The sequence below is a fragment of the Oncorhynchus kisutch genome, linkage group LG17 (assembly GCF_002021735.2).
Source record: "Oncorhynchus kisutch isolate 150728-3 linkage group LG17, Okis_V2, whole genome shotgun sequence".
In the NCBI taxonomy this organism is placed as follows: Eukaryota; Metazoa; Chordata; class Actinopteri; order Salmoniformes; family Salmonidae; genus Oncorhynchus; species Oncorhynchus kisutch.
The window spans coordinates 57,583,723-57,727,901 of NC_034190.2; the positions used below are offsets into that span (position 1 = coordinate 57,583,723).

Below are 144,179 nucleotides of genomic sequence, written 5' to 3' on the forward strand. Positions count from 1 at the left end.
ATGAGTTTTAAGTGTATGTAAACTTCCAACTTCATCTGTATATTATCACAGAGTTTCTAAACCAAGAGGCACAACATCTTGACGCTTCTGAGAATGCTTACCAAACAGACCAGGGCGGGGTTTGGAGTTTGAGTAGTCAATTAGAGAAGTTAAAGATTCTTCCTTAGTTGTTAATTTCCTCGAAATCTAAAGCCACAACCTAGATTCGAGCCAATGTCTTTTCATATTTTTTTTTAGATCAGCTTTAATATTGCAGATAGATTGTAATCTAATTGTATATGTTTGTTAATATATGTTCCTTTATTATTTTCACCTAACCCTACCACCTCTCCCCTAATTGGAGTAAACTAATGGACAACAACACTTATGCTTCTAGTTACAGTTTATGCATACTATATACATTTTACGGACAATGTATATTTTTCAATAGTTATCGATTGTTTGTTTTTTGTCCCATCCTTCAGCTACCCTCAACCCATCCCATCTATCTCTGAAGACCATCCAGTTTTTCTATTTGCCATATTATTTTCTTCATACTGGACACAGAGACATAAAATGGAATCCACAAATTAATCTGACTCTGGTGAGGTAGATTAAGGGCCTCATTGCCAAAATCTCCAAGTATCCCTTAAGAAGCATTTTTTTCCCCTCTGTATCTCATGTCTGATTTATGATCTAAATTCAGAGGTGAATTATGGGTATGCTGCCCAGGGGATGGGGGTGTAGGAGAACTCAGGCTGGTGAGCCAGAGATCATTAATCAGGTTGGTACGAACCTATATCACCGCCATGAACTAGCATTCCCCATTTACCCACTCCCCTCACAGCTCCCACTCACTCGTTCATTCACTCAACTCTCTCTCTAACTCACATGCTCTTACTCAACTCACAACTCAAATTCCAAGAGTCTAAATCGTAACATAACATATACTGACGACACTGGGAGACTGGGGATTCTTGACGAGAAAAAGAAAGACAAATACAGACCATGACCCTGAACGAAATGCAAAATAGAGAGGGACAGGAAGAAGATTAGAAAATGTAAAGCTATAAGTTAAAATAATTGGGAGGAAAGATATTGAGGCGGAAATATAGAAATAACAACGGAGAAGATACTGAAAGCAGTATGTCCTATATTAGGAAGCGGAGACAGAGGGTAGATCACTGTCTCTGCTATGCTCCTTTTCCCTGAGGCAGGACAGGGCAGAGCAGAGCGTTGGGGGAATTACTCATGAGATCGTGTAGACTGATCGCTGACACAACACACTTCGTTATCTCCCATCCCCATCACCATCATCCCCCGCATACTCCCTCCCACTCACCCTAAAATGTAACTTAACTCAGACAAAAAAAAGTAAGATAAATACACTCGATATGGAGTTACAATTAGAAGCATCAACTAGGGAGGCGCTGCTAACAACTGTTTTTCTCCTCTCGTACAGGAGTCATAAAGGCTCAGTGCACTAATTTGGTGGAAATAAAAAATAAAACATCTCAGCTCATACTGGAGTCATAAAGGCTCAGTGCACTAATTTGGTGGGAGGAAAAAGTATCCCTACTTCCCGCAACTATGAATACACATGTGACACAAACGCAGATGTATATTGGAACACATAGATGCATAAGAACACACGTACACACCAGCAAACCCAAGGACTCATCAATCAATTATAGAGCCAATTCATAACGCAGCTTGCCCTCAAACATATAGACAGTGATCTACCCTCTGACTCCATTTTGCTGATCCCTGCCTACAGACAGAAACTAAAACAAGAAGCTCCCACGCTGAGGTCTGTCCAACGCTGGTCCGACCAAGCTGATTCCACACTCCAAGACTGCTTCCATCACGTGGACTGGGATATGTTTCGTATTGCGTCAGATAACAACATTGACGAATACGCTGATTCGGTGTGCGAGTTCATTAGAACGTGCGTTGAAGATGTCGTTCCCATAGCAACGATTAAAACATTCCCTAACCAGAAAGCGTGGATTGATGGCAGCATTTGCATGAAACTGAAAGCGCGAACCACTGCTTTTAATCAGGGCAAGGTGACTGGTAACATGACCGAATACAAACAGTGCAGCTATTCCCTCCGCAAGGCTATCAAACAAGCTAAGCGTCAGTATAGAGACAAAGTAGAATCTCAATTCAACGGCTCAGACACAAGAGGTATGTGGCAGGGTCTACAGTCAATCACGGACTACAAGAAGAAAACCAGCCCAGTCACGGACCAGGATGTCTTGCTCTCAGGCAGACTAAATCACTTTTTTGCCCGCTTTGAGGACAATACAGTGCCACTGACACGGCCTGCAACGAAAACATGCGGACTCTCCTTCACTGCAGCCGAGGTGAGTAAAACATTTAAACGTGTTAACCCTCGCAAGGCTGCAGGCCCAGACGGCATCCCCAGCCGCGCCCTCAGAGCATGCGCAGACCAGCTGGCCGGTGTGTTCACGGACATATTCAATCAATCCCTATACCAGTCTGCTGTTCCCACATGCTTCAAGAGGGCCACCATTGTTCCTGTTCAAGAAAGCTAAGGTAACTGAGCTAAACGACTACCACCCCGTAGCACTCACTTCCGTCATCATGAAGTGCTTTGAGAGACTAGTCAAGGACCATATCACCTCTACCCTACCTGACACCCTAGACCCACTCCAATTTGCTTACCGCCCAAATAGGTCCACAGACGATGCAATCTCAACCACACTGCACACTGCCCTAACCCATCTGGACAAGAGGAATACCTATGTGAGAATGATGTTCATCGACTACAGCTCGGCATTCAACACCATAGTAACCTCCAAGCTCGTCATCAAGCTCGAGACCCTGGGTCTCGACCCCGCCCTGTGCAACTGGGTACTGGACTTCCTCACGGGCCGCCCCCAGGTGGTGAGGGTAGGCAACAACATCTCCACCCCGCTGATCCTCAACACTGGGGCCCCACAAGGGTGCGTTCTGGGGCCCCACAAGGGTGCGTTCTGAGCCCTCTCCTGTACTCCCTGTTCACCCACGACTGCGTGGCCACGCACGCCTCCAACTCAATCATCAAGTTTGCGGACGACACAACAGTGGTAGGCTTGATTACCAACAACGACGAGACGGCCTACAGGGAGGAGGTGAGGGCCCTCGGAGTGTGGTGTCAGGAAAATAACCTCACACTCAACGTCAACAAAACTAAGGAGATGATTGTGGACTTCAGGAAACAGCAGAGGGAACACCCCCCTATCCACATCGATAGAACAGTAGTGGAGAGGGTAGTAAGTTTTAAGTTCCTCGGCATACACATCACAGACAAACTGAATTGGTCCACTCACACAGACAGCATCGTGAAGAAGGCGCAGCAGCGCCTCTTCAACCTCAGGAGGCTGAAGAAATTCGGCTTGTCACCAAAAGCACTCACAAACTTCTACAGATGCACAATCGAGAGCATCCTGGCGGGCTGTATCACCGCCTGGTACGGCAACTGCTCCGCCCACAACCATAAGGCTCTCCAGAGGGTAGTGAGGTCTGCACAACGCATCACCGGGGGCAAACTACCTGCCCTCCAGGACACCTACACCACCCGATGTTACAGGAAGGCCATAAAGATCATCAAGGACAACAACCACCCGAGCCACTGCCTGTTCACCCCGCTATCAACCAGAAGGTGAGGTCAGTACAGGTGCATCAAAGCTGGGACCGAGAGACTGAAAAACAGCTTCTATCTCAAGGCCATCAGACTGTTAAACAGCCACCACTAACATTGAGTGGCTGCTGCCAACACACTGACTCAACTCCAGCCACTTTAATAATGGGAATTGATGGGAAATGATGTAAAATATATCACTAGCCACTTTAAACAATGCTACCTAATATAATGTTTACATACCCTACATTATTCATCTCATATGTATACGTATATACTGTACTCTATATCATCTACTGCATCCTTATGTAATACATGTATCACTAGCCGCTTTAACTATGCCACTTTGTTTACATACTCATCTCATATGTATATACTGTACTCGATACCATCTACTTTATCTTGCCTAAGCTGCTCTGTACCATCACTCATTCATATATCTTTATGTACATATTCTTTATCCCCTTACACTGTGTATAAGACAGTAGTTTTTTTTTGAATTGTTAGTTAGATTACTTGTTGGATTATTACTGCATTGTCGGAACTAGAAGCACAAGCATTTCGCTACACTCGCATTAACATCTGCTAACCATGTGTATGTGACTTGATTTGATTTGATTTGATTTGACCTTCAATGAGGCAATCTGTTACAGATTCATAAGACATGAAATAGACAACAATTGAATCTGAGAGAACGAAAAGGATGGGGTACAATGATCCCATTGTGGCATGAGCACGAAGGGGCCAATAGACTGACCACTGTGCAGCTTAACAAAAGATGTGCAATAAAATAAGCATTTTCCTTTACGAAGAGAACAGTACAACTGAGAAAGAGTGTGTTGCAATGGAATCAATGGAAAATATAAAAGTTCTGTCGGTAAAAAAATAAAAAATAATATGGCTACAACAACACACTATAGAGTTCATTCTGATGATGAGTAGCATGACTCCCAAACTTACTCCATATTTGAAGGTTTAAAATAAAAATGTAAAAACGTAAAATAATATTATCATCAATATTATCATCAAACTTGAGACCAAGAATGCTGCCATCCTCAATAGAGAGGAAATACTCATTAGAAATCAATGCCTGATTTTAAGTACAGACTTGATGAGAGAAAATGCTAATTAAATAGATCAACCCTGAGGAAATCAATTATAGTGAAATCATTTTCAATCAAGGAGTTTTGGAGACCACTTTCATAATTACTCCAACATGAATGGAGTAACCACTTAGCCTTACGAGGTTGTTGTTTATTGTCTATTAATCCTCAGTTGTCCTGGACACGAAGCAGTCATCTAAGACCAAATGGGATAGGAATGAGAGACTGCGCACCACACCGCTAGACCGAATCTCAAGATAGCAATTAAACATTCAAGACCCAATGAGGTATACATTTATGGGGAAAGAGTTCTCTGGAATAGCATCATCCACTCTTGTATCAATTGTATAGCACTAACACTGCAGTCAGAGTTTCAATTTCAATTTGATCAGAGAAGTAACGCACAGTGATGTAACAGACCCAGAGAACAACTGAGAGCTCATGAGTGTGCTTTAGAGGAGACAGATAAGCAGGGGCATGGGAGTTCAGATCTGCGATTTAAGCCTCAGTGTTAAAGGAGGTCCAGAGACTCCCCGGGTCAGCCGGGAGGATGCAGATGAATCTCTACCAACAGAAACATCACAACAATATGGCCCATAGCCCAGCTCAACCAAACAGCTGGTATAGGGTGCTGGGGGTGAGGTATACGAAGGAAGGTTTAAAAAGGGATCCTTTATTTATCTGTGGTCATCTTCAACAACATTGTTGTCAATCATTGTGACAGCTTAAAGCCCCCATGCAGTCTTTTTAATAAAATGTGTAAATCATCAATTTGTGTCTAATAAATCAATGTGTGTATAAAAAATTTTTTAAAGGCATTCCCTTAATCCACCTTGGGCCGCTGAAATGCTCAGTTTGATCGTGTGGGTGAAAGGAAAAATAATGAAATATGAAATTAGATATTTACATACACAACTTGATTGGCTGATAGGATGGTCTAGAGCCGCCTCCTTTACCCCTTCAAAAATCAATAACATAGGCACATGGTAGTCAACCTGTCAGTCAGAGTCAGAGTTGGAAAGTGAAAGAAACAAATCTCCATAGCTGTGTAGGCTACTTTGTTTTGTGATCAAAACAAAAGGCATACTTAATACATCTTCATTTGCTGTACCATTGTTGTACTGTTTTCAATAGGTCACCAGAAGATTCAGGACCAGAACAGCCTGTTTGCATGCTGGACCATCCTGGCCTATACCGTGTCTGCGGTCTATTCATTGCAGAGTGCCATGATTATGTACAGGGCAGACTACAGGCTGCGTTAGGCCTCTGAGATGCAATGGCAAGTGTTATAATCTTCAGTATCATCACAATTTCTATTTTATCAATTCAGTTTTCTTTATTGTAAACTGTGCTCCATCTCAGATTGTAAACAAATCATGGCATGTAAGTATCTTTTCAAGTTATTGTTTAACAACTCGAGCTCTGGAAGGTTTAACTCATTAACAGTAAAATGTATTTATATTCTGATCCTTAAGGATAACCTGATCACCTGTTTTATTGACTGATGGTACTTTTAAAAAATTCTATGGAATTTTTCAGGATCCGACACTTTCTTATCCGGATAGTAAATTAAACACATATCTGCGCCAAAACAAATTTCAGAAAGCTTTGAGTCTTAAATATGATAAGGAAAGACATACACAGGTAATATAATATGAATAAAACAATAACATTATTGAAGGAATAAGGTTTGGGGAATACATTGTCTCATTCAAACCTGAAAACACTATGCAAGTTACATCACTATCATAATCATCACATCATACAACCGCTTACCCTTGCATTCAGTTGCCACACAAGGAAATCACATAATATCCTCCTTTCTATATTTCCTGTAAACAAAGCCAACATTTTCTAGAATAATCCTCAAGTACATTGAAGTTTAATTCTGTTCTGACAATCAGCCAAATGTTAGCTTGATTTTTGATCTGTTTGTGATATATAGCTACAGTGGGGCAAAAAAGTATTTAGTCAGCCACCAATTGTGCAAGTTCTTAAAAAGATGAGAGAGGCCTGTAATTTTCATCATAGGTACACTTCAACTATGACAGACAAAATGAGAAGAAAAAAATCCAGAAATCACATTGTAGGATTTTTTATTAATTCATTTGCAATTTATGGTGGAAAATAAGTATTTGGTCAATAACAAAAGTATATCTCAATACTTTGTTATATACCCTTTGTTGGCAATGACAGAGGTCAAACGTTTTCTGTAAGTCTTCACAAGGTTTTCACACACTGTTGCTGGTATTTTGGCAGATCTCCTCTGCAATGATGTTTTGGGGCTGTTGCTGGGCAACACGGACTTTCCACTCCCTCCAAAGATTTTCTATGGAGTTGAGATCTGGAGACTGGCTAGGCTACTCCAGGACCTTGAAATGCTTCTTACGAAGCCACTCCTTCGTTGCCCGGGCAGTGTGTTTGGGATCATTGTCATGCTGAAAGACCCAGCCACGTTTCATCTTCAATGCCTTTACACGGATCAGTCGTCCTGGTCCCTTTGCAGAAAAACAGCCCCAAAGCATGATGTTTCCACCCCCATGCTTCACAGTAGGTATGGTGTTCTTTGGATGCAACTCAGCATTCTTTGTCCTCTAAACACGACGAGTTGAGTTTTTACCAAAATGTTCTATTTTGGTTTCATCTGACCATATGACATTCTCCCAATCTTCTTCTGGATCATCCAAATGCTCTCTAGCAAACTTCAGATGGGCCTGGACACGTCTGGCACTGCAGGATTTGAGTCCCAGAGTCCCAGCTCTCTGCAGGTCATTCATTAGGTCCCCCCATGTGGTTCTGGGATTTTTACTCACCGTTCTTGTGATCATTTTGACCCCACGGGGTGAGATCTTGCGTGGAGCCCCAGATCGAGGGAGATTATCAGTGGTCTTGTATGTCTTCCATTTCCTCATAATTGCTCCCACAGTTGATTTCTTCAAACCAAGCTGCTTACCTATTGCAGATTCAGTCTTCCCAGCCTGGTTGCAGGTCTACAATTTTGTTTCTGGTGTCCTTTGACAGCTCTTTGGTCTTGGCCATAGTGGAGTTTGGAGTGTGACTGTTTGAGGTTGTGGACAGGTGTCTTTTATACTGATAACAAGTTGAAACAGGTGACATTAATACAGGTAACGAGTGGAGGACAGAGGAGCCTCTTAATAAAACTTACAGGTCTGTGAGAGCCAGAAATCTTGCTTGTTTGTAGGTGACCAAATACTTATTTTCCACCATAATTTGCAAATAAAAAAATCCTACAATGTGATTTTCTGGATTTTTTTTATCTCATTTTGTCTGTCATAGTTGAAGTGTACCTATGACGAAAATTACAGGCCTCTCATCTTTTTAAGTGGGAGAACTTGCACAGTTGGTGGCTGACTAATTGCTTTTTTGCCCCACTGTAATTCCTATGTATCGCCAAGCCAAATGCAATGGCAACATGGCATGACAACTATCAAACATTAGTTTGTTATCAAGACAGCATAAACCGATCTGGGACCGGGCTATAGCATTTCTACAACCTGCACCACCATAATTCTATGTAGAGCAGCCAGTTCCACCAGCATCAACCTAGGAAGGTTAGGGGGAACCAGTTCAGCAGCTTCTCTGCCAGTCGATGTGTACGTACGTACGTGCTTGCGTCTAAGCTGAAATAAAATTTTCCAAACATACAAAAAGCTTATTTCTCTCATTCTGTGCCCATATTAGTTAACATCCCTGTTAGTGAGTATTTTTCTTTTGGCAAGATAATCCGTTCACCTGACAGGTGTGGCATATCAAGGAGCTGATTAAACAGCATGATCATTACACAGGTGCACCATATGATGGGGACAATAAAAGGCCACACTAAAATGTGCAGTTTTGTCACACAACACAATGCCACAGATGTCTCAAGTTTTGAGGGTGGCTGCAATTGGCATGTTGTGACTGCAGGAATGAGAGAATTTCATGTTCATTTCTCATCCTTAAGCCACCTCCAACATCGTTTTAACAAATTTGGTAATGTGTCCCACCGGCCTCACAACTGCAGACCATGTGTAACCACGCCAGCCCAGGACCTCCACATCCGGCTTCTTCACCTGTGGGATAGTCAGAGACCAGCTGATGAAACTGTGGGTTTGCACAATCAAAGAATATCTACATAAACTGTCAGAAACTGTCTCAGGGAAGCTCATCTGCGTGCTTGTCGTCTTCACCAGGGTCTTGACCTGACTGCAGTTCGCATCCGACTTCAGTTGGCAAATACTCACCTTCGATGGCCACTTTCACACAGGAGATGAATTCATCATGGATGAATCCCAGTTTCAACTGTACCGTGCAGATGGCAGACAGCATGTATGGCGTCGTGTGGGCGAGTGGTTTTCTGATGTCACCGTTATGAACAGAGTGCCCATGGTGGCAGTGGGGTTATGGTATGGGCAGGCATAAGCTACAGACACCAAACACAATTGCATTTTATCGATGGCAATTTGAATGCACAGAGATACCATGCCGAGATCCTGAGGCCCATTGTCCTGCCATTCATCCGCCGCCATCACCTCATGTTTCAGTATGATAATGCACAGCCCCATGTCGTAAGGATCCGTACACAATTCCTGGAAGATGAAAATGACCCAGTTCTTCCATGGCCTGCATACTCACCAGACATGTCACCCATTGAGCATGTTTATGATGCTCTGGATTGACGTGTACAACAGCGTGTTCTAGTTCCCACCAATATCCAGCAACTTCACACAACCATTGAAGAGGAGTGGGACAACAATCTACAGGCCACAGTCAACAGCCTGACCAATTCTATGTGAAGGAGATGTGTCATGCTGCATTAGGCAATTGGTGGTCACACCAAATACTGACTGGTTTTCTGATTCACACCCCTACCTTTATTTTAAGGTATCTGTGACCAATAGATGCATATCTGTATTCCCAGCAGTGGTGTAAAGTACTTAAGTAAACATACTTTAAAGTACTACTTAAGTCATTTTTTGTGGTTTCTGTACTTTACTATTTATATTTTATACACAGCTTTTACTTCACTACATTCCTAAAGAAAATAATGTACTTTTTACTCCATACATTTTCCTGACACCCAAAAGTACTTTTTTTTAATGCTTAGCAGGTCCAATTCACACACATCAAGAGAACAGCCCTGGTCATCCCTACTGCCTCTTATCTGGCGGACTCACTAAACACATTTGTAAATTATGTCTGAGTGTTGGAGTGTGCCCCTGGCTATCCGTAAATTTAAAAAACTATAAAATTGTGCCGTCTGGTTTGCTTAATATAATGAATGTGAAATAATTTAAAGTAAATTTTACCAATTACATTTACTTTTGATACTTAAGTATATTTAAAACCAAATACTTGTAGTATTCTATTGGGTGACTTTCACTTTTACTTTACAAATTTTCTATTAAGATATCTTTACTTTTACTCAAGTATGACCATTTGGTACTTTTTCCACCACTGATTCCCAGTCATGTGAAATCCATAGATTAGGGCCTGAACTGTAACTCAGTAAAAACTTTGAAATTGTTGCATGTAGGGTTTATGTTTTTGTTCAGTATAATTAGTAGGAAACAACATTCCTCCTTTAGAAATGTCATTGTTTTTCCAAGTCACTTCAATGTACTTTAGACTAAATCTTCATCAACATATGGCGGCTCAGAGAAGGTCATTGAGTAGCTAGTAAAATGTTCATTTGGGCATCAGTCCTCAAGAGAACGTTCAGAACAATATTGTGCCAAAGCATGCAACCCATGAAAAATACGTCCTTTACTTATAATAGAAAAATAACTAACTATCTTTCCTTCCAGTTATCTGCTGCCAGTGACAGGAACGAATTGCAAAAATCGCTGAAGTTGGAGACTTTTATTTCCCTCACCAACTTTAAACATCAACTATCTGAGCAGCTAACCGATCGCTGCAGCTGTACATAGTCCATCTGTAAATAGCCCACCCAATCTATCTACCTCATCCCCATACCGTTTTTATTTTATTTACTTTTCTGCTCTTTTGCACACCAGTATCTCTACTTGCACATCATCTGCTCATTTATCACTCCAGTGTTAATCTGCTAAATTGTAATTATTCGCTCCTATGGCCTATTTATTGCCTACCTCCTCATGCCTTTTGCACACACTGTATATAGACTTTCTTTTTTCTACTGTGTCATTGGCTTGTTTATTGTTTATTCCATGTGTAACTCTGTGTTGTTGTCTGTGCCACACTGCTTTGCTTTATCTTGGCCAGGTCGCAGTTGCAAATGAGAACTTGTTCTCAACTAGCCTACCTGGTTAAATAAAGGTGAAATAAATAAAAATTAAAAATAAATAGATACTTCATGAATGGTTGCTACTACCGATTTCAAGATCTATGTGATGATGGAGCTGCTTGGAAATCCACATGTACCTAGCCTGGTTTGCAATGTAGTCAGATACAAAGTATGCCATGCCGGAAGTTCCACTGAGGCGTCACTACAGACACCCTGGATTTATTTTAATTTTTTTAATTTAACCTTTATTTAACCAGGCAAGTCAGTTAAGAACACATTCTTATTTTCAATGACGGCCTGGGAACAGTGGGTTAACTGCCTGTTCAGGGGCAGAATGACAGATTTGTACCTTGTCAGCTCGGGGGTTTGAACTCGCAACCTTCCGGTTACTAGTCCAACGCTCTAACCACTAGGCTACGCGGCCAAACCCCATATCAATTGGGAGCCCAATAGTGCGGTGCAAAATTGGGCCAGCGTCGTCCGGGTTTGGCCGGTATAGGCCATCATTGTAAATAAGAATTTGTTCTTAATTGACTTGCCTAGTTAAAGGTTACATTTTAAAACATGTTTTAAAAAACTTCTGACAGTTGATTATGAAAAATAAATTGAAGCCAAATCAGACGAAGTGATTGTTCGGATGGAATACAGTGCAAAGGCAGCCATACCTCACAATCACTATTTTTTGGGGGTGGGACCAGCACCAAAAGTAGGAATGAAAATGCAAATAAATTAACGTTAATTGACCTATTATAATCAGATCGCGTTATGCGGTGGGCCAAAATGACATCTCTCATGCCATCTCACCTGAACAAGCTGCAATTCCAGGTGTTTTTTTTTTCAAACAGCTCTTTCACAAAAAAAGGCATTATCATAATTTTCACAATTTCCGAGTGTTATTTCAACCTCATAGTGTAGAAATCTATTACTTTTTTTACAACCGAGAAAACATGTTTTTAACTGCACTGCCCTTTTAATTAACATTATCAAATCACATTTGTCACAAACGCCGAATACAACATTAAATGTTTACTTACAAGCCCTTAAACAACAATGCCGTTCAATAAATAGAGTTAAGAAAATATTTACTACATAAATTAAAGTAAAAAGTAACATAAAATAACAATACCGAGGCTATATGCAGGGGGTACCGGTACCGAGTCAATGTGTGGAGGTAGAGGTTAGTCGAGGTCATTTGTACATGTAGGTAGAGGTAAAGTGACTATGCATAGACATTGCACACCAACTGTTATTGACAAATAGACACACACCCCCACCCCTCGTCTTACCAGACGTAGCTGTTCTGTCCTACTGATGCATGGAAAACTCAGCCAACTGAATATTATCCGTGTTGTTCAGCCACGACTCTGTGAAACATAAGATGCTACAGTTTTGAATGTCCCGTTTGTAGGATAGTCTCGAGCAGAGATCATCCAGTTTATTTTCAGTGATTGCACATTGGCCAATAGAACGGATGGTAGAGGCGGGTTACCCACTCGCCGACAAATTCTCACAAGGCACCCCCATCTTCACCCCCTGTATATCCGTCACACACGTTAGCAGAATCACTCTCCCCAGTCTGCACGCATTACAGTGATATATATTGCATTCAGAAAGTATTCACACCCCTTTACTATTTCCACAAAGAAGGGCACCCCTCTCCCGGCTTAGACAGGGGTTGGACTCTGATGGGCTAAATTAACGATAGGGTAATTAATTAAACCACTTTGTCCCACATGATGTGAATAATAGTAGGTAAGTAGTTGTTGGAATGAGCCCAGTGTCTCTCTGTCTATGACATCTGCAGGGGAGTAAAGTATGTGTGTCAGGAGAGTTGTAGAACTCCAGCTCCAGTGGATGTCTGAACCAGACAGACCTAGTCTCATCAAGTAGAGGTCTTCACGGATCCACCTGTACCCGAGTGGGTGTCATGACTTCCGCCGAAGTCGGCTCCTCTCCTTGTTCGGGCGACGTTTGGCGGTCGACGTCACCGGTCTTCTAGCCATCGCCGCTCCACTTGTCATTGTTCCATCTCAGTTAGCCTAGTTAGCTAGCTTAAAGGTGCAATATGCAGAAATCGCTCAGCCATTTCCTGGTTGCAAAAGTTCTACTAGTTTGTCTAATTTCAGTTTATGTGACAAAACAACCAATGTGTAGTGTAGATAATCATTGTACCACCCAAACCACTTTGAAATATATTTACAATAGCCAAACATCTATTTTTTTCAGGTGTTTGAAGCTGGTGTACAAAACCAATAGTAAAAGACTCAAAAACAAAACTTTTCCACTACATCTACTGTACCGTAGATGTGGATGGGGGGGGGGTGCTCCCTCTGCTGTTTCCTGAAGTCCACAATCATCTCCTTTGTTTTTTTGACATTGAGTGTGAGGTTATTTTCCTGACACCACACTCCGAGGGCCCTTACCTCCTCCCTGTAGGCCGTCTCGTCGTTGTTGGTAATCGAGGCCACTACCGTACTGTTGTCTGCAAACTTGATGATTGAGTTGGAGGCGTGCATGGCCACGCAGTCATGGGTAAACAGGGAGTACAGGAGAGAGGTGATTACGCACCGTTGTGGGGCCCAAGTGTTGAGGATCAGCTGGGTGGAGATGTTGTTTCCTACCCTCACCACCTGGGGGCGGCCCGTCAGAAGGTCCAGGACCCAGTTGCACAGGGCTGGGTCGAGACCCAGGGTCTCGAGCTTAATGACGAGTTTGGAGGGTACGCTTCCTGTGTGACTGATGAGTTCAGAAGGTCCCTGGTTCCAGCAGAGGCCTTGGCAAAGAGAAGGACGGAAGCAATGCGGGCAGTATAGCAGCTTAAAATGAAGTGTAACAACTTGTAAATGACATTGTAATTATGCAGACATTACATGCGTTCTGTGGGGAACTAGTGTGTTTATCCTCCAACTTGGATGGCGCTTCCAGAAGTCTTAAAATAAAGGACAGGATGAGTAATGTACTATAGAAGTACATATTAATTACAAGTAATTATGCCTCAAGAACAAACACTTAATTTTAACTAGCAAAATCCTGTGTAACACCTAGTAATTACATATGCAGATATTATATATACACTATACTTATGGGTTTATCCTCTCACTTGGATGACAAGGAGGTTCAGGTTGTCCTAATGGGTAATGTGCACATTAAAGATGTTATTTTGTGTCATAACTTTACATCATTTAGCAGACGCTCTTATCCAAAGCAATTAGGGTTAAGTGCCTTACTCAAAGGCACGTCGACAGATTTTTCACTTAGTCTGCTTGGGGATTTGAACCAGTGATATTTCGGTTACTGGCCCAACACTCTTAACCGCTAGGCTACTTGCCGCCACCTGGGATGACAATTATATGATAGATCCCAATCAATGAGGTTGACCTATATCTGATCTGTTTTTGTAAACTCAACCAAGTTAACCCAGATGGTACAATCTTGAGGGGCAAGTGCCAACAACAACATTGAGTGGAGATTTTTACGAGTGTGCATTCACGGGTGGGTAATTAGAGCCTATTGAGCCTCCAACCTTTGTAACCTCAGACACTCAGCACATCTGTCCACAAGAGATTACAACCTTGTGACAGTTATTATTGAATTGGATGCAACTGAGAAGAAAATAAACACTAAATGGGTGAATTTAGTGGAAACTTTCCCATTTGGAACAAGCATGACAACAAGCATTTGTTGTTACCACTATGTAATTACATACTGCATTTACCACCATTTATATTTTGATATTACAGTATAACTATGAGTTAATACAATTAACTACAATACTTGGAGTGTAATTACACTGTAATAAGGACCCTTAAAATGAAGTGTTACCAAATGTTTATGTAAAATTGGTATAGGGATCAGTGGCGGCCACTGATTGGCTGAATACCCAGGCCACAAGGTGGTTGGAGATGTCAACAAAGGAGCATGACAGAAATATGATGCCAAGTTTTTTGAACTACTCCTCCTACTGTTTGAGCAGATTAGATTATACTATTTACAATGAACAGTCAGCTCACGAACGAATGAGTGCCCCAGGAAGAACGCAACAAGCACGCAGATGGAATAGGTGAAAACACATTATCAAACTGGGAACAGCAAGCTAACAATGTCACAAAGCATGATGCGCTAGCCAGTTAACTATCATTCTGAAATAACTTCATTTTTTCAAATTTAGTCAGATATTAGTTTAGAAAGACTTGAAATTAGCATGGAAGCTAGCAAGCTACTTATCAAAGGTAGATAACTGGTTAATTTGACCCAAAAATCGCACAAATTATTTCTCAATATTTAAAAACATTACTGTAGCAGGCTAATTCCTTTGCTAATGCTTTGTGATTGTTACGAATCCCTTTTGGCCCGACAATCTAGGGGGGATGGTAACGAGACCTGTAACATTACAATAATGAAAAAGTAAGAGTGAGAACTAAATAACCACAGACAATTAAATTACTGTCAAACACTCATGGTTTATTTGAAAACCCACTGTAATGGGGGGAGCAGGAAAAGGGGCTGAGCTGGACCCAAGGAAATAAATAATAAGTATCCAAAAACACCCCTAAACTAGACTAGCCTACTTCACCAACAGCTAACTAACTAACCAAAAATACAGTGGGTGGTCCGCCCAGTTCTAACTAGTGTTTTTATACAAAATATTCCTATGGGTAATGTATGCCCATGGGTGACTTATCTTGGTACCCCCTTTGTCCTCACAGGTGGGGACAAAGTGACATGTAGTTGCAAAAACCAAACAAGAGATCTACAGACAGATGGCATTGACAGAGAGATTGAGCTCCAGAGGAAACAAGGGACAGGGTTTTTAAACCAAGGGAAAGGGGATGTGATAGGGTAATGGACATAGGAGGTGTGTCTTCTGATTGATGATTGATTGGGGAGTATTGATTGCCACCTGTGAGGAGAGAAGGAGAGAAAAGAATTATACACACACAGAATACCTGTATCCGTAACAGTGATACACCTGGTTTTATGCTGTTTTAGTCCACACAACATGTCACACTGTCACCTAAAGTAGAACCTGATTATAAACAGCAGTGGAGGCTCCTCAGAGGAAGAATGAATTTCATTAAAACAACGTTTTTAAATTAGCCCTTTTAGATAAAACTATACCAAATAATTGATTAAAACACCCAGTTTGCAATTATGGCCTACAGTAGCCTCAGCAGCACTCTGTAGGGTAACACTATAATGTAGCTGGAGGACAGCTATCTTCTGTCCTCCTCTGGATACATTGACTTCAATACAAAACCTAGGAGGCTCATGGTTTTCACCCCTTCCATAGACTTACACAGTAATTATGACAACTTCCAGAGGACGTCCTCCATCCTATTCGAGCTCTTGCAGCATGAACTGACATGTTGTCCACCCAATCAAATGATCAGATAATTAATCTAGTGCTGAAAGCATAAGCTACAGCTAGCTATCACTGCAGTGCATAACATGTGGTGAGCAGTTGACTCAAAGAGAAAGACAATAGTTGAACAGCCATGAACAAATTAATTTCTTCCAAAATTAAGGAGAATCGAGAGAGAGAGAGAAAGAGAGAAAGCTAGCTATATTTAAGCAATAAAGCCTGAGGGGGTGTGACATATGGCTGCGGAGTGCCTGGATACAGCCCTTAGCCGTGGTATATTGGCCATATACCACAAACTCCCGAGGTGCCTTATTGCTATTATAAACTGGTTACAACGTAATTAGAGCAATAAAAATACATGTTTTGTCATACCCGTGGTATATGGTCTGATATGCCACAGCTTTCAGCCAATCAGCATTCAGGGCTCGAACCACCCAGTTTATAATTGGTTGTATTTTTTACACTTTCACTTTCCCTTAGCTAGTGACTGCAGCTAGCTAGTTTAGCCTACTCAAACACCTGGCTCAAACAAAGTGTGATTCTATGTTAGCCAGCTGGCTATGGCTGTCCAACACTGGCACTCTTCTAAGACAAGGTAAGTTTTTGGTTTTATGAATTTATTGCCCATCGGTGTAACTGCTAAACTGCTTTCTGACTGAACACTGTACAGCATTATTGTAGTAGGTTTACTAATGCATTAGTTTTAGTATGTTGACTATGAAGTGACAACGATGTAGGCTGTGTTTAGCAGTCATGCTATAAAGGTTTGGCTTGGAAAGGTTTTTTCGCCTGGTCACAGACAGCTGATGTGTTGTGCACTGAATTCCACAAGCGAAGGGAAAAGGTGAGACGAGAAAAGTGCGTATATTTTTGTGAGAAGGAATTATATATTCAACAAGCAAAGTGATAATGCTGGTCTTATGTGGCTGCTATGAAAGTGAACTGTGTTTGCATGCGATCAGGGGTGTATTCATTCTGCTGATTCTGTTAAAAAAAGTTGATATAATCTTAAGGATTGCACAGTATGTCTATGTTGCTATATTTTAAATTGTATATACAGTAACTGCCGTAATTGAGCTGGATCCCAGGAAGCTAATGGGGATACTTAATAAATACAAATACAATTGGCCACAACGCAACAAGCTGTATATTTAGCGCGCATGCTGTCCAAATTGCAGCGTTCCCACTGTAGGCAACCAGTAACTGCCAAAATAAAGTAAATACTTAAGTAAATGAGGGCTACAAAGTTCATGTTATTGTGTGGGGTGCATTTTCCTGGCATGGTTTAGGTCCACTTGTAGAATCTCGTCTGGAATTCTGGCTGTTTGTTGTGGCTCAACACCCTTTCAAGACACATTATGCTGTTTCCTTTATTTTGGCAGTTACTGTTACGTTCCTCATAATGATTGGACCAAGGCGCACAGCGTGTGTAGAATTCCACGTTTAATAATAAATAATAAACTCGCCAAACAAAACAGAAGAAAAATGAAATGTGACGCTAACAATAGTTCTTACAGGCAACTATACATAGTCAAGATCCCACAAAGCACAATGAGAAAATGACTACCTAGATATGATCCCCAATCAGAGACAACGATAAACAGCTGCCTCTGATTGGGAACCATACTAGGCCAACATTTAAATATAATTCACCTAGATAACCCCCACCCAACGCCCAAGACAGCGCTACAGGGAGACAGGACGGACAGCTGATTGTCCTTGCAGTGGCAGACAACGTGTAACAACACCTGCACAGGATCGGTACATCAGAACATCACACCTGCGGGACAGGTACAGGACGGCAACAACAACTGCCCGAGTTACACCAGGAATGCACAATCCCTCCATTAGTGCTCAGACTGACCGCAATAGGCTGAGAGAGGCTGGACTGAGGACTTTTAGGCCTGTTGTGAGGCAGGTCCTCACCAGACATTACCTGTAACAACGTCGCCTATGGGCACAAACCCACCGTCGCTGGACCAGACAGGACTGGAAAAAAAGTGCTCTTCACTGACGAGTCGCGGTTTTGTCTCACCAGGGGTGATGGTCGGATTCGCGTTTATAGTCGAAGGAATGAGTGTTACACCGAGACCTGTACTCTGGAGCGGGATCAATTTGGAGGAGGAGGGTCCGTCATGGTCTGGGGTGGTATGTCACAGTATCATCAGACTGCCTGCAATGACAACAAGCGCAATCTCAACGCTGTGCGTTATAGGGAAGACATCCTCCTCCCTCATGTGGTACCCTTCCTGCAGGCTCCTCCTGACATGACCCTCCTGCATGACAATGCCACCAGCCATACTGCTCGTTCTGTGCATGATTTCCTGCAAGACAGGAATGTCAATGCTCTGCCATGGCGAGCGAAGAGACCGGATATCAATCCCATTGAGCACGTCTTGGACCTTTTGGATCGGAGGGTGAGGGCTAGGGCCATTCCCCCCAGAAATGTCCGGGATCTCGCAGGTGCCTTGGTGGAAGAGTGGAATAACATCTCACAGCAAGAACTGGCAAATCTGGTGCAGCCCATGAGGAAGAGATGCACTGCAATACTTAATGCAGCTGGAGGCCACAGCAGGTACTGACTGTTACTATTGATTTTGACCTTCCCCCCTTTGTTCAGGGACACATTTTCCATTTCTGTTAGTCACATGTCTGGGGAACTTCTTCAGTTTATGTCTCTGTTGTTGAATGTTGTTATGTTCATACAAATATTTACACATGTTAAGTTTGCTGAAAATAAACTCAGTTGACAGTGAGAGGACTTTTGTTTTTTTAATGAGTTTATATACTACGTACATATCTAATATATAATGTATAATATACATTGCATTTTGTAGCTTATTTTTGCTGCCTCTTGGGGCCCCCCATGGGCCCTGTTAAGCCCCTGCATTAATCTGGTTCTGCACATACAGATAATTCAGTTACATTAGTTTGAAGGACAGCGGTTGCCAAGTCTGTGTAAAGCCAGCATTGAGTGGTTTCCATGCAAAAACATTCCAATCCTAGAAACGTTCGATCTCAATCTTTTGTATCAGAGAAACCTATCAAACCCGAAGCTCAAACTTCTGTCAAGGTTATTAAGAGGCTGGTATTACTGAGAAATATCAGGGATTGGACAGTGTGCCCTTTATCAGTGTCCAGAATCTCTTCCAAGTTACCAAAGAGTGCTAAGCAGGTTTGGTGGTGTACACACACACATACTTTACAGTGCAGGGATCAGTGTGTTCATGTAAAGCATGAATCTGTGAAATAAAACCTGATTTGTGGGTAGTTAAATTGCTTCGCTAACCCCTTTGGCATTATATCCACAAGTCGGCTGTGCTAAGTATTTGGCCATTTAGCTACCTACTCACCCTGCCTGCCCAGCGTTCCATCTCAAGCAAAATTATTGTCAAGAGAGGCTGACTGTCTGACAAGTGGAGCGTTTTATCAATGAAATTGCTTGATCAGCAATGCATCCGCTTTTCTGTATAAACCCTCAGCTCACTTTCTCAAACATGCCTCAAGCCATCACAATTAGAGGCAATAGGACTGTCAGGGTGTCTGCAAAATGCATCTATACTCCATGACACCATCTGAGAAACACAGAAGAACAACCTGATGCAGAAACAGGCTGGGGGGGACACAGAGTGAGTGGCCTGAAGACATGTGCACGGGCTGCCTCCAGGTATTTATGCTTTCTATGTGATGAATGAAAACGTAATATCCCTGAATGAGGGAATCAGATTAGCCTCGTAGGGAAAGGGCAGGGACATACAGGCTAATGGATCTTTGTTTGGCATCAATTTATCAAATCAAATATCAAATACGGTGTTCTGGGAGAGAGCTGGGCGATGTAAGATTGTGACTCCTTTGTGTGTTGTTGTTTGTAGGAAAATCCTATTAAAGGACGACTCAGCAATTTAACGTCACCACAATTCCATGTCAAGAGATATTGCGAAATGTAATTTTCGATGCATATCTCTTCAAGTAATGCAAAAGTGTTCCTGTGATTTGTAGCGTGCCCACCCTACAACACTTGCATAGTGGAGAGAGTTAATTCCACCCAGGCACTCTCTGCTCCTGTTCCATAGACCCTAATCAATCACAGTTTTTTTTACCTTTATTTAACTAGGCAAGTCAGTTAAGAACAAATTCTTATTTTCAATGACGGCCTAGGAACAGTGGGTTAACTGCCTGTTCAGGGGCAGTTGTCACACAACTATGTACACTGATGACTTGCTACTCTCAAACCATTTCTCTGCTCAGTAAACAGCTGTAATAATCCTGATCCCTTTTCAGGTTCAGAGAGAGAGAGAGGAAAGAAGCGAGAAAAGGACAGAGGAAGTGCTTGAAAGGTAAGAAGATACAGAGGGAACAAAAGAGAGGGATAGAGATGATGGTGGCAGATGAGGTGATGGAACTTAACTGGTTGTGATGGAGAGGCAAAAGTGTTGAGGCAGACGCTATCTTTTCAACCAACAGACATAAACAACTTGCAAATTACCCACTCATCTGAAGCCTTCAATCTGTGAGACTACAAACACAAGGTTTCTGATCTTCCAGTTCTGAGCATTATGTTTGAATTGGAGTCTTTTTGGCTTACAAATGTAAGAGGTGTTCTCCATTCCTTTCTGACACACAGTGACCTTTTGTACATTTCACGTTGGCTGTGGAAGCGAAAGTGTGTGTAAGATGGAAGGGAGGAAAGTCTGGCAAAGAAATGTGTATTGATGAGGGTGAAAAAATACACTTATAAATGGTTCGGAGACAAGGGAGCTGAAAGGTGTCAAATCCCAAATGATAGCTGAATTACAACAGTTGCAACACCGCTGAAATGTAATGAAGGTGTAGAATGTTTTCAATCAGACAGTACATAAACACATGGCTGCGGGAAGATGGGGGGGGGGGGTTAAGTTGCTTAGGAGTTTTTTACTCCACTCATACAGGAGTAAGAAAGGCCTAGTTCACTAACTTCGTGAAAATGTTATTTTAATTTCAATCTATCAGGGAGTGCTGCACCCTCAGAATTCATACTTAAAAAGCATTCTTTGTGCTTTGTGCAATGTTTTTCAAATTGAGTAGAAGTCAGAAACAAACACCGCACTAATATCACTAATGCTCTTGTGTAAAACTGTGTCTCTGCCCTTATGTTTCCGTTCACTTCGGGGTGGCAAGGCAACATAATTACAAACATGGTAAGTCTACAATAAGCTGCTCATGGATCACTTCCCTGTCTAAAGTATGATCTCCTTTCAAATCATTACCTCTCTCACATTGCACAAACCTAACAATCATACTCTACCCCACATCAGCTACCTCCGGCACAACTGGACCATATTAGCTGTTGGAGACCATGATGGACTATATCAGGGGAACAAACAATGCACAGAGGGGGACACAGCTACACACACTCATCACAGAAGGGATGGTGTAGCATCCAGCCCAGTAATAAGAAACCAAGCCTGGCGTGATCCATAGGACTAACACAGGATTAGGCCTGTAGCCTGTAGCCTGCGCTGGCCTTCTGCTCATGTGTGTGCTTCTGTCTTGAAATGTTGTTGGGTCACAACGAGCTGCCAAAACAGCTTCCAATGCGCCTTGGCATAGATTCTACAAGCAGAGCTAAACCATTCCATGAAAATGCACCCCACACCATAACAAACTTTGTATCCCTCATTTACTCAAGTTATTATTTTATTTAGTCTGTTACCAGTTGCCTACAGTGGGGAAGGCTGTAACTCTCTGAGAGAAGCTGGAGTCAAGTACACTAGCACACAGAGTCCTGAGGAACAGGAGTGTGCTTCCCTGGTTCTGTAGGGGGAAGCAGTAAGTGCCACAGAGAGACAGGCAGAGTGGTGCCCAGACAAGAGATGACAGGACTGAACCAGGGACCAGCTGTATATTTCAGTTCCGTCTGATGAGGTGAGGCCAGGAAGAGGCAGCGGAAGAAAGTGCCCACACATACCGTAAGGCATGTCACTCCTGTTACGACTACTGCTGTTAACGCCTCAGTTACTTGAGTGTGAACACCTAAGCAAACAAATACTGTCTTCAAACCCTCAGGCTCCAGGCTGACTCACTGCACGCTATCTCCTCATCGGAAACATCTGTGAAGGGGGGTTAGTATATTTTCTTTAGAACTTCTTAGCATATACTATTATGGGAAAGTATTTTGTGCAATCCTCTGTTGGCATTTGCTCTGACTTTTTTATAGCTGGATAGATGGCTAAGGGAGTAATGATCTGATGTATGTGACATCACAACCCAGTACCATAAAATAACTGTCCTATTACCTCATCTACCATTCCAAAAAATATTCATAAGTGACTTGTGATGGGGAGCCCTTTCATGCTACACTGTAGCGTCTCTGATTGATTTGTTTCTATATGAAGACACAGGGGTGCTGTTCCTCTGAGAGTATTCTGACCTTCTCAAACAGAATGGAAAGATTAGGAGTGGCGATGAGGGCTCCTAGATACCTGACAAGAATATCTGACAAGATATCAAAGATAGAGGGGACAGAGAGGAGAGGGACGAGGAGTGAGAGAGGAGTGAGAGAAAGAGGTGGGGAGGGGGGCAGGCGCATCCACTCAGGCATACCATCCCAAACTGGCTTCCTTTTTGACAGGAGAGAGGTAAACGTGAGAGGAAAGGAGAAGAAAATAGGAATATAAGACAGATCAAAAGAAAGCACAGACCGAGATGGAGAAGAGAGAGGGAAACTGCCCAAATAAAAAGAAACACCAACATAAAGTGTCAACAGGGCTTGGGACCACCACGAACCGCCAAAACAGCTTCAATGCGCCGTGGCATCGATTCTACAAGTGTCTGGAACTCTATTGGAGGGATGTGACACCATTCTTCTGCGAGAAATTCCATAATTTGGTGTTTTGTTGATGGTGGTGGAAAACGCTGACTCGGGTGCCGCTCCAGAATGTTCAATTGAGTTGAGATCTGGTGACTGAAACACACACTGTCACGCCCTGGCCATAGAGAGGCTTTTATTCTCTATTTTGGTTAGGCCAGGGTGTGACTAGGGTGGGCATTCTATTTTCTATGTTTTGGATTTCGTTGTTGTTTGGCCAGGTGTGGTTCTCAATCAGAGGCTATCGTTGTCTCTGATTGAGAACCATACTTAGGTAGCTTTTTCCCCACTGGGTTTTGTGGGTAGTTGTTTTCTGTTTAGTGTTTGTATCACCTGTCAGAACTGTTTTGGTTATTCCTTTTGTTATGTTGTATTTAGTGTTCAGTTTCGAATAAATAATATGAACACGTACCACGCTGCACCTTGGTCATCACCTTCTTCCTCTGAATGCCGTTACACACACACACACACACACACACCCTTTAATCCCCCTTTTGTCCTTTGAGACCCTGCTTTAAAAGTCACTGAGATCTCTTCTTCTTGCTATGGTAGCCAAAATAATGGGCAACCAGGGTCACTATTGTTATAGTGACCCTAAGCATGATGGGATGTCAATTGCTAGGTTAACTCAGGGTCCACACCTGTGCGGAAACACCTGCTACATTGTATCCCTGATTTACTGAAGTGTTTCCTTTATTTTGGTAGTTACCTGAACATCCTCTCCATAATACCCAGCTGTGAAGTTAGGTTTTGTGGATTGTGTGTAGTTTTATAAAACTACTAGAAAGTATCTCTGTACTGTCCTCTGTATGCATTACTGTGCATATTTTGACGTCAAGATAAACGCCTTCACATCAATCATCCTCAAAGCATGAACTCCATGTTCACAAGATTTATTGAGTTGAAACAGCGTGAAACTGAAACAAAGACAATGATGTCTGCATAAGACAATGTAATCTGTCCTAAAATACAAACTAGATATGAACGTAACCTGATATTTTGCTCACACTGACAACTAGCAAAAGCTAGGCTAACATACTGTAGTAATTAAGCTAGTGCTGTCCATTTCTTCCACAAATAATGCTCTGAAACAAAAGATATATGCAAAAGGTATGAAAATACTCACTGACAAAGCTTCCTAAGGCATACAACATAAAGGATGGATGAAGATTGTAAGCTGACAATTAAAACAGAGCACTCTGAGCTCTACATGAGGCAACAATGACCAACTTCTTCCTAGCATGTCACATGTTAGGAAGAAGGCCGTCATTTTCAAGGAAAATACTCCAGATCAATACTAGGGGGAGCCAAATTCAAGGTAAGTAATATAGGTAAGTATTACAACTAAAACAAAACACTATGGAATGTCCATATAAGAGACCTTGTTTGTGTAGACCTCTTAGTTCCTTCTTGCTTGCAGTCTAACCTCGACGTTATAGACTTTACCATCCTTGCTGGGAAAGACCAGTGATCAGTGAGTGATCAGGCAATTCATTACTCTTGACTTGTTTGTCTTTGAATCAATCAATCAAATGTATTTATGAATCCCTTCTTACATCAGCTGATGTCACAAAGTGCTGGACAGAAACTCAGCCTAAAACCCCAAACAGCAAGCAATACAGGTGTAGAAGCACGGTGGCTAGGAAAAACTCCCTAGAAAGGCCAGAACCTAGGAAGAAACCTAGAGAGGAACCAGGCTATGATGGGTGGCCAGTCCTCTTCTGGCTGTACCGCGTGGAGATTATAACAGAACATGGCCAATATGTTTAAATGTTCATAGATGATCAGCAGGGTCAAATACTAATAATCAGTGGTTGTAGAGGGTGCAACAGGTCAGCACCTCAGGAGTAAATCATTCAGAGTATCGATCATTCAGAGTATCTCTACCGCTCCTGCTGTCTCTAGAGAGTTGAAAACAGCAGGTCTGGGACAAGGTAGCATGTCTGGTGAACAGGTCAGGTCATAGCTGCAGGCAGAACAGTTGAAACTGGAGCAGCAGCATGACCAGGTAGACTGGGGACAGCAAGGAGTCATCAGGCCAGGTAGTCCTGAGGCATGGTCCTAGGGCTCAGTTCCTCCGAGAGAGAAAGAAAGAAAGAATTGGAGAGAGCATACTTAAATTCACACAGGACACCGGATAGACAGGAGAAATACTCCAGATATAACAGACTGGCTCTAGCCCCCCGACACAAACTATTGCAGCCTAAATACTGGAGATTGGAGTGCATAAATTTGAAGAGCACAATGCTTCCAGGCTCGAGGCTGGGCTGGTTTGACTGCCACTTCCCTCTTATCTGAAGTGAAGAGAGGTATTGTTTCCTCCACCTATCCCAGAAGGTATTTGCAAGATGTTGAACCTGAAGCCACTGCCGCTTAAAGAGGTCCTTGACTCCGTAGTCGCCAGCAGGACTCAAAGGGATACCCACTTTCTGTGTGAGGAGAGTAGCAGGTGTAAGTAAGAGGGGGTCATCTGGATCTGTAGAGACTGGAACCAGAGTTCTGGCATTGATGATGGCAGCCACTTCTGCCATCAGAGTAATGAGCGTTTTGTGACTTACCGTTAAATGACCCTGTTGGAGGAACATAGAATCCAAGTTTTTCCTTGCTATGCCAATCATCCTCTCCCAGGCATCACCCATGTGAGAGGCATGAGGCGGGTTGAATATCCAGGCCCTGTTCTGACAGGTGGGTATCCACAGAGTTATCTTTGATGTTAGAGGGGATCTTAAGTTCCTTGCAGGCAGGTCCCAATGAAGTTGGTCCCACAGTCGGAACAAATCAGCTTTGCTGGGCCTTGGATCGAGAAGAAACGCTTCAGGGCGTTGATGAAGCTTGATGAAACTCAGAAGGCAGTCTTTATCAATTAATGGATCTAAGACTCTCAGAGAGCTTTCTTTGAGAATTGTTTCCTGGTTCCTGATGCACTCAAACTCTGATATCCTTTGACTGAGAAAATCTGTCTGGTGTGCTACTGTCTGACAGTAGTGCCAGCCCTTACCGTGTGCTGTTTTTTGCCATGGTAGTGTTGTTGAAGAGACGAGCGATGTGGACGAGGTGAATGATGGCACGAGTCAGCAACGTGGAGAACCTTGAAAAGCGTAAGTATCCAAGCTGCTTGAGTGAAGTTGTTGTTTTCAGTGTGGACACTTGGGGGTGAACGTCAGCATCTGAGGAGGGGTTGATGAGCTCAAAAGCGTCCCTTTCAAGACAAAGACTGGCATGTCAGAAACGCTTGGCCAGAGAGCCAGGTTGTGTCTGAGAAGTAAGCTACAGGGATGAATATTGTCGCATGATTTGCAGGGTTCTGGGCTGTAGGTACATAGCACCACTGTTCTGGACAATTAGATTTTCTTATCCGATGGACTCGATTGCTGACATAGACGTAGAAACGCCAGTTCTCATTGTAGATTTAGCCTAACACCACCTTGCTGTTGTATCATCAAGCTCAATGTCTATTTCTGAGGTGATGAGCTTGGCCAACTCGACTGCCAAGACTGCTGCGCAGAGTTCCAACCTTGGAATCGTGTGTTCTGGGCATGGCATCAGTTTTTCTTTACCCATAACAAAAGCCCATGTGACTCAATCCTTTGACGTCTGTCACTTTGAGGTAGGCAACTGCGGCTATTGCCTTCGAGGATGCATCCGAGAATATGCATAGTTCTCTTCGTCTCGCTTCTGAGGGAAAGACCTTAGTGTAGGCACTAGGGATATGGAGGTTACATAGCTCTTTCCACTCTCTCCATGCAACCCATGGCTCCTCCATTTCTGGAGGCAGGGGGGAGTCCCATTCGCCTTTGGCCGTTGTGAGCTCCCTGAGAATAGACTTGCCTTGAATGGTGACAGGGGCCACGAATCCCCGTGGGTTGCACAGACTGTTCACAGTTGATAGCACTCCTCTGGGTGTGAAGGGCTTCTCATCTTCGGCCACCTTGGAGGTGAAAGTGTCGGTCCTGAGGTCCCAGTTGACACCCAAGCTGAGTGTCTGACCCTATGTCGAGATCTTTGAGGTCGTTTGCGTGATCTTCAGATGGAAATGATTCCATTACCTCCTTGTTCGAGGCAATCGTGTGTAACCTCAGATTAGAGTTGGCGAGAATTTCTTGTGTTCTCTTGAGCAGGGTGACTGCATCTTGGACTGTAGGAAATTACTTTAAGCCATCGTCGACATAGAAGTCACGTTCCACAAACTGTCTTACATCAGGATTGTACTCTGGTTCTCCTTGTTGAACAGACTGTCTGAGGCCGTAGATGGCCACTGCTGGAGAGGGAAGACATGGACCTTCATCTGGTAATCGATGATGTCTTTGGACAAGTCATTGTCCTGGAACCACAGAAATCTCAGGAAGTTGCGGTCTTCTTCTTTCACCAGGAAACAGTGGAACATTTGGTGAATATCCACAAAATCTTCTCCATGAAAGGGACAAAGTGGTCTTTCATCTCGGGCTTCCTAAGGAAGTTCCATCTGAGGGAGGAGAAACGTTTCAGCGCTAGAGGTCTATTGTCGGGGAGACAACGTCTTGGTGACTTGAATGGTAATGGTGCCACCCAGCTGTTGCTGTCGTCCTTCCTGATCCCTTCCTTCATGATTTTCAGAACAGAGCTGTCTTCAATGGAGGCCACTTTATTTACATCTCTAGTTTTCTGGAACACATTTCAGCCCATGTGAACTTCCTCTTTGTCACAAGGAAGACTTTTGTAGCAGCATAATGCAGGTTGATTGGGAGCTTGGACATTCCGGAATCTTTCTTTCACCAAGAAGAGGTTGGGACATGGCTGAAAGATGGCGTCCTTTCTCTAAAGTGTTTGTGTAAAAGGTACTCACTGAGACAGGCTTGTGAATGCTCCCCAGGCAGACATTGCCTATTATGACCCATCCGAGATCAAGCTTCTGGGTGTATGTTGAGACATGGGGCCCATTAACTTATGGACTCTGATAATGTCTCTTCCAAGAAGGAGCATGATGGGAGCCTTGGGTTCGAGTTCTGGGATGAGGTGAGAGCGCTGTGTCTACAGTCAGGATCTCAGATTGGTTGTTCTCGATCTCATTATACTCGATGAGAGTTGGCAGTGGAAGATTGACTTGCCCATCCATAGATTCTACCTAGTACCCGTTGGCTCTTCATCCTACTGTCTCCATCACTCTGGCACAGGTCTTAAAGGAGTAGGGAGCTGAGGCCTTGTACCCTGAAGATGTCGAAGAACTCAGAATGAACCAATGATCTGTTGCTTTACTCGTCGAGGATGGCATAGAATTTCACCGCTCTATCTCGGTAGCCTGTTGGGTAGATTTTGACAAGGCAGATCTTAGAGCAAGACCTGTCGGTGAGGTTCCCACCGCAGACTTGCGTACACTGAGACGTTGCGTCAGAAGTAGGTGTGAGCTCTTCCTCCCCACGTACTCTGTAGGAAGGTCTTCTTTTTTGACCCAGGGGGGTGTTCCTGGATGAAGAGGGGTGTTATGACTCTCACTCTCACATTCTGCCCAGCTAACGCTTGACTTGCAGTTCTTGGCAATGTGAAAAGAGGATGATCAAACATCTAAAGCATATGCCCTTCTCTTTCAGGAAAGCCATGCGTTGGTATAGTGGCGCAGCACTTCCTTAAGGGGTGCGGCTTCTTGTGGATAGGGCACTGCCGTTTGGAGTTCTTGGCTTTCTTGATAGGCTTGTCTGAGTCGGAGGAGGTAGTGGGGGATACCTCTGTTTTGTGAACGGTGACTTCTGTCTGCTTTGCCTCCAGGGAACTTTGTCTGCTTTAGCAGGAACATCGGCAACAAGGTTGAAACTGGGGTCGGTCCTGATTCTGGCTTGCTGGATGACGAAGTAAACAAAGAAGGCAAAAGGAGGGAACAGAACATGATATTGTTTCCTGTAGTTGGTACCAATGGAGATCCATTTCGCTTGTAACCCGAAGAGCAGTTTCTGGACTGTAGGGTTAACACCTCGAGCTGTATCGAGAAAAGCTAGGCCAGGGAGGTCTCCTTTGACCTTGGCGGACCGAAGCTCCATAAGCAGCTCCATAAGCAACTCCCTCAGCTTTGGGTAAACCTTGTTGGAGATATTGGGGAAACTGTCGATTTGTTTGGTGAGGGCACTCTCTATCACCTCTGGCGAACCGTAGCATTCCTCAAGTCTATCCCAAACCATCCTCAGACCTTGTTCTGGATGGTTTACATGAACGGCTCAGATGAGTTTTTATATGTTTAGCAGCCTCTCTTCCAAGCCACTTAACTAGAAGATCTATTTCTTCACTGTAGGTTAAGTCTAGGCCTCTGAGGGTGTTGTGAAAGGAGCGCCACCAAGCCCTGTAGCTCTCCGGTTGGTCATCAAATTGGAGTAGACCCGTGGTGATGAGCTTGCGACGAGCGAAGTACCTCACAAAGTCGGTAATGTTTGGGTTCTCACTTTGGGTGTCTTCCCATGTCCGCTTGTAATGTGGAACAGGTAGATGTCTTCTGTCATTGTGCATACCTCTTTGGGTCCAGCTGCTGTTCTGGCCTTCTTGAAGGGAACCCTGTACGCATGGAGTGAGGTGAAACTGCTGGGCTGGCCTCGACTCCGGATTAGGGAAGCGCCGGCCTACAGCACTAGTGGTATCAACGAAAGGAGAACTGATCTCAGGCTTGAGATGCTGTAATAGGGTGTTACGTGTGGACTCTGACCTGGTATATTCCTGTCTTGTCTCATCATCAGAGAACGGCTCTACTCCTGTCATTGGCTTGGGAGTGTCGTAGGATTTAGCTTGCTCCATGAGATACTCCTTAGTTCGGTGGGGTCGAGTTGGGTGGAGTCGAGCTTGAGTCTGCAGCTACTTTTCTGACTGCCGAAATCAGCAGCGTCCTCTAGATCCTCAGCTTCAGCCACTGCTGCAGCCGCTTCCTTTTCCTCTTTCAGCACATCCATAGATGCTTCTAATTGTGCCTTTTCTATTTTCATTCTTCTTTCTTTCTCCGCGAAGGTAAGCTTTTGCAGCTTCTGATTTTGGCCTTGCTATGGCGGCTGCAGCTCCTGTAGGTGAGCTGCTTGAATGGTAGAATGAGGCTGAGGCATGAGACCTGGTCTTGAAGGTCTGTCCTCCGTATGCGTTATTGTGCATATTTTGACAGCAAGATAAACGCCTTCACATCAATAATCCTCAAAGCATGATCTCCATGTTCACAAGATTTATTGAGTTGAAACAGTGGGAATCTGAAACACATAGACAATAATGTCTGCATAAGACAATGACCCATGAAATAGGTCCTAAAATACAAACTAGATATGAACGTAACCTGATATTTTGCTCACAGCTAGACTAACTGTAGCAATTAAGTGCTGTCCATCTATTCCACAAATAATGTTCTGAAACTAAAGATATATGCAAAAGAAATCTATAAAATAGGATTCCTCCTGAATCCTCCTCACGATGGCTACAGACGCTGGGGTCCTTGGGATATGTTGCCTCCTCTGGATTTGAGGTCTCACCCATGCCTTGCCCTGCTCCTCACAAAAAAAGCTTTCTCCTCTGTAGCAACCCTCTGTTCCAATCTGGTTTCAACCCCATCCAGATGACAAGATGTTTATTAATATCACAAGTGGCCAGCGTAGGGTTCAACTTCTGCAGATATAGCCAGTCACCAGCTTGTCTAAATTGTCTACCCCCCTTTTGTGGCATTGTAATCCATTATGATTTCAGTTTTTTATGTCCCTGGCCACAGATTCTCCCATCCCTATGCAGCGTACTCATGAGTACCACATTTTTGCCTTTCTTTGGCACGTAGGACACTAGGGACATGTCGGCCGTGAACACAAACTTAGAGAAATTGATAGGCCTGTTCCATGTATTCAACAGCAGAATTTGGAGCTCTGGCTATTTTTTTTCCGAACTGTTCCTACCACCATCAGCTTCCTCTTGAGGAGCTCTTGTCCCAGCTTGTGCGAAGTGAATAAGTTATTGCATGTTATGTTGTGGCCACGGAGTCCCTGTGTCACGTCCAGGACAACCCGCATACCTTGGTTCTTCTCAGAGGCTCCTCCATCTGGCTTCCCCGTATACACTTGCAAGGTCACACATATGATGAAGCAGCATCACAGGCAGCCCAGATCTTGATTCCATAATTTGTGGCATGTACTGCCTGAAGGGGCAGCGTCCCTTAAACGGCATAAGTTGCTCATCATCGATAACATTGGGCCCAGGATTGTAAAACAGGGGAAGGCGGTTCACCCACTTGTCGCACACTGACCTGATTGCAGCTAGCTTGTCTCTCTGCCACCAAGCTGGTCTGGTGTCTCAATTATCGAAGCAGATAATCCTGGAAATAATGTGGAAGTTTTCCAGAGACATTGTTGCACAGAACGGTTCTCTGCCAGTTTCTGCATCCCACAGGGAAAAGGTTGCTGGATCGAGTCCCTGAACTGACAAGGTAAATATGTGTGGTTCTGAACCAAGGCAGTTAACTCACTCTTCCCTGATAGGCTGTCATTGTAAATAAGAATTTGTTCTTAACTGACTTGCCTAGTAAAATGTTTAAATCCGCATCGGACCTGGTTGAATCCTTATCACACTGGCAGCCATGCGAGGTGGCTCATTCCTTTGGCAAGAAGACGATTTTTTTACATCCATATTTCTCCTCCTGCAGGCTGCTGATGAGCTGGTTGCTCATGGGCTGGTCCTGGGTCAATCTCATCCTCTTCTTCCAACTCACTGTCAGACTCTGAATTGACGGAGACATGATCCTCATATTCAGAAAATTCTTCATCTTCCAAAGTGAGAGATGCTCCTTCCACACTAGCTTCTCTCTCTGCAAAAATGATTTCTAAGGCCCCCTGAGCAGAGATTATTTTTGCCCTACTGATTGATTGTGGTAAGGGGCCACACATGAAAAGCTATTTATTTGTTCTGTCCCTCCCCCAATTTGCACCTGGCTGGGGTAGAGTGTGGGAAAATACTGAATTTTTGACAATGTATCGAAATACTGTATTGTAATATCATTGTGCAGGTTCCCGCAAGACATTGTGTAGTTTCACACACTACAAAGGGTAAAGAGTGCGAGAAAAGCTGGAGATAGGCAGACAAGCAGGGAGACAGGCACGTTCTTGGTGCTATGATGAAACAGCAGGCCCAGGGAGGAGGAAGACACACAGCAGTGAAGGCACACAGCAAACCATTTTGTTTCATTTTTACTTGTTTTCACCTACACACACACTTCTCCAAACTTTTATTACCCAACAGCCCAGGGGACCGAACACCGCATATGTAATATAAATGTGTAGGGGGGTGCACAGTGTGCACTCAATGAAAATGTGTTCTTTTACATGTTCTTCACAGAAAATTAGTAAAGGCCAATGAGTCTCAGGTTGAAAAAATTATTAATTGTATAATTTTTCTTTGAGTAAACATTGAAAATGGGTCCCACAGACCCGAACTCAACACAAGGGTTGAACCAGTACTGGTTTCCTTCAGACGGGGGTCATAGAGAAAAATGGAGAACACCATCGTGTTCATGAGAATCTCCCCTTTCCACTGTGCGGTCACATTAGTTTGTAGCCTAAACAGTTCAGACGCTACAAACAGAAGTTTCCACATCAAGGCTTGTGGGGGTTGTAGAGCAAAACAGAGACCAACATTGTGTTAGGGAGAATCTCCCCATTCCATTGAGTGGTAATAGTTCAGAGGCTACAACTGTTTTCGTGAGAAGACCAATTTTCAGGATGTCTCATGGTCTGAAAACCCGGCTGTAGCTCGGCCACATTCCACCGCAGATGCAGAAGGCCACCATAGGAGGATGTGATGGATTGAGATGCAGCCCATGCAAAAAATATATCTAGCTTAAACTAAAGCATTTTTATGGAGATGTTTTTATTATGTTACTAACATTGATGCACCTGTGTGTCAATAGTTAGCTAGCTAACAACCTGGTAACTTTATTAGTAGGCTATATACAAACATTTGGGGGCACAGAAAGAAAGCAAAAGGGATAGGTTCTTCAGGAGATCAATTATCATAACAGTGAATGAATTAATGATCTCTTGCATGTAGTCACTCACAAACTTCATGTTCCTGTTAAACTTTGTCGCCCTCAGGTGAAATCTTTTATGCGACACATATTGTATACTACTTTCATGAACTACATTTCGATTTTAAAAATGTACGTCCTATAAACAAATGCCTAGTACTGTTAGAAAGTTGAGAACTGGGGGGGGGGGGGGGGGGGTTGGTTCTCCAATTGTCCCCATGTAGGGAAATAAGAGACTTGAAAGTCTAGATTTGAAATAAAATGTAAAAAATTACTGTTCCAAAAGGATTATATATATACAGTACCAGTCAAAAGTTTGGACACGCCTACTCATTCAAGGGTTTTTCTTTATTTGTTCTATTTCTACATTGTAGAATAATAGTGAAGACATCCAAACTATGAAATATGGAATTATGTAAATGCCCAATTTGGCCCTCATACCATCACATCCCCAGTTTACAATTGGCTCATTGATCCCCCCCTCCTCTCCCCTGTAACTATTCCCCAGGTTGTTGCTGTAAATGAGAATGTGTTCTCAGTCAACTTACCTGGTAAAATACAATTGTAAAAAATGTAGTAACTAAAAAAGTGTTCTACAAATCAAAATATATTTTATATTTGAGATTCTTCAAAGTAGCCACCCTTTGCCTCGATGACATCTTTGCACACTCTAGGAATTCTCTCATCCAGCTTCTTGAGGTAATTACTGCATGATGTCTTTGATGTCTTCACTATTATTGTACAATGTAGAAAATAGTAAAAATAAAGAAAAACCCTTGAATGAGTAGGTGTGTACACACTTTTGACTGGGTCTTTGAATCAAAATGCAGTAAAGAGCAATAACAAACGGGGCCTTTGAGAACCCTCAAAACTGTCAGTGCCGATAGCAGACAAACATGAGCTGATCGGAAGATGAAAGCAGAGACTAACACACACCATAACACCTGAGACGAATGAACTTACACGGGGCTTAAGCAATTTACATCAAATGAAAGATGAGAAGAGTTGGGGATAGAGAAAAGAGAGAGAGATGGAAGCACTTCTCTAAGCGATTTGGAAAGCCATAGTCAATCAATAATATAATAATACTCGTAGGAAAGTGTTTCATCTTTAGCTCACAATCTACGGATACTATATGATTTGAAAGGTTCAGAATTCATGTAAAACATCACATCACAATTGAAAAATATATGGCACATGGAAACCAAATGAGGGTGGTCTACGGTGATAGGTGGGATGTGCTGAGAATGGCTGAGGGTTGGGATTAAAGGGCTGAGGTCTACGGTGATAGATGGGATGGGCTGAGAGTGGCTGAGGGCTGGGATTAAAGAGCTGAGGTCTACGGTGATAGGTGGGATGGGCTGAGAGTGGCTGAGGGCTGGGATTAAAGAGCTGAGGTCTATGGTGACAGGTGGGATGGGCTGAGAGTGGCTGAGGGGCGGGATTAAAGAGCTGAGGTCTACGGTGACAGGTGGGAGGGGCTGAGAGTGGCTGAGGGGCATAGAGTGGCTGAGGGGCGGGATTAAAGAGCTGAGGTCTACGGTGACAGGTGGGATGTGCTGAGAGTGGCTGAGGGGCGGGATTAAAGAGCTGAGGTCTACAGTGACAGGTGGGAGGGGCTGAGTGGCTGAGGGGCGGGATTAAAGAGCTGAGGTCTACGGTGACAGGTGGGATGTGCTGAGAGTGGCTGAGGGGCGGGATTAAAGAGCTGAGGTCTACGGTGACAGGTGGGATGTGCTGAGAGTGGCTGAGGGGTGGGATTAAAGAGCTGAGGTCTACGGTGACAGGTGGGATGTGCTGAGAGTGGCTGAGGGGCGGGATTAAAGAGCTGAGGTCTACGGTGACAGGTGGGATGTGCTGAGAGTGGCTGAGGGGCGGGATTAAAGAGCTGAGGTCTACGGTGACAGGTGGGATGTGCTGAGAGTGGCTGAGGGGCGGGATTAAAGAGCTGAGGTCTACGGTGACAGGTGGGATGTGCTGAGAGTGGCTGAGGGGCGGGATTAAAGAGCTCGTGTTCGGCAATGTATTATTGTTATGTGATTGCTGTATCTAAACGTACCATGTATGTAAAATGTATGTACAGTATATGTAGCAAAAAAACTGTAAAAACTACAAAAATATATATGTTTCCTCCGAAGAGGGTAGATGGGTTAATATTTGTTCTGTATTATTTTAAAAAGAAAAGAGAGAGAGTGATTATCACCCTCTCTGGGATTTTGGACATGTACACGTCACAAACTCTTTAATCCACCATAGCAGCATCAACACACCCTTCTCTTGCCTGTCTTCTTGACATCCTCCCATGTTCCTACCCAACCCTTCATTAGTTCCCGCCTGTCACTCTGTCATATCACTTCATTTGCACATCAGAGCAGTACTCAAAGACACAGCAGCAGAACTCTTCAAGGCGATATGATTACCCATATAAGACTGATGGCAGTCATGTCCCGAGACACTATCCAGACCTAGATTTTGTTTGAGAAATCAACTAGAGTTGTTGTTCATAGTACATCTCTTTGAATTTCCCGCAACTATAATGAAGTGTCACATTAGAAATGCTCTCACATTAGGATGTTGGAGGACTCAAGAAACAGACAGGGACTTATCTGGTTATTTTCTCAAGCATGTTCCACAAGTACATTTTGGCAGTCAACATGATATGTCAAAAATGAATTGTAGTGTGGTTGAGTACATTCAAGCACAAATCAAAAACAAAGAGTATTGTGGAACATCACGTAGTACAGTGTAAGTCCATGTTTATTTTCCTCCATTACTTTTACAGTGACACCATTCATCTAATGGTCCAGGGAGGGTTTTGAAATGTTATTTCCTGCTTTCCTCCTTCACACACACACTCATTCTGTAGTGGAAAGTATTAACTATGGTTTTGATTAGAGGCATTGCTGAAGGTCGTGCAGTGCTGGGAATCACGTTGTTCACTTTGATAGCACTACAATACAAGTTCACAGTCAGCTGCCATGATAAATGACCTCTGTTTGGCTTCTGAGTATTCTGATTGCGTCGAAAGCTACTGCTACTGCACTTAGGTCTAGCATAGCAATCACTGTCCCTCTCTTGCAAAACACTGACACAATATACTCTCACTCACTAAGAATAATTAGGTCAATACAGTAGTTTAAGGGGCACACACATCCAAACACACACACCAGTTGAACCCATTCAAAGACAAACACTTCACAAACCCAAATTATAACGTTTTTATCACTCTCCTTCTCCTTTCTCCCCTTGTACTAATATCTAATAGGTGCCTATTTATGTATCTTCTTGTTGTTTTGTTCTCACAGCCAAATCAAGCTGTAAAGGCGCCCGCAGACTAGGTTCTTACTGCTCCTAGCAGAACTCGTCTAGGCGAAAGCGAACGTCTGTGCTTGCATACTCCCTTAAAAAAACGTTGCTTTAAAAAACAATTTTAAAAAGTGGCAATATTACTGTTGTTTATCCCTCTTGAGTCACCATAGCAACAACATACCCAGTAATACTTCCTCAAAATAGGCAGAATTCATCAGTAAAACATTTTGACGTTACTGACGAGGAGGTCTTAGTCGTGCAATTTTACAACTAGCAAATGGTGCAGTAACTCTGAACTGAAAAAATGTGCATGAAAACGAGTAGTCCCAATGACAAGAAACAATTCATGTTCCAACTCCTACTAGCCTATTGTTATCCATGTCGGCACCAACGATGTTAAGATGATACAGTCAGAGGTCACCAAGCGCAATATAGCATATAACTTAGCTAGAAAGATGTCGGCACTAGTGATGTGCAGTTTGGGAAGTATTCCTCCTTTTAGAACAACTTTTTACTGACTCGAGTGCCATGATTCATTTTTCTAAGTGACTCCTTCATTTTAGTAATTAGTTTCACCTGCTATTGCTGGCCGCAGTGAGTCCTACAGCAGGATTAATACACGCTATCATGACGTTGCCCTGTTGGGTGATGTTTTATCTCCACTCTACAGAATGGACTCTTGGAAAGCCCTTTGTTAACATAGAGAAAGTATGGTAACATCAAAAGGTTGGGGAATGGGACAATATTTCCCTTTCTCAAACAGTTGAAAGTGCCCATTGGTACTTAAAGAATATGACGTCAGATCAGTTGTTGTCTGGGACATTATATCGGATGATAGGAAGACAAATTGTATCTTGGAAAGTCAGATTCACATGGAATTGTTGTGCAATTTAAATGTTTAAATATTAATCTATTTGTGAGAAGATGAAATGTGATTTTAGCTTCTAAATGAGAGAATTGTTTTCATAAGTAAACTTATGCTCACTCAGTGGCCACACCCAAGTGAACAGACATTGGTTGAGAACTTTGAAACATGCCCTTCTCTCCCTCAGTACAAAAGCACATTGACGGAAGTATGAGTTCGAGTTCATTTTTACAGGGACAGTGCACATTAATCAACGTTTCAGTAGAAGTGCCAGTTTTAGCCAGCCGGCTAATTCTCAACCTCAGTCCCTGGTCAGGTTATTAAAAACAATTACAATACAGACAATCAATGAGCAGTGAGCACACGCAGAGCAATATAGGACAAGCAAGACATAGCATACAGACAGAGCAACATAGGACAAGCAAGACGTAGCATACAGACAGAGCAACCAACATAGGACAAGCAAGACGTAGCATACAGACAGAGCAACCAACATAGGACAAGCAAGACATAGCATACAGACAGAGGAACATAGGACAAGCAAGACGTAGCATACAGACAGAGCAACATAGGACAAGCAAGATGTAGCATACAGACAGAGGAACATAGGACAAGCAAGACGTAGCATACAGACAGAGCAACATAGGACAAGCAAGACGTAGCATACAGACAGAGCAACCAACATAGGACAAGCAAGACGTAGCATACAGACAGAGGAACATAGGACAAGCAAGACGTAGCATACAGACAGAGCAACCAACATAGGACAAGCAAGACGTAGCATACAGACAGAGCAACCAACATAGGACAAGCAAGACATAGCATACAGACGGAGCAACATAGGACAAGCAAGACGTAGCATACAGACAGAGCAACCAACATAGGACAAGCAAGACATAGCATACAGACAGAGAAACATAGGACAAGCAAGACGTAGCATACAGACAGAGCAACATAGGACAAGCAAGACGTAGCATACAGACAGAGCAACATAGGACAAGCAAGATGTAGCATACAGACAGAGGAACATAGGACAAGCAAGACGTAGCATACAGACAGAGCAACATAGGACAAGCAAGATGTAGCATACAGACAGAGGAACATAGGACAAGCAAGACGTAGCATACAGACAGAGCAACATAGGACAAGCAAGACGTAGCATACAGACAGAGCAACATAGGACAAGCAAGACGTAGCATACAGACAGAGCAACCAACATAGGACAAGCAAGACGTAGCATACAGACAGAGCAACCAACATAGGACAAGCAAGACATAGCATACAGACAGAGGAACATAGGACAAGCAAGACGTAGCATACAGACAGAGCAACATAGGACAAGCAAGACGTAGCATACAGACAGAGCAACCAACATAGGACAAGCAAGACGTAGCATACAGACAGAGCAACATAGGACAAGCAAGATGTAGCATACAGACAGAGGAACATAGGACAAGCAAGACGTAGCATACAGACAGAGGAACATAGGACAAGCAAGACGTAGCATACAGACAGAGCAACATAGGACAAGCAAGACGTAGCATACAGACAGAGCAACCAACATAGGACAAGCAAGACGTAGCATACAGACAGAGCAACCAACATAGGACAAGCAAGACATAGCATACAGACAGAGGAACATAGGACAAGCAAGACGTAGCATACAGACAGAGCAACCAACATAGGACAAGCAAGACATAGCATACAGACAGAGGAACATAGGACAAGCAAGACGTAGCATACAGACAGAGCAACATAGGACAAGCAAGATGTAGCATACAGACAGAGGAACATAGGACAAGCAAGACGTAGCATACAGACAGAGCAACATAGGACAAGCAAGACGTAGCATACAGACAGAGCAACCAACATAGGACAAGCAAGACGTAGCATACAGACAGAGCAACCAACATAGGACAAGCAAGACATAGCATACAGACAGAGGAACATAGGACAAGCAAGACGTAGCATACAGACAGAGCAACATAGGACAAGCAAGATGTAGCATACAGACAGAGGAACATAGGACAAGCAAGACGTAGCATACAGACAGAGCAACCAACATAGGACAAGCAAGAAATAGCATACAGACAGAGAAACATAGGACAAGCAAGACGTAGCATACAGACAGAGCAACATAGGACAAGCAAGACGTAGCATACAGACAGAGCAACATAGGACAAGCAAGATGTAGCATACAGACAGAGGAACATAGGACAAGCAAGACGTAGCATACAGACAGAGCAACATAGGACAAGCAAGATGTAGCATACAGACAGAGGAACATAGGACAAGCAAGACGTAGCATACAGACAGAGCAACATAGGACAAGCAAGACGTAGCATACAGACAGAGCAACATAGGACAAGCAAGACGTAGCATACAGACAGAGCAACCAACATAGGACAAGCAAGACGTAGCATACAGACAGAGCAACCAACATAGGACAAGCAAGACATAGCATACAGACAGAGGAACATAGGACAAGCAAGACGTAGCATACAGACAGAGCAACATAGGACAAGCAAGATGTAGCATACAGACAGAGGAACATAGGACAAGCAAGACGTAGCATACAGACAGAGCAACATAGGACAAGCAAGACGTAGCATACAGACAGAGCAACCAACATAGGACAAGCAAGACGTAGCATACAGACAGAGGAACATAGGACAAGCAAGACGTAGCATACAGACAGAGCAACCAACATAGGACAAGCAAGACGTAGCATACAGACAGAGCAACCAACATAGGACAAGCAAGACATAGCATACAGACGGAGCAACATAGGACAAGCAAGACGTAGCATACAGACAGAGCAACCAACATAGGACAAGCAAGACGTAGAATACAGACAGAGCAACATAGGACAAGCAAGACGTAGCATACAGACAGAGAAACATGGCACAAAAAGCAACAAGACAAAATCCATAAAAGCAAAAAAGTGTTTCCACACCTCACAAGCTACAGACAACTGACAATATTGAAAGCGGCAATACACAGCTAGGGATTATGTTCACGAATCTGATTGACCTTGTCTTCATGTTTTTTGTGAAAGTGTGAGAGGTGGTACAGTTATATATGTCTGATGGCAGTGTATTCCAGACATGGGAAGCTCTCACAGAGAAAGCAGATTTACTAAAGGTGCTTTTTCTTAAGGGAACTATACAGTCACCTCTCAAGGCAGACCTTGTGGATCTGCTGCCATATGTTTGGGTTTTCTGTTTAACAAAAATACTGAGTGGAGGGGGAGCCAGGCCATTTAGGATCTTGAATACAAGACATGCGCCGGTATATTGCACAAGATTTTCCCAACTCAGGAGCTCATGCTTTCTGAGGATGTAACAGTGATGATGGCTATTGGGCTTCCTATCAAGCACTTTGAGAGCCTGTTTGTAGACAGACTGAATGGGTTTTAATGTTGTACAGCAAGCTTGGGCCAAACTAGTCAAGCAGTATGTTAAGTGGGGGAGTATCATAGATTTGAAGTACAGTTTTGCTACCTCTGAAGTCAAACAATTTCGTATAAATCGGAAATTAGTTAGTTTGAATTTGGTTATTTGACTTACCTTTTTCACCTGCTTTTTAAAAGAGAGGTTGGAATCAAGTATGATGCAAAGGTACTTAAAATCAGATACCAGCTGGAGCTTCTCCCCTGACACATAGACATCTGGCTCAGTAGCATCTGTTGCCCTCTTTGTGAAGAACATGCAGACAGTTTTTTTCCCATTGAGATGCAAACACGAGTCACTGAGCCACTTTGTAACCTGGACCATTACAGTAGTGAGTTCTTGTGCAGCTTGTTGTTTGCTCTTTGCATGCACATATATCACTGTATCATCTGCATACATTTGAACTTTAGACCAAGTACAGACAGAAGGCAGATCATTAATGTACAGGCTGAACAGGAGGGGCCCCAGTATTGACCCTTGGGGCACGCTCACATCATAGCTAAGAGTGGGCGACAGCTCAATGCTCACTCTGACACTGAATTCTGCCTTCAAGGTATGATTTCATCCATCTCAAGGCATCGGGGCAAAAGTTGAACTTGGACAATTTTGTGATGAGAATCTCATGGTTAACAGTATCAAAAGCCTTCCTTGGGTCCAGAAACACAGCCCCAACAATGCCTCCATTGTCCATCTTGGACTTCACATTTTCCAGAATAAAGCAGTTGGCCGTTTCTGTGGAGTGTTTCGCTCTGAAGCTAAACTGCATGGAGTGTAATGTGAAGGGGCTGTTGTTGAGGTGGGCAATCAGTTGTTCTGCTACACACTTTAACAACCTTCAACACCACAGGTAGTATACTAATGGGCCTGTAGTTACTCACGTCAGCAGGGTCACCCGATTTAAAGATGGCCGTTATTATGGCCAACTTCCATACCCTTGGAAACACCCCCAGACCAATAGATGTGTTTGTGACCTTAGTAATGGGGCCAATGAATGACTCTTTGTAGTTTTTAAGAAAGGTAGAGTCCAGCCCAAACACATATTTGGCTTTAGAGTTCTTTAGTGAGTTAATCACCTTGTTCACCTTTGACTCAGAAACCTCCCTTATGTTAATTATGATGAAGACAGGTTGAGCGTCATTTACTAGCACTGAGCCCAAGAAACCAGTAGAGGGGTTCTGTGTCAGTACCCTGACAGAGTCAATAAAGTAGGAATTGAAGGCTATTGCTATTTCGACTGCATCCTGTGTTAGATTGTTATTCACCATGATTTCTAGTCTTTTTGCAGTGTTACTATGGTCTTTCCCTGTTAACTTTTTTAGATTCTCCCAGATCAATTTAGAATTTCCCTTTGCTTCACCAATTATGTTAATAAAAAAGTTTACCTTGGCCTGTCTGATTTCTTTCATCACCTTATTTCTCAACATGGTAAACCTACATCTGTCATGCTCTAATTTGGATTTTAGGGCTCTTTTTAGAGCATAATCTCGTTCTTTCATCAATTTCCAGATTTCTCTATTTAGCCAAGGAAGAGTGCTCTTTAGGGCAGGTTTGGATTTGCTTTTCTTTAGGAAGCCATTTATTGCAGTCTGGATTGTGAATAGAAAAACCTGACTATCAGCTTCCACATCTGTATAGGACAAGAGACCATTCTAGTTAGTTCCCTTAACTGAGTTTTCAAAATAATTTAATTCACTCTTAGGTATTCTTACTTGATCCAGGCTTTCTAATAGTGGAGCGGTTAAACCTGCTCTTAGACAGCTTTCTGGCTATTAAGTGTCAGATTATGATCAGATAGCCCAGTAACCATATTGAATGATTTAGTCACTCTCTCTGTTTTTTTACTGAACACCAAATCAATCTGTGTTTTAGAGCAACAAGTCACCCTGGTTGGCCCTTTAACTAGCTGTGTAAGGTCAAAGGTATTAGTGATCTTGTTAAGGGAATTTTTATCAATGATGACTAATTATGTATACATTTCGATCAGGACTGACTAGTCCAAATGCTATCATGTACTGGACATGTATGAATGTTCTCTCTTGCTCCCATTCCCAATTGTATATAATATAGTCAGCAGTTTAGAACAATGCCTTGGTACAAATGAATGAACTATCTCCAGATGGCAGGGACGGACTATCTCCAGACTGTCTAGAACACTATCTACACTGACTGACCTTGGCTTTAGGTGAGGAGGGAAGGCTTGAGAACTATAGGGCCTCTCTACCAGTGTCAAGAAGAGATAGAACATTTAGAAAACGCTGACGTCATTTTCAGTTTATAACCTGTGGCAAAATGTGTATGAAGCAGTACTCTCTTGAATTAAACGCTGTTACCTGACTTTTAAGACCGGGACTCTGTCCATTCTTATAAAATATAGGGTCTTACAAACCCTTCGAATGTTTAATTTTGATTGGGAAATAAAACAGAGGAATTTAGAATTCCTTCAACAGATCTGTTTGAGGGTTTTCCTACAAGACTTGTCTTCATAATTGATGTTAAAATCTCCCATTAAGATGACCTCTTTCCCAAAATCACATTCCCTAAGCATGTTATTAAACTGATCAAAAAACATACTTTTGGTGGAAGGTGGTCTATACATTCCATTAAGGGTAAAAGACACTTGGGGAGACAATGTAACGTTCAGGCCAATACATTCTAGTTCATGACCACTCAATTTGTTTACATCGGATATGTTCTTTAATGTAAATCATCACACCCCCTCCTGTCTCTCCTGAAAACATTGTAGCCAGTCACAATCAAAGCAGCATATGGAGAGTTTTTATGGAGCCATGTCTCTGAGAGGCAGAGGAAGTCAAGGTTGGAGTCTGTGAGTAGATGTTGAATTTGATCACTTTTTGGAATGACACTGCGGATATTCAAGTGCCCCCCTAGTAGTCCCTTGGGCTTAGCTCGTGGGTCCCAGATGACTCGAGAGTGATTGACACATTGAAAAAAGTTACATTTTCTGCGTTTTCTGACGACTGGGTTTAGGCCGTTTTGTTTAGTTTTGATTAGGGGAGGTTCGGTAGCGCAATTAACAATCCCTCCCGCCTGCACAGGATGCAGGGAACTACTTAAAACAGCTTGCGTACCAGAAGCAGAGTCAGGGATTGCATATAGGGACGTGGGTATGTTTGAAGAGTCAAAGTCCATCCTGGAGCCGGGTGAGTCGAGAGAAACCATGGGACCACAGCACTCACCCACTTCCACAGCGGCGACGATCAGTGGACGAGGCCATCCACTGCTTTCCACTCCGGTGAGTATCGCTGGCTCGGTGATGTTAGGCCCAGGGTTGAGTTGCACATCCCCGGAGAGCAGGAGGTGGGTGAACAGGTAGTTTAACAGTTTCCGATAAATGTTGGACTTGTGTTTGTTACGCCTAAGCGGTTCAGTGGAATAGGGAGCGAGATAGACTTGGTCATTAGAACATTATGGTACGCTGTGTACTGTCCGCTCCCGTGGAACGGTGAACCAATGTGTTTGATGTTGATATTCTCCGGCAGTAGATTGATTGTGTCATCCCAGTAATGACGCACTGAGATTATCAGTAGAGTTCCCGATGACGTGAGGACTGGTGTCCCTACGTTTAAAAGGGCTAATTTCAACTACAACCTAACGAAATTAACATTTAGTTCCAGAAATGTTAGGACTGCTGTCCTAACGTTTAAAAGGGTGAATTTCAATGTGTAGGTGACGATCACCACGCTGGGGTGGTGAATTTCGACTAGACCAGCCAGAATACAGCACGAGCACATTATGGCAACTTGGTATGAACTTTGAACGATTATTCACTAAAGAAGAAGTGATACCTCCTAGACGTCGAGTTATCAGCTGCAGCTGTAAATGTACGTGGCCTAGGAAAGGACAGACAATCTCCTGAGAACAACAGGGTACTTCAACGTATCCGCTCCACAACACTACGACCAGAAAGATTATTCAAAGGACAATGGCGATCTCTGCTGGGCAAACCAGTCTTCCATCTTTGACCAATCTATCGACACGCAGCTCAGAGTAAATATATACAGTATATATACAGTATAGGGAAGATAATCAAGGAGGTGATGGAGTCCCGGTGAGAGTCATGAGGCGCTGGTGAGCTTGACGATGGTGACAGGTGTGCGGGATAATCAGCAGCCTGATAACCTAGAGGCCAGAGAGGGAGTATATGTGACAAACATGCTGATAGAAATTTGGTAAAATGGATTTAAGTTTCCCTGCATTAAAGTCCCCGGCTACTAGAAGTTTGCTTATGGCGGAATACAGATCATTCAATGCTGTCTTAGTACCAGCCTCTGACTGTGGTGGTATGTAAACAGCTACAATAAATACAGATGAAAACTCTTTAGGTAGATACTGCTTAGGTAGATACTGCTACAGCTTATCTTTCCATGCTCGTGAAAGTGGTAAATGACCTTTTCATGGCTTTAGACCAAGGCGATTGTTCTCACTATATATGCTACCTCCTGGTGATGTCATTAGGAAACGCAATGTCAACATCCACTGTTATGCAGACGACACAGACCTGTACATTTCAATGAAACATGGGGAAGCCCCAAAATTGTCTGCCATGGAAGCCTGTGTTTTAGACATAAGGAAGTGGATGGCGGCAAATGTTTTACATTTTAAACACCGACGAAACAGACATGTGAGTTCTAGATCCCAAGAAACAAAGATCTGCTGTCGGATCTGACAATTAATCTTGATGATTGTACAGTCGTCAAATAAAACTGTGAAGGATCAGCATTAAAAGTTAATCCATGCTTTTTCACTTCAAGATTAGACAACTGAAATGCTGTACACTCCGGTTACCCGGATAAGGCACTAAATAAACTTCAGCTAGTGCTAAATACGGCTTCTAGAATCTTGACTTGAACCCCAAAATTATGTTATACTATTCCAGTACTCCCATTCCTGTTAAGGCTAGGGGTGATTTCAAGTTTTACTGTAATCCTATAAAGCATTACATGGACTTGATCCTACTTATCTCTCTGATTTGGTACTGCCTTATGTACCTACACATACACTAGAATTCACTAGAATTTCTAAAAACAGCTGTAGGCTTTCTCATATAGAACTACATTTTTATGGCATGGTCTGCCGATCCATTCTAGAGACGCAGACTCTGTCTTTACTGAAGACTCATCTCTTCAGTAGGTCCTTTGATTGGGTGTAGTCTAGGCCCAGGGGTGCGAAGGTGAACGGAAAGGCACTGCTGTGATGAACCACACTTGATGTCTCTGCCTGGTCGGCTCCCCTCTCTCCAATGGGATTCTCTGCCTCTGACCCTATTACGGGGGCTGCGTCATTGGCTTGTTCGCGCTCTCCCATGACGTCCCTGGGACGGATGCTTTACATCATGCCTGGCTTTTTCACTAGACTCGACTTGAGTGGGTTGAGTCACTGACATGATCTTCCTGTTCGGTTTTTGGCCCCCTTCGGCTTGCACAGTGGGGGAGATCTTTGTGGGGCCCCCGTTCCCCTGTCTCAGTCCTCAGTATCTAAGCTGCAATAGTCTTTGTGCTGTGGGGCTAGGGTCAATCTGTCTATCTGGTATCCTGTGCGATCTTAGCTATGCTCTCTCTCTCTCCCTCTCCCAAAGGACCTGAGCCCTAGGACCATGCATCAGGACTACCTGGCCTGACGACTCTTGGCTGTCCCCGGTCCACCTGGTTGTGCTGCTGATCCAGTTTATGCTGTTCTGCCTGCGGCTATGGAACCCTGACCTGTTCACGAGACATGGTACCTTGTCCCAGACCTGCTGTTTCAATTCTCTCTTTCTCTCTCTCTCTCCTGCACCTGCTGCCTCGACCTCTGAATGCTTGGCTAGAAAAAGCCAACTGACATTCACTCCTCAGGTTTTTGCTTCCTAGGTTCCTGCCTTTCTAGGGAGTTTTTCCTAGCCACTTTCCTTCTACATTGCATTGCTTGCTCTTTGGGGTTTTAGACTGGGTTTCTGTATAAGCACTTTGTGACAACAGCTGATGTAAAAAGGACTTTATAAATACATTTGATTTGTTGAAATTTGATAGTACTGTTGACCAATCACCGACGAAGGGACGTAGATTTCGTCTACTGGTGAAAAGATTTTGTGTGCACGAACATTCAAAAAAACACTACCGAAGACTAAAACATCTCAAACTTTCGCCATAATATCTGCTCAAACTGCTTTGACTGGGAAGCATGCGGTAAGCTTAACACTCTCAACACCTTATGACGTGATGTTTTATCTATCTACCCAGTATGTGCTGAGAAAGAAGGCCACCACTGAGCTATTTCTGCTCACAGAGGGCAGAGACAAACAGGACTGCTGATGGAGTACTCATCCAGGTGGATAGGATATATGCTAGACTGGTATCCATTTAACCATCTGAATGTTAATCAGGAGTCTTTAAGCGCAAGTCACGTAGCCACTTTTAAAAGATAATCACATTTATTTTATATCAATTAAAGTTGTATAACAAAGCAGTACTGAAAGAGTTTGAAGTTCAAAGAGATGAAAGTTGTGAGTTATTTTATGTACTTTTAGAATCTTTGTAAGGAGAAGACAGCGATAGAAAAAGTGGAAGCGGGTAGAGAATTGAGAGATAACAGAAAAACATGAGCAAGAGAGACAGAAAGGGGGAGAAACAAAGAGAGTAAAAATGGATCAGAATGTTGTAGTGGGATAAGAGAGTCAAGGAGACAGGCAGAGAGGAACAGAGACTGGGATATGCCTTCCAAAGCCAAGAGAATGTTTCCCATCGTTCTGAACATCTCCCACAGAGTAGGGGGAAATTACTAGCACACACACACACCGGATGACCTATCAAACACGTCATCTCACCACAGGCCTAGCAGCATTGTCACTACAAGGTCTTTCCTCCTAAACCATTATAATTAGTCCACACCAAACTCCTGCAGTTGACCCCTATGGTGGTACGGGAAATCCCCGGAAAATTACTGCAACATAATTGGAATTCTCTTCAAAACAACAATCTCATTTGATATATCTGGCAAATTAAAATAGTTTAAGGACAGAAACTTGGACTAGAAATAAGACCTAATAATTATGTGCTTTGAAAAACAACTCAATTTTTTAAGTGAATGTTTTCCCATGAATTTCTCCAAGATCTTTTTCCATGGGACAAATAGATTGACTCATTTGTGATGCACATCTACCAACATAACTGTAATTTTGTCAGTCAATTTGTCTTTGAAAGTGCACTGTACATACCACAAAATGATCCATATCATCTCTAGATGCCATCTCTGATCGTTTCCTTTCTTTCAAAAATGTTAATATTAATCTTCTGCTCGTTTTAGCTGATAGGCTCAATCTAATTGCTATGCTCAGCCATCGAGTGTCTGAGTTTTTAAAAGCAAAGTTATAACTTCCAGCTCATAAAATATTATAATAGGAGGTGGCACTGCGATGCCTAAGGCAGTAATCATGTCATCATGACTGGAACTCAGATCAACAGGGCTGCCAGAGAGTCATACATAACTCCTGGTATACTCATTCCACCCAAACACCCTCTGTTTATGTCGGGGAAATTAAGTGGGAATATCATTACAATTGATATAAACCCGGGGCTAATCGTCCTGGTTTTGATTACTATGACACTGAGGAGAATAGAGGCTTCATCAGCCCTGACATCTCAAGTCCCTGTAGTGCCTATCAAGCGCCGCATTTCCCAAACTCGATCCCGGGGACCCAAAGGGTCCAGGACTGAGTTTTGGAAATGTTAATGTCGTGAAAGCAAGAGAAATAAACAGAGCGAGGACTCCAGATGCCTGTGGTTCTGCCCATTAGCTGTGTAGAGACAAGGTATCGTAGAGTATCCAGGGTGAAGTGTAATAGCCACTCCTAAGATGACAACATGTGTCCCTCTGCATTATTGGTTCTCCCATTTCCATTAGGGTTGAGATGAGCCTCTCTACCCCTGCCTGTCCACATCCAAGGAACGCACAGGGGGATGGGCACAACACTGGTGCCAAGACCCACACATTTATGCAACACACATCAGCCATGAAATTGAATTCATTCAAAATGCTGCCAGTGGCCAGGCAATGGGATATGAATCCAGGCTGTAATAACATTCGCACTAGTCTTTTTCTACTAGCACTGACTTTGCTGATCACTACTTTATTGAGGAAAATAAAATTATTATGACTGTAACAGGTGGTTTCTCTGGAGAAGAGCGTCTACTAAATGACTAAAATGTACACTGAACAAAAATATAAACTCAACATGTAAAGTGTCTGTAAATAAGCCCAATTGTGGGGAAAAACGGATTCTGTTTGGCTGGGCCTGGCTCCCAAGTGGCTGGGCCTGGCTCCCCAGTGGGTGGACCTGGCTCCCAAGTGGGTGGGGCCTAATTTATAGATTAGGGCCTAATTTATTTATTTCAATTGACTGATTTCCTTATATGAAGTGTAACTTTGTAAAATCTTTGAAATTGTTGCATGTTGCGTTTATATTTTTGTTCAGTATAAAATTAATTTGTTAAATGCATGTGTTGAATATAGGGAGTAGACCTATAAGCGATCTCTTTTCACACAGATACACACACATGAATACAAATGTATGTAGGCTCCGGGTTCAGAACGCTGATTATACAGACTTAATTAAAATTTTAGATTATACACGTGGTCAATTATCTTGGGCTCACATAATGATAATCGTATTTTGCTTGGCAAAGGTCACATGTCTGTCAAGGATGGCTTCCCAGAACGACAGTATTCAGTAGACCTACAGACTTACAGCAGGCCTACAATACCTACCTCTCTGATTGCTCTGTTTCAACCATTTCTCAGAACATGTGCCCTCACATTCACCAATAGTAGCATGTGGCTGAAGAGTTCATCTGAACCATAAACAGGAAGAAAGCCAATCCATTTGCTTCTTTCTCAACCTTTTTCCCTCGACTACTGTACCAACGACATCCAATCCTCTAATATGTATGAAAAGGCCTGCTGCGGAGGTTAGTACAAGGCTAGTGGCCAAGAGTACGTCCACCATTTTCACGGGTTCACAACAGAGAGCAGTGGAAAGTTGTAGCGGTAGATTGAGTCATTTAGATTCATTATGTATGCAAAAATGAACACTCAGTGCTACAGGTATCGTAGCCTAAAGGATGATCGTAATGATATATGGGCAACATTTTTCAATGGTTCTCTTCCACTCATATAAAAATAGCATGATGAGAAGGACTGGTAAGAGGATGGATTCTGCTGGTCATGTGGTCTTATCTTGGCTTTTTTCTCAACTCACCCATTATCTGCCATGTGATGTAATGAAAGTGGTTTGGCTCCTGTCTGTTATGGTTGGTGGGTTAGTGTGATTGGATTGTTGCTCCCAGGTGCCATAGAAAGAAAATAAAGGTCAAATAATTGTCAAGAAAACGTAGATGAAAAACTAAAGACAATGTTAAAGGGCAATTCCACCACTTTCCGACCTCCTTTTAATTATCACCAGCACAATACCAGTGTCTACATATGTGAAAACGGCCCCCTTTTTACGTTTTGTAGAAAAAATATATAAAGTTTCTAAATTCTACCCGATGACATCCTCAAAACATTTTAAGAAACTATGATTTTCAAACACTCAAATACTCTCCCTCTGGCCAGAAACTCGTTGGGGGTTTAGAAAACCACTTTTAATCCTACCCTGTGATGATAAAACATTTTGAAAACATTTCTTCTTATCTTTTTAACCACAGATCATTGAAACATGCCATTTTCACAAATGTAGACACTGGTATTTTTATGTAGATAATGAATATGAGGTTGAAAAGTGGTGGAATTGCACCTTTTTTTTCATAGATAGCATTAATGATAGAGGACAACATGGGTTGGGAGAAATATTGTCAAATTGCTCATACTTGTTTGCCCATTAGTGCAGACAGCCTATGTAGGCCTATTGCACATAGTCCAAGTGCATGACATTCAAGATTTTAGCTGAAATTAAAAATTGTAATCCAGGACAGGTCACCTTTAACTCCAGTCCAAAGGAAACTAACACCTGGGGTGTAATCATTAGTCCAAACAGTTCCAGAGGTTCTGTTGGAAAAATTCCAGCAAGTCACTCCGTTTAAGTAATGTTTTGCAACAGAATCGGTGGAATGAATACACCCCTGTGTCTGTCAACAGGTATGTTCAGGGCAGGCGCATTGGCTGTGAATGGAGAAGTGAGTATGAGAATGATCATATAGTGACATCTACTGGTAGTTGAGCAGTTGGTACTTAGAACTTTAGGTTATAAACCGGGGGTTTGTTCAGGACCACAACATTTTACAGCTGTTTGCAATTAATCAATACATCGGAATAACCACTACTCCCTGCTCCAGACTCTTTGTTTTCTGCAATACTCCCAGCACCAAAGAAAAATAGAACTATCTGTAACGACAGGCTTTCTCAGTCTTGTGGCATGCAGGAGACTGGGGTTCAAAGCCTGGCCGTTGACATAAAGCAACCCCCACCCCACCCACCCACCCAAAAACACTATACCGGCAATACCAATACCAGCACTACTCTTTAGCCCAGGGGTTCCCAAACTTTTTCACTCAGGCCCCCCTTCCAGCATTGAGGAACATCCCGCGCCACATCTACAGTATTTCTATGGGCACAAGCACTGTTCATGACACAAACTGTTCACACCCGTCTTGTTGGTGGAGAGAACATTTTGTGGGTTTAAATCTTATTTCCTGCAATTCTACACATTTTGTCATGGGTACAGAGAACATTTTTCCTTTTCAAAGCTAATTTTCTTGCAATTCTAAACCTTTTGCCATGTCTCATATTTGACCCTCGCCCTCCGTAGGCGCTCTCCACAGTTCGGGAACCACTGCTTTTGGAATTTCAATGTTGCTGAAAGTTTATTGCTACCTCCACTAGATGAGATCATTGTCAAGAAAAAAAAGAAGTACCAGGGGAAGGCCTTTACAGTTTTTTCCAACTGCTTACACACACAATCTTTTCATGTCACACAATTTTTGAAACCTCTCACTCAAAGTGCAAAACTACACACCAAATATCCAAAACCATAAGCTATTTACTAGCCTTTGACTCAGTTGTCAATTGTATAAAACACTTTTTTCAAAACACTATACACAATTCTCTACCTAAAACACAAAAATCTAACAGGAAGTGACTTGCTTTCCTTTTCCAAACACGACCAATCAAAATGCTACACTTATTCACCAGGTCACACACACACTCCTCACATGTGCAAACACTAATAGCTTAACTGATCACTAACCAATCACTGCTTTACTGTAGTATAGGTCTATAAATAGGTCAAAGGTCAGATTACCTGTTTTGAACAATGGATGCCAACAATGGACAGAGAGCAAGAGGAGTAGGAGGGAGAGGAAGAGGAAGAAGAGGACAAGGGCAAAGAAGAGAAGGAAGGAGAGCCATCTCTGATGGGATTAGGGCAACACACGGTTTGACCATGAGAGAGGCTGGACTGAGAGTCCAGTCCAACTTGAGTCGATTTACAGTGGCGTCCATAATTCGAACCTTCAGAAATGAGAACAGGTATGCTACTATCTAATGACTATTTTAGCATTACAGTAATTTACTGTAAAATAGTTATGACTGCATAGTATTGCTTAAACATTTGTAACTCTAAGCCATCCATTTACTGCACTGCATTGTATGAATGAGGTTGGTTATCATGTTGTACTACATTTTTTGTACATTGTTTACAGTTCCTATGCTGAACACATACTGTGTTTGAATTCTGTACAGAGTGGAAAGGCAAAGACATCATGGAGGACGAGGACGCTTGTTTACTGCAATTATAAATATGGTTTTGGCCAACAATGCAATTAGGATTCGAGAGATAAGAGAGCATATCTTGAATAATGACACCATATTTAACAACATCAATGCTGTAAGCCTGTCGACCATACAACGCATCCTCCAACGGCACCGAGTGACGATGAAACAACTTTACAAGGTGCCATTTGAGAGAAACTCTGACAGAGTCAAGAATATGCGACATGACTTTTTAGAGGTATGTATGCAACACTACTTCCATTACTTCATACATACCATATTTACTTATCTGTATATAATTTTGTCTGTTACAGAGAGTATTGGAGCTGGATGCCCATGTAATTCGCCATGAATTTATTTATGTGGATGAGGTTGGCTCACCAAAGCCAGGCGCCACGGAAGAAATGTAATAGGACAGAGGGTAACTACCAATGTCACTGGACAGCGTGGGGGTAATATAACTGTGTGCTGCCATCACTCAAAACGGGGTCCTCCATCACAATGCCACACTGGGTCCGTACAACACCGGCCATATGTTCACTTTTCTTGATGCAATTTACAAATGCTTGTCCCTGATCCAGATCAGGAGCCTACTAGATTTGTGGTTTTATGGGACAATGTTAGTTTTCACCAGGCTGTTCTGGTCCAAAACTGGTTTGCCACCCATCCACAATTTGTAGTTTTGTACCTACCCCCATATTCACCTTTTCTAAATCCCATAGAGGAATTCTTCTCCTTCTGGCGCTGGAAAGTGTATGATCGCCAACCCTATGCCCGCATGCCGCTTCTCCAGGCAATGGATGACGCATGTGGGGACATAGAGGTTGCCTCTGTCCAAGGTTAGATACTTCCCTCGATGTTTGGCAAGAGAAAACGTATCTTGTGATGTGGAGGAAGTATGGTGGCCAGACCCAGGCCGGAGAAGAGATTAAGCTTAGCTTAGCACTGGTGACTGCCCCCTGGTGACTGCCCCCCCCCCCTACCAATTCCTGGACTGCCCCCCCCGGGACCCCACACACACACAATTGTGTTCTTTACTGTATTCTAATTAATATACTTTTGGTTTACATATGTTTATGGTTTTGTTGTATGCTACTGTATACAACAGTAATGTTTGGCCTAATAAATATTTTCTGTTTCTACATTGCATTGGTGTTTACAGTGTACTTGTTACCCCTCTCAGCAGATTACTTTCACTGTAGAACATTGTATTGAAATGTAGATATAAGCCTATGAAAGACCAAAGAGCATTAGATTTAGAACAACAGTGTTTACATGGTATATCCAAAAATGTGCTATTATGAAAACAGTGTTTGCCATTTGATGCAAATGCTTCATTCTGACATGTATTTATGGCATTTTGAATGCAGTGTTACATTTTGAATGAGATGTGAGGCATTTTGCATTTTGTGTGTGCAGTTTTGGGAATTGTGTGTAGAGTTTTGAAAAAAATAAGACAGTTTTGAAAACTTGTGTAAGCAGTTGGAAAAAACTGTAATACTTAGTTGATATGGGGAGCATTCTGGAAATTACTACTGAAATATAAGAATACAAGGTCAAAGGAATTTAAAGCGTAGATCACTGTCTATTATTCATCAACCAAAGCTATTGTGGATCGTGAACAAGCACTGTCATGCTACTCATTTGGATTAAATTATTTTACCCTCAATCCTGATTATATGATTTTACAGAACATAAATAGAGCCTAAATGAAAGCTTGATAAATTATAATTAAAATATATATATATTTAACTTTTATTTCTAGATATAGTATACTGTGTATCTAAATGTGACATTCTGGGGGTCAAAGATGAGGTTTGAGAGCATTTAGTGCACATTTATTTATTATAGGATACTTGGATCACAAATTAAATACTTTATTTGAATCCACCAATCAAATGTACAAAAAAAGGATCCAAGCACATTTCAAAGGTCCCTGTGTGAATCAAAGGGTACAGAAAGCATCTCTATCTCCAAACAGCTAAGCTGCCCATGACAGCTGAAACAGAGCAGTACCTAGACAACTGCTTTGCCATAGTTTTTGTCAGGCCTGTAATCTGGAGGCCACACACTGCAAGCCTGTGTACATGGCCGAGACTGCTAAATATCACACACACACACACACACACACACACTGTAACATAGGTGCTCCCAGGGGAGACAGTAAGGCAATGCAACATTTTCAGACTTCTGTAGTAAAATATTATACTTGATTGAGTTACAGCATTGAATTCACTACTAGAAAACAAGGTGGTCTCAGTTTCTCTGTGTGTGTGTGTGTGTGTGGGTGGGGGGGGGGCTGAAAAGACATGCAGGCTCGTGAACAGATTGTTCATTCGAATCCAGACCATAACTAATCATAACTGCATCAAGTGCAGACACATGAATCCACGAATGATTCACTATTTGTCTTTTTGAAGATTGGTGTTTCCCTTTAAGAACCAAAGTAGCACCACCCATCAGCTTTCATCAATGTGCTTGTCTTTCCTCACGCCGCTGCTCTCAAACGGATCTCATGCATCTCAGACCAGCCCCGTGCACGCGAGCAAAGGCACACCGCTCTGGCGGAGTCTTAACCAGAGACTGGAATCGCGGTGTAATCAAGAAAGGAGGCGGTATCTCCGGTGTAACGATGGAACTGTAAAATAAATACGGAAGGGGGAAACAGGTAAACCTCAATCTTTTTAGATTCAAGACGTTGTAGCCTAATGTCATTTGGCTTAACTGTAATTTTGCAAAGGATGCTCAACATGAGCCACTGTGAATAAGTAAGAATGGAGTATTCTAGAAATTGAGACATGCAGGGGCAGCTGCAAGATGTAGCGAAACCTAAAATATGATTTTGTTTATAAAGAGTTACGCACGCACATATAGCACATATCAGATGTCATGATGATGGTTGTTGTTGATGTTTGTGTGTGTGTGTGTCGCTGTCCAGCAGGAGCCTGCTGTTCCAAGGGTGCACCGCAGATGTTTGTGTACAATGTCATCTTTCGGTATACGTTCGCGGTAGGCTATTCTTTGGCCAGGTGATCACAACCATTACAAATTACACGTCGATTTTTTGCGAATTGGCTTGAGACATTATTAGGCTATTGCCGCAATGTATTTGGTAAGCTTTTAATAGAGATGACGCATATGGAGGGCGAGTTCATTAAGCGTTGGGAAAATGCACAATAATCTCAAACCAAACAAACACCTGCCATGTTGGTACCCTATATCGTGACTGGTGTTCTGGCATGCAATTCGACCTTGCAGCAGTTTGCTATTTTCAGTAAAACAGTCAATCTGACGGCATATGTCAGAAATATAACCATCTGTCTTGTAAAAGAGCTCTTGACTTTGTGTTTGTTGGTCTGGGGATTTTAGATTGTAGGTAGCATACCCTACTCACACTCTCTCCAAATGTCCTCTAGAAATAGATGTTGTTTTTCCAGGAATCTGCAGTGGTTCAGCTTTGCATTATAGATATAGGCCTAAGTGTGTATTTACGGTCTTTGCCTATGGGTTTCAAAGGCCCGGTTCTGTCCAATTGAGAGCACATGCACCACACATTGCCTGGTCCCACAACAACACCTAGATCAGCCTTTTTCTCTAGCCGCCTCCTCTTTAGTGTTTGTAGATTGTAGAGGACTGTCACCAGACTGATGTCAGCAAACTGGCCATTGCTCCACCTAAATCAGGCATGTCTAATTTTCGGTCTTCAACTAGATTCAGGGGGCCACACTGAAAATTGGTTGATACAACCTATTTTGGGGTTAAGTCATTTTAAAGTATACTGAGTTTGTTTCCACCCCAAAGGAATTTTTTGGTAAAAACATATTTTTTTTGTTTGACACCCTTGACCTATAGCCTTCAGTTGGATAAAGCAAGCTTCTGCCTTATTGAAAAATGTATGCTTTCCATTCAGACATGCAAATACAAAAGGGGTAGGGGCTAGAGGTTGTTAGGCCTACTGGACCAGGTACCTCAGCTGTATGGTCAGCATTTTGGTCAGCAATGACCATTTTGCTGACCATCCAAGTGAAAGAATGACCAAGCCAGTATTATATTCGCTAGCTACACACATTCTAATATTCAAATCCCACCCCTGATCCAGCCTGTTACACATATCAGCAGCTCACGTTCTGGAAAATTGGCAGATTGACCATCTCCATGGTGATCACTGTCATAGCATGCTGTTTCCTCTCAGTCCCCATTGTGCAGATCTTTCTCTCCAATTCCTCCTTTCATCTCCTCAGTGGTAAAGTGCTCTTTTTATATGTTTAAAAAAAGTTGAGTTAAGAACACATTCTTATTTACAATGACAGGCTGCATCGACCAAACCCTAACCCGGGCGACGCTGGGCCAATTATGCGCCGCCGTATGGGACTCGCAATCACGGATGGTCGTTATACAGCCTAGAATCGATCCAGGGTCTGTAGTGATGCCTCTAGCACTGAGATGTAGTGCCTTAGAGCCCTATAGATGAGATAGAGCTAAACAAATAATGTTAATGACGTTGTCATATCCTCAATCTAAGTTTGTACCGACAGATGAGGCCTATTGAATAGCATATCAATATAGAATATGCATAAAAACATCTGCCTATGCTCACACATATTGTCTCAATATATTTATTTTTATTTTTAATACCCTCAAACATCAAGGTAAGGATACCTCATTTCAAAATAGGCCGTCATCACTGTCAATCTTATTGGAATTTGTGTTTTGTGAGCAAATAAGAGCAGATGGTGGTAACAAGCTATTAGCCTATCTTGAATTTTGAATCAAAGCATATATCCTGCCTCGTGGTGTGCTATATTGAGTTTTGGCGCATGAGAAAAAGACTACTCAGCTTCAGCTAACCATCTTAAAATCTCATTAGAAATGAGGTGTTTTTGGTGTAACGTAATAGGCCTGCTATGCTGTGCTATTATATTCGGTTCTGTTATGTAAAATGCAAATGAATCATTATGTGATATTGCGAGACATTGATTCAGCTTTGATCTAATTTTACTAAACGAGCACCATTGTGAGAAGTGATAATCTTCTATTTGTAATAAAGTGATGAGTAGGACTATTGAGCGTAGGCAACAGATCTAGATGAGTTTATTTTAAGCGATTGGAACACCCTTCATGGTTCTAAAAGGACAGCTCCAGGATCGCACAGTGATGTTAAAGGGACATTTAAAAAAATGCTAACTTTATATTCCTCATCTCCAGCACCATCCCAACATCAACATATGTGAAAATGGCACGTTTCTATGTCTAGTAGTAAAAAAGATAGAGGAAGATGATGTTTCCAATGACATCATCAACCAGTTAGTATGCAATGCCTACTCATGATTGGTTCAAATCACATGATGCGCAACGATGTCATTGGAAACACTTCCTTTATCGTTTTTTCCATTAGACATAGAAACGCACCATTTTCACATATGTTGGGGTGATGCTGGAGATGATGAATATGAAGTTGACATTTTTTAAGTCCTTTTAAAGAAGTTGAACCAACTTTGGTTGCTAACGGATAACTGAAGGATAGCTCTGCCATTCGGCCAGTTTAGGAAAAACAAAAACTATCATTTGCTGTATAGCTTAATAGTCCTACGACTACATGGTACAGCTATTTGTAGGCTATAGCCTAATGTAAATACTTATAGCTTAATATCATTGCACTGTTTGCGAGGAGAGCTTTAGTTGTGAATAGGCATTTCATTGTATTGTGTAGTTTACACTACACTGTATCATAAATCAACTTTGATTTGATTAGCTTGAACACATGGTTTCAATATAGGCCTTCCCTATTACAGAATACAATAAAACAGAGGTGAACTATCAATTCATATCATTGATTTACATAGATTAAACATGCTATCAAATCAATTGACCAAGTAGTGAACATAAATCATTGCTAAGCTAAGTAGAATTGCAGGAAATATGTTTTAAAACAGCCAAATAATCATGCTTTTGGTGTGGTTTATTCATGCATCTCAATAAACACATTATTACCTCTAACTTGTCCCAATTCGTATTTCCAATTGCCCACCCTGACATACCAAACTAGAATAGGCCCTATGTCTCAACCAATATCCAATGTAGGTTAAATATTCCAAACAGGGCTACAGCAACGTCCAGTGAAGGTCAGGCTCCTTGGACTTTGCGGTGGCCACTCTGGTTTAGGTGTCCGCGGTAGAATGGTGTCGTAACCAAGTGGTCACGTATTGCTCTGGTTCCACTGTGCAAGAGAACGTCCGTGGAGTTTTATGAACATCAAGGCAGACGCACAGTGAATTTGTTTCCTCGCTCTCGTTGGTGTGATGATAATGTCGCTGAACTCCCTCACACTCTGCTGAGCAGTAGATTTTTTTTTATCAACGTTCGGATTTGGCCAAAGTAGTCAAGCCTCCGACGGGCCTCTGCAGTTCACACATGCAGCTATAGTTCTTCATCATTCCCACCACCACCAGAGAGAAGACAGGGAAGAAACCACAATTTACCTACCTCTAGGCTGCTATACATATTTATTTGGGTTGTCATTCTATCGCTCGTAATGGAATTTTTGTGGTAACTAAATATAATTTATTTAGAATTCATCAGAATTAATTTTCCGGAAATAGTTTTACCAGCTCTGCGTATACTCAAATTTAAAAAGTGAGGGAGCGCCGCTGCACAACCATCCGGCAGCACTACAACCCTGCTCCTTCTAGACCCATAAGCCCCTTTGCTAGTCCACATGCAGTTTTCTTTTCCACAGGTCTTATTTTCACAATGTGCTCCTAGCATTCGCCTGGAAACTGCTGACTATAATAACAGCATTTAGCACAAATACTGCAGTGACTCACCAAGACAGTTGTGAAGAGGGCACAACAACACTTTTCCCCCCTCCTGAGACTGAAAAGATTTCGCATGGGTCCCCTGATCCTCAAAAAGTTCTACAGGTGCACCATCGAGAGCATCCTGACCAGTTGCATCACCACCTGGTATGGAAACTGCTCGGCATCTGACCGTAAGGCGCTACAGAGGGTAGTGCGTACGGCCCCGTACATCACTGGGGTCAAGCTTCCTACCATCCAGGGCCTATTTACTAGGCGGTGTCGGAGGAAGACCAAACAAGTAATAGACTATTCTCTCGGCTAATGCCTGGCAAGCGGTACCGGAGCGCCATGTCTAGGTCCAAAAGGCTCTTTAACAGCTTCTACCCCCAAGCCATAAGACTGTTGAACAATTAATCAAATGGCCACCTGGACTATTTACATTGACCCCTCCCCACCCCCTTTGTTATTACACTGCTGCTACTCACTGTTTTTATCTATGCATAGACACTTTACCCCTGTTATTTTTTTTTTTACTTTTTACTTTAGTTTATTTAGTAAATATTTTCTTAACTCTATTTCTTGAACTACATTGTTGGGCTTGTAAGTAAGCATTTCACGATAAGGTCTACACCTGCATGTGACAAATAAAATGTGATTTGATTCGACTCCAGGAAAGGGGATGACATTTCATGCTAAATTCTAGCAGTCCAAATTACTGACAGATGGTTGACTTCATAATCATTATATGATGGATTCTTTGGTCTTTGTTTTTAGTGGGGATTTGCATGCAATGATATCCAACTATAATGCAAACATGCTGAAGGGCAAAATGATGTCATCTGCGCCGGTGACCCTCTGTCATATACTGTACTACTCTAACCACCAAATAAATAATGAAGAAGCCTATTTTTCTCTAATATTTACAATTCTAAAGTTTGATAAAAGTTAATATGGCTGAAATGGGCTAGCAAACAGAGTTTCTAGTTAGGGGAGCCTTCCCCTACCAGACTTCTTCCCTCCTGGATAAGCCTACTTTGTCATTACTCCTGTGAGTCAGTCGCTGTCCACAGTCCATGTGCTGAACTCCGGAATTCCGATCCTATAGCTGTCCATGGTGCTGAACCGCTGATCGCTACTATTGTCACTTATTTGGTTTGTTTCAACATTGGATCTTTTACACTTTTTCACAGTATTCCAGATTTGTTCATTTTCCTGTGAACCTGTCTTTTTGGATCAGCAGGGTTTCTAGAGGTCCTGATAAGATCACAGCTAGACTCCTCATGGAAAAGTATCTCTGGTCAGTTAGGGGCAGAATGCTGCTGTTACTGGTTTTCATGACCTTTCTTGAGAGCATTCAAATTGAAGGACTAAGCCTGGATCCTATAGATTAGAGCAAATCATGGTTTGCAATACAAATGTTGGCTGTGACTCATCTGCTTAGGATCTTCTCCTCTGTCCAATTGTTGGAATTTCCTTCTCCAAACTAAAGTCTTTTGGGTGATTTCAAAACACAACCTACGTAAAGAAATGAAATAAACACATATGGATGTTAAATAGGCATATAATGTAATTACAGTGTAGGTATACATTGTTACATAGCCTGCTTACTAAAACCATAATTCAAGGGGGAGGTATATTTGAAGGATATTTATACATTTGGAAATAGAACAATGTAAACTAAGGACATGCTAATTCCTGAATATCTTTACAAAGATGGCAACACAGTTAAATATTGCATGTGGCTGCATTTGTTATTATGATCTTTGTCAAATCAAAATGAATGTTTATTGGTTGAGTACACCGATTTGCATATGTTATTGCAGTTGCAGCCAAATGCTTGTGTTTACAGCTCCAACAGTGCAGTAATAATCCAGAAAATGTTTTAAAAAATAAGTTATATTGGATGAGCCATTACTGGAAGACAGTGCATTCGAAAAGTATTCAGACCCCTTGAAGTTTTACACATTTTGGTACGTTTTTCCCCTCATCAATGTACACACAATACCCCATAATGACATAGCAATAACAGGTTTTTAGAAATGTTATCCAAAACTGAAATATCACATTTACATAAGTATTCAGACCCGTTACTCAGTACTTTGTTGAAGCACCTTTGGCAGCGATTACAGCCTCGATTCTTATTGGGTATGACGTTACAAGCTTGGCACACCTGTATTTGGGGAGTTTCTCCCATTCTTCTCTGCAGATCCTCTCAAGCTCTGTCAGGTTGGATGGGGAGCGTCGCTGCACATTTTCAGGTTTCTCCAAAGATGTTCAATCGGGTTCAAGTCCGGGCTCTGGCTGGGCCACTCAAGGACATTCTGAGACTTGTCCCGAAGCCACTTTTGCATTGTCTTTGGCTGTGTGCTTAGGGTCGTTGTCCTGTGGGAAGGAGAAACATCTCTCCACACAGTTGCAGAAACACCTCAAGGATAATCAATGGAAACAGGATACACCTGGGCTCCATTTCGAGTCTCAATTTGAAGGGTCTGAATAGTTATGTAAATACGTTTTTTGTTGTTGACATTCCTAAAAACCTGGGGTATCTGATGAGGGGATAAAAAATATTACATTTTAGAATAAGGCTGTAACGTAACAAAAGGTGAGGGAGTCTGTATATTCCAAATGCACTGTCTACATATAAAATGGGTGAAACAGTATGCAAACACTTGACCAGTGTTCAATGACCAGTGTTCAATGACTCTATGTACTTAGGGAAGCAGTCTCTAAGTTGCAGGGTAGAGTACCGAGTGGTAGCTGGCTAGTAACAGTGACTAAGGTTCAGAGCAGGGTACTGGGCAGAGGCCGGTTAGTGTTGACTGTTTACCAGTCTGATGGCCTGGAGATAGAAGCTGTTTCTCAGCTTTGATGCACCTGTACTGTCTCCGCCTTCAAGAAGGTAGCGGGGTGAACAGACCGTGGCTTGGGTGGATGAGGTCCTTGATGATCTTCTTGGCCTTCCTGTGACACCGGGTGCTGTAGAAGTCCTGGAGTGCGGGCAGTGTGCCCCTGTTGATGTGTTAGACTGACCACACCACCCTCTGGAGAGCCCTGCGGTTGCGGACGGTGCAATTGCCGTACCAACAGGATGCGCTCGATATTGCATCTGTAGACGTTTGTGAGGTTCTTAGGAGCCGAGACAAATTTCTTGAGCCTCCGGCGGTCTAAGAGGCGCTGTGGGACTATTTCAGGTTGTCAATGATGTGCACGCCAAAGAGCTTGAAGCTTTTGACCCTCTCCACCGCAGCCCCGTCAACGTGGATGGGGGCATGCTCCCTCTGCTGTCTCCTGTAGTCCACGATCAGCTTCTTCTTTTGGTTGATGTTAAGGGAGAGGCTATTTTCCTGGCACCAGTCCTCCATGGCTCTCAATGCACACTCACAGGACTCCACACACTGACACTCCAACACACACACACTCACAGGACTCCACACACTGACACTCCAACACACACACAGTCAGGAAAGCTAAGGCCAGCTTCTTCAGGCAGAAGTTTGCATCCTGTAGCTCCAACTCCAAAAGGTTCTGGGACACTGTGAAGTCCATGGAGAACAAGAGCACCTCCTCCCAGCTGCCCACTGCACTGAGGCTAGGTAACACGGTCACCACTGATAAATCCATGATTATCAGAAACTTCAATAAGCATTTCTCAACGGCTGGCCATGCCTTCCGCCTGGCTACTTCAACCTCGGCCAACAGCTCCGCCCCCCCCGCAGCTCCTCGCCCAAGCCTCTCCAGGTTCTCCTTTACCCAAATCCAGATAGCAGATGTTCTGAAAGAGCTGCAAAACCTGGACCCGTACAAATCAGCTGGGCTTGACAATCTGGACCCTCTATTTCTGAAACTATCTGCCACCATTGTCGCAACCCCCATTACCAGCCTCTTCAACCTCTCTTTCATCTCGTCTGAGATCCCCAAGGATTGGAAAGCTGCCGCAGTCATCCCCCTCTTCAAAGGGGGAGACACCCTGGACCCAAACTGTTACAGACCTATATCCATCCTGCCCTGCCTATCTAAGGTCTTCGAAAGCCAAGTCAACAAACAGGTCACTGACCATCTCGAATCCCACCGTACCTTGTCCGCTGTGCAATCTGGTTTCCGAGCCGGTCATGGGTGCACCTCAGCCACACTCAAGGTACTAAACGATATCATAACCGCCATCGATAAAATACAGTACTGTGCAGCCGTCTTCATCGACCTTGCCAAGGCTTTCGACTCTGTCAATCACCATATTCTTATCGGCAGACTCAGTAGCCTCGGTTTTTCGGATGACTGCCTTGCCTGGTTCACCAATTACTTTGCAGACAGAGTTCAGTGTGTCAAATCGGAGGGCATGCTGTCCGGTCCTCTGGCAGTCTCTATGGGGGTGCCACAGGGTTCAATTCTCGGGCCGACTCTTTTCTCTATGTATATCAATGATGTTGCTCTTGCTGCGGGCGATTCCCTGATCCACCTCTACGCAGACGACACCATTCTATATACTTTCGGCCCGTCTTTGGACACTGTGCTATCTAACCTCCAAACAAGCTTCAATGCCATACAACACTCCTTCCGTGGCCTCCAACTGCTCTTAAACGCTAGTAAAACCAAATGCATGCTTTTCAACCGGTCGCTGCCTGCATCTGCATGCCCGACTAGCATCACCACCCTGGATGGTTCCGACCTAGAATATGTGGACGTCTATAAGTACCTAGGTGTCTGGCTAGACTGCAAACTCTCCTTCCAGACTCATATCAAACATCTCCAATCGAAAATCAAATCAAGAGTCGGCTTTCTATTCCGCAACAAAGCCTCCTTCACTCACGCCGCCAAGCTTACCCTAGTAAAACTGACTATCCTACCGATCCTCGACTTCGGCGATGTCATCTACAAAATGGCTTCCAACACTCTACTCAGCAAACTGGATGCAGTCTATCACAGTGCCATCCGTTTTGTCACTAAAGCACCTTATACCACCCGCCACTGCGACTTGTATGCTCTAGTCGGCTGGCCCTCGCTACATATTCGTCGCCAGACCCACTGGCTCCAGGTCATCTACAAGTCTATGCTAGGTAAAGCTCCGCCTTATCTCAGCTCACTGGTCACGATGGCAACACCCATCCGTAGCACGCGCTCCAGCAGGTGTATCTCACTGATCATCCCTAAAGCCAACACCTCATTTGGCCGCCTTTCGTTCCAGTACTCTGCTGCCTGTGACTGGAACGAATTGCAAAAATCGCTGAAGTTGGAGACTTTTATCTCCCTCACCAACTTCAAACATCAGCTATCTGAGCAGCTAACCGATCGCTGCAGCTGTACATAGTCTATTGGTAAATAGCCCACCCTTTTCACCTACCTCATCCCCATACTGTTTTTATTTATTTACTTTTCTGCTCTTCTGCACACCAATATCTCTACCTGTACATGACCATCTGATCATTTATCACTCCAGTGTTAATCTGCAAAATGTAATTATTTGCCTACCTCCTCATGCCTTTTGCACACATTGTATATAGACCCCCCCTTTGTTTTCTACTGTGTTATTGACTTGTTAATTGTTTACTCCATGTGTAACTCTTTGTTGTATGCTCACACTGCTATGCTTTATCTTGGCCAGGTCGCAGTTGCAAATGAGAACTTGTTCTCAACTAGCCTACCTGGTTAAATAAAGGTGAAATAAAAAAATAAAAAATATAAAACACACACTCACAGGACTCCACACACTGACACTCCAACACACACACACACTCACACACACACTCACAGGACTCCACACACTGACACTCCAACACACACACACACTCACACACACACTCACAGGACTCCACACACTTACCCACACTGACACTCCAACACACACACACACACACACACACACACACACTCACTTTATTTGTTCATACACACTTAACATGCACACACATTTATACTGACTCTACACACACGCACACTCTCATACAATCATCATATACACTACTGCTACTCTATGTATCATATACCCTGGTACCTAATCACCTTACCCCTATACATATCTACCTCCATCACTCCAGTATCCCTGCACATTGTAAATATGATATTGGAACTGATTCTGTATATAGCTTAATTACTTCTCATGTTCTTCTTATTTGTATTTCTTGTGTGTTTTTGTTCTAGCTAATGTTTTATTTTAGTACTACATTGATATTGATTACTGCATTGTTGGGTTTTTCAGCTTGCAAAAAGGGAATTTCACTTTACTTGTCGACGTGAAATTAACAACTTCAAACTTGTAGGCTGTCTCGTAGTTGGTAATCAGGCCTATCTCTGTTGTGACGTCAGCAACCTGGATGATTGAGTTGGAATTTGGAGACGTGGGTGGTTCCGCAGTCATGGGTGAACAGGGAGTACTGGACAGGGCTGAGCACGCACCCTTGTTGAGGATCAGTGTGGCGGAGGTGTTGTTGCCTACATTCACCACTTGAGGTCAGCACGTTAGGAAGTCCAGGATCTCGTTGCACAGGTGAGGGGTTCAGACCCAGGGCCCTGAGCTTAGTGATGAACTTGAAGGGCACTATGGTGTTGAAGGCTGAGCTGCAGCATTCTTACATAGGTGGGATAGGGCAGTGTGCAGTGCAATTGCGATTGCGTCGTCCCAGAATCTGTTGGGGCGATATGTGAATAGGCTGTCAGGTAAGGTAGAGGTGATATGGTCTTTAACTAGCCTCTTAAAGTGTTTCATGATGACAGAAGTAGGTGCTATGGAGCAATAGTCATTTAGTTCAGTTCCCTTCGCTGTGTTGGGTCCAGGAAGAGTGGTGGACATCTTGAAGCAAGTGGGGACAATAGACTGGGATATGGAGAGATTGAATATGTCCCTAAACACTCCAGCCAGCTGGTCTGCACATGCTCTGAGGACACAGCTTGGGATGCCATCTGGGCTGGCAGCCTTGCGTGGGGTTAATACTCTATCTTAGGTTGGCTATGGAGAACGAGAGTGCACAGTCCTCATGAGCCTCGGGCGCCCATGTCGGCGGCTCTGTTTTCCACAAAGACGGCGAAGAAGGTCTTTAGCTCGTCGGGTAGCTAAAGTGGAGGTGCTCTTGCTGCATCTCAGGAGGGGAGTGGGATGGGTGCTGGCTCCTGACCTGTGATATCCAGATGTCAGTCCAGCAACCTCTCCTCCCCTCACACTCCCGGGTAAAGGCCCTCTGTTAAGGACACCTCCACTGCCTGGGACGGTGCAGATGATGCTGCAGTTTTCTGACATGAAAGGCCATAATGACGATAATGATTTTGATGACGGTGATGTTGTCGCAGTTGTGGTTGTCCCGAAACTAGGCCTTTGGCCTGGTTATGAATGGTTAATGGCTATGATAATGGTACTGCTGATATTATCATTAGTGAGGTAATTATAGATGCCTCTGTGACCCTTTCAGGCCCCTAGGCCTAGTACAATATCTATTTGTTACCTTTGTCCTCCTCTAGATGGCACAGCCTTCGCCTGTGGACCCATCCTGTGAAAGAAGCCTCACAGATCCTCACTGCTCAGTGTTGTGTCAGATGCAGTGCTCTGCTTCTGGATCCCTCCTTCCCTCTCCTTCTCTCGCTACACTGTTTGGCCTCTTTCGCAGGATTATGTGGATAGTTGGACTGATTGATTAAATGGACAGAGCTCTGCTGCTGTAAGCTGCTCTGCAGTGCAGTGACTAGGCAGGATTTTGAGATTCTTGGTAATGAAATGTTGTCCTGTCTAGAGGCCGACCGATAAATCGGTTGACCGATATTATCGGCTGGTATTAGCCTCTCACTGAAATATTTTATTTCACAGCTAAAGCACTGTGGTCGCAGTTGTGGTGCCGAAATTAGGACTTTGGCCTGGTTATGAATGGTTAATGACTATGATAATGGTACTGATGATATTGCCATTAGTGAGGTAATTATAGATGCCTCTGTGACCCTTTCAGGCCCCTAGACCTAGTACAATATCTATTTGTTACCTTTGACTTCCTCTAGATGGCACAGCCTTCGCCTGTGGACCCCATCCTGTGAAAGAAGCCTCATAGATCCTCATAGATCCTTCAACGATTGCCTGAGTAGGGCGATCTACGAGCTGCTCATTGAACATCATTCAGCCGTAGTCACGGCGTGAGAGAGTGGTTTGACGGTGAGTAGCTTGACACAGCCGGCGACAGCATATTTGAACAAGTAAATAATCAAAAGTACACTTCAGCAAGCAAGCAACCCTGTCCTGATCCTATGCTTACTCAGTTAACGTTATCTGACTAGCTAGCCAGCGAGATAGTTAGGCTAGCTAGCGAGCTAGCAATCTGTGCTACTTTTGTGCAAACACTGGACAGGCGCCAAAGTAAATACTGACTCATCCATGGTGCAAAAATATCACAGTTAAATACAGACGCTGATATCTAGTGGTGATATTACAAAATGCATCTTACTACATTTCAGCTGCATAGTTTGTGAAGTTGTCGACGTTGCAGTTTCAGATTTACTTTGAGACTAAGTTTCATTCATTTAGCCCTCCTTGTTTATTAGTATGCTTGTGGCGCTTCAACACAAACACTTCTGCATTCTTATCCACTGCCTTAGACACATGTTTAAGTTGTACCTAGGAAGGTAAACTGAACACGTGTTTGTATTTCTATAGAGGAGATCGTTGCCTTTTGGTGGTTATCATGTAAACCAAAAACGAAATGTTCTTAAATAATGTTAATTTTAATATTTAGTCAAGAAATCATCATTTAGAGTATTTGTTAACCTTTTTGGAGCACAATTTATGGAGAAAAAAAAGTATGTTTTTCATTGGGCATACCTGGAACCAGTTATAAGTTCTGCATTGGAGCTGTTGTGTCCTGTGCAGTCATATTGTCGGTGCTGAACCTTGCCTGTAGGATTGTAGAGGAGATGGGGGTCCTTCTTAAAGTTGTTTTGATAATTTGGTTAGGAGTATACTATCCTCTCACACATTTATCAATTTTGTCAGTGTGATAATGTTAGTATTTGTCGCGTTATGAGTTCTGGGCTGAGGTTGTGAGTGCATGGGGCCATTTCCCTAGCTTCTAACTGAGCGGGTGGCCTGATAAGAGAGTGTGAGTCATAAGCTGCTGCAAACCGACTCATATATCTATTATTTAACTAACTCGGTGGATAATTATTCCACTGTGTTGTTCATGGGGAATGGGAGGACATCTAGGGCCTTGGATACTGTACAGACTGTTGTAGAGCTACTGTTACAAGATACATTGCTGTCAAAGTATTCATACCCCTTGACTTATTTCACATTTTGTTGTGTTAGACTGCATTCAACATGGATTAAATATTATTTTTTTCTGACCCATCTACACACAATACCACATAAGTGAAAATATGTTTTTAGAAATGTTAGCAAATGTATTGAAAGTGAAATCCAGAAATATCCAATTTACATAAGTATTCACCTTTGACAGTGATTACAGCTGTGAGTCTCTAAGAGCTTTGCACACCTGGATTGTGCTACATTTACATTTATTGCAACATTCTTCAAGCTCTGTCAAATTGGTTTTTGATCATTGCTAGACAAACATTTTCAGGTCTTTGCCATAGATTTCCAAGTAGATTTAAGTCTAAACTGTAACTCGGCCACTCAGGAACATTCAATGTTGTCTTGTTAAGCAACTGCAGTGTAGATTTGGTCTTGTGTTTTATGTTATTGTCCTGCTGAAAGGTGAATTCATCTCCCAGTGTCTGGTGGAAAGCAGACTGAACCAGGTTTTCCTTTAGGATTTTGTCTATGCTTTCCTCCATTACGTTTATTATTTATCCTGGAAAAACTCCCCAGTCCTTAACAATTACAAGCATACCCATAATATGATGCAGCCACCACCATGCGTGAAAATATTAACAGTGGTACTCAAACAGGATGCATGTTTTGAAATATGTTTACTCTGTACAGGCTTCCTTCAACTAGGTTAGCATTATGGAGTAACTACAATGTTGTTGAACCGTCCTGAGCGGTTTCCTTCCTCTCCGGCAACTGAGTTAAGACGGACGCCTGTATCTTTGTAGTATTGGGTGTATTGATACACCATCCAAAGTGTAATTAATAACCTTTTTCACTTTACGCAAAATAATATTCAATGTCTACTTTTTATTTTATTTTACCCATCTACCAATAGAAGTGCCCTTCTTTGCGAGGCATTGGAAAACCTCTCAGATCTATGTGGTTGAATCTGTGTTTGAAATTCCCTGCTCGACTGAGGAACATTACAGACAATTGTATGTGTGGAGTACAGAGATGAGGTAGTCATTAAAAAATCATGTTAAACACAATTATTGCACACAGAGTGAATCCATGTAAGTTATTATGTGACTTGTTAAGCTAAATGTTTATTCCTGAACTTATTTAGGCTTGCCATAACAAAAGGGTTGACGACTTATTGACATTTCAGCTTTTCATAAAAATAAAAAAAATTATACATCATTCCATTTTTATGGGGTATAAATTCAGGCTGTAACACAACAAATGCTGAAAAAGTCAAGGCTGTGAATCCTTTCTGAAGGCACTGTATACAAACTGCTTTAGAGATGCCATGGCTATGCAGAAAAACAGATCAACCGTTGGGCCGAATATGTAAATAACCTATTCCACAGCATTTGTCGCAGCCACCACTGCTCAAATATTCAGAAACCAGCCATGCTCAATTCTGACTGTTTTAAAATGGGCACATTTACAGTAATGTTGATTTAATGTGCACTGTCCCTGTAAAACTACATTTAATAAAGTCAATTCATACAGGTACATAAATACCAGACTCACATTCTTAAAACAAATGATTGAGTATTTAGACAGGGATTGAGAAAGTGTGTGTGTGTGTGCGCGTGTGCGCCCAGGGACAGTGTTACTGTCCCTTAACTGGTGTGACTCATTCTGTGTCTCTATCCCAGCCATAGGGGGTAATGTAAGTTGTGAGTCAGAATCCCAGAGATTTTCACTGTTTCTTGTTCAAACACATTAATATACGCATGTTTGTATGCTCAGCAGTACACACTTTTAACACACTTCTCAGACTCTCACTTGACGTACAGCAACATACATACTAGTGAGTGACACAGGAAAGACACACTCTCATATCTTTCTTCCTTTAACAGTGTCCTGTACATGGAATTCCTGGGTGTATATGAGATTAGTCAAGGTCACCTCTCCTTGAGAGAGCAGGGACATTCTGTTTCCGGAGTGTGTGTGTGAGCGTGTGGATGAGCGAGAGACCATGCTGAGGTGTGACAGTGTGTGCATGTGCGACTGTACCGGTGTGTGCGTGATATACATAACCATGGGGTGTGTGTGTGTCCAAGGTGTTAGATTCCATCAAGGATGTAAAGAGTTTTTACTGTGACTCCCACAAAGGTGCAAATTTATACAGGCGGTCACTACAGATGCTAGACATGAGAAGGATAGATAAGCATATGAGGCTTGATTGTTAGATTAAGGTTTTCCCTACTTCTCTGTCTAGCTTCCTCTCTCACACTCCATCTCTGCCCTCCCTTTCTCCCTCTCTTCCCCCTCTGTCCACATGTCTCTGTCCACTTGTGTATCATACCATACCCCCCCCCCCCCGGATAGCATATGAACACATCATAAGCCATGGTGGTGTTATATCATAGGGCTTAATAAATCCTGTAAGAATGTGATGTACACACAGATATACACTATATATTATTTTTTTTTAAGTATGTGGACACCCCTTCAAATGAGTGGTTTCGGCTGTTTCAGCCACACCCGTTGCTGACAGGTGTATAAAATTGAGCGCACAGTCATGCTGTCACGTCCTGACCTTAGTTCCTTTTTTTATGTCTCTATTTTAGTTTGGTCAGGGCGTGAGTTGGGGTGGGAATTCTATGTTTTGTTCTGTGTGTTTGGCCTGGTATGGTTCCCAATCAGAGGCAGCTGTCAATCGTTGTCTCTGATTGAGAGCCATACTTAGGCAGCCTGTTTTCCCACTATGGGTTGTGGGTAGTTGTTTTCTGTTTGTGTGTCTTCACGTTACAGAACTGTTTCGTTTCATTCGCTCTCTCTCTTTGTTGTTTTTTGGTTATTGCAGTGTTCAGTTTATTTATTAAAGTTAACATGAACACTTACGACGCTGCATTTTGGTCTGATCCTTCCTATTCCTCATCCGAGGAGGACACGATCATTACACATGCAATCTCCATAGACAAACATTGGCAGTAGAATAGCCTTGCTGAAGAGCTCAGTGACTTTAAACGTGGCACCAATGTTCCCTCTAAACTGCACACGTGCTGGACTGCCATGCAGAAGAAATATGAGCTCGCGCAGAGAAGCACGAGATTGAATTTCACTCAATTTAGAGATCTAGAGTTTTCCCCGTTAGTCAACACAATCAACATTTCCCTTTACTGTGGGAATTGTGATCAAATCAACATAATATTAGTCAATTTCAATGTAAAATACTGAAACAAAGCAAAAAATGCCAGACTTAGTATGCAAAACTAACTATACAAGAGATTTTGTTAAAGGCAGAACGCATCGGATTAGGATTCTATTGCATTGACGGGCACGACTCAGACCCGTACTCTACACAGACCGGTGTGCCATAACCAATCAGAGCTGAAGTAGGCCTACTGTATATGCATATATGGATCTGTGTCATTCACTTTGAACTGGACTGTGTTTACAGCATGAGCGGTCATGAGGAGATGCGCTTGTTTTGAGATCAAAGCTAGAGCTACATGTAGCGACGTGCACATTTGTTCATATCCTTTGCTAGTGAGTTATTAGCCCAGTTATAGACAATTTGTAGTCAGCAATAGGGGAGTGATTGCTTCTTACAAGGGCACAAAACGTGTGTATTTCTAGATATCTTTGAAAAGTGAGTCAGGTAAAGAGCTTTTTTTGTCTTTAAAGTGGCAGTGTTGTATTTTGAGACAGGCTTGAATAAGCTAAGTAGCCAATAGGCAGAGGGTAGCATAATTGTTCTGATTCTCTGTAATAATGGTATGGGAATAATGATTTATTTTGTATTTTTGCATTTTATTTTGTAAAGTGGTTTGTTGCATCAAACAACACAACAACATTTCCAGTCACCTCCTTGTCTGAAGGACAAGTGGATGAACAGGTTAATGTCAAGCCCTGCATATTTTTTTTGTGACAAAAGTCTCATGGAATGTAGGCCTCAATTGAACACCACGCATTGGCTGCTACTGTAGGCTGGACAATAGAACAGCTATTTCCATGTTTAAATGTTTTTGATGGTAGGCCAATCTGGTAGGCCTACATTATGATCAAATAGCCACAGTAGCCAACTGCTAAAACGAACTAAAAGCAGGTACAGCCTCAGTGTTCACAGTAAACGCACACCGGAAGTTGTACAGAATTTTTACAACGCTCAAGTTTGCGTTTAGCAGACCTGAAATTTGCTCAGTGATGCAAAAGATTTGAGGAAACATTGTGTGGCACCACCATAGAATGCCATCTTTCCAACAAGTCAGTTTGTCAAATGTTTGCCCTGCTAGAGCTACCCTGGTCAGCTGTGAGTGCTGTTATTGTGAAGTGGAAACGTGTAGGAGCAACAATGGCTCAGTCAACAATGGCTCATAATGGTCAGGGGCTGTTTTTCTTTTTCGGTCTAGGCCCCTCAGTTCCAGTGACGGGAAATCTTAACGCTACGGAGTTATCCTAGGAGCGGATCCTCTGTTTGGTCCACCACCCAGGACAATGGATCAGATCCCAGCAGGCGACCCAAAACAACGGCGCCGCAGAATGTTTCAGGCTTCTGGTCAGGCTCCATAGACCGGCACATCGCCCACCGATCCCGAGTATACTACTGGCCGATGTCCAGTCTCTTGACAACAAGGTAGACGAAATCCAAGCAAGGGTTGCCTTCCAGAGAGACATCAGAGATTGTAACAGTCTCTGTTTCACGGAAACACGTTATCAGAGTCGGTACAGCCACCTGGTTTCTTCACGCACCGCGCCGACAGAAACAAACATCTCTCTCTTAAGGAGGGCGGGGTTGTATGTCTTATGATTAAGGAGTCGTGGTGTGATCATAACAACATACAGGAACTCAAGTCCTTTTGTTCACCTGACCTAGAGTTCCTTACAATCAAATGCAGGCGGCATTATCTACCAAGAGCATTAGCTTTAATTATAATCACAGTCGTGTATATCCCCCCCCAAGCAGACACCTCGACGGCCCTGAAAGAACTTCATTGGAAGGCTAATCTGAAAACAAGGCTCCCTAAATTTTATCAGCATATCGAATACACGACCCGGGATGGCAAAATTCTGGATCATTGTTACTCTAACTTCCACGACGCATACAAGCATTCCCTCGCCCTCCTTTCGACAAATCTGACCACGACTCCATTTTGTTGCTCCCAGCCTATAGACAGGAACTAAAACAGGAAATGCCCGTGCTCAAGTCTGTTCAACGCTGGTCTGACCAATCCGAATCCACGCTTCAAGATTGCTTCGATCACGTGGACTGGGATATGTTCCGGATAGCGTTGGACAACAACATTGATGTATACGCTGATTCGGTGAGCAAGTTTATTAGCAACTGCAATGGTGATGTTGTACCCACGGCGACTATTAAAACCTTCCCCTACCAGAAACCGTGGACAACTCCTTTGCTCGCTTCGAGGACAATACAGTGCCACCGACACGGCCCACTACCAAAACCTCCTTCACCGTAGCCAACGTGAGTAAAACGTTTAAACGTGTTAACCCTCGCAAGGCTGCCGGCCCAGACGGCATCTCTAGCCGCATCCTCAGAGCATGCGCAAACCAGCTGGCTGGTGTGTTTACGGACATATTCAATCAATCCCTATCCCAGTCTGCTGTTCCCACATGCTTCAAGAGGGCCACCATTGTTCCTGTTTCCAAGAAACCTAAGGTAACTGAGCTAAACAACTATCGCCCCGTAGCACCTCACTTCCGTCATCATGAAGTGCTTTGAGAAGTGCTTTCCACCCTTCCTATTACCTTAGACCCACTCCAATTTGCTTACCGCCCCAATAGGTCCACAGACGACGCAATCACACTGCACACTGCCCTAACCCATCTGGACAAAAGGAATACCTATGTAAGAAAGCTGTTCATCGACTACAGCTCAGCATTTAACACCATAGTACCCTCCAAACTCATCATTAAGCTCGAGACCCTGGGTCTCGACCCCGCCCTGTGCAACTGGGTCCTGGACTTTCTGACGGGCCGCCCCCAGGTGGTGAGGGTAGGAAACAACATCTCCACCCAGCTGATCCTCAACACTTGGGCCCCACAAGGGTGCGTTCTCAGCCCTCTCCTGTACTTCCTGTTTACCCATGACTGCGTGGCCATGCACGCCTCCAACTCAATCATCAAGTTGGCAGACGACACTACAGTGGTAGGCTTGATTACCAACAATGACGAGACGGCCTACAGGGAGGAGGTGAGGGCCCTCGGAGGTGTCAGGAAAACAACCTCTCACTCAACATCAACAAAACAAAGGAGATGATCGTGGACTTCAGGAAACGGCAGAGGGAGCACCCCCCTATCCACATCGACGGGACAGTAGTGGAGAAGGTGGAAAGTTTTAAGTTCCTCGGCGTACACATCACGGACAAACTGAAATGGTCCACCCACACAGACAGCGTGGTGAAGAAGGCGCAACAGCGCCTTTTCAACCTCAGGAGGCTGGAGAAATTCGTCTTGTCACCAAAAGCACTCACAAACTTTTGCAGATGCACAATCGAGAGCATCCTGTCGGGCTGTATCACCGCCTGGTACGGCAACTGCTCCGCCCACAACCGTAAGGTTCTCCTGAGGGTAGTGAGGTCTGCACAACGCATCACCGGGGGCAAACTACCTGCCTTCCAAGACACCTACAGCACCCGATGTCACAGGAAGGCCAAAAAGATCATCAAGGACAACAACCACCCGAGCCACTGCCTGTTCACCCCTATATCATCCAGAAGGTGAGGTCAGTACAGGTGCATCAAAGCTGGGACAGAGAGATTGTAAAACAGCTTCTAGGCCATCAGACTGTTCAACAGCCATCACTAACATTGAGTGGCTGCTGCCAACATACTGACTCAAATCTCTAGCCACTTTAATAATTAAAAATCGGATGTATCACTAGTCACTTTAAACAATGCCACTTTATAATATGTTTACATACCCTACATTACTCATCTCATATGTATATACTGTATTCTATACCATCTACTGCATCTTGCCTATGCCGTTCGGCCATCGCTCATCCATATATTTATATGTACATATTCTTATTCATTCCTTTACACTTGTGTGTGTATAAGGTAGTTGTTGTGAAATTGTTAGATTACTTGTTAGATAATTACTGCATGGTTGGAACTAGAAACACAAGCATTTCGCTACACTCGCATTAACATCTGCTAACCATGGGTATGTGACCAATCAAATTTGAATTGAAGTCCATACAAAAATGATTTATCAAGATCGGTGTGGAGGAACTTGATTGGCCTGCACAGAGCCCTGACCTCAACCCCATCGAACACCTTTGGGGTGAATTGGAACGCTGACTGCCAGCCAGACCTAAATGCCCAACATCAGTGACCGACCTCCCTAATGATCTAGTGGCTGAATGGAAGTCCCCGCAGCAATGTTCCAACATCTAGTGGAAAGCCAGAAGAGTGGGCTTTTTTAGCAGCAAAACGGAGACCAAGTCCATATTAATGCCCATGATTTTGGAATGAGATGATCGACAAGAAGGTGTCCACATACTTTTGGTCAAATAGTGTAGGATTTTAGTTTGAGAGTTTGCTACAGCAGGAAAATAATCCTGCAGCAACAGGAAATGTCAATTATTAGGTGGATTATAATTAATGGACATTTTTGGGGGGGGTTGGTACGAAAAATGTAAGGGAAAATCAAGTCTGAAATTTCAAAGTGGAAATTACGAACTTCAGAAGCCTTTTTAAGTTTTTAATTTCCTGCATTGCAGGACAATTAAGATCCGACATCTGTAGTAGGAAGTATTGCCTCTGCCTCCCTCCCAGTCTACCTGCTCCCGTCAGACCAGGGATAGGTCTAGGCTGTATCAGAGAGGAACAGGATAGGAGAGGCTTTTCCAGTCTAAAAACTTTCCACAGAGTTCCTATTGTTATCTTTGCTCTATTATTTTGTGTGTGTGTGTGTGTGTTTATTTCCATATTTAATCATGTTTTCCACATCAGAAGGCCTTGATTGCCCCAGAGCGTTTGATGTTGCTTAGTGACAACCATTAACTGGAAAGCCATCATGGACACAGGTGTGTCTTCCCTCTGGGTGGCACTGATTCATTTCTTCCTTTGTTTCTACGATCTTTGATTGTTCTTTGTCTGTTGTTTTCATATCAGCTTTACTTTTATAGGGCTACTCTTATTTGCACAACACATGAATGGATGAAATAGCGATTTGTAGTTCTCTATTGAATGCAACGTAATTAACATGTGATAGAAGGACCTTGTTAGATGCTTAGTGCAACAGATAATTCAAATATATCACATCAGAGCATTAGGCCAGTAACCAAAAGGTCACTAGTTTGAATCCCCGAGTTAACTTGGGGGAAAATCTGTCACTGTGCCCTTGAGCATGGCACTTAACCAGAATTGCTCCTGTAAGTTGGATAAGAACATCTGCAAAAAAAATGTTTGTTTTTTACATTTATTTAACTAGTTAAGTCAGTTAAGAAAAATTCTTATTTACAATGACAGCCTACCGGGGAACAGTGGGTTAACTGCCTTGTTCAGGGCAGAACGACAGATTTTTACCATGTCAGCTCGGGGATTTGATCTAGCAACCATTCGGTTACTTGTCCAACACTCTAACCACTAGGCTACCTGCCACCCCTAAATGACTCAAATGTAATAGAAATGTTTGCATAACTGCACTGTTTGAGGTAAGTACCTGGTTAGGCAGCGGCATAGGTGAAATTGTTGTCTTCTTTCTATGTTGCGTGCTGCTCTCCTACGTGTGTATTAACTGTATTCACAAGAGTTAACAGCTGTTTCAACCAGGCTACGTCACACTCTGTGGGTGTAGATGGGTTATCAGTGATGAGGTGAGGTGATAACCAGCTGGGTCTCTCTCTGTAGCTGTCTCTCTGTAGCAGTCTCTCTGTCTCTCTGTAGCAGTCTCTCTGTCTCTCTGTAGCTGTCTCTCTGTCTCTCTAGCAGTCTCTCTGTCCCTCTGTATCTCAGTCTCTCTGTAGCTGTCTCTCTGTAGCAGTCTCTCTGTCTCTCTGTAGCAGTCTCTGTTCCTCAGTCTCTCTGTCTCTCTGTATCAGTCTCTCTGTAGCAGTCTCTGTAGCTGTCTCTCTGTAGCAGTCTCTGTAGCTGTCTCTCTGTAGCAGTCTCTGTCTCTCTGTAGCAGTCTTTGTCTCTCTGTAGCAGTCTTTGTCTCTCTGTCTCTCTCTGTAGCAGTCTCTGTCTCTCTGTAGCAGTCTCTGTCTCTTTGTCTCTTTGTCTCTCTGTAGCAGTCTCTTTGTCTCTCTGTAGCAGTCTCTTTGTCTCTCTGTAGCAGTCTCTTTGTCTCTCTGTAGCAGGTCTCTCTGTCTCTCTGTAGCAGTCTCTGTTTTTCTCTGTAGCAGTCTCTCTGTCTCTCTGTAGCAGTCTCTCTGTAGCAGTCTCTCTGTAGCAGTCTCTCTGTTTCTCTGTAGCAGTCTTTCTGTAGCAATGAGACAGGTGTCTGTCTGTGTCTGTGTCTGTCTGTCGCAGTGGACACTGAGTTGGTATCTGTCTCAGGCTGTCTGTCTCTCTGGGTGGCTGGCTAGCTGACTCTTTGTCTGTCTGTCTATATGACTTGCCTAGTTAAAGAAAGGTAAAAAATATATAAAAACATTTAAAAAATGAATATATAGCATTGCAGGCTGAGTGGGCGTCTGTCTGGCCAGCTGGCTGGCTGGCTGCTGAGGGGTGATTCAACATGGTTACTCACTCTACACTGCAGGGTTGGGACAAACAGTACACTGCTGCTAAACCCTGTCAGGCAAGGACAGAGGAAATGGGGACAACAAACTACAGCGTAGCGTTGTCTTTGAGAGTCTGAAGGACTGGCTTTTCTCACATAAGGGTAGGGTCATTTTTCATGATCAGAAACGCAAAGCAGAGGGACAGAGGAAAAGTAAAGGAATAACTATATGGGAGTGTGTTTTAGGAGAGGGGATGACAGATGAGGAGGAGGAGGTCAAGGAGGTAGCTCTGTGCCCACACAGACAGAAGGATGGGTGGGTTTATGGAGAAGACTGAGGGAGGTTTAGGGGACAGGCTTATGGTGCACACTTGGCTCCTGAACTCACTAAATCCTGTGTTCTATTATTAATGGGATTAATCCCCTCTTTCCCTTCATGTACTCTCCCTCGCTCTCTGTCTCTCCTCATCTACCTCTCCTATCATACCTGCTACCTCCCCAATCAGGTCTGTCTCTCTAAATCATCACTGCTTATCTCCACTGACTGTGCATGTCCAAGAGGTTATGAGGAATAGACATACTTGGCACATTGTTGACCTTGAGACCCATATCTTATTTTGCAATCGGCATTTGCGCAACATTGCAATATATTTAAACTTGAGCTTTGAAAGCATGTTAATTAGATCGTTTCGAAGGACCGCAACAACTGTCGCAGGGCTTTTCTGACTTAGTTTGTTATTTATCACTGAATCAAATCCATAAACCATTTGCTGTTGAAGCACAAACACTGCTCTCTACCATCTCAGGTCTGTGGCCAGACTAGCAAGTGGTGATTGGCTGACTCTCCCTGCTGCTCTGTCTGGCTGGGCTGATCCCAGATATGGCCATCCCTGGCTCCTGCCAGCTTGTTAGCACAGAGCACGAAGCTGAAACATCTTTAGTTATCACCAAGGATGTCAGCAGGTGTTTGTGTGTGTGTGTGTGTGTGTGTGTGATTTACTAGTCAAAAGGATAGTAAAAACAAAGAAAATTCTCCCACATGAGGACAAAGGCTATTTTAAGTTTAAGGGTTAGAATTAGGGGTTAGGGAACACAGGATTGTGAATTGAAATTAATTTTAGGTCCCCACGAGGATAGAAAAACCTCACTGACTTATTCATACTTGAAAACAATTGCATTATTTGTTGGTTCAAAACAGTGTGTCATGCCTGGTCCACAGTGACACAGAGTCAGTGCCTGTTTGTGTGTTTGTATAGAACTCACTGTGTTCATTTGTCTGTTTTCCTCTCTCAGGCTGGCTGTCACTGCAGAGCTGAAGCTGCAGAGTGAGAGAGAGACACAGAGATATACGAAAAGAGAGGGCGAGAGAGGCTGTCTGGCTCCATGTCTGCCCCTGCGCCTTCCACCCGGAGGTCTGTGTCGGGCTCACGCAGGTACAGCACCGCATACACACCTACACATCTGAAACTCCTACTCTCTCCCCAATAGACGTCAATTCAACGTCTATTCCACGTTGGCTCAACGTGGGTGGCAGGTAGCCTAGTGGTTAGTGTGTTGGGCCAATAACCGAAAGGTCACTGGTTCGAGCCACCAAGATGAGGAATCTACTGATGTGTCCTTGAGCAAGGCACTTAACCCTAATTTGTTCCCGTGGCACTGTACTTCTATGGCTGACCCTGTAAAGCAACACATTTCACTGCACCTATGCGGTGTATGTGACAGTAAAAAACATAATTGAAATGACGTGGGAACAATGTTGATTCAACCAATGGGTCCGTCTGTCCTCATTTCTCTAATTCATCCTCTATCGCTCTCCTTTCATCTTCTTTTTAGATTACCTTCACACTCTTATGTTCTCCACTTAACCCCGTCTCTTATATAAGTACACCCTCATTTATTTTTGACTCATCCGTTTAAAATCCCTCGTACTCTGTTTTACTAATCTCCCTTTTCTATTGAACAGCCCTATTTTCCTCTAAATCCTTCTCTTTTGAACTTTTTCAGTCAACCTCTTAGTCAACCTCTCTCTCTCGCATCTCTCTATTTGTTCTCCCTACTTCATCCATTTTGTCTTCTTATCATCAGCCACAAGAAATGGTCAGGGGTGAAGAATGTGGGTATGTCCCTCCCAGAGAACACGTTTAATGATGTGATGTCTCGCTGAGTATTGAATGTTGTGTGTGAACTTGTGTTTGTCTTTATTGCTACAGGGGATTATCATCTCCTGGGAGAGCTGAGGCTCAGTTTTGCGTCAGTCCCATCAGCTGCTGAGCTCCATAAGCGGTTACAGGCCAATTCTCTCTCTCTCTCTCTCTCCCTCTCTCCTCTCTCCTCTCTCTCTCTCCAGTTGTCAGCACTTTAGAGCTTTTGCTTTTCTCTCTTTTTTTCCAACATGGTTGGTTTGACCATGTAACTGCTTTGTCAGCTAAAAATGAATGCAGGGGTGTGTTGGGATTATGGTAAGAGTTGCTATAAAAGGAGTGAATGATTGGATTTAACACACTGCAAGTATATTGTGAACTTGCACTCTGTCTATTTAAAGTTGTCTTTATGTTGATACTGTATTTCACTTCAATGAATTACTCATGTCCAATGTTCTAGCTACAGCGCAAGAGTAGCATGAACTCTATTAGGCTTGGAAAACTGGAGCAAAGATAGAACCCAGCTCTGGTCCTTTCTGTCGTCTCTCTCCCTAGATTCAACCCTCTGAAGGCTCTGCAGCCCAAACGGCGCTTGCAGCAAATGCTGTCGTCCTCCTCCTCGCCCGTGCCTGTACCCGTGCCCGCGCCCCCTGCGTGAGACACCCTTCAGTTATACTGTCCCAGAGAGCATGCTCATGTGCCGTAGTCATAGCTGGACAGACCGGCACAGACAGAGATCCATTGATCTTTGACATTCACTGATAAACCCTCCAGATGCACCAAACAGAATTGGTGGTACAGTGACGTACTGTATGCCAATATTATAGCCAATAGCTTGATGAGGTGATTGACTGATTTAACAGTGCATTTACTGAAGAGTACTGCTGTTAAAGTAGTAGTGCTGGCTGGTCAGTCACACTGGACAATCTCTCAAACCATCTTCAAATCTGACCGTAGTTATTGTGTGGTAGTTTATAAGAGCAGGTCTCTCTGTCCCACCACATTCTCGTCTCACTTCTTACAACCACTCTGTATAGGAGTATTCCTCACACAGCGTCAGCACAGCCTGCATACACATCATAACACCAGCTTGGCCCACATCAGGCACGTTCACACCAGGGTCCAACTCAAAGGAGAAGAGATGTAATGATGGAGTGAAATTGTGCCGAACCTTATTTAGCCCACATATTTGACATTTTCTAGACCTTTCTTTCCAGGCTTGCTTCCGCTGCAGTTTTCAGCTTGACCCTTTTCTGTTTGTATGCTGATGGCCTTTGTCATAACCTGACATAACCCTTCCTCAAATAAAACTGCTCCCAACAGCTGGTTCTATCTGTTTGGCACTGCTTATCTCCTCCCACCCAGTCTGGAAGCCAGTGATTGGGCAACACTTCTGTCCTCCTGTCATTGCCTGTCATTAGTCAATTTACCAATTTGTCAACAGTCACAGACTAGTACAGGACAGGAGTTGCCCATCACAGTGCCCCTTCCCCATTCCTTCACTAATAAAATGTAGAAACTACATGAATATGACTTCAACTGAATTTCATTCTACTTTCTTTAGTTTTCTTCTTCTTCTCCCAGTTGTTAATTCTGCTGACTTTTCTTTTGGTTTTCTTGCTCTGATGTTGTTTTTAAGGGTTATGTGAGGTAGGAATTTCCCCAGATTGCAGGCTGTAATTGTGCATATTTTTTGTGTGGGCTCTGATGCCACTGCTCACCTTTCGTCCTGAGGGGGACAGAGTAAGAAGGCAGAAATGTGTCTGGTCCACATGTCAGCATCTTAATCATGGTTGAATCATTTCTTTGTTTAGGAGAATAATGTTTAGATGAAGTCATCTTCAGATGCCCTGTTAGCCTATAGCAGACCTCGACAGGGCAAGTTCATGTCTCGTTAGTAGTTGTAATCTGCCTATGCTCTCTCTCATTAAAGAACAAATCTGCTGTATTTACACACATCAGTGTAGAGGAATCTCCCAGAGCCAAGGATTAAGTTCTAATGAGCCAGTTTTTAAGGAGGAGTAATATTTTAATCCATTTCATTCTAAATTCATTTCTCATTCATCATTAGCCAGTGTTTCTGCTCTAAACAATCCAGGCTACGGTCTTTATTTCAATTTAAACAGTCTCACTATCAAACTAGATAGGTACTCACTTTTCTTATCCCATGATGACCATTGTTGATGTACAGTGCCTTGCGAAAGTATTCGGCCCCCTTGAACTTTGCGACCTTTTGCCACATTTCAGGCTTCAAACATAAAGATATAAAACTGTATTTTTTTGTGAAGAATCAACAACAAGTGGGACACAATCATGAAGTGGAACGACATTTATTGGATATTTCAAACTTTTTTAACAAATCAAAAACTGAAAAATTGGGCGTGCAAAATTATTCAGCCCCTTTACTTTCAGTGCAGCAAACTCTCTCCAGAAGTTCAGTTAGGATCTCTGAATGATCCAATGTTGACCTAAATGACTAATGATGATAAAGACAATCCACCTGTGTGTAATCAAGTCTCCGTATAAATGCACCTGCACTGTGATAGTCTCAGAGGTCTGTTAAAAGGGCAAAGAGCATCATGAAGAACAAGGAACACACCAGGCAGGTCCGAGATACTGTTGTGAAGAAGTTTAAAGCCGGATTTGGATACAAAAAGATTTCCCAAGGAGCACTGTGCAAGCGATAATATTGAAATGGAAGGAGTATCAGACCACTGCAAATCTACCAAGACCTGGCCGTCCCTCTAAACTTTCAGCTCATACAAGGAGAAGACTGATCAGAGATGCAGCCAAGAGGCCCATGATCACTCTGGATGAACTGCAGAGATCTACAGCTGAGGTGGGAGACTCTGTCCATAGGACAACAATCAGTCGTATATTGCACAAATCTGGCCTTTATGGAAGAGTGGCAAGAAGAAAGCCATTTCTTAAAGATATCCATAAAAAGTGTTGTTTAAAGTTTGCCACAAGCCACCTGGGAGACACACCAAACATGTGGAAGAAGGTGCTCTGGTCAGATGAAACCAAAATTGAACTTTTTGGCAACAATGCAAAACGTTATGTTTGGCGTAAAAGCAACACAGCTCATCACCCTGACCACACCATCCCCACTGTCAAACATGGTGGTGGCAGCATCATGGTTTGGGCCTGCTTTTCTTCAGCAGGGACAGGGAAGATGGTTAAAATTGATGGGAAGATGGAATGAGCCAAATACAGGACCATTCTGGAAGAAAACCTGATGGAGTCTGCAAAAGACCTGAGACTGGGACGGAGATTTGTCTTCCAACAAGACAATGATCCAAAACATAAAGCAACATCTACAATGGAATGGTTCAAAAATAAACATATCCAGGTGTTAGAAAGTCAAAGTCCAGACCTGAATCCAATCGTGAATCTGTGGAAAGAACTGAAAACTGCTGTTCACAAATGCTCTCCATCCAACCTCCCTGAGCTCGAGCTGTTTTGCAAAGAGGAATGGGGAAAAAAATTCAGTCTCTCGATGTGCAAAACTGATAGAGACATACCCCAAGCGACTTACAGCTGTAATCGCAGCAAAAGGTGGCGCTTAAAAGTATTAACTTAAGGGGGCTGAATAATTTTGCACGCCCAATTTTTCAGTTTTTGATTTGTTAAAAAAGTTTGAAATATCCAATAAATGTCGTTCCACTTCATGATTGTGTCCCACTTGTTGTTGATTCTTCACAAAAAAATACAGTTTTATATCTTTATGTTTGAAGCCTGAAATGTGGCAAAAGGTCGCAAAGTTCAAGGGGGCCGAATACTTTCGCAAGGCACTGTATTTGGCCAACACGGAGTATAAGCCCTAAGTACTATTGATGTTTGTCACTGGGTTCTAGTCTGACAGACATCACTACCTCCTCACTGTAATAGCTTGTTGTCTTTGGTCAGGTTTGACTACTGCAGGTTCATAGAGCTAGACTACATTCCAATGGAGACAGACTATATGGTTTCAATGCGCCCAACGGAACGAGGATATCTCACTACCAAGTCTCCGGAGCGTCACTGTCGGTCAGCACAACTCTCCCTTTTATCCCTCTCTCTCCGTCAATGTTTTGTTGTTGTATCTCTCTGACTTCGTGCCGTAGGCATGTGCAGTGCATTCAGAAAGTATTCAGACCCCTTCCCTTTTTTCTACATTTTGTTACGTTAGACTTCATTCTAGAATGGATTGGATAATAGTTTTTCCCCTCATCGTTCTACACACAATAGCCCATAATGACAAATCGAAAACAGGTTTTCAGAAATACCTTATTTACATAAGTATTTGGAATCTTTGCTATGAGACTTGAAATTGAGCTCAGGTGTATCCTGTTTCCATTGATCATCCTTGAGATGTTTCTACAACTTGATTGGAGTCCACCTGTGGTAAATTAAATTGATTGGACATGATATGGAAAGGCACACACCTGTCTATATAAGGTCTCACAGTTGACAGTGCATGTCAGAGCAAAAACCAAGCCATGAGGTCGAAGGAATTGGCAGTAGAGCTCCGAGACATGTTTGTGTCAAGGCACAGATCTGGGGAAGGGTACCAAAAGAATTCTGCAGCATTGAAGGTCCCCAAGAACAAAGTGGCCTCCATCATTCTTAAATGGAAGAAGTTTGGAACCACCAAGACTCTTCCTAGAGCTGGCCGCCCAGCCAAACTGAGCAATCGGGGGAGAAGGGCCAATGGTTAGAGCTCCTCTGTGGAGATGGGAGAACCTTCCAGAAGGATGACCATCTCTGCAGCACTCCACAAATCAGGCCTTTATGGTAGAGTGGCCAGACGAAAGCTACTCCTCAGTAAAAGGCACCTAAAGGACTCTCAGACCATGACAAACAAGATTCTCTGGTCTGATTGAACTCTTCGGCCTGAATGCCAAGCGTCACATCTGGAGGAAACCTGGCACCATCCCTACGGTGAAGTATGGTGGTGGCTGCATCATACTGTGGGGATGTTTTTCAGCAGCAGGGACTGGGAGACTAGTTCGGATCGATGGAAAGATGAACCGAGCAAAGTACAAAGAAATCCTTGATGAAAACCTGCTCTGAAGCAAAGGTTCACCTTCCAACATGACAACAACCCTAAGCACACAGCCAAGACAACGCAGGAGGGGCTTCGGGACAAGTCTCTAAATGGCCCGGCCAGATCCCAGACTTGAACCCGATTGAACATCTCTGGAGAGACCTGAAAATAGCTGTGCAGCGACGCTCCCCATCCAACCTGACAGAGCTTGAGAGGATCTGCAGAGAAGAATGGGAGAAACTCCCCAAATACAGGTGTGCCAAGCTTGTAGCGTCATACCCAAGAAGACTAGAGGCTGTAATCGCTGCCAGAGGTGCTTCAACAAAGTACTGAGTAAAGGGTCTGAATACTTATGTAAATGTGATATTTCATACATTTCTTTTGCTAACATTTCTAAAAACCTGTTTTTTGTATTCTGTGTAGATTGAGGGGAAAAAAACTATGTAATCAATTTTAGAATAAGGCTGTAACAAGATCTGGGGGAAAAATCAAAGGGGTCTGAATACTTTCCGAATGTTCTGTATTTAGTCTTAATGCCAATATATTCAATGACAAATGTATATTGTCATTCAATATGCGTTTGAAAGTCTTAATTGGACCTTCTGATAACTTGTTCTGTTGTTGAGCATCACTAGATGTGGGATGTTAGAGCGTTATAGTACAAGGTCCATGGCATGTAGATTGAATCCAGATACTTTCTAAACCATCACATGCAAGATGATCTGTTGTTGGCTGGGAGTAACCTTTCACCTTTTGGCATTCTCATGTATTGATAGGCGTGGCAGACATGATTGAAGTTCTACTGTGTCTTGGCTTTTGGTTTTCTTGACCGCTTTCATCTACTCAAAGTGCATGGCATCTTTGAGCCATCGTGTACTATCATCTGTGTTGCAGAGCATACTGTATGTCCTCCTTCATCATGGCCTTTTAATGTATGTCTGTCTTGGCACGTTTTGAGTCTGTGTTTTTTAGTGGGCATGTTTGTGGGTGAGTTTTTGGGCATGATTTAATGTTGGTTTGAGTTTTATTGAGGCAGGATATGTTCTGGTGTTTTGATAATGTCAGTTAATAGTACTCTGTCTGTCTATATTGCCTGATGTATTAACGGTCCCTCTCACTCTGGTACAGAAGGACAGCTGCCCCAGTCAGCAACAGAGATCCCTATGGCAACGCCTCTCTCAGCAGCAGCAGCACTAACTCTGGCTCCTGCAAGGGCAGTGATTGCAGCCCCACCAAGGGGTAAGACAAAAATTGGCTACCCCATCAATCTATAAGACTAAAGGCTCTATTCAATCCGCATCGAGGAAATTCAGCGTCCCAGTGTGATTGCCTTTAAATTTCAATGTTCCCGCATTAGCTGAGACGGCATTCAAGGTAAACGCTGCCAATTATGCGCTAAGTAGGAACTTACCTTTGCATTTCTTCAGCAATACAGATTGAATATAACCCTATGGCTAGCCTGCTATGCCCCATGTCAGTATCATTCTCCTACATGGGAGAATGAGTGCCTACTGCAAAGTAGCCTACAAAGTGTTATGTTTTGTATCATAAGGACATGTTATTAAAAGGTCTTATAACTTGTTAGAGGAATGTATGAGCCGTAGCCCTTGACACTGATCAGCGCCTACATTGGAACGCAGTGGCTGTACATGTCGTCAGAGTTCAGGGTCTCCGCTTCACAGCTCTGTATGGGTTTTGACTGACAGCCGTTCTGAACTTGAGCACCGCGCACGACAAGGAGTTGCCCCCATCCCTCCCGCTAATTGGGCAACTTCTGAAAAATGCTTGTTGTCTGAGTGAGAGAAGGTGTAAATTACGAGGACTCTCTGTATTTTGAAAGGTGAGATGTTGAAGATTATAATAAATACCGCTTTGATGTCATGCAAGCAAGCTAAACACACGTGAGCCCCAATGTGCACTCCACATTTACATATCATAAAACTCATGTCGTTTACAGTGTCAACATTTATGATAACTATGTTTGATGTACAGTTACAAGGTAACATGGCGTTATACCCTGGGTTGTCCTGAACAGAATGAGCCTATGTTTGTTGTATTGTGAAGTAAATCTGCCGTGGACCACGCATCTGAATACACTGATGACTCTACTCTATTTGCACCAAAATTACGATCCGCTTCTCTTAATTGCCTTGTGAAAACCTAACACTCTAAGATCGTATTTCGACGGGACAGTAGTGGAGAAGGTGGAAAGTTTTAAGTTCCTCAGTGTACATATCACGGACAAACTGAAAAGGTCCACCCACACAGACAGCGTGGTGAAGAAGGCGCAGCAGCTCCTCTTCAACCTCAAACTTTTACAGATGCACAATCAAGAGCATCCTGTCGGGCTGTATCACCGCCTGGTACGGCAACTCCTCTGCCCACAACCTTAAGGCTCTCTAGAGGGTAGTGAGGTCTGCACAACGCATCACCAGGGGGAAAACTACCTGCCCTCCAGGACACCTACACACCACCCGATGTCACAGGAAGGCCATAAAGATCATCAAGGACAATAACCACCCGAGCCACTGCCTGTTCACCCCGCTTCCATCCAGAAGGCGAGGTCAGTACAGGTGCATCAAAGCTGGCACCAGGAGACTGAAAAACAGCTTCTAGGCCATCAGACTGTTAAACAGCCATCACTAACATTGAGTGGCTGCTGCCAACATACTGACTCAAATCTCTAGACACTTTAATAATTAAAATTTGGATGTAATAAATGTATCACTAGTCACTTTAAACAATGCCACTTTATATAATGTTTACATACTCTACATTACTCATCTCATATGTATATACTGTACTCTCTACCATCTACTGCATCTTGTCTATGCCGTTCTGTACCATCACTCATTCATATATTTATATGTACATGTTCTTATTCATTCCTTTACACTTGTGTGTGCATAAGGTAGTTGTTGTGAAATTGTTAGATGACTTGTTAGATATTACTGCATGGTTGGAACTACAAGCACAAGCATTTCGCTACACTCTCATTAACATCTGCTAACCATGTGTATGTGACAAATAAAGTTTGACATGAATATTGGAAAGTCATGTTGGAAATAAAATTATGCCAACCTGACCCAGATTGCGATTTTATAATGGAACATTTTTGGATTGTTTCAACAACAACAGTAATTGTGTAAAGTCTGGGACACAGGGCTGTGTTCCACACAAAATAAATACAAGTCTGCTTGCTCTAGAACGGCACCACTAGGAGAGTAAAAAAAGAGCACCTTATAGTTGAAGACTCTTCTTTGAGTCATAAAAGTGCATTGAAATGACTTGAGAACTGTGCACACTTTGGAGAGGTGTGTGGCCACTTGGAGACGCCAGTTAGACCTCTCACTCAAGACAACAAATGACAAGGGTTTATGTTGTACTTACCCCCAAAGTATTTTCAGATTTCATTATCAACAAATGTGGTGAAAAGTACAGTAAATGTAAAATGTTAATAAAATCAACAGTGTAATGTTTGGATTCAGTCTTGTCAGATGAGCTGTTGTGTCCTCACATTTAGTCTAATCATTTCCCCGTAATCTCTAAACTGTTCCCTTTTTAAATGCTGCCATAGTTATGCATATGCTTTCCATATTTCTTCTGTAAGAAACATTTCAATCTATCGCTATCCATATAGGCCAATTCCAACGAGTGTAAGGGGTCTTAATAATGTCTTATAATTCAGCTTGTAGAAGATAATGGATTCCAATACATCTTTGTCTCTCCTGTTTCCTCTCTCTCTTTCTCCAAGGCGTCACATGAAGGCATACGCCTCATGTACAGATAACCATGGCATCCGCCCCCCTCCCCCAGAGCAGTACCTCACACCCCTGCAGCAGAAAGAGGTGTGTATCAGACACCTGCGGGCCCGCCTCAAGGAGTCAGTCGACAGGCTGCAGGACAGGTGAGACACAAAAGGACACACTGGAATGATTCTCTAGCCAAAAGGAAGATCTGGACTCGGACCATTACATTTTCCCATTTACTCTGGTCTCGTTCAAACAAGTACATTTTCATTTGAGCATTTTTTGTTTTGGAAATATTATGCTCTTTGAAATATAGATTTGAGTGTCAACTTCTACCCCATTTCCATCAAATTACCCTCATAACGCTTTCATTTCGTAATTATGTTGATATATAGACATAATTTTTTGGAGGCAAATTACTAAATCGCCAAACATTATTACTAAATCTCTCTCTTTAAACCTACCTTGTTCACTCACTCCTCCTCCTCTTCTATGTCTGTCTCAGGGACTCTGAGATCGATGCGTTGAAGACCCAGCTGTGTCGGATGCAGGAGGACTGGGTTGAAGAGGAGTGTCACCGCGTGGAGGCCCAGCTGGCCCTAAAAGAGGCGCACAGGGAGATCCAGCAGCTCAAGGAAGTGGTGGACGTGGTGCGCACCAACCTCGGCTCCAGCGACTCCACCGACACCGGCGTCCAGAAATACTTCCAGGACATCAACGCCCAGAACCTCAAGCTGGAGAACCTGCTGCTCAGCATGGAGCTGGCTCAGAACGGGGTGGCCAAGGAGCAGGAGGCTGCTGCAGCAAGAGGATTGGCAGGGGGGTCTCGGGCTGGGAGGCCTGGGACTGCGGGGTCATGGCCTGGGAGTAGTCCCGCTGCATCAGGGACTGGAGGGGGTGGCTCCAAGAGTCTGTGTGGGTCCTGTGACGGCTCCCCCGCCCGTTCTCTGACCCATAGCTCTACCTACACCAAGCTGAGCGACCATGCACTGGGGGATAAGAACGGGAACGGCCTGTCAGGGGAGGAGAACCATGACAGCGGCTTTGTGTGCTGTGGGGAGAGTCACAGTCACAGTGCAGCCAGCAGTCACAGGGCAGACAGCAGTCACAGGGCAGACAGCAGTCACAGGGCAGACTTACTCCTGGAGGCAGCCTTCCTATCTGAAGAGACAGCCTCACTGCTCAGCACCTACTCCCACCTGCCACAGTCCTCCACCTACGAAAAGCTGTGCACCGGGCAGGACAGGGTGGTGCCCCTGCGCTGTGCCATGGGTGGGGCGGGCAGCACCAACCACTCCTGTCTGTCCCACCACCACCTGTACCTGCACCACCTCAGGGAGCAGGCCGTCCAGACAGAGAGCTGCCCCGTCCCGGTGGGGTTGGGCTACGCCTCTGACCTGGACACCATCACCGAGCGCACCTTCCGCTCTCAGGCCTGCAGCCCCACCTCCACCTGGGTCTCAGATGAGGGAGACGACCTGGACTCGGTTACCATGACGTCAGTCACCATGACAACTCTCACAGCTACAACAGCTGAGCCCGCTCCTGCTACTCCTTTACCCAGCTCTGCCTCTGTCTCCTGTGCAGTGGATATGGCCTCCCTATCAGTGAAGGAGGATGGGAAGATGGTGGGAGAGTTGGAGAGGCATATAGAGGTAGTGGGGGAGGGCGCAGTGGGGATGGTAGAGGTAGGCAAGCAGCAGGAGGAAGAGGAGGTGGGGTTGGTACAGTTGTGTAAGCAGGAGGAGGTAAAGGTGCTGGGGTTGGTGAGGGAGGGGAAGCAGGGGGAGGTCAGGGAGTTAGATCTATATAGTCAGAGGGAGGAGGTTTTGGAGGTGAAGAATCAGAGAGCGGTTGAGGAGGTGAGGTCAGTGGAGGTGGAGGAGCGGCCCCACACCTCCCAGCCTAGGAGCAGCTCGCTACAGGAGATAGCTGGGGTGACAGTGGTGGAGGTTGATGATGATGAAGAGGCTGAGGTTCAGGGAGCAGTAGGGGGAGCAGAGGAGTCTACCTCTTCTGAGTCTGGACCCGCAGTGAAGAGCTACTGGAGCCGCCACTTCCTGGTGGACCTGCTGGCAGTGGCTGTGCCCGTGGTTCCCACGGTGGCATGGCTGTGCCAGGGGGCACGGCGCGATGGACTGCCAATTTACCACTTCGGCTCACTGCTGCGTGGCTGCTGCACAGTGGCCCTCTCCTCCCTGCGCAGGGGCGGGGGAGTCAGGCACTACCCCGCGGGCACAGGTGGGGGAGCCATGGGGAGCACAGAGATCTGAGACAGGCCCCATGACAGCCTGGGAACTGCACACACATAGCACTGCCCTCTCTGGTCCTGGGTCCTGGGTTTGTCCTCCACCTGAAGTACAGTACTGGGTAAAGAAAGGAGGGGAGCGATGATTTTTAATAAATTATTCTGAAGACAGGACAGCCCCAGCAAACCATATAACCCTCTCTGGTGGTGGCCTCTTCCACCTCTTCTGCTAGACTGAGAAGGGACACCAGGATGTGTTGAACTGACACTAAATCAATGGATACTGAATGGCTGGAGTGTGACTGATGGGGATTGTAACCACTCTCTCTTGTGTGCAGGGAGACTGAAAGGTCTGTCCGTCACTGTGGCTCCCTTTATTGGTCCAGTTCCATTTTGACTCGTGTGTAAGAAATGTGTGATCACACGACATGTGTGTTGTGAGTGTGCAGCATGTGTGTTCTTCTCTGTGTTGTATTGCGTTGTGTAGCCAAAGCACCTAGATGTCTGGAGGTAATCGCAGCCATGGCTGTGCAGTAGTTGGTATGCTCATTTACGAGTGAATGACTGAAGTCTTGACACATGGCAGTTGCCCCCTAAAGGTACCAGACAAGCTGCTGCTGTACATTTCTGCTTCCTGTCACTGGTGTCCTAGATTAACAATCACTCTTGTAGCATTCAGTCCATGTCCGTCAGTCCATGTCCGTTGTTAGTCATTCCAGACCCATGAACCAGAAACATCTCAAGAAGGAAGCAAATAGAAATATAATAATTGAAACTAAGTTTATTTTTCTTTCAAAAATAGGAAAGGGATTATGGACTTTGTTGTTCTTGGGGTGTTTGCAGTGTCATGCCTGAGTTGGAAGAATCTGAGTGTCTTATTGTTTAGGGCTGTAATGGTTGTAGTCATTGATGTGAAATAGTTGAAAGGCTGAGCAAGGACTGTACTGTAATGTTTAAATATAAGTCTTTGTTAGCGATTTCTGAGCCAAACAAGTGCTAACTGATGTCCACAAGATTGTGATGCAACCAACAAGAACAGTCCTTTGAGTTGAAGTACATTGAGTTCTTTAGAGAAGAAACAGGATAGATCTTATTTCTTTAGTAATTTATTAACAATGTTTTGCACTATTATTCACTTTATGAGGTTAAGCAACTACTTGAAGTCAAGTTTGTGTGTTTCCAAAGTCCAATGCGGCCACAGTTTTGCTTCTGAGGTTTTTTTGTGTTCAATATACTTCAATATACACAGATACAACTGTCTAATGGAATATGTTTCAAAGTAAAGGTGCCATTTTTCTTTGAACACTGAAAACTGTTGCCTTCCGTCCATAACTTTCTTTTCCTGTAGTGTTTTAGCCGTAGGGAATATCCTTCTCAAAATGTTTCGCTGCTTTCTGGAATGTGCGTTGGATGTGCATTTGTGGTGTTGTTTCTCTATTCCTCTTCATTTCTGCTGCTTGACAATCCCTTCTGTGCGTGTTTCTGCTGATTTGACCTCTTCACGATGACTTCCAGCACCTATGAATAGTGAAACACGCGAGCAACACTGACAAAATAGATTGAGTGGTGAATTAATGAAATGCTTGGGAGTTGTCTTTTCAACGTCGTCATGTGCTTTAGATTTGAACACTTTCCACAACCCTGTTGGAATTTTGTATTGTGTCTTGATATTGTGCGTTGCTGTAGTTCTTCCCCGTCATGTTTCATCATCATGACCTGTGAATGGTCCCCCTGCCATTTATAAAGCCTGCTTGGTGTAAGTGGTTCAGGAAGCCTCTGCATTTTTTAAATTAAAAGCCATACTCCTTCCTGTAAGGTGAATGTGTTTGAGAATGTCTCTAGCAGAAACACAAGGATGAAAATAGTGTGATTGATAATCATATTGATATGCATTTGTAGATGACTCACCTGAAGTCTCCCCAACAGTACATGGGGTGTTTTGGCCAATAATTGGAAAAACATCTGATCTGATTGGTCAAATTACAAATTAGTGGCAATATATCAGAATTTGGCTACCTGTGTAAGCAAAGCCATCGCTTGTTAAACCTGTACTGGACTATTTTATATTTCTCAAGCAATGTCATTGGTGTTTGAACAGTAAAACAACACCCCTTCATTATGTACCTCTACGCACAACAAAACAAGCTTAACAGTAATGTGTGTGTCTGTGATGTTTAGTAATTCACTTAAGGCTAATGGGTCATGCTTATGTTATAGTTACCGTCTGCTAATTGCTTGTTATTTTCCTGGGTTTTGAAGCATAATTAGATTTCTGATGTTCTGGTCTTGCCACCATAGTACTTTAACAAGCCCAGCTCTCTTCATCGGATGCTTGATTTGATTTGGTAATGCACTGCTATGATGTTAGTGTGTCTGTCCTTTGGGATAATTCCCTTTCCCCAAAGTGTACTGTTTTTGTGTGAAATGCTTTAAGCATCAACAAAGATGATCAGGGTGATGGGTTTATTTATAGCTCAAAAGAACTACCCAAATCACATTGGGAGTCATTGGACTTTGCATTTGGACATGCCTGTAAGTCATTGGAGCTTACGTTAGGACATACCTGTAAGTCATTGGAGCTTACGTTAGGACATACCTGTAGGTCATTGGAGCTTACGTTAGGACATACCTGTAGGTCATTGGAGCTTACGTTAGGACATACCTGTAAGTCATTGGAGCTTACGTTAGGACATACCTGTAGGTCATTGGAGCTTACGTTAGGACATACCTGTAAGTCATTGGAGCTTACGTTAGGACATACCTGTAAGTCATTGGAGCATACGTTAGGACATACCTGTAAGTCATTGGAGCTTACGTTAGGACATACCTGTAGGTCATTGGAGCTTACGTTAGGACATACCTGTAAGTCATTGGAGCTTACGTTAGGACATACCTGTAAGTCATTGGAGCTTACGTTAGGACATACCTGTAAGTCATTGGAGCTTACGTTAGGACATACCTGTAAGTCATTGGAGCTTACGTTAGGAAATACCTGTAGGTCATTGATATATATATATATATATATACTGCTCAAAAAAATAAAGGGAACACTAAAATAACACATCCTAGATCTGAATGAATGAAATATTCTTATTAAATACTTTTCTTTACATAGTTGAATGTGCTGACAACAAAATCACACAATTATCATTGGAAATCAAATGTATCAACCCATGGAGGTCTGGATTTGGAGTCACACTCAAAATTAAAGTGGAAAACCACACTATAGGCTGATCCAACTTTGATGTAATGTCCTTAAAACAAGTCAAAATGAGGCTCAGTAGTGTGTGTGGCCTCCACGTGCCTGTATGACCTCCCTACAAAGCCTGGGCATGCTCCTGATGAGGTGGCGGATGGTCTCCTGAGGGATCTCCTCCCAGACCTGGACTAAAGCATCCACAAACTCCTGGACAGTCTGTGGTGCAACGTGGCGTTGGTGGATGGAGCGAGACATGATGTCCCAGATGTGCTCAATTGGATTCAGGTCTGGGGAACGGGCGGGCCAGTCCATAGCATCAATGCCTTCCTCTTGCAGGAACTGCTGACACACTCCAGCCACATGAGGTCTAGCATTATCTTGCATTAGGAGGAACCCAGGGCCAACCGCACCAGCATATGGTCTCACAAGGGGTCTGAGGATCTCATCTCGGTACCTAATGGCAGTCAGGCTACCTCTGGCGAGCACATGGAGGGCTGTGCGGCCCCCCCAAAGAAATGCCATGTGCTCGGTGTGAACCTGCTTTCATCTGTGAAGAGCACAGGACGCCAGTGGCGAATTTGCCAATCATGGTGTTCTCTGGCAAATGCCAAACGTCCTGCACGGTGTTGGGCTGTAAGCACAACCCCCACCTGTGGACGTCGGGCCCTCATACCACCCTCATGGAGTCTGTTTCTGACCGTTTGAGCAGACACATGCACATTTGTGGCCTGCTGGAGGTCATTTTGCAGGGCTCTGGCAGTGCTCCTCCTTGCAAAGGCTGAGGTAGCGGTCCTGCTGCTGGGTTGTTGCCCTCCTACGGCCTCCTCATCTCCTGATGTACTGACCTGTCTCCTGGTAGCGCCTCCATGCTCTGGACACTACGCTGACAGACACAGCAAACCTTCTTGCCACAGCTCGCATTGATGTGCCATCCTGGATTAGCTGCACTACCTGAGCCAGTTGTGTGGGTTGTAGACTCCGTCTCATGCTACCACTAGAGTGAAAGCACCGCCAGCATTCAAAAGTGACCAAAACATCAGCCAGGAAGCATAGGAACTGAGAAGTGGTCTGTGGTTATCACCTGCTGAACCACTCCTTTATTGGGGGTGTCTTGCTAATTGCCTATAATTTCCACCTGTTGTCTATTCCATTTGCACAACAGCATGTGACATTTGTCAATCAGTGTTGCTTCCTAAGTGGACAGTTTGATTTCACAGAAGTGTGATTGACTTGGAGTTACATTGTGTTGTTTAAGTGTTCCCTTTATTTTTTTGAGCAGTGTGTATAGCACTTAATGTTGTGACATTGGAGAGGTAGTCGAGTGTTTTGTTTGGAAAGCAGTGTTTTAACAGGGTTGTTACTGTATTCTACATCCATGTCACACATCTTTATTTTACAATGTGAATGGAAGATATCTTAGTACCTCGTATATTCTGTTTTTTATCATGACGTTTACTCTTTGAGGGTATTGTATTGAATGTACATTATCAAATGTCTAATTGTCCGATTATTTGTTGGATGTAAAGGGATCTATCAAAGATGGTTGAGACATATCTTTACCTGACAGACATTTTCCCTCCTAAATGCCTTGTATGGGGATCAAGTAGCCATCATTATTAATAGCTATAGATCAATTATCTTAATGGCAATAGTGTGTACAGTGCAGACATCACAGTTCATGAGTACAGATGCATTTTCACTCCCACCATACTGTATAAAGCAAAACCAAAAGGCCCCATATTAAACTGCATGATGTAAAACTGACACTTGTGTTTCTGTTCAGTTATTCACAAAGTACTTTCAAATGTTTTCACTAAATGGAAGTAATTTAAAATCGCTGTGGAAAAGGAATTTAACCAAGTTGTTGTAAAATGAGTTTTAGGTTTGAGTCTCATGGGCATTCCCACTATTGTGTTCTGGCAGCCTTTAAAAGGATAACGTCACCTGTTGAAGGTATGAAACCCGATATGAAGGAATGTGGCCCGAGTCCATCCATACTTTAGAGCAATACTGTCAAGAATACCTAAGCACTATGGCTGGTGATTAGTAGTCCAAAAGCCAATTTAAAAGGGATTAAATCACCTAAAACTGTACAAGGCAGAAGATGGGTGTTCTGGTTAGAGTGTTGGACTAGTAACCTGAAGGTTGCAAGTTCAAACCCCTGAGCTGACAAGGTACAAATCTGTTCTGCCCCTGAACAGGCAGTTAACCCACTAGGCCGTCATTGTAAATAAGAATTTGTTCTTAACTGACTTGCAACTTAAATAAAAGGTTAAAAAAAAAAACACTCTGAGTAAAGGGAGGACATATACTCTGAGTAAAGGGAGAGCACACACTGAGTGGACAGCAGAATGAATGAAAAGAAGGATTATTTATTTGTTTTACAGTTATTTTGTATATAAACTTTTAGATTCTAGCATTCAGAATGATGGCTGTATGATTTATCAAGGATTACAAAAAGAAAGCAACCAAAGGAACATTCAGAGAAACGCTGTGCACATCGATCACGGAATATATGCACTAAACATGATTGAACCCTAGATGTTTTATTTGTTGATTACTTTGTGCATCAAACAAATCAATTCCCAGAGTTACCTTCTCCATACTTGTTGACATACTTCCTAGTTTATTGTGACTCCACTTGAACAATAAGAAAACACTGAAATGGTTAGAGGAAAGACTACCTCTAACAGGAAGTGGAAAGTGCACTTAGTGGATCCGCCCAGCGTAACACCCCAGCTGCATAGGGGAACGATCAACAACCATGGGGGTCATTGGCTTTTACAGCATTTTGACACAAAGGGTGAAAGTTCACGAGCCAATGATCCATTTCCATGCTATATTTGAGGAAGCTCTGGACTCGTGGTAATGTTCATGTCTTTAAAATAAATGTGTACTCAATGCAATGCCACATACATAATGTAATACTTGACTACAAGAATGATCATCTAAAAAGATGAAATGTAAATATAGACAGAGGGATGAAGTATAAAAGGAACTACATTGAATAACTATTGTTACGATGAAGGTGATTGTGATACAAGAGGTTTTTTCGAAAGAGAAAGAACCCCATTGGACGTTTAGGGGCCCAATGGGAACCATCCTGCAGGAGAACGTGGTCACGTTGTGGTCCTCACACCTCTGGCACAGAGTGGTCCATGGCTGATCGCAGGAGACCGCTGGACATTCTAAAAACAAAAACACATTCTATTAATCTAAATGGCTAAGTATTTTACCAGCGTTACTGATCTGAGGAAACAGTGTAATGCTATTCCTTAGACACTCAGCTCCTGACCGGTTACCTCTTGATCATGTGTTCGTAGATGAACTTGGGCATGATGGTGATGGTCATAGCTGTAGGGGAGGTGGTCAGGATGTCCTTGATCTGAGCGTCCTGCACATAAACAGAGTATTAGCATACATTAGACAATTTTGACACATTCTACGTTATGGAGAAGTCTCCGTCAACAGTTACAAGTCAAAACTCACCTTGAGGCCGATAACATTCTGGCCATTGATCTCACAGATGTAGTGGTCGGTCAGAAGGCCATTGCGAGCGGCCGAACCATCCTTGACCAGCGAAGTGATGTTGCCCGACTTGAAGATGAACCCAACGTGACCCGAGCTGTCTTTGTGCATGGTGACAGTACGCTGGAACGGCCTGAAGTCAGACCACAAACAAAGAAAAATTAGGTACTCAATGCTCAAGAAGGGCACTTAGTAGTAGCGCAGTCCACTTTCTCCTAAAATCTCAAATGGGTTAGGGTTGGTAGTGGCCTAAAGCTGCTTCTCTATCAAGGACAATTATTTTATTTTCCTGCTTTAGACTTTTGGGCTTTTTTTTTTTAACCATGTCCTTTGATCAGAATGCAGTTTCTCAAAAGATGATAGAAATTAGCCTAACAGCATAAATGTACATCAAGTGTGGTGATATGTCCAGCAGGAGGAGCCAGAGCTACAGTGTCAGATTTTCACAGCACAGAGCATCTAAGGACATTTTACACCATCTCATCTATCAGCATTCCCCCTAATGGCCAGACATACTGATAACCACCAAAACCCCATGACATAATCCAGGAAACTGATCAAACTGGACTACACTGGTTCCTCTCTGGAGGTCTTCCTAGATTCCTGCTTTCTAGGGTGTTGTTCCCAGCCATTGTGCTTCTGCTTCAGCTGTTTCGGTGTTCAGACCAGGTATTTGTAAAGCACTTTGTGACAACTGCTGATGTAAAAAGGGCTTTATAAAATACATTTTATTAAAATGTTGGTCGTCATTCATTTGGTATTCAACAGGATTCCCATTAGCCGCTGCAAAAGCATCAGCTACTCTTCCTGGGGTCCACATGACATTGTGCAGAACATCATTAGTCAAGGACTGAAATACCTATCCTACCTATCTCTCTGATTTGGTCCTGCCGTACATACCTATACGTACGCTACGGTCACAAGACGCAGGCCTCCTAATTGTCCCTAGAATTTCTAAGCAAACAGCTGGAGGCAGGGCTTTCTCCTATAGAGCTCCATTTTTATGGAACGGTCTGCCTACCCATGTCAGAGACGCAAACTCGGTCTCAACCTTTAAGTCTTTACTGAAGACTCATCTCTTCAGTGGGTCATATGATTGAGTGTAGTCTGGCCCAGGAGTGGGAAGGTGAACGGAAAGGCTCTGGAGCAACGAACCGCCCTTGCTGTCTCTGCCTGGCCGGTTCCCCTCTTTCCACTGGGATTCTCTGCCTCTAACCCTATTACAGGGGCTGAGTCACTGGCTTGCTGGGGCTCTCTCATGCCGTCCCTGGAGTGGGTGCGTCACCTGAGTGGGTTGATTCACTGTTGTGGTCATCCTGTCTGGGTTGGCGCCCCCCCCCCTTGGGTTGTGCCGTGGCGGAGATCTTTGTGGGCTATACTCAGCCTTGTCTCAGGATGGTAAGTTGGTGGTTGAAGATATCCCTCTAGTGGTGTGGGGGCTGTGCTTTGGCAAAGTGGGTGGGGTTATATCCTTCCTGTTTGGCCCTGTCCGGGGGTGTCCTCGGATGGGGCCACAGTGTCTCCTGACCCCTCCTGTCTCAGCCTCCAGTATTTATGCTGCAGTAGTTTATGTGTCGGGGGGCTGGGGTCAGTTTGTTAAATCTGGAGTACTTCTCTTGTCCTATTCGGTGTCCTGTGTGAATCTAAGTGTGCGTTCTCTAATTCTCTCTTTCTTTCTCTCTCTCGGAGGACCTGAGCCCTAGGACCATGCCCCAGGACTACCTGACATGATGACTCCTTGCTGTCCCCAGTCCACCTGGCCATGCTGCTGTTCCAGTTTCAACTGACCTGAGCCCTAGGACCATGCCCCAGGACTACCTGACATGATGACTCCTTGCTGTCCCCAGTCTACCTGGCCATGCTGCTGCTCCAGTTTCAACTTCCACCTGACTGTGCTGCTGCTCTAGTTTCAACTGTTCTGCCTTATTATTATTCGACCATGCTGGTCATTTATGAACATTGAACATCTTGACCATGTTCTGTTATAATCTCCACCCGGCACAGCCAGAAGAGGACTGGCCACCCCACATAGCCTGGTTCCTCTCTAGGTTTCTTCCTAGGTATTGGCCTTTCTAGGGAGTTTTTCCTAGCCACCGTGCTTCTACACCTGCATTGCTTGCTGTTTGGGGTTTTGGGCTGGGTTTCTGTACAGCACTTTGGGATATCAGCTGATGTACGAAGGGCTATATAAATAAATTTGATTTGATTTGAAATACATACATTTAAAACTTCACACATAGCCTGCATATCAGTACATATCAGTACAAACACACAATATCTAGGTCTAATACATAGTACAGTGCAAATGATAATACAACATATGGGTCTCTTCACAGTCCCCTTTGTACAGTAAGGTGTTCTTTTAAAACTGGTTTTATTGCTAGATTGGGGTGGCAGAGTTCCATGTAGTTAATACAGACCTGGGGACTGTGAAGACACCTCTGGTTGCATGTCTTGTGCTGTTCCGATGGGTGTCCAAACTGTGTGCCAACTGATTGAACAGACAGTTTGGTACCTTCAACACATCAACACCTTGCACAAAGACCAATAGTGATGCAGTCAATCGCTCCTCAACTTTGAGCCAGGAGAGAATGACATGCATGTTACTGACACTTTCCCTCCGTCTACATCTAAGTGCAACACGTGCTGCTTCATCTCCTTACCTGTCCCGGACGATGAGCTCGATGCGGGTCTCGGCCGCGGCCTTCAGGACTTTGTGGGCCTTGTCCAGGCTCCAGCCAGCACAGTTCTGCCCGTTGATCTGGAGGACCTGGTCCCCGAAGCGCAGACCCCCCAGGGCGGCCGGGGAGTTGGCTTGAACCAACTGGATAAACACTCCCTGAGGAGGAGAGGAAATACAACATGTTCCACTGAAGTTAACACACTACATAGTCTCCCCTGCTGGAATAACAGATTCAGTGGAAATGAGATACAGTGCATTCGTAAAGAATTCAGACCCCTTCCCTTTATTCACATTTTGTTACGTTACAGCCTTAATCTATAATTGATTAAATAAAACATTTCCCTCAATCTGCACACAATATCCCATCCTGAAAAAGCAAAAAAACGGTTTAGACATTTTAGCAAATGTATTTAAAATAAAACACAAAAATACATTTGTATTCCGACCGTTTGCTATGAAACTCGAATTTGAGCTCAGGTGCATCCTGTTTCCATTGATCATTCTTGAGATGTTTCTACAACTTGATTGGAGTCCACCTGTGGTAAATTAAATTGATTGGAAATTATTTGGAAAGCCACACCTGTCTATATAAGGTCCCACAGTTGACAAAACCAAGCCATGAGGTCGACGGAATTGTGTCGAGACAAATCTGAGGAAGGGTACCAAAATAATTCTGCAGCATTGAAGGTCCCCAAGAACACAGTGGCCTTCATCATTCTTAAATGGAAGAAGTTTGGAACCGCCAAGACTCTTCCTAGAGCTGGCCGCCCGGTCAACCTGAGCAATCGGGCGAGAAGGGCCGTGGTCAGGGAGGTGACCAAGAAACCGATGGTCACTCTGACAGAGCTCCTATGTGGAGATGGGAGAACCTTCCAGAAGGACAACCATCTGCAGCACTCCACCAATCAGGCCTTTATGGTAGAGTGGCCAGACGGAAGCCACTCCTCAGTAAAAGGAACATGACAGCCCGCTTGTAGTTGGCCAAAAGGCACCTAAAGGACTCTCAGACCATGAGAAACAAGATTTTCTGGTCTGATGAAACCAAGATTGAACTCTTTGGGAGAAACTCCCCAAATATAGGTGTGCCAAGCTTGTAGCGTCATACCCAAGAAGACTTGAGGTTGTAATCACTACCAAAGCTACTCCAACAAAGTACTGAGTGAAGGGTGTGAATACTTATGTAAATGTGATATTTTCAACAACAAAAAATAATAATGTTTTTTTGCTTTGTCATTATGGGGTATTGTGTGTAGATTGATGAGGGAAGAAAACCATTTAATCCATTTTAGAATAAGGCTGTAACGTAACAAAATGTGGACAAAGTCAAGGTTTCTGAATACTTTCCAAATGCACTGTACATTTATATAGGCTAGACTGCTTATTTAATAAATATTCAGCGATTGCTTCAGGGGGGGGGATTTAAGTTTCTTAGGCAGATTTAGAACAAGTGCCTGCGGCCCAGATATAGACTGGCCTGAGGATAGATAACCCCAAGCTTTAGTCTGGTGGTAAGGCTATCATGATGACTCACATTGTCGATGGCCCTCAGCCTCAGGCCGACCTTCTTATCCTGGTCCTTACAGAGGATGATTTCACGCAGGCCGGGTCGGATCTCTGCCCTCCTGATCCCCACGTCTGACCCAGTCACAGGACTCACCATGCCACCGATGCCCATGCCTGAGGGCACTGCCACCTGCTGTAGAGGGAGGGGGAAGAGACAGGCAGATAAAATTGAGAGAGAATTCAGAGATTGGAAGAGAGATGGCAGGGGTGGAATTGAATGCTACATTAATAAGCAGTTGGCGATGGAATGGAATGTCCATGGGAGGAGGTATACTGAACAAAAATATAAAAAAACGCAACCCAACAATTTACAGGATTTTACTGAGTTAGAGTTCATATAACAAAATCTGTCAATTGAAATCAATTAATTAGGCTCTAATCTATGGATTTTACATGACTGGGAATACAGATATGCATCTCTTAATCACAGATACCTTAAAAAAAACAAGGTAGGGGAGTTGATCAGAAAAACAGTCACCGCCACCATGGGGAATTCTGTTCACAACGTTGACATCAGCAAACCGCTCGGCCACGCAATGCCATACACGTGGTCTGCAGTTGTGGTCTGAGGCCGGTTGGACATAGTGCCAAATTCTCTAAAACGACGTTGGTAGAGAAATTAACATGAAATTCTCTAGCAACAGCTCTGGTGGACATTCCTGCAGTCAGCATGCCAATTGCACTCTCCCTCAAAACTTGAGACATCTGTAGCAATTGTGTTGTGTGAAGAAAAAAAAACATTTTTGTGGCCTTTTATTGTCCCCAGCACAAGGTGCACCTGTGTAATGATCATGCATTTTAATCTGCTTGTTGATATGCCACACCTGTGGTGGATGGATTATCTTGGCAAAGGAGAAATGCTAATTACCAACATTTGAGAAAAATAAGCTTGGTGTGCATATGGAACATTTTGGGGCTCTTTTATTCAGCTCATGAAACATGGGACAAACACTTTACATGTTGCCTTGATATTTTTGTTCAGTGTAGATTCAATTCCCAGCATCACCTGGAAAACTTCCACTTGCTAAGCCAGGAGGATTAAACCACCTAGAACTTAATAAAGATGGTAAGACCTGCTTTTGACATGACTTCTTGTTCTCTCACTCATATGTTAGAAGACTAATTCTGCATTGTTTATTTGGCATTTTCTTGAATCTTCTTTTTGGTGTTCTAAAGTGAATAAGAGAACTAAATGTGAGTGTGATAATACTGGGCATTATGAGAGCTCACCCACACACACTGGCCTACACACTGAGGGGGAGAAGAGGCCTCACCCACTCACACTCCAGGCTGCTGCCGAGTGAGTCAGTGGTGCTCCTGGAACACAGTGCTACACAGCACTCTGGTTTCTAAAGAGTCTATGACTCAGTCTCATAGCGCCTTCAAAACCAATGTGCCTCCTGCCTCCCCCTCAAAAAACTAGGCTACACGTCTCATTCTTGTACAACTCTTGACAAAATATGTACGGGGGGGGGGGGGGGGGGTTTAGTACCATACATCTCTTGTTGAAGCCTTGTGGTTTGCATTTACTAACTACATCCGCTGAATTTACTAGCTGCACTTCCGAATACCCTTTTGAGTGCAACCTATTCTGTGAGGCGGTGTCTTCACTAGAGACGAACAGGATGTGTTGTGTGAGCTGGCCTGATGGAACTGGGGTCCTCTGTCTGACATCTAAGCATCAGATAGAAGCAATAGATATAGACCTTACATAATATTCAGGCATCCACAGACAACTCCTCTTATACCTCACTCAGCCAATGAGGAGAAAACACTTCTGAACGAGATCACCACTGACATCCTTCACACAAACGTGTCATCTGACATACACCCACAAGAGGTGGGCTCTCTCTCTCGTAGTGCTTGGTGGATTAAAACTACCCACAATACTTACATTGTCTGCCATGGGCACCAGGGCCATGTTCCTCTGCACCTCATCACTGTTGAGGCTCAGGCCCATGTACTCTCCCAGATCCTCCAGGTTAGGGTACAGGGCTAGAAGAGAAAAACACATGAATACAATAAAGCATTTGAACGATGCTAATTATGACTCCTGGCTGTGGCAAAAGTTATCAATGGATTAATGTGGATTTTGTCCCTATGGGCCTTCAGACAATTCAAGGTCAGGGGAATTTGACTCAATATACATTTTGCATCGACTACCGCCTTCAAATAAACATGCGATATTCAGAAGTCAACCAATCAGAACACAATACTGACAAAAAACATTTTCTGTATGTCTCTTCAGTCGGTATGTGGTACAATATTTACATAATGAGCAATAAGAGGCATTGAACACTCCTACATTGTGATGGGTTGTATTCAGTCACACTGACCACTAAAGCAGGGTTAGTCTTTAGCTGCTCTGGAGGAATGCTACTAATAACCTGGCTGCTGTGCTTTAGCACAGCTCTCATTTCCTGACAGGACTCCCTCTCTTCATGGCTCTGAAAGAAAAGGCTGTTTCCCTGTTCCACTTTTCTGGCAGGAGCAGGCTGGAGTGCCCGCACTGCCGAAACCTCTCTCTCCAAACAAAGTGCATGAATTGAGGATAAAACTGAAGTAGAGAGGAGATTCAGCAACTCTTGGAGGACAATAGAAGTACATTTAAAAAAATCTTATTTATTAAGTAAAACCAACATGTTTTGGCTCTTGCCCTCAGAGTATTGCACCTGTCCAGTGAACAGGAGACCTGTGCTATGTCAAACCCACACCCAGAGCACAGTGGGAAGGGTGGAAAGGAAAAGCACATACATACAAATTGTACACAGATGCAAAGACATGGTCAGCCTATGTGGATAAGGGCTTAAATACATTTTAGCAAAAATACATTTGTATTCAGACCGTTTGCTATGAAACTCAAATTTGAGCTCAGGTGCATCCTGTTTAGACTGATATGATAAGACGGAGACAGTCAAACAGTAGACAAGCATAAAAGTCATACTGGCTATAGGGCACCATTTTTGGTTCAAGCAAAGGAACACAGAGACCACCACCCACACAGACCACAGATGCTGTGTGAGAGAAGGATTTGCAGACAGCGATTCACCCAACCACCGCCTACACGCATCATTACAACCTCTTCCTATGAAGAGGGAGCAGGAGTGGGAGCTGTGTTTGGGCTGTAGTCCAGTGATGATGCCAGGGCCATTTCCTTCACCTCCTTTCCAGTCTGTCCCCTTCAGTCCTGAGAAAAAAACACCCCTCCCCCTCCTCAGCCAGCCTTCTCCATGGCAACCCTAAACTAGCTCCACTGGAAGAAAACAAAAGCCCAGAGGACATCCCATCCTGAGAGAGAACCGGCAAGAGAGAGCAAGAGTGAAAGAGGAGAACGTGAAAAAGAGCAGAAAAAACACATTTTCCTCCCCCTGGGCCCCCTGTCCATCTTCAACTTTCCTTTTATCTTGTACTCCTGCATCATCCTCCCCCATTCGGACTTGTGCATTGAGGGACTACTCACTGCGGTCTCCCTGCCCATTTCACCCTCACTCAAAGACCCTGAGGCTGAGAGGAGTGAGAGCTGAGGGAAATGACATTCACTCCCCTGGTAGGCCCAAGACCCCATCTCACTCCCATCCTCTCTCTATGCATTTATCTATTTCCCCTCAATACCACAAAACACGAGAGGGCAAATGCCTGCCTGCTCTAAGAATAGACTGATTCAGGGAAGACCACCACCAGAGACAAAGATGGAGAGGGAAACCAAGTGACAAAAGAGTAGGGAGAAAGTGAGAGATCAGGGCCGTGTTCACAAAGCATCTCAGAGTGCTGATCAGGTCCCGCTCTTATTATGATTTAAAAGACAAAACAGATGCTAAATAAGCACTCCTACTCTGAGATGCTTTGTGAATATGGGTCCTGGTCTGCAGGAAGGCAACAAACAGGGAATCTATAAAATATGGTATGTGATCTTCAACGTGTGATTACAGGCCTCACGGAGCCAGGGACCTACTTGTTGATGGCATCCCCAGGCCAGCAGCCTGCGGCTGGTAGGTCCCCTCAGCGATGGCTGGGGTAGCAGTGGTATGGGCAAATTGGGCTTGGGCCTAGGGAGAAAGACAGTAGAGCAGTGTATTAAGTTGTCATACTGAAACTCAATACAACTCTTACAGTATAAGAGGACTTCTCCCCCGGCTATCCATCCACACACACAAACACACACAATACCATTAAGCTAGCAAATGCAAATAAGTACAAATCTTTGTAAGAACAGCCACTTCATTCTTCTTGGAAGTGAAAAAACAGGAAAGGTAATAACGTTGTCCCACCTTACAATAATATGCAGCTGGACTGATATCCATTAGAACATTTATTTGGAAGACAAAACGTCACTAGAGAGTATAATGGACCCTAGAACACCTTGGCGTAAGCTTCAGAGTACTACTCCAATTTGTCTTCCTCTTTTTAACAAAGAGCAAGGCGGATTTCATTTAAATGTTTATTTTGGTTTTAGCCTCCCGCTAGCTTCATTGTTATCAGGAAGAGAACTTGATCAGCCGAGAAGAGCTCAGAGTAGGCTACTTCAAAATGGTTGAATATTCTGTCTGATACTTGGTTTGCCTTACCTTCATGACCTTGTCCACCTTAAGATCCTCGAGAGATGGATACAGCGACATTCTGTGTGGGAAAAAAAACAAAATAAAATGTTTAAGTGTTGGCATGTGAGGAGTAAAAACTGCATCAATACAAATGGGAGCTCACCCATCAACTGCTAACCTTTGATGAGAATCAATAGCTGAAATTTAGGGTGAGGACAGGTCCAGAGGGGGAAAGCCTATTTGAGATAACAGCCCGATGGAGTCTCGACCACACAGACAGAATTGTTGGAGGGCACAGCAGTTGGTCTGTCTGTCGATAGACCATGACATACACAGCTCTGACCGTGTGACAGACATGGAATGGCATTGGGACTCCAGAACCATAAAGCTCTTAATGAGATTCCTGTTTTTCAATTAAGTGTTTCACCACTAATCCACCATGATCCGTTTCTGACCATCCAGCACCCATTTATCATTGCACATCCTTTCATTATTGTGAGATGAAAAAGAGACCGAAAGGTAGCTAATGGCAACAGAAAGATGTGATGTAGGCTAAGGAGTAGATGGGTGGTCAGAAACCTCACAGCCTACAAGACCAAACAAACAAGTCAGAGAAAGCCTTATTATCCACATAGTTTCTAAATGGTTAGTTCTAGAACTAGCCCAGCCTGACTGTAGCCTATAAGCTAAGGCTAAAGCTAACAGTCAAAACATACACAGCAGGCAGAATGTGTCATCATTCACACACAGCCATCCCTCAGGCACTTCGTTGGTTAGAAAACATGTTATGCAAGCCTCAGCCTGCTATCTGCCTTGTCCCCACTGAACGAGCACACTGCCAAAATCTCAATGAGCCACGTTTGATCTCTGGTCGTCTACTATCAAGAAAAAAATTTGACGGGCATAAAAAAAAGTTGATAGCAACTGTACTAAAACCAAGAAAGGTAAAACTGAAATCTATTAGCAAACACTGAAAAATGAGGAAGCTTGTTGTGGTATCTGCTTGGTATGTGAAAGGCCTGATGTGTGGTCTGGGATGCAATATACTGAGAGTGAATAAAAACAAAGTACTTACGCTCTCAAAGCTGGAAAACAAATACCACAGAAATCATCATGGAAAACTACCATCACATGGCTGAGGAAGACAGAGCAAAACTAATGGATCTAGGCCTAATTGAATAGCGAGGGAAACAGGATGACAGTGCAAATTCCCTTTTACTAGAAGTGGTACAGCCAGAGGTAATGAGCAACTAAGAGCTCACTTATATTACACTCGTTAGAAAGAAAGGAAAAGGTGGGACATGAAACTCAGAGAAAGAGGGAATGACATCATGACTGAGTACACACTTTCAGTATACAGAGTAAATAGAGATCAGCTGTAGCACAGGGCATAGCAGAAACTCAACAAACCCTGAGTTTAAAGCAGATACCATGCCCAAGAGTGTGAGCCCTGTCACTTATGAATGACTAATCATCATGCAACGCAACACACACACACCTTGCCTTTAAGGACAAAGGCTTAACGCTGGGACAATTGTGCGACGCCCTATGGGACTCCCAATCACTGCCTGATGTGATACAGCCTGGAATCGAACCAGTGTCTCCCGACCCATCCTGTCTCAGCCTCCAGTATTTATGCTGCAATAGTTTGTGTCGGGTGGCTAGGGTCAGTCTGTCATATCTGGAGGATTTCTCCTGTCTTATCCGGTGTCCTGTGTGAATTAAAGTATTCTCTCGCTCTCTCTGAGGACCTGAGCCCTAGGACCATGCCTCAGGACTACCTGGCCTGATGACTCCTTGCTGTCCCAAGTCCACCTGGTCATGCTGCAGCTCCAGTTTCAACGGTTCTGTCTGCAGCTATGGAACCCTGACCTGTTCACTGGACGTGCTACCTTGTCCCAGACCGGCTGTTTTCAATTCTCTATAGACAAGAGAAGCGGTAGAGAAACTTTGAATGATCGGCCATGAAAAGCCAACTGACATTTACTCCTGAGGTGCTGACCTGTTGCACCTTCTACAACCACTGATTATTATTTGACCCTGCTGGTCATCTAAGAACATTTGAACATCTTGGCCATGTTCTGTTATAATCTCCACCCGGCACAGCCAGAAGAGGACTGGCCACCCCTCATAGCCTAGTTCCGCTCTAGGTTTCTTCCTAGGTTCCAGCCTTTCTTTGGAGTTTTTCCTAGCCACCGTGCTTCTACACCTGCATTGCTTGCTGTTTGGGGTTTTAGTCTGGGTTTCTGTACAGCACTTTGTGACATCACCTGATGTAAAAAGGGCTTTATAAATCAATTTGATTGATTGATTTACTATTGTGCTTTTCTGATGGTGTTGGTGTATTGCGTACATTGAACAACTTATTCATTAGAATATGGTTGAGAAAGGAAAAGTCCAAAAAGTGCTGTTCCTTTGTCACTTCTCTATTACTGACAGTGACACCATCTTTTGTGAAAAGATCACAAGATCTGCAATATGCTAGGAACAGGAAATGGGAACTTAGAGGTAGGCAATGATACACTTACCATGACCACAGATCACACACGACTAAATGAAAAAATAAAACGATACAACACATAGCTTACTTAGAAGGAAAAAAACACTCCTACACATGTATAAACCATATCCCACAACATTGATGCAAATTACACTTACTCCTACATGCATAACACTGCCAAATGAATACAACCAAATCCTTGTTCCGCTAAAAGACCATTATACAAAAAAACACAATTGTGAAAAGACATAACCCTACTAACTAGTTGACACTACTACACAGTAATACAGATAAAAATAAGCACAACAATGTGAACATTCAGCACAATCCCAGAGCCAATCTAAACATGCCAACCACAATTACATTACTGAGAAACTTCCTGCTCAGGCCCAGACTACACTACGCATCCCATTCACAGACCAGGGAGACAAACACTCCATTATGTCATTGAGCACCAAGGCACTTTCCAGGTTTTCATCTCAACTGTTCCTTTTATCTCCTTCACCCATTCAGAAACATGGCCTGGGTTATTCCCAGGTAAGCTTGGAAAATAACATTTTCATCCTCAACTAGGATCTACAAGGTTTTTTTTAGGACTGATGTGGGTGGAATTCCTTAACAAGAATAGACTAACTTTGAGACTCAAATAGGGACAGAAGAACCATGTGTTTCTGACAAAAAAAATATCCTGAGTGATGCAACTTCCGTCGCTCTGCAGGAAATACCAACATCCATTTTTGTAAACTGGCTTTTGGTCTAGCCACTACCCCGATATGTCCAGCAGCAGTAACAAACAGAAGGGTACATTTCAGCACTTCCTTGAGCCTGAACGAATTGGCAAGATACATGAGGAATGGTATCCCCTTGGCAACGTATTCTGGTCTATTGACATGGTTGAGAAAGGGAGCTGTGGTAATCATGGCTAGAGAGAGCAGGGATGGTGTGGGAGGAGGAAAACTATGACAATGATCACAAGGTCTGTTATAACTTATGTTTGAACTGTTATGTCCAGTGCACCACTATGGCAGCACTCACCCTCTTTTTCAACCAGTATATACCAAATCTTCTCCTTCAAAGCCCTACTGCCAAATAGCATAAACATATCAATAAACCTGTTTCAGTGTCTAGAGGGTGACTGATATTATTCTAAAACAGAAGGTAGACATTGTGCCAAACTTGAACCTATTATTAACCACATTTTCCTAAGCCTGGTTACAGCTAGCTCTAGTTAGATCCCTGTAATATATGGATATGTATTTAGAGTTGGGCCAATGCGGTTTCTGGATGATACATTTCAACATGTTATGGCAGCCATGTTAGCTCCCCATTAACATTACATGGGGGATATTTAAACAATGCTATGGAACCGAATGTCTAGAATAAGAACAATATTTAACATTCTAAAAGTTGTCCCAACTCGTTAATATGGCTCTGGAGCTAGGTTACAGCTCTACACACATCTGTAGTGTGACATTTTACATTCTCCAGAATGTGTCAAGAAATCAGATAATATCACGAGTAGGGGTTTGAAACATTGAGTTGAACAGTTGTAAACATCGACAGTTATCGTTAACTAGCTAGTTAGCTATCTATTTTGTTAGCTAGCTAGTTAGCTACTTCACTGGCTAGGCTAACTTTAATAGCATTACTTAATATGACTAACAATTTGACACCATATAGACGGCACATATATTAGTTGGCTAGATAGCAAACCTGGTTAGTTATCTAACTTATATCCTAGCTAAACTATAGGACTTAAATCAGCTAAAAAAAACAAAGTTGTGGCTAAACAGTAACTAGTAGTAACTAGCTAGGTTTGACAGTTAGCTAACTAAATCAACGTATCAAGACAACATTCTTTGTTCATCTAATCTTGGCTAACACATCGCTGGTGAACACTAACATGGCTATACCAATCACAACCTTGCTTCGATAACAGGTAAAGTTAGATAGGTAGCTCGCTATATTATCCCTTATTCATGATTTAAATTCGATTGCAATTACATTAGCTAGCTAAATTAGATACGCTTGCTACCGGGAGATGTGGTTAGAAATATGTAAACTCACCTTAAACGTTTTAGTTGTCAATATATTAGAAAAATCTCCGAATATAGTTCCAATACACTTCTCCTTTTTTGCTGCGTACTTTAGGCGACACCACTGCTGCTGAGAAGTGATATTCCTGAGCGATAGAGTGATATTCTGAGTCACCTCACCGCTCATTTCCTGGTCGACAAACGCAAGTCAATCACTTGTGACGTAAACCAATGACCGCCTAGCAGCTGCTGTTGATTTTGTCACAAGATTATTACTTACTCGACGCAATAGTTAATAATAATGATGAATGTATGATGAATATCTTTGCAAGTACAGCATGTTGAAATTGAGAAATCTGGGGTGGTTATAGACAGAATATGTGCATTTCGTTAGCTCAGACAGGAACTATAAATGGGTGAAAAATATGAGCATAGGCTAGAAATCAGTGGTGTAAAGTAACTAGCTAAGGAAAAATACATTGAAGTACTACTTAAGTAGTAAGTGGTAGTATCTGTACTTTACTATTTAGATTATATACTTTTTACACCCATGCCTTTTCCCTGACACCCAAAAGTACATGTTACATTCTGAACGCTTAGGCAGGACAGCAATATGGCTGTCCATAATTTAAAAACTAGAACATTGTGCAGTCTGGTTTTCTTAATTTAAGGAATTTCATGTATAGCATTGACTTTTACTCAAGTATGCCAATTTAGTACTTTTTCCACCACTGTACTTAAGTACATTTAAAACCAGATAGCCTACTTTTACTCAAGTAGTATTTTACTGGATGACTTTCACTTTAGTAATTTTATATTAAGGCATCTTTAATTTTACTCAAGTAGTATGACAACTGAGTAGTGCACAGTGGGAAAATGATGCCACTTCTCTATGGCTGTGTTTACACAGGCAGTCTAATTCTCATATTTTGCCAAGAATGGGTCTTTTGACCAATCAGATCAGAAATGTTGCCAGTAATTGGGCAAAAGATCAGAATTGGGCTGCTTGTGTAGCCGTAGGCTTGCTATGACTGATAGTTTATTCAGGTAACTGCCAAAATAAAGGAAACCCCAACATAAAGTGCCATAATAGAGCATTGGGCCACCAGGAGACACCAGTCTATCTATAACACCATTCTTCCACAAGAAATTCCATAATTTGGTGTTTTGTTTATGGAAAACACTGTTTTAGGCACTGCTCCAGAATATACCAGAAATGTTCAATTGGGTTAAGATCTGTGCACGCACGCACTTTTAGCCATTTTAGGCATTTTTATACAAGACCCTAAGCATGATGGGATGTTAATTGCTTCATTAATAACTTTCAATATACTTTGTTTCCCTCATTTACTCAAGTGTTTCCTTTATTTTGGAAGTTACCTGTATATTTTATTCCCCTCAAACTCAACTCTGGACATTGAAGCCAATGCCACTGCTTGTTTGCATTGTCTCTCTCTATAGCAAAATAGACTAATTCAACACTGATACTTAAAAAATTTTTATCCTTGATGCCAGATAATCCATTAATTGACTCAGGATAAATCAAATGTATGCATACCCATATATCAGCGCAACAGTATAGTCTACCACCAATGTCCCACTTTTTCCTGACAACCAGATACCCAATATCCCTCTATGCCCTACCATTGACATCACAGAGACCTAAAGGGGGAAATATATATATAGTTTTTCCCAAAGCAGCTTAGAGATCACTGTTGCAACGGCACATTTTTTTTATTTCATCATTGGTTTTGCCTGCGTATGTAACTCGGCACACAAATAGACAATACATAGGAGGACCATTTGTGCCACACACCTAGAAAGCTGTAACATCAAGAACAATGATGGCCAGCATCTGAAAAAGTGCTTTCTGAATAATAAAATTAACATTATTTCAACAGGATTTATTTAATGTGATACAAAACATGGATGCCTCTGTCACCAGACTACAACAACACAGCATTTCATTTAGGCAGTGTGGTCAGTCTTACTAATGACACTGACAAAATAATTACTTTACATTACAGGTACAGTATAAGTAATTCAGATGCCAATTAAGTTTGCACCAGAAAAATATAATGCCAATTTGTGAAACAAAATAAGGTGGGGGAGGTGACAATCGATTCCACAACCCCAAAATTCAGGCATTTCACTTCTAAGAAAAGCATAATCACTACTCCAACTAATGAGAGTATATTACAGAGCCATTTTCTGTTGACCATCAAAGGTCACTTTCCCGACATATTAAAAAAATAACTAGCAGAACAGCTAATGCCGATGTCGGGACCTTGGAAAACTTAACAGCGAGTGAGTGATGACCATGAAAAACACACAAGACTGATGGTTATAGCTGTTTAAGATTAAGAAGTATATTATTTTTCTGCCTTTATCTAGCTCTATTTGTGATATTTTACCTTGCCTCGCTGACTCAGTATTCAAGCCTCCAGATGACATCTGCAATGTTGTAGATGATAACCATCTAATTACATGTTAACTTGCACTAGCTGCATTTGATCATATCCACTGCTAAGTAAACTAAGAGGTTTCTCTGCGTGCGCCCGAGAACTGGATCAATACAGTTTTCCCATCTTTGCACTAATATGTTTAAAGCTCTCAGTGGGGTTAAAGATTTGACTTGGAAAGAAAAAGTGATTCAAATGCAAAGCATTAACACCTATAGATCAGGATATTATTAACATGTAGACCGGCATAGTTTGTGGTTGTGTGTCTGGTAAAGAGAGGCACACATAGGATACAAGAATTGTCTACTGTACTAGTTCCCCTGTGCAGAATGCTCACTAGCTCCTAATAAAATGAACAATCAAAATGAAAGAATCACTATGAAAGATCTGGATAAATTACATATCAAACAAAGTTCTTATTTTAGGTATCCCACAACTCAATATTTTACTACACTTATGCCACTCAACATTACACTAAACCAAATCAATTAATATTTGTTCTACTTTCAGCTGGGAGAGGTGTGGATGCAAATATGTGATTTTCATATTCTTTTAATTTTGTTCCTCAGTTAAAAAAAAGAGAAAATCCACTCAAAAACAAATCTAAGCATTTTCATAATCATGATATGGCCGGTGACACTTTGTTTCTTGAAAGTCCAATATCTTGAAACTTGACGTGCAAAACATTTTTGGGACTGAATCAACAATGGACTAAAAAAATAAATACCAAAAGATCATTTAAGTGCATTTTCCCCTTTAAGATGTACTCAAGCACCAGCCCTCCATGTTAGTAATAGGTACTCTTACAAACAGATGAATGTCGCTGCTAATATTTCATTGGTATTTTGTATTACTCATAACCATGCACAACCAATAATTTGAGAAACAAAGAAAAGTAAAGCACAATTAAAAAATTCAAGAATAAGAACATCAAGATATTTAAGGTTATGGCTCATAGGCGTTTAAGAGGGTAAATTGAAAGAAAAAAAATAACTGAGTAACAAGGTTTCCATCCAACCTTTTTATGTTGGTTAGAAAATGTCACAGGCCTGGTGGAAACAGTACATTTTTCTGTGAACTTTCCAAATGTCGACAAAACAAAATACGCTACACAAGGTGGGATCTTTATGTGTCAGTAAAATGTATTATGCGAGAAATGGCAATGGAATTGCTTTTATGCGCAAATATTGATAACTATCATCTCGAAGTCACGTGATGATATGTTGCGTGGTCCTCCCACTACGACTCGGGAAAGCATGCAGTTTATTAGGCTACAAATAAAATCTGTTATAATGAACTTCACAGGGTGGTGAAAGTGCACGGTGATTAGCTTGATGCTCCTTTCAATAAATATTGAGGGTCTAATTCTGGTGACATTATGATCGATGCTTGGCTGCCGTTTGAAAAATATATACATATAATCTAGCTCTTTTGTAGGCTATACCCACACTGTATCTGTAAACTGTTGGCTAGAGCACATGTGCCAATACCAGAGTGGGCATATTTACTATACTGCAACATTTGTGGGAAAAAACAGAATTAGAGTTAAAAATGCATGGAAACCCATTTTTTTCTTTAAAAGAAAATTGGTATATGGGAAATTAGCTGCAACAGTAATTATGTGCACTACGTCATCATGCATCTCTGGTGAGTAAATATAGATTTTAGAATATTAGCATGAAAATCTGTCACCAATTGGATGGAAACCTAGCTACTGACAAAAACACAGATTTTGTATACATGGATAAAATATTGACCAAAGTGTTGGAACTATAGACTCAAGCCTCTTATAGAATTAAGTGTAGACTCTCCTATCTTCTCTATATGTTTCCAAGGTTGGAAGTGACCTGCAAAGGCAGAGGAGAAAGGAATGAGATTGAAACCATTGCTAAAACCATACCAGATGTTTGCGTGGTTCAGTCCTGTATACTAGATGCATTTGTACTATTACCTAAACTGAGAATAACATAACAATTAGAAAATCTTCAAAAAGTACTTACAATATTTTTAAATAAAGAAAATAGGTAGTGGGGATGCTTCATTCAAGGCTTAGTAGCTCAACATCAAAGAGGAGGGTGGCGTTGGGTGGGATGATCCCCGGGTGACCCTTCACCCCGTAAGCAAAGTCAGGCGAGCAGGTCAGCCTGGCCCTCTGACCGACACTCATCTTCAGGACAAGGGAGAGAGGACATACATAGGCAGAGATAAGCTATGGTTCATTTTCGTGAGAAACATTCATTGACACTGTTGACAACTTTTTGCTCAAATCTTATTAATTATGCATCACTTTTTGGTTGGACTTAAGCAGCAATTCACCCAAGCCCAGATGCTCACTGTTTGAATACTAAAACAGAGGATTGTGTGTGGGAGGTGTTTGTCATGCTGTAAGTGTGGTGACTCTGATGAAAATGCCAAAGGCTCTTGTGGAAGAGTGCCATTGCTGGGAGAATACCTAGCCCCCACAACGAAGAATAATATGGGTACATCTGAATCTGTTTCCCTAATCAACTTCCTGTCAAAAGCCCAGACGAAATGCTTTGAGGTACGCAAGGTCTCAGTCTCTCCCTCCTGTTGCACATATCTCCCTTTTAAATCTGTTGCAGCTATACATCACATGGCTGTAAGACAGAGGGCAGACTGTGTGCACTGCCCCATGGTGCATGAAACTACTTCAGTGTTTTATAGACCCCACCAAGCATGTCATTTGTTCAGATAACACTATGTATCAGTGGTGGAAAAATTACCCAATTGTCATACTTGAGTAAAAGTACTTTAATAGAAATGAATCAAGTAAAAGTTAGTGTCCCAGTAAAAGTATTTGTTTTGAAATATAATTAAGTATCAAAAGTAAATGTAATTGCTAAAATATACTGTACTTGAGTATCAAAAACATAAAGAATTTCAAATTCCTTATATTAAGCAAACCAGGCAGCACCATTTTATTTACAAATAGCCAGGGGCACACTCCAATATAATTTACAAAACGAAGCATGTGTGTTTGAGTCCATTAGATCAGAGGGATGTTCTCTTGATGAGTGCATGAATTTGACCATTTTCCTAACCTGCTAAGCATTCAAAATGTAACAATTATGGAGGGAAAAAAAGTGATTTTATTTTAGGAATGTAAATGAAGAGTGAAGTTGTCAAAAATATAAATAGTAACAAAGATACCCCCCAAAAAACTACTTAAGTAGTACTATCAAGTATGTTTACGCCACTGCTATGCATGAAAACCATCTTCCTACAGAAATGAAAGGCTGTACCTGGAACAGTTAAATTCATCAAGCAATTTGAAATGTGTTTCCTCTGGATAATCTATTCACACCCCTTGACATTTTCCACATTGCGTTACAGCCTGAATTTATAATTGATGACGATTTTATTTTGTTACTGAGCCCCAACACACACACACACACACAGAATACCCCATAATGTCAAAGTGGAGTTGTTTATAGAAATGTTTACAAATGTTTTAAAAATGAAAACCTGAAATAAGTATTCAACTCCTTTGTTATGGCAAGCCTAAATAAGTTCAGGAGTAAAAACTTGCTTATAAACAAGTCACATAATTTGCATGGAGTCGCTGTGTGAAAGTGTTTATCATGAATTTTGAATGACTACCTTCTCTCTGTACCCCACACATACAATTGTCTCTAAGGTCCCTCAGTCAAGCAGTGAATTTCAAACATAAAGACCAGGGAGGTTTTCCAATGCATCGCAAAGAGCACCTATTGATAGATGGTTAAAAAAAGCAAACAAATATCCCTTTGAGCATAGTTAAGTTATTAATTACACTTTGGACGTACACCCAGTCACTACAAATATACAGGCGTCCTTCCTAACTCAGTTGCGGGAGAGGAAGGAAACACCTCAGGGATTTCACAATGTGGGAAATGGGGACTTTAAAACAAACAGTTAGAGTTTAATGGCTGTGATAGTTCTCCTGAGGATGGATCAACATTGTAGTTACTCCAAACTACTATCCTAAAATGACAGAGTAAAAATAATGAAGCCTGTACAAAACAAATATTCTAAAACATGCATCCTGTTTGCAACAAGGCACAAAAGTAAAACTACAAAAAAGATTTGGTAAAGCAATTCACTTTTTGTCCTGAATACAAAGTGTTATGTTTGGGGCAAATCCAATGCATTACTATCACTCTCCATATTTTCAAGGATAGTAGTGGCCGCATCATGTTATGGGTATGATTGTAATCGTTATGGACTGGGGAGTTTTTTCAGGATAAAAAAATATATATACGGAATGGGGCTAAGGTAAAATCCTAGAGGAAAACCTGGTTCGGTCTGCTTTCCACCAGACACTGGGAGATTAATTCACTTTTCAGCAAGACAATAACCTAAAACACAAGGTCAAATCTACACTGGAGTTGCTTACCAAGACAGTGAATGTTCCTGAGTGGCGGAGTTACAGTTTTGATTGAAAACCTATGGCAAGACCTGAAAATGGTTGTCTAGCAATGATCTTGAAAATTAAAGAGAGCCGCACACTCTAGGAGCTCAGATGCAAAAATGTAATTACCAACGTTTCGACAGCCAAGCTGTCTTCATCAGGGTATAATCACAAACGCTGCGGGATGACTCGTTAATGTAGTGTCAAAAGACACAGTAGTCTGTAATCATGGCCAAGAGTGGCCTAATATCATTGGTTAATTATCAAATATTAAAATGGCATACAAAGAACAGCATACAAACAACAAATGGATAGCATACGTTCATAAATTAATTTGACTACAAAAGCTTACAAACAATTACAATGGCACAATAATCACAATAATTGTTTTATTTTATTTTACTAGGCAAGTCAGAACCCTTCTCATGTACTTCCTAGAATTAGAGGCAGACAGACACCAGAGACATCTGCACAGTACACCCACCTGCACGACTCCCTCATCCCAGCCACGGATCACTTCCTGTTTTCCTATTTTAAACCTAAAGGGCTTGTCACTGTCACGGGATGAGTCAAACTTGCGTCCATCCGTCAGGGAGCCTGAACAGGAAGGAGGAGGAAATGAGAACAGAGCAGAAAGGATTTATTTTGACAGTCAGTATCAGAGGTCTGTCTATTACGTTTTAAAGCAATAACTTCAGGACTGCACTGGGGGTGCAATTCCTGTACTAAAACCGAAATGAACTTGAGCTTAAGCAGACAGACAAATACTGTCCCCCAATGGAGATCTATCATTGTTACAGTTGTAAATGTTTTTTTTATTATTAATTTCTCTTTTTGACCTGAACTGTTGGAGTTCAGCACTTACAAATGTCACCGTACCCTGCAATTACATGCTCCCGAGTGGTGCAGCGGTCTAAGGCACTGCATCTCAGTGCAAGAGGCATCACTACAGTCCCTGGTTCAAATCCAGGCTATATCACATCAGGCTGTGATTGGGAGTCCCATAGGGCAGTGCACAATTGCCCCAGCATCCTCCAGGTTTGGCCAGGGTAGGCCGTCATTGTAAATAAGAGTTTGTTCTTAAGTGACTTGCCTAGTTAAATAAATAAAAACAAATCTGCGACTGACAATCTAATCAGGTCAGTAGAAGGGATTCCAAGTATTTCAGAAATAGCCCCTGCAGCTGTCTGAGGTGTGCAGAAAAAAAAGACCTGCACATCTCTCTCTATTTAATGATCTATTAGGAATGGAATTCAACAACATTTTCAGTTGTATTTTGACTTAAAAAGTAAACTCGGGGACATGAGGTTGCCACAGCAGATATGTATCAGATGAGTATCACTGAGTCTACCTTTAACATAACATGAGGGTACAATTGATGAAAAATAAACGATGATTCAATAAAATGGGAACTCAAATGTACTATTGTTGCTATAGCAAAGTAGAACAGGTGTACTCTTGACGATTGCTTACACATTTTGCATTGGCATGAATCCGAGTATAATGTCAAAATTACATAATCCCATTTGTGTTACAATATCAGCTGCCAATTGAATAGTCTCAATCGTATGAGAACATGTCAAGTAGCAATGTCAATCTAACTGAAAAAAATAATCCAACCCCTGTAGCTATTATCCTATTGGGTTTGTTAAATTGTTCCATTAAACTAATTAGTAAACAATTAAAACGAAACGAGTCACGCCAGACAGCGATAATCCGTTCGATCCAACTTCAACAAAAGCAGGAAATCTTACAAGGTTAAAATCGCTCAACGTCTTGTCTGTGTCGGATTTAACTCTGTGATGGCTGACGTCTGAAGGCATTCAAGACAGACACATTAAATTGCTTTTACCATACTATAACCACCGATGGTGACAGGTGGCAACAACGTAACAAAGTAGTCGAGACTTCTCGTACGCGATGTTACAATGTTCCTATAACTTGCATTCCAATACAAGGAAGCAGCCTCCATGCACAGAAAGCTGTAATGCAACACATGGATGGGTGGCCAGCTACAGTTCTACTTGCAATTGCATCCTAATGGAATTCCCTTGAATTAACAAAATATAGTATTCCTACACAGCCAATAGAGGCTGCGCCAAAAATACATCCATGCGCCAAGGCTACTGATACAATATGCGGCCTATCAAAATTATGAATGAATCAAAGAAACGATTGGAATTTGCAGTGGTGCATACATATGTCTCAGAAAATATCCAAACTCACCAACATAATGCACGACACACGTCTGTCCTTTTTTAGGGAAAGTCCTTCCTGTGGAAAAAAAAGGCGCATAGAAAAACAGGATAACGGTTGAGAAGACGATGATTAATTCATTTGAAAGAACGGAAATCCACCATAAACCTGAAGCGAAGATATGCATAAAAACATTTTACCATCGCCAGGGGTTATTGTCTCAATTTCGACTCCCATTTGTTCGTTACACCCTGTCAAGAAACTCGCCTCCCGCAATATGGTACTTCAGTTGCTGGTCATAACTGTCTCCGTGCATCATCGCCTAATTTGCATATTTTGCGTGTAATTGTGATGCATGTTGTAGGAGAGAGGTGTAAAGTCGTGGGAGAAACAAAAAAAAAGGGAGTAAAAAACACCCTAAATATTTTTAGAACTACAAATAAACTTTCTTCTGTCGATTCTTGTTTTTTTTATGTCACAATTCCAACCCTTTATCTGGGCTTGGGTTCGGCAAACGTGAACCAAAAGAGACACTCTGGCGGAGTTACCTAGTTTTTTGTTTTAGCTTAGTTTTCTTAATTTGGTTTGGTTTTTAACCTTATGGTTCACTTAGGAGCCTACAACAAGTCACAGTAAAAACATGAACATTTTTAACCATAACATTTTTTTGTATACATTCTACATTAACAATCTAAATGGACCAAAAAGAGATCATAGAAAAAACTGTCAATTGCAATGAGACAATTATGCTATCTAGTCTGGCCCTAATTCAGGTTAATTGTTTTTTATTTTTTTAAACGTAAACCAGGGAGGGATCAGCCAGCGGCGGCTTCCAGCATGCGCGATTCATTTGTAGTCTTGGGGCGGAGGGGTGAGCATCTCCTGCACTGACTGCAGCGCGAGGACTGGGCTGACTGTGCGTGCTTTGGGACGGGGCCCACGTTGAGAAGAGTAAGAACGATACCTACTTTCACGTCAGAGTCTCCAATAACACCAGAAAAAGTCGCTAGATTTGTCGCTAGTCGCTTTTTTGAAAATATGTCGCTAGAGTGGTCTGAATACTCGCTAAATATAGCAACGAAGTCGCTAAGTTGGCAACACTGAGTCTACCATGTTTGTGCACGTAGCCGTTACGGCGGAAAAAGTGGAGATTCTCGTCACCTTTTGAGCGCGCTTATGCTCTAGTTTCAACTGTTCTGCCTTATTATTATTCGACCATGCTGGTCATTTATGAACATTGAACATCTTGACCATGTTCTGTTATAATCTCCACCCGGCACAGCCAGAAGAGGACTGGCCACCCCACATAGCCTGGTTCCTCTCTAGGTTTCTTCCTAGGTATTGGCCTTTCTAGGGAGTTTTTCCTAGCCACTGTGCTTCTCCACCTGCATTGCTTGCTGTTTGGGGTTTTAGGCTGGGTTTCTGTACAGCACTTTGAGATATCAGCTGATGTACGAAGGGCTATATAAATAAATTTGATTTGATTTGATTTGCACACACCATACGATGGCCTTCGTGTTTTTTCTTTGCTCTGTGCTGTGGCAAGAAGGTTTGCTGTGTCTGTCAGCATAGTGTCCAGAGCATGGAGGCGCTACCAGGAGACAGGCCAGACAACCCAGCAGCAGGACCGCCACCGCCGCTTTTGTGCAAGGAGGAGCACTGCCAGAGCCCTGCAAAATGACCTCCAGCAGGCCACAAATGTGCATGTGTCTGCTCAAACGGTCAGAAACAGAATCCATGAGGGACATTTGCAGGACATTTGGCATTTGCCAGAGAACACCAAGATTGGCAAATTCGCCACTGGCGACCTGTGCTCTTCACAGATGAAAGCAGGTTCACACTGAGCACGTGACAGAGTCTGGAGACGCCGTGGAGAACGTTCTGCTGTGCCTGCAACATCCTCCAGCATGACCGGTTTGGCGGTGGGTCAGTCATGTGGGGGGTGGCATTTCTTTGGGGGGGCAGCACTTCCCTCCATGTGCTCGCCAGAGGTAGCCTGATTGCCATTAGGTACCGAGATGAGATCCTCAGAGCCCTTGTGAGACCATATGCTGGTGTGGTTGGCCCTGGGTTCCTCCTAATGCAAGACAATGCTAGACCTCATGTGGCTGGAGTGTGTCAGCAGTTCCTGCAAAAGGAAGGCATTGATGCTATGGACTGGCCCGCCCCGCCCGTTCCCCAGACCTGAATCCAATTGAGCACATCTGGGACATCATGTCTCGCTCCATCCACCAACGTTGCACCACAGACTGTCCAGGAGTTGGCGGATGCTTTAGTCCAGGTCTGGGAGGAGATCCCTCAGGAGGCCATCCGCCACCTCATCAGGAGCATGTAGGGAGGTCATACAGGCACGTGGAGGCCACACACACACACTGAGCCTCATTTAGACTTGTTTTAAGGACATTACATCAAAGTTGGATCAGCATGTAGTGTGGTTTTCCACTTTAATTTTGAGTCAACATTTTATCTGTTGACAATGACCTTGAGCCTTATTGGATGGGCACTTTAATGTAACTCTATGGCAGCACCCAAGGGGCTTGAATTTGAGCTCTCCCTGTGTCCCCATGAGCAACAGAACAGAGCCAATCACAGCGCAACTAGAGAACATTACCAACCCCTACACTCCTGTATTTTCTGACGAAGCACCTGCATTTGAGCTGCCTTACTCAAGAAAGCAAAAAAGAGACCATGTTTGTATGCAGATTTATTAATTCAATGACTGATTTATATATATATTTTTTTTTTACATTTGTTTGCAATCTCGGACACATTAACGCCAAACTAACATGCAAAACAGGCAACAAAGCTCTCTGCCCCACCTGCCCTGAATGGCAGGTCGCCACTGTATATATTGTCCATTTCTTTGACCTCTCCTGTTTTTAGGATATGTTGTTAACATGTCAGTGTAACCGGTGCTGTACTGCACCGCTGTAGCTCTGCGTTATGTATGGTTGATTAAATCTATAGACGTGGACTTCGGAGATCAGGTTGTTTTAATGACTCAGAACTCACTCTCGTAGAGCACAAATATGTTCTGCGAATCGTCGCCACTTTCTGCAACAGACTCACAATACAAAGGACTGGGATCAGTCGAGGAGCTAGCCACCGTTCACACAATACCATAGCTAGCTAGTAACCACATGTTGAATTCAGAATGTTAATATCTCCAAAGTACAATTACATCCACTTATGAGTAACCTCTAAACATACACCGTTTTGTTCATGAATAATGTAGGACTTCACGCATAAAGGAATCAACATTTTCTGAAGACAGAAAAAGCGCACCCACCTTTTTCATAGTGCATCAAAATTATTTGAGCACGCAGGGCAAAACGTAAGTACACACAACAAATCTACATGCTATATGAACCTGGTGAAATTCAAAGTATTTTAACTGTTACATAGGTTAGGCTATTTGATCGAAGAAACCTGCACGATGTAAAAAGTTTCTCATTAACGTTGTCATACATTTTCTCTGACCTGTCAGCTACAGAAAAGGCCACACACTATCTGTTACATGATTCTGATTTTTTGGGGGGACGGAATGGTAGTGGAATGCTGCAAAAATGTGTTTTAATCGGCTATTTGATGACGCGAATATAGTCCGATTAGTTATATCTATTGAATAGGATGGTCCTCCCCTTCCTCTGAAGAGCCTCCCCTGGTTTGTACAACTGTACACTAGTTTTTAAAAAAAAGCCGAATTTAGATGTTCTAAATTGGGAATAAAAAAATAAAAACGTTTTAATGGGAATACTCTATTAAAGCACTACAATATAGTGATAGACAAACAGCATTCCATATTCCAGCAGATTGGTTTGAGAGACTAGGATATGGTTCAAACCTAGGTCTCAAGCATACCAAGACCGTTAGCCCGCTGAGTAAAAGTCATTTGCTTGGGGAGCTAACGCAATTTAGTTACCAATTTCGCAGTCATGGGTCAATGAACCATCTCCAACACATTAGCATATCATCAGACTGCCTTTCTGAAAAACAAAGCACACATTTTTTTCAAGAATGGATTTAATATCAATTTGAAATCATATGTTCTGTAACTCTTCATAATAGAAAATAGCAAGACTAGGAATTCCATATACATCAAACAAATTTATTGAATTACCTTCCAGAGGTCCAAACAATCATTCCAACTGTCCTGTTTTTGTCCAAGGCTGCAAAGCGATCAGTGAGATCAACCTGCCACTAAAACCCATTGTCTACAAGTTATAAAGTGAGTTTCTGTTCAATCATTAGTTTGATAGTAAAGCAATCTAGCTATTACATGTTACGCATCTAAATCCCACTTCCTTAGTGTTGGGACTGTTTTGACGCTTTGTTGAGATTCTGAATATGATGGGAGCATAAGGCTACTGGCATACATTGGGTACATTTGCGGTTGGGTTGACCTGATGGTAACTTGTGTGGAAAAAGCCAAACTAACAGGCAAGAGTTGAGCCAGAGAGATAAGTGGAAGATAGAAAGTGATGAACAAAACAAATGACAGTATTATGAACATCTAAAGCAATCTCTGAAACTTAAGAAAGCTTTATTGTTACTGTGCGTGTTCACCTAATACTTTCTAAACAGCTTTTACCACCAAATCCACTGTTTCTTCTGCCTTTCTTTGAAGCCCTATCCGTTCCCCACATTTGCCCCTCAACTGCTGAAGAGGGAAAACGTATCACTATAGAAAAAAAAAAAAGGAATTAGAAGTCCATAAGTCCATGGTGTCTCGTCCCTCAGGGGGATCAAAGAGCTGTGAACCAGCCAGGCCACCAGGAGGCTCCATCACTTTAGCCGCTGCACGATGACTGCGTTGAGCAGGTTGGCATCCCGCAGCGTCTGGCTCTCGTCAGTCAGCTCCTTGTTGGGGAAGGTTGTTATGAGCACAAACTCTGTCGCGGCCATTAAAGGTCGAGCTCCCACCACAAACTGACGCACGTCCGACACCCTGTGGACAAGATAAATAATGGATAGAATATTTAATGTTGTTTGTAATGGTGGGAGTAAGGCGCTGTAGAGCTTAATGGCTCCAAAACTGACCTGTGAGTGTGGTTGAACTTCTGCACCAGTCTCCCCCCGTCGGCCAGTCTGATCTGGATGTTGGTCACAGGCTGAGAGGCGTCCAGGTTCACAGAGGCGATGGCCTGGGCCTCACTGGTTACCTGGTCCTGGTCCCCCATACGCGGAGCAGACACCAGTTCAGGGGTGGCACTGAGGTGGGAAAAAGACGTTTATTGTGATTACTGTGTTTGACAGTTACATATCTAGAAAACACACAAAACGTAATCAAATACCTAATCACATTGTGCCATTATTTCCTTTTCTACCCCCTTGTGGTAATAAGGTGTAACAGCCACCCTATTCAATCAATCACATTTATTTATAAAGCCCTTCCATGGCAGGTGGACAGACAGGCGAGTTAATACAATTTACATTACCCTTCTAGAACAGTATTTCTCAACTTTGGTCTTCCAGTACCCCCAACAGCACACACTTTTGTTGTAGCCCTGGACAAAAACACCTGATTCAACTTGCGAAGGGCTTGATGATAAATTGACAAGTAGAATCAGGTGGGCTTGTCAGGGGCCACAACAAGTTATATGTACTGTTGGGGGTACTGGAGGACCTGAGTTAGGAAACACTGTTCTAGGTGATGCATTCTTTCAGAATAGATCGAGCTCACCTGCCCAGTTTCTGTCCTTCCCCGCCGAAAGCCTTGAAGGTAACCTTGGGTTTGGAGAAGTCCTCATCCCGATGGTCCTCCATATCCAAGTTGACCTGACCCCCCCGGGAGCGCTGTCTCAACTCCAAAGGAATTTCCCTGAAAGGAGGAATGACTTCTTATGACAATGCTTTAGCAATGAGGAAACAGACGAAAAACGGAAACGTGTCCCCCAGCTGTCCAGTGCTGATCAGAATGCGTATGCCATAAATTCATTTCTAACTTAGTAAATGGATTTAGGAACATGATGTGACATGAGCAGCCACGCATATAAACCGTATGACAAGCAGACAGTATGGACAGTGTACTCACCCCCTACGGATCGACTCCAGGAAAATGGCATTGCCAGGATCACTGTAGTTTCTGAGTTCACCGTCGCCCAGGCTGAAACCTGTCTTCCACAGCTTCAGGACTACATGCACCTTCAGCACGTAGTAAAGAAAATAGGCTACATCAAGTATACTAATGTAAATGTACTCTTCCGAGATCAAATTTATACTAGCAATACAAAATATCTATTAAAATAAATTCACTGTCAAACTAACATCCTGCTGGCTGTTAGCAGCTCTTCTCTCTCCAGCCACATAAACAGGCTCCTCCTCAGGTGCTGCACCAAGCCGGTAGCCACCGCCAATGAACGGCTAGAGGGAGGGTTAGAAGAGAAAAAGAGTAAGTAAAACATACACCCTTACCTTGATGATTTAAGGTCAATTCCAAAACATATGGATAATAACACATAGGTGCAGGACACAATTACGGAGAAGCTTTTCTTACCCTGGCTCGACTAGGCTCTCCTGGGCCTCTCCCAGCCTTCTCCACAGGTACGGCCCCATGCTCCTTAGCCCCCTTGAAGAGGTCCTCCACCACCTCATTAGAGCTCTTCTTCTTGGGGGGGCCCACAATCTGCTGCCCACTGCGTTCAGAACCCCCAGCAAAGAACCTAGAGGGAAGCAAAGGAAGAATGTGGATACAACACAATCAGAATTTTGGATCAACATCAATGCTGTGATTCAAATAAATCTAATCTTATTTGTCACATGCTTCAAAAGCAATGTAGACTAACAGTGAAAGGCTTACTTATGGGCCTTCCAAAACAAACCAGAGAAATCAAAAATAAGATGAGGAGTGAATGAGTAATGATAACTTGGCTATATACACGGGGTACCTGAACCAAGTTAAAGTGCAGGGATACAAGGTAATTGAGGTACATATTCGTAGGGATAAAGTGACAAGGCAACAATATAAACAAACAATAGCAGCAGCGTATGTGATGAGTCAAGAGTTAGTGCAACCCAGACTAACTAGCAGTCTTATGGCTTGGGGGTAGAAGCTGCTCAGGATCCTGTTGGTTCCAGACTTGGTGCATCGGTACCGCTTACCATGCAGTAGCAGAGAGAACAGTCTATGACTTGGGTGTCTGGAGTCTGACAGTTTTTAAGAGCCTTCCTCTGACGCTGCCTGGCAGGTAGCTCAGCCCCAGTGACGTACTGGGCCATATGCACTAGACTCTGTAGCGCCTTGCGGTCGGATGCCGAGCAGTTGCCATTCCAAGCAGTGATGCAGCCAGTCAAGATGCTCTCAAATGGTGCAGCTGTATAACTGAGGATCTGAGGACATATGCCTAATCTTTTCAGCCTCCTGAGGGGAAAGCGGCAATGTCAACTGTGTTTGTGTGTGGACCATGATAATTCCTTAGTGATGTGAACACCGAGGAACTTTATGCTCGACACACTCCACTATAGCCCCTCCGTTTTCTGTAGTCCACAATCAGCTTCTTTGTCTTGCTGACTTTGAGGGAGAAGTTGTTGCCCTGGTGTAACAGTATAACTTTAGACCGTCCCCTCGCCCATACCCGGGCGAGAACCAGGGACCCTCTGCACACATCAACAACAGTTACCCATGAAGCATCGTTACCCATCGCTCCACAAAAGCCTGTCACTTGCCTTTTACTGAGTAGTGGCCTCCGTCTGGCCACTCTACCATAAAGGCCTGATTGGTAGAGTGCTGCAGAGATGTTTGTCCTGGAAGATTCTCCCATCTCCACAGAGGAACTCTGGAGCTCTGTCAGAGTGACCATCAGGTCCTTGGTCACCTCCCTGACCAAGGCCCTTCTCCCCCGATTGCTCAGTTTGGCCGGGTGGCCAGCTCTAGGAAGAGTCTTGTTGGTTCCAAACTTCTTCCATTTAAGAATGATGGAGACCCCTGTGTTCTTGGATCTTCAATGCAGCAGAAGTGTTTTGGTTCCCTTCCTCAGATCTGTGCCTCGACACAATCCTGTCTCGGAGCTCTAGGGACAATTCCTTCGACCTCGTGTCTCGGTTTTTGCTCTGACATGCACTGTCAACTGTGGGTCCTTATATAGAAAGGTGTGTGTGCCTTTCCAAATCATGTCCAATCAAATGAATTTACCACAGGTGGACTCCAATCAAGTTGTAGAAACATCTCAAGGATGTTCTGAATACTTGTTAATAAGGTATGTTTTAGTTTTAACTTCTTGAGACTCTCAAACCCGGCTCTGGGAGTGTAATCATCGCCTCAAACTAATTAGCATAATGCAGCGGACATAAATATCCCTAGAAAATCTTCCTATTCATGAAAATCACAAATGAAATATATTGAGACACAGCTTAGCCTTTTGTTAATCACACTGTCATCTCAGATTTTCAAAATATGCTTCACAGCCAACGCTAGACAAGCATTTGTGTAAGTTTATCATAGCCTAGCATAGCATTATGCCCTGCTAGCAGCAGGCAACAATTTCACAAAAATAAGAAAAGCAATCAAATTAAATAATTTACCTTTGAAGAACTTTGGATGTTTTCACTCAGGAGACTCCCAGTTAGATAGCAAATGTTCCTTTTTTCCCCAAAAAATATTTTTTTTGTAGGCGAAATAGCTCCTGTTTGTTCTTCACATTTGGCTGAGAAATCAACCGGAAAATGCGGTCACTACAACGCAAACATTTTTCAAAATTAGCTCCATAATATCGACAGAAACATGGCAAACGTTGTTTAGAATCAATCCTCAAGGTGTTTTTCACACATCTATTCGATAATATATCCGTCGGGACAATTGGTTTCTCATTAGAAGCGATTGGAATAATGGCTACCTCAGTACTTTACGCAAGAGCTTCTGCGGGAGCCATCATGTGACCACTTGCTCAATGTGGTCCCTTACGGCTATTCTTCAACATAAATGCGTAAAAAGACGTCACAATGCTGTAGACACCTTGGGGAATATGTAGAAAACGTAAACTCATTCGTAGCCCATTCACAGCCATATAAGGAGTCATTGGCATGCAGCGCTTTCAAAATATGGGGCACTTCCTGATTGGATTTTATCTGGGTTTCGCCTGTAACATCAGTTCAAATCAAATTCATTCATATAGCCCTTCATACATCAGCTGATATCTTTGCAGTTTTGGAAACGTCAGTGTTTTCTATCCAAAGCTGTCAATTATATGCATAGTCGAGCATCTTGTCGTGACAAAATATTCCATTTAAAACGGGAACGTTTTTTATCCAAAAATGAAATACCGCCCCCAGAGTTCCAAGAGGTTTTAAAAGATTTGATAAAATATTGAAACCTGTTTCTGCTTTGTCATTATGGGATAGTGTGTAGATTGAGGAAAAATATTTAGTTTAGAATAAGGTTGTAACGTAACGATGTGTAAAACGTCAAGGGGTCTGAATACTTTCAGAATGCACTGTAGGTGTTCCTCTTGGCCAGGTGTGAGAGGGAAGTGTGGAGTGCATGTGCACGAGAGAATGCATAATCTGTGGATCTGTTGGGGCGAATTGGAGTGGGTCCAGGGTTTCTGGGATGTCGTTGTTGATGTAAGCCATGATCAGCCTTTAAAAGCAATTCATGGCTACAGATGTGAGTGCTACGTGCCGAGAGTCCTTTAGACAGGTTACCTTGGCGAACTTTGGCACAGGGACTATGGTGGTCTGCTTGAAACGTGTAAGTATTACATACTGGGCCAGGGAGAGGTTCATAATGTCAGTTTAGACACTTGCAGGTCAGCGCATGGTCCAAATACACGTCCTGGTAATCCGTCTGCCCCCGCGGCCTTGTGAATGTTAAACTGTTTAAAGGCCTTACTTACATCAGCTATAGAGAGCGAGATCAGTCATCCGGAACAGCTGGTGCTTTCATGAATGGTTCAGTGTTGCTTTCCTCGACGCGAGCGTAGAAGAAACTTAGCCTGTCTAGTATGCTCGCATCACTGGGCACCTCGAAGCTGGGTTTCCCTTTGTAATCCGTGATTGTTTGCCAGCCCTGCCCCATCCAACAAGCATCAGAGCCCGTGTAGTAGGATTCGAGCTTAGTCATGTATTGATGGCTTGGAGGTCGTAGCGAGATTTATTTTATAAGTGTCCGGATTAGTGTCCTGCTCCTTGAAAGCGGCAGCTCTAGCCTTCAGCTCAGTGTGGATGTTGCCTGTAATCCATGGCTTCTGGATGGGATATGTACATGCGGTCACTGTGGGGATGACTTTGTTGATGCACTTAACTTTTTAGTGACGGGGCAGTATTCGGAAATTTGTATGAATGACGTGCCCAAAGTAAACTGCCTGTTACTCAGGCCCAGAAGCTAGGATATGCATATACTTGGTAGCATTGGATAGAAAACACTTTCTAAAAAACAGCAGGCTTTCACCCGAGGAAAATCCACCCAGGAAGTGGGATTTTTTTAATGTGAATGGTTTTCCATTGAATGCCTATTGACTATGTAATTGGTTAATTGGCAGTTCCTATGGCTTCCACTAGATGTCAGACTTTAGACATAGTTTCAGGCTTGTTTTCTGAAACAAGACAAAGAAAAAGACCTTTGGTCAGGGGACTGGGGAAGCATGCAGTACAGGTTTGCACGCCCTTGTTTTTTTTCCCTTTCTATTGAATATGCTATTGTCCGGTTGAAATATTATTGATTATTTAGATAAGTCACCCTGAGGATTAGTTAAACATTGTTTGACATGTTTCAACTAACTTCACCGGTACTATTAGGATGTACTCGTCTGCGCGTTTTGACCGCCTTTGAACCAGTGGATTACTGAACAAAACGCGTCAACAAAAGTTTTTGGGATATAAAGAAGGACTTTATCAAACAAAACAGCAACCAGATGAAGCTCTTCAAAGGTAAGTGATTTATTTTATTGCTATTTCTGACTTGCGTGACTCCTCTGCTTGGTTGGAAAATGTTTGTATGCGGGGCGCTGTCCTCAGATAATCGCATGTTTGCTTTCACCGTAAAGCCTTTTGAAATCTGACAAAGCGTCTGGATTAACAAGAAGTTAATCTTTCAACTGATGTATAACACTTGTATTTTCATTTATTATTACTATTTCTGTCATTTGAAATTGGCGCCCTGCAATTTCACCGGATGTGGTCGCGGTGGGTCGCTAGCGGCACGCCTGCGCCAAACAGGTTAATGAAGGCGGTGACTGATGTGTCCTGAAACAGTCCTTGACTTAGCATCCACTTCATCAGATCACCTCCATATTGAGTACATCACTGGTACTTCCTGCTTGAGTTTTGGCTTGTAAGCCGAGATCAGGATGATAGAGTTATGGTCAGATTTGGCAAAGGGAGGGTGGGGAGACCTTTGTATGCATTTGTGTGTGGAATAAAGATGATCTAGAGTGTTTCACCTCTAGCTGCACAGTGACATGCTGGTAAAAATGAGGTAAGATGAATTTCAGTTTCCCTGCATTAAAATCACTAGCCACTAGAAGTGGCGCCTCTGGATGTGCACTCTCGTTTGCTTATGGCCCTATACAGCTCATTGAGTGCGGTCTTAGTGCCAGCATCGGTTTGTGATGGTAAATATACAGCTACTGTTGACAAGTAACACAGGGACCCATTCCCACCCAGCAGAATCTGTTGTGGCAGAAAGCAATACCAGCCTAGAGAGAACTGAATAGAGAAACCAAAATAGTTTTGGTACATTCTGGAGGCACCCTATACTGTCCAAAATACACACAGCCTAGGCCTACATGCAATGTGAAATGCATACACTCTAAAGTCATTGAAGTAAAGACAGACTTACCTTTCCCCTTCCTCCTCGTCACTGTCATCTTCTTCCTCGTGCATCATATCCCTGAAGGAGGTCACTCTATTTTCACTCCTTTACACACACAAAAAACAATGAATGACAATAGGGTCAAACATTAATCATGTAACATGAAATGTTTCATAGAATAATCATTAAAAAAATGACAAAGGCAACACTGAAAGGATATGGGCATCCTGTTTTAATGGTACATAGAATGACAGTGCAACAATAGATTTACATAGGTCAGTTAGCTATGTACCTGCCAGGCCCTGTGGAACGAGGCACAGAGGATCCACCACTCTCTGGCTGAGGTAATGTCACTATGTCATCCTCAGCACCATCTTCAAAGAAACTGGCCAGGGCAAGCTAAGGAAAGAGACCAAGATTCCATGTCATTCAAACGTCAAGAGCTCAATGTCTAGTCATAGTCTAAAGCTGATTACTAGCTATCTAACGTTGGCTAGTTCGAGTTTAATTGTGAACTTGCCGAATTAAGAAGTAGCTACCTACTAGTAGTTAGCTGAGAAGGATGTTCTTATACATATTATACTTGCTAGCAATTAACGTTAGGATGGGAAACATCTGATACATTAGCCATCATCTCAGTGACTAGTTGGAAAATGTTGTGAGGTAGTTGTGAGATTGGCTTACTGCTGGACCATAATATGCCAATCGGATAGTTAGCTAACGCATTAGTTACAATCGTTTGCTAAATTAGCCCCCTAGCTAATCTGCTAGCTAGCTTGTTAGCCAGATAACATTAGTTAGCTAGAACGCAGTGAGCCATTCATAAATGAAACGGATTTGTTAGCAAGTTAACATTAAACTCGCTACTAGGCAGTGGTAGTAAAACATTGGTATCTGTGTGAAACTGATTGGTAGATAACTAGATACCAGGGAATATGACCGCAATGGTCACTCGATCTATTGTTGTGAGAAAGAGTGACTTGCAGAAACTAGTACAGTAGCTAGCCTGCTAGTAAGTGTTAGCTAACTAGATACTGTCATTCGTATGTTGTGAGTTAACTTCAAATATCACATGTAGTACAATTGGTAGGTCGATGTGACCAGCATGTACCTGCAAATCCCAACCGGCAGACTCCAAGAAAAAACGGGCCCTCTCTTCATCAACATCAGTAACAGCAACGAACTCCCTCACCGAGGATTCTTGGTCCGCCATTTTGATATGCCCATTCAATGACTGTTCCGACTCCAGTTGAGGAATCACCTACCAACTTGGTTCCTATCTCAGCTAAATGCAGTAGGCTACAGGAGGGTAAGGCAAACAGGCCTACATGTGAACAATGTTTATGACGTTTTGTATTTTCCTGACAAAGTTAATACATGTTATTTGGAGGAATAATATTTCACATAGATTTGACATTTTTATCTAAAATGGTATTATCTGTTGGCTATTACCATAGTTACTGCTTCCAGGCCTCACTCACAAAGATGAGGTGAAGAAAGCCTAGTAGAGGCTACTATTACCATAACAAATATAGCAGTATTTTCTGCCATAACAAAGGGTCAATCTGGGATTTGAATAATCAACAAAGTAGTCACTGCCGCTTGTTTTTCTAAACAGCTGAGGGGTTGGACTGGAGCACTAACTACTCTCAAATTCATTGACAGACCATGAATGGGATCAACATTTTAGTTTTAACCACGTTTTTTAAGTCTATATTGGTGTTTGTTTACAATCAAAGCAAGCTTATATTTTGGGTTCTGATGGTTATATCAGTTCTACTATTAAATACTTTTTGGGCATTTATAAGTTATATTCTTCAAGAATTCCCCTGGACTATCTGATAAGATTTCTATTTGAATTGTTTCTTCGTCTCTAATAGAGCTCGCCAGTTTATAGTCCTAAAAAACTGAAATTAGTTACCTCTGTTTTGTTTAGCCATTCCTATGCGGAAAATGAATGGGGATAAACGGCGAAAATAAGGTCAGAGTTTAACACAGGCTTAGGAGATCTTATATGTTTTGTTTAATAAGATAATATCAGTCAGTTAGCATGACCTTTATGAATTATGAAGCCTTTTATGTGCTTTGTGTTTCATTTTATTACAGAAATGCTTCAAAATTCACAAGTGACGTTAGCTGATGAAGATTCTCATAGATGAAACTGTATCGGATCTCCTAAGCCTGTTTTTACCACAGACCTTATTTTTAGCATTTATCCAAAAACTCTACAAAACTCCATTTACTTTCCCATAGGCTTTGTCCAAAGAACCATGGCAGAGTTAGTCCGTACAAAAATAAGCCTTCACTATTGCTCTCTATAAAGAGGGCATTTAAACACTAACCATCTAATATATGCACTGAGTATGCCAAATATTAGGAACGTCTTCCTAATATTGAGTTGCACCCCCCCCCCAGCCTCAATTTGTCGTGGGCATGGACTCTACAAGGTGTCGAAAGCATTCCACAGGGTTGCTGGCCCATGTTGACTCCAATGCTTCCCACAGTTGTCTTTGGGGTGTTGGATCATTCTTGACACACACAGGAAACTGTTGAGTGTGGAAAACACAGCAGCGTTGTAGTTCTAGACACAAACCGGTGTCTTCCCCATTTACCTTCTGAATGGCACACATACATAATCCATGTCTCAATTGTCTCAAAGCTTAAAAATCCTGCTTTAACCTGTCTCCTCCCCTTCATCTACAGTGGCAAGAAAAAGTATGTGAACCCTTTGGAATTACCTGGATTTCTGCATAAATTGGTCATAAACAATAGATAGTCACAACAATAGACAAGCACAGTCTGCTTAAACTAATAACGCACACAATTATACATTTTCATATCTTTATTGAACACACTGTGTAAACATTCACAGTGTAGGGTGGAAAAAGTTTGTGAACCCTCCTTTGCTGGTTGACCCTCCTTTGGCTGCAATAAACTCAACTAAACATTTTCTGTAGTTGTGGATCAGACCTGCACAACGGTCAGGAGGAATTTTGGACAATTAATCTTTACAAAACTGTTTCTGTTCAGCGATATTCTTAGGATGTCTGGTGCCATCTGCTCTCGAGGTCATGCCACAGCATTTTAAAATTGGGTTGAGGTCAGGACTCTGACTGGGTCACTCCAGAAGGTGTATTTTCTTCTGAAGCCATTCTGTTGTTGATTTACTTCTGTGTTTTGGGTCGTTGCCCTGTTGCATCACCCAACTTCTGTTGAGCTTCAATTGCCGGACAGATATCAAGACATTTTTCAGGAGAATGTAAGGCTAAACTTGGGAAGACATTTTTCCGTCGATGATAGCAAGCTGTCCAGGCCCTGAGGCAGCCCCAAACCATGATGCTTCCTCCACCATACTTTACAGTTGGGATGAGGTTTTGATGTTGGTGTGCTGTGCTGTGCCTTTTTTTATCCACACATAGTGTTGTGTGTTCCTGCCAAACAACTCAACTTTAGTTTCATCTGTCCAGAAGCACTGTGGAACATCCAGGTGCACTTTTGTGAACTTCGGACGTGCAGCAATGTTTTTCTGGACAGCAGTGCATTCTTCCGTGGTGTCCTTCCATGAACACCATTCTTGTTTAGTGTTTTACGTATCGTAGACTCGTCAAGAGAGATGCTAGCATGTTCCAGAGATTTCTGTAAGTCTTTAGCTGACACTCTAGGATTCTTCTTAACCTCATTGAGCATTCTGCACTTTTGCAGTCATCTTTGCAGGATGGCCACTCCTAGGGAGAGTTGTAACAGTGCTTAACTTTCTCCATTTATACACAATTCGTCTTACCGTGGACTGATGAACATCAAGGCTTTTATAGATACTTTTGTAACCCTTTCCAACTTTATGCAAATCAACTATTCTTAATCTTAGGTCTTCTGAGATCTCTTTTGTTCGAGGCATGGTTCACATCAGTGAATAGAAAACTCACATTTTCTGAGTGATTTTAAGAGGGCAGGGCATCTCTAACCAACATCTCCAATCTCGTCTCATTGATTGGACTCATTAGCCTAGGGGATCACATACATTTTCCAACCTAAACTGTGAATGTTTAAATAATGTATTCAATATTGGCAAGAAAAATACAATAATGTACAGTTGAAGTCGGAAGTTTACATACACATAGGTTGGAGTCATTAAAACTTGTTTTTCAATTACTCCACACATTTCTTGTTAACAAACTATAGTTTTGGCAAGTCGGTTAGGACATCTACTTTGTGCATGACACAAGTCATTTTTCCAACAAATGTTTATAGACAGATTATTTCACTTATAATTCACTGTATCACAATTCCAGTGGGTCAGAAGTTTACATACGCTAAGTAGACTGTGCCTTTAAACAGCTTGGAAAATTCAAAAGTCTATTGGAGGTGTACCTGTGGATGTATTTCAAGGCCTACCTTCAAACTCAGTGGCTCTTTGCTTGACATCATGGGAAAATCAAAAGAACTCGGGCCAAGACCACAGAAAATAAATTGTAGACCTCCACAAGTCTGGTTCATCCTTGGGAGCAATTCCCAAATGCCTGAAGGTACCACGTTCATCTGTACAAACAATAGTAAGTATAAACACCATGGGACCACGCAGCCATCATACCGCTCAGGAAGGAGACGTGTTCTGTCTCCTTGAGATGAATGTACTTTGGTGCGAAAAGTGCAAATCAATCCCAGAACAACAGCAAAGGACCTTGTGAAGATGCCAGACGGAAACAGGTACAAAATTATCTATATCCACAGTAAAATGAGTCCTATATCAACATAACCTGAAAGGCCACTCAGCAAGGATGAGGACTCATTTATACTCTGATTAAATGTCAGGAATTGTGAAAAACTGAGTTTAAATGTAGTTTGCTAAGGTGTATGGAAACTACCGACTTCAACTGTATGTGTTATTAGTTTACACACACTGTGTTTGTCTACTGTTGTGACTAAGATGAAGATCAGATAAAATATTATGACTCATTTGTGCAGAATTTATTATTCTTGCTACTGTACAGTGATTGAAGTGGATTTAACTAGTGACATTAATAAGGGATCATAGACTGACCAGGTTAATCCAGTTGAAAGCTATGTCATGGAAAGAGCAGGTGTTCTTAATGTTTTGTATTATCAGTGTAGATTCATGAATTGACCATACTGTGTGGCCATAAAAAACACAAATTTTCCTGTTTTCTTTTGCTCAGGTGTGAAAACAGCTTGGCCAGGGCATTTTTGTTTATGTTAAGATTTCAAAGAGCATTTTAACAATTTAATTAAGACTAGCTTATCAAAACTATTAGCATAGTCAATATATCAATGTTTTCACTAATAAATAAATATAATACATTCTGGTTCCTTGATTCCTGGAGTTATGCCTCCAGTTCACCTAGAATCAAACTGATGTGCCGCACATAATTAGACTAATTCATTGTCATATTGTGCCACAAGATGGCAACAAAATATAAAAATTGGTTTAGACCGGGAGCACCTGCTACCTCACATTGGAAATACCGCTTGCAGCTTCAATTGCTGGTCTTCATAAAAAGGTATTGTACATCCATACTCTTTCTAAGGGAGATGCTCTGTGACTCCTCACAAGGTCACATGTCAAGGTCAAGGTCACTAGACATGTCATGTTGCTTACCTACTCCAGCAGCCATAAGTTAGCTCTGGACTGAAACTCCTCTGTGTGAAATGAAATGTACACAAAGAAAATCTATCACGTCACCACAGATCCCCGTTTCTGAAAACGATTATCCTAAACCAACATTCTAAAGAAAAAATATCTAATTTGTGATATAGCTCACCTTTGTTCCCAAACATCTATGTTCCAGACATGTAATACGTGACCTGTGTAATGTAAATGTAGTGTAGTGTAAATCTGTTGATGTGACCTTGAGCACAGCACTTAACCCTAATTGCTCCTGTAAGTCACTGAATAAGAGTGTCTGCTAAATGACTAATGTGTAACATCACAGAGCACCCACAGGGAGCCAGACAGCGTGGCTAAGCAGGCTTTAGTTGGGGAGCTTCTTAAAAGCAGGCTTTAGATGGGGAGCTTCTTAATTGTTTCTGGAGGGAAATAAAAAGATGGATTTTTAATGTGCTCGTAGCCGTTTGATCTTCAAGGCTAATTAAATGGAAAAAATCCTTGCTGTCACCAAGTACCTCTCAGCCCCCGTCCCTCAACATCCTGTATGCACAAACACACACACGCGTGTACACACACACACACAGACAGAGAGAGTGAGAGAGAGAGACTGATTAAGTTGTTTTGCATACAGAAATAACTATTTAACATTTCAGGAGTGGTTTCAGTGACAACATTTTTTTGTTTTTCCCGCCACAGTTTTTCTTATTGCCCAGGGTCTGAACAATGAGGCAACAGTGCATAGATACAGAGCAAGAGAGTGAGCTCCAGACCCCTGAGACATAAGGATTCATAGACCTATGATTCAAGAATAAGACAACAATGTGCACTGTAGAATTTTTCATTTAATAAATTGGTTTATTTAGAAGATCGCCTTGAGAAAGGAGAGCTTATGATGAGTGAGACTGTAGCAAAGGCAGACATGGAAGCAAATAACATTATCAGTGGTTGGGTTTATATTCCTGATTAACAGTAAGGCGATTGTACAACCTTTGATTTTGGTAGTATAATGTAATTAAGTAACGTTAAAAACAGCATGAGTAGCTTGTGGGAGTTGATACGGGCATCTGCCAAGCACCATAAACCAGAGAAAAAAGAGACAACACTCACAAAAGTGGTGAAATTACCCTGCTCTCAATTCCCACCTCAGGCAATAGCACCATGTCGTAAAATAACCGTTGCGTCCTTTATGACTCCTGATAGTTTAAGACGGGTGGGTCCTCTTTCCTCCCTTCCTCCCACACCCTACTTGTCAGTTGATGGAAAAGGGGTGACCTTATGACCTGCGGGGCACATAGGATTTGTTTCAGAAACATAAAAACATTGTCAGTGGCGTAAAGTACATAAGTAAAAATACTTTGAAGTACTACTTAAGTAGTTTTTGGGGGTATTTGTACTTTACTTTACTGTTTTATTTTGGGGGGGGGCAACTTTTAATTTTACTTCACTAGATTCCTAAAGAAAATAATGTACTTTTTACTCCATACATTTTCCCTGACACACAAAAGTAAATTTTGAATGCTTAGCAGGACAGGAAAATGGTCCAATTCACGCACAAGAGAACATCCCCTGGTCATCCCTACCGCCTCTGATCTGGCAGACTCACTAAAGACACATGCTTTGTTTGCAAATGATGTCTGAGTGTTAGAGTGTTCCCCTGGCTATCCATAAATTATAAAAACAATCAAATCATGCCATCTTGGTCTGCTTAATATAAGGAATTTGAAATGATTTATACTTTTACTTTTGATACTTAAGTACATTTTATCAATTACATTTACTTTTGATACTTAAGTATACAGTATTTAAAACCAAATACTTTTAGACTTTTGCTCAAGTAGTAATTTTACTGGGTGACGTTCACTTTTACTTGAGACATTTTCTATTAAGGTATCTTTACTTTTAATCAAGCTTGACTAATTGGGTACTTTTTCCACCACTGAATATTTTTACAGACATCGAGTATGATTCAAACATTTGAAAGAGATTGTACTGTCTGCCCAGAACAATTTATCCACTGTGCTTGAATTTGTGTTTAATCATTTTCATCTCTCATTCTGAATCCCTCTCCATCCTTGTTGTGCATTCCCCATGTGTGTGGCTGTATGCAGATAAGGTCATTATATATCTCCCTGGTTCGGCACTAAGTGAGGAAAGATCTGTGATAGGGAAAGCAAAAACAGTAGCATCCTCTGAAATTACTGTGATGTAAATCTTCAGCCCTTAATGACCTAAATACGGAAGGGCTTGTCCCCCAAGTTATTCCCTGGGTTTTAACATTTTATTGTGCTGCTGCACGGGCTCATACATAGAGATGGTGTGGTATCAACAGGAAGGAGTCAACTAAGGGGCTGGAGATGTGCTGGAGACACAGGAGATGAACTTATCTCCCTGTTTTGAGTGTCCCTTCCACTCTAGTTTAGACCCCCCATGCTCCCCCCCCCCCCCCCCCCCCCACACACACACTGACCTTGCTCATTTATAACTCTGACATTTTAATCAGTGAGTCAAAACTGCATGCAATGGCACTCCTCCATCCACACGCAGTCTCTTTCTTATCTTCTTCCCTCACTCCCTCTAAATCTACCTACCTCCCTATCTACCTATCTTTAATCTACCTTTTTTATTTATTTTTATTTTACCTTTATTTAACCAGGTAGGCAAGTTGAGAACAAGTTCTCATTTACAATTGCGACCTGGCCAAGATAAAGCAAAGCAGTTCGACAGATAAAACGACACAGAGTTACACATGGAGTAAAAACAAACATACAGTCAATAATGCAGTATAAACAAGTCTATATACAATGTGAGCAAATGAGGTGAGAAGGGAGGTAAAGGCAAAAAAAAGGCCATGATGGCAAAGTAAATACAATATAGCAAGTAAAATACTGGAATGGTAGTTTTGCAATGGAAGAATGTGCAAAGTAGAAATAAAAAAATAATGGGGTGCAAAGGAGCAAAATAAATAAATAAATACAAATTAAATACAGTTGGGAAAGAGGTAGTTGTTTGGGCTAAATTATAGGTGGGCTATGTACAGGTGCAGTAATCTGTGAGCTGCTCTGACAGTTGGTGCTTAAAGCTAGTGAGGGAGATAAGTGTTTCCAGTTTCAGAGATTTTTGTAGTTCGTTCCAGTCATTGGCAGCAGAGAACTGGAAGGAGAGGCGGCCAAAGAAAGAATTGGTCTTGGGGGTGACTAGAGAGATATACCTGCTGGAGCGTGTGCTACAGGTGGGAGATGCTATGGTGACCAGCGAGCTGAGATAAGGGGGGACTTTACCTAGCAGGGTCTTGTAGATGACATGGAGCCAGTGGGTTTGGCGACGAGTATGAAGCGAGGGCCAGCCAACGAGAGCGTACAGGTCGCAATGGTGGGTAGTATATGGGGCTTTGGTGATAAAACGGATTGCACTGTGATAGACTGCATCCAATTTGTTGAGTAGGGTATTTGAGGCTATTTTGTAAATGACATCGCCAAAGTCGAGGATTGGTAGGATGGTCAGTTTTACAAGGGTATGTTTGGCAGCATGAGTGAAGGATGCTTTGTTGCGAAATAGGAAGCCAATTCTAGATTTAACTTTGGATTGGAGATGTTTGATATGGGTCTGGAAGGAGAGTTTACAGTCTAACCAGACACCTAAGTATTTGTAGTTGTCCACGTATTCTAAGTCAGAGCCGTCCAGAGTAGTGATGTTGGACAGGCGGGTAGGTGCAGGTAGCGATCGGTTGAAGAGCATGCATTTAGTTTTACTTGTATTTAAGAGCAATTGGAGGCCACGGAAGGAGAGTTGTATGGCATTGAAGCTTGCCTGGAGGGTTGTTAACACAGTGTCCAAAGAAGGGCCGGAAGTATACAGAATGGTGTCGTCTGCGTAGAGGTGGATCAGGGACTCACCAGCAGCAAGAGCGACCTCATTGATGTATACAGAGAAGAGAGTCGGTCCAAGAATTGAACCCTGTGGCACCCCCATAGAGACTGCCAGAGGTCCGGACAGCAGACCCTCCGACTTGACACACTGAACTCTATCAGAGAAGTAGTTGGTGAACCAGGCGAGGCAATCATTTGAGAAACCAAGGCTGTCGAGTCTGCCGATGAGGATATGGTGATTGACAGAGTCGAAAGCCTTGGCCAGATCAATGAATACGGCTGCACAGTAATGTTTCTTATCGATGGCGGTTAAGATATCGTTTAGGACCTTGAGCGTGGCTGAGGTGCACCCATGACCAGCTCTGAAACCAGATTGCATAGCAGAGAAGGTATGGTGAGATTCGAAATGGTCGGTAATCTGTTTGTTGACTTGGCTTTCGAAGACCTTAGAAAGGCACGGTAGGATAGATATAGGTCTGTAGCAGTTTGGGTCAAGAGTGTCCCCCCCTTTGAAGAGGGGGATGACCGCAGCTGCTTTCCAATCTTTGGGAATCTCAGACGACACGAAAGAGAGGTTGAACAGGCTAGTAATAGGGGTGGCAACAATTTCGGCAGATAATTTTAGAAAGAAAGGGTCCAGATTGTCTAGCCCGGCTGATTTGTAGGGGTCCAGATTTTGCAGCTCTTTCAGAACATCAGCTGAATGGATTTGGGAGAAGGAGAAATGGGGAAGGCTTGGGCGAGTTGCTGTTGGGGGTGCAGTGCTGTTGTCCGGGGTAGGAGTAGCCAGGTGGAAAGCATGGCCAGCCGTAGAAAAATGCTTATTGAAATTCTCAATTATGGTGGATTTATCAGTGGTGACAGTGTTTCCTATCTTCAGTGCAGTGGGCAGCTGGGAGGAGGTGTTCTTATTCTCCATGGACTTTACAGTGTCCCAGAACTTTTTTGAGTTAGTGTTGCAGGAAGCAAATTTCTGCTTGAAAAAGCTAGCCTTGGCTTTTCTAACTGCCTGTGTATAATGATTTCTAGCTTCCCTGAACAGCTGCATATCACGGGGGCTGTTCGATGCTAATGCAGAACGCCATAGGATGTTTTTGTGTTGGTTAAGGGCAGTCAGGTCTGGGGAGAACCAAGGGCTATATCTGTTCCTGGTTCTAAATTTCTTGAATGGGGCATGTTTATTTAAGATGGTTAGGAAGGCATTTTTAAAAAATATCCAGGCATCCTCTACTGACGGGATGAGATCAATATCCTTCCAGGATACCCCGGCCAGGTCGATTAGAAAGGCCTGCTCGCAGAAGTGTTTCAGGGAGCGTTTTACAGTGATGAGTGGAGGTCGTTTGACCGCTGACCCATTACGGATGCAGGCAATGAGGCAGTGATCGCTGAGATCTTGGTTGAAGACAGCAGAGGTGTATTTAGAGGGGAAGTTGGTTAGGATGATATCTATGAGGGTGCCCGTGTTTAAGGTTTTGGGGAGGTACCTGGTAGGTTCATTGATTATTTGTGTGAGATTGAGGGCATCAAGTTTAGATTGTAGGATGGCTGGGGTGTTAAGCATGTTCCAGTTTAGGTCGCCTAGCAGCACGAACTCTGAAGATAGATGGGGGGCAATCAGTTCACATATGGTGTCCAGAGCACAGCTGGGGGCAGAGGGTGGTCTATAGCAGGCGGCAACGGTGAGAGACTTGTTTTTAGAGAGGTGGATTTTTAAAAGTAGAAGTTCAAATTGTTTGGGTACAGACCTGGATAGTAGGACAGAACTCTGCAGGCTATCTTTGCAGTAGATTGCAACACCGCCCCCTTTGGCAGTTCTATCTTGTCTGAAAATGTTGTAGTTTGGAATTAAAACTTCAGAATTTTTGGTGGTCTTCCTAAGCCAGGATTCAGACACAGCTAGAACATCCGGGTTGGCAGAGTGTGCTAAAGCAGTGAATAGAACAAACTTAGGGAGGAGGCTTCTAATGTTAACATGCATGAAACCAAGGCTATTACGGTTACAGAAGTCGTCAAAAGAGAGCGCCTGGGGAATAGGAGTGGAGCTAGGCACTGCAGGGCCTGGATTCACCTCTACATCGCCAGAGGAACATAGGAGGAGTAGAATAAGGGTACGGCTAAAAGCTATGAGAATTGGTCGTCTAGAACGTCTGGAACATAGAGTAAAAGGAGGTTTCTGGGGGCGATAAAATAGCATCAAGGTATAATGTACAGACAAATGTATGGTAGGATGTGAATACAGTGGAGGTAAACCTAGGTATTGAGTGATGAAGAGAGAGATATTGTCTCTAGAAACATCGTTGAAACCAGGAGATGTCATTGCATGTGTGGGTGGTGGAACTAATAGGTTGGATAAGGTATAGTGAGCAGGACTAGAGGCTCTACAGTGAAATAAGCCAATA

General features: G+C 42.9%; 4 protein-coding genes across 7 annotated transcripts; 1 reads left to right on the top strand and 3 right to left on the bottom strand.

Moving 5' to 3' along the window:
• The first annotated feature begins 55,007 nt into the window (after positions 1 to 55,007).
• LOC116354423 (syntaphilin-like) lies at positions 55,008 to 94,513 on the top strand. 3 transcript variants are annotated; one of them, XM_031794145.1, is made up of 7 exons: positions 55,009 to 55,253; positions 67,354 to 67,504; positions 79,556 to 79,695; positions 84,313 to 84,432; positions 86,561 to 86,671; positions 89,187 to 89,339; positions 89,687 to 94,513. In XM_031794145.1, exons 3-7 carry the CDS (start codon positions 79,646 to 79,648, stop codon positions 91,452 to 91,454), a joined length of 2,202 nt encoding a protein of 733 aa, XP_031650005.1. In that variant the 5' UTR covers positions 55,009 to 55,253; positions 67,354 to 67,504; positions 79,556 to 79,645; the 3' UTR covers positions 91,455 to 94,513. The 3 variants fall into 3 exon arrangements, with proteins under 3 accessions (XP_031650007.1, XP_031650005.1, XP_031650006.1); XM_031794147.1 differs by lacking the exon at positions 84,313 to 84,432 and having other exon boundaries at positions 55,008 to 55,253; XM_031794146.1 differs by lacking the exon at positions 67,354 to 67,504.
• Positions 94,514 to 96,980: 2,467 nt separating this feature from the next.
• Positions 96,981 to 111,739, bottom strand: LOC109907969 (syntenin-1). The gene is made up of 9 exons (XM_031794148.1): positions 111,508 to 111,739; positions 106,968 to 107,019; positions 106,355 to 106,448; positions 104,297 to 104,397; positions 102,371 to 102,535; positions 100,820 to 100,995; positions 98,118 to 98,289; positions 97,931 to 98,022; positions 96,981 to 97,816 (listed from the first exon to the last, which is right to left on the bottom strand). The coding sequence occupies exons 2-9, from the start codon at positions 107,016 to 107,018 to the stop codon at positions 97,762 to 97,764; spliced, it is 906 nt and encodes a 301-aa protein (XP_031650008.1). The 5' UTR covers position 107,019; positions 111,508 to 111,739; the 3' UTR covers positions 96,981 to 97,761.
• A 1,626-nt stretch (positions 111,740 to 113,365) lies between these two features.
• On the bottom strand, positions 113,366 to 120,877 carry LOC109907970 (peptidyl-prolyl cis-trans isomerase FKBP1A-like). The gene is made up of 5 exons (XM_020506286.2): positions 120,746 to 120,877; positions 120,576 to 120,623; positions 118,834 to 118,946; positions 115,939 to 116,105; positions 113,366 to 115,785 (listed from the first exon to the last, which is right to left on the bottom strand). The coding sequence occupies exons 1-4, from the start codon at positions 120,780 to 120,782 to the stop codon at positions 115,977 to 115,979; spliced, it is 327 nt and encodes a 108-aa protein (XP_020361875.1). The 5' UTR covers positions 120,783 to 120,877; the 3' UTR covers positions 113,366 to 115,785; positions 115,939 to 115,976.
• A 3,755-nt stretch (positions 120,878 to 124,632) lies between these two features.
• Positions 124,633 to 133,578, bottom strand: LOC109907971 (NSFL1 cofactor p47-like). 2 transcript variants are annotated; one of them, XM_020506287.2, is made up of 9 exons: positions 133,403 to 133,578; positions 132,584 to 132,690; positions 132,319 to 132,396; positions 127,042 to 127,207; positions 126,813 to 126,908; positions 126,580 to 126,692; positions 126,229 to 126,366; positions 125,586 to 125,756; positions 124,633 to 125,493 (listed from the first exon to the last, which is right to left on the bottom strand). In XM_020506287.2, exons 1-9 carry the CDS (start codon positions 133,502 to 133,504, stop codon positions 125,331 to 125,333), a joined length of 1,134 nt encoding a protein of 377 aa, XP_020361876.1. In that variant the 5' UTR covers positions 133,505 to 133,578; the 3' UTR covers positions 124,633 to 125,330. The 2 variants fall into 2 exon arrangements, with proteins under 2 accessions (XP_020361876.1, XP_020361878.1); XM_020506289.2 differs by having other exon boundaries at positions 126,580 to 126,689; positions 133,403 to 133,575.
• Positions 133,579 to 144,179: the final 10,601 nt, after the last annotated feature.

What these genes read in the sequence shown, in the direction of transcription:
- LOC116354423 (XM_031794145.1), top strand. Translation starts at nt 79,646, where the DNA reads ATGTCTGCCCCTGCGCCTTCCACCCGGAGGTCTGTGTCGGGCTCACGC. An exon ending in GATTGCAGCCCCACCAAGGG is followed by an intron (nt 86,672 to 89,186) that starts GTAAGACAAAAA and finishes TCTTTCTCCAAG; the next exon opens with GCGTCACATGAAGGCATACG. An exon ending in GTCGACAGGCTGCAGGACAG is followed by an intron (nt 89,340 to 89,686) that starts GTGAGACACAAA and finishes TGTCTGTCTCAG; the next exon opens with GGACTCTGAGATCGATGCGT.
- LOC109907969 (XM_031794148.1), bottom strand. Translation starts at nt 107,018, where the DNA reads ATGTCGCTGTATCCATCTCTCGAGGATCTTAAGGTGGACAAGGTCATG. An exon ending in AGGTGGACAAGGTCATGAAG is followed by an intron (nt 106,449 to 106,967) that starts GTAAGGCAAACC and finishes CTTTCTCCCTAG; the next exon opens with GCCCAAGCCCAATTTGCCCA. An exon ending in AGAATGTTATCGGCCTCAAG is followed by an intron (nt 98,023 to 98,117) that starts GTGAGTTTTGAC and finishes GTTTATGTGCAG; the next exon opens with GACGCTCAGATCAAGGACAT.
- LOC109907970 (XM_020506286.2), bottom strand. Translation starts at nt 120,782, where the DNA reads ATGGGAGTCGAAATTGAGACAATAACCCCTGGCGATG. An exon ending in GACAATAACCCCTGGCGATG is followed by an intron (nt 120,624 to 120,745) that starts GTAAAATGTTTT and finishes TTTTTTCCACAG; the next exon opens with GAAGGACTTTCCCTAAAAAA. An exon ending in GGGATGAGGGAGTCGTGCAG is followed by an intron (nt 116,106 to 118,833) that starts GTGGGTGTACTG and finishes CTTGTCCTGAAG; the next exon opens with ATGAGTGTCGGTCAGAGGGC.
- LOC109907971 (XM_020506287.2), bottom strand. Translation starts at nt 133,504, where the DNA reads ATGGCGGACCAAGAATCCTCGGTGAGGGAGTTCGTTGCTGTTACTGAT. An exon ending in CGTTCCACAGGGCCTGGCAG is followed by an intron (nt 132,397 to 132,583) that starts GTACATAGCTAA and finishes GTGTGTGTAAAG; the next exon opens with GAGTGAAAATAGAGTGACCT. An exon ending in GAGAGCCTAGTCGAGCCAGG is followed by an intron (nt 126,909 to 127,041) that starts GTAAGAAAAGCT and finishes CCCTCCCTCTAG; the next exon opens with CCGTTCATTGGCGGTGGCTA.